This window comes from Marmota flaviventris, chromosome 17 (assembly GCF_047511675.1).
Source record: "Marmota flaviventris isolate mMarFla1 chromosome 17, mMarFla1.hap1, whole genome shotgun sequence".
Lineage (NCBI taxonomy): Eukaryota > Metazoa > Chordata > Mammalia > Rodentia > Sciuridae > Marmota > Marmota flaviventris.
In genome coordinates this window covers 26,004,995-26,149,173 of record NC_092514.1, presented here as the reverse complement: position 1 = coordinate 26,149,173, position 144,179 = coordinate 26,004,995, and the positions used below count along the sequence as shown (strand labels likewise).

The 144,179-nt window shown below is 39.9% G+C and overlaps 1 protein-coding gene across 1 annotated transcript; it reads right to left on the bottom strand.

The window, feature by feature from the left end:
* Positions 1 to 24,472: 24,472 nt before the first annotated feature.
* Positions 24,473 to 125,305, bottom strand: LOC114080927 (leucine-rich repeats and immunoglobulin-like domains protein 1). The gene is given in 18 exon segments (XM_071603824.1): positions 24,473 to 32,179; positions 40,030 to 40,202; positions 54,614 to 55,033; positions 55,689 to 55,809; positions 55,812 to 55,978; positions 57,424 to 57,744; positions 65,926 to 66,089; positions 69,110 to 69,156; positions 69,158 to 69,182; positions 69,903 to 70,137; positions 72,170 to 72,318; positions 73,522 to 73,665; positions 74,888 to 75,031; positions 77,665 to 77,802; positions 89,609 to 89,683; positions 97,034 to 97,105; positions 120,704 to 120,878; positions 124,825 to 125,305. Coding segments are annotated over 17 exon segments (2,751 nt in total). The 5' UTR covers positions 125,117 to 125,305; the 3' UTR covers positions 24,473 to 32,179; positions 40,030 to 40,140.
* Between the last annotated feature and the right edge of the window lie 18,874 nt (positions 125,306 to 144,179).

The window sequence follows — 144,179 nt, the reverse complement described above, 5'->3', positions numbered from 1 at the left end:
AACCCAGGGGCACTAAATATGGGCCACATCCACAGTCCTTTTTAGTTTTTGAGACAAGGTCTTGCCAAGTTGCTTAGGACTTTTCTAAGTTGCTGAGGCTGACTTTAAACTCAGGATCCTCCTGCCTCAATCTCTGGAGCTGCTGGAATTACAGGTGTGTGCCACCAGTAAGAATACTGTGCTGTGTTCTTAAGGTAAGCATATGCTTTGTCCTTCATTATCTTACATTGTAAATAACTGAAGATTGATACTAGAAGATACTACAAATAGAGAAGTAAACAAAATATGGTGAGAATTATGCTATTTTTAAAATGTATAACTCTTAAATAATATATATTTTTACATACTTTTTACACACATAATTACCAGTGCAATTGATCGAAATTTGATTAGAAATGCAGCCATCTGAAATTCAAACTTACTAGTGACATTCAAGTATGTATGATACGCTAGTGGCAAAATAATTGGGAAAACAAGGCAAAACTGTTAACTACTTAAATTCTTCTTCAAACTGCAGGTCAGTATTGGAGTATATGTGTGTGTGTATGTATATACTTATCATATTTTATCTATAATAAACCACAGATATCTTTCACTAAATATTTTGCTTTAACTGTTTCGTTTTTTTCCTCCTGGACCTAAGTTACCCACAAACATATTAACAAAGTCTCTTAAGAAACTTGCCACCCTTATGGAAAACCGAGTTCATTCTAGATGCATTAGGGAAATCATATTAATGGTACCCTCCTGATGTAAAAGAATCATTCATCCTGACAAAGGTAATACCTTTGTAGTAATTTAGGGTAAATCTCAACCACCAATTTCCTACTGAAATTATGTCCAATGATACACCCATTTAAGTAGGAAATCTGCAATAAAGTCATGTTACTTTACTTGTAGCCTCATTAGGCACCAAAAAAAAAAAAAAAAAAAAAACTGGAAAGTCTAAGGTATATCTTGACATTGTAAATATTACTTAACCCTATTCACAAAACTTCAAATGCTTTGTTTCTTGTGTCCTGAATATATATTCACAATTTATTAAGTCTCAAATAAAATTTGAATTTAGCACCAACATGTCTTGGAAAATGAGTGTGACCCTTCCTTCTTTCATTTTTTTTTCTTCTTTTCTCCCTTTTAAAAGTTATTTAAAAACTGGTTATAAATGAAATGCCCCTTGTGACTATAGTGGAAAATAAAGTGGAAAAAACATGTAAGAATACAGAAGAGGATAAAAACCTTACAATGATAGCCTCATGAGAGAACCACTGTTCACATTTCAGCATATTTTCTTCAATATTTATATGCTAAACATTTTCTTTAAACTTTGCAAAAAGCAAAAAGTAGAAACAGTGTTTTTAAATGATACTTTTCACATAAAAGAATATTGTATATCACATTTAATTTATAATCCAGCTTTCCACTTTAATAGCATACATCATTTTTTTCTTCCTTTGTGGGGTTTACTTACATGGTACACATACTCATTCTTTTCTTTTTGAAAACGAGATTTAGTTTTTTGCAGTTGCAAATCAAAAGCACTAGCACCTTTGTGCTTAAAATCTGTTAAGCCACTAGGGGGTGCTAGTGCTTTTGAATAAAGTACTTAAAAATGTTTAAAATAATATACTGATTTAAACACAATTTTAATACTGTATTACATATTTTTCTATCCCTCTTCATAATAAAAATATATTTAAATCACTTAAATTTTTTTAAAATAGGTTTTTAGATTTGCATATGTATAAATCTGTTGGGGTTTTGATAAAAAGCAAATTATGGTTTTAAAAGTTTAGGTGGAACTTGAGATTCTGTATGTCTCATAAACACCCCAAATTTACCAATGTGAAGCTCCAAGCAGCACACTCTGAATACTAATATATTAAAATTTATTTAAATTTGTGTATAAATTATTTTAAAACATTTACAAATATTCCATATAACTAATGGTATAGTTACATTTTAAAAAGACAAATGTTCTAATAATTAACAGATTCATGTGTATTTTAATATACTATTTTGTATTAATAAGTTCAAAAAAAATTCCCCAGTTGTATTCCTCTTTGATGCCTTTTCAATTTACAAATATGAAAACATAAAGCTATTTTATATACAATATGCCTTTAAATGTTTATCACCTAGTAGATTTTCATGGAAATATTTTCCTGAGTCAAAATTCAATCTGAAGAATGAATTTCAACTGTATTGTTTTTATCTGCACCAAATGTCAAAGGGACAATGCATTTAGCATAAATTTTAGGCACACAATAAAAACTATATAACTTCTAGAAATTATTATATTATTCATAAAATGCAGTATTTAAATGCAGCCTCCAACTATTATAGACTTAGTAATGATTTTTTAGGCAACAATACTGAAAGAATTATGGCTAAGAAAGAGTAACTAAAAATCGGTGCCTCTTTCTGCTAAGGGAACACTCTACCTATTACCTGTGACATTAAATAGCCAAAGATGCTTGGTTTGAGTAAACTCCTATCCCTAAGTTTGTATCATAGTTAGAAGAAATGAGGGAGTTCATAACCCACTTGAATCAAATGTATGGAAGATGATATGTCATGAGCTTTGTAATGTTTTGAACAACCAATAAAAAAAAAGAAGAAATGAAATCACTTGAATGTTAGATGGATGCATTTTACTACTTAAATTGTATTATTTTCACAGATTATATAAAGATTTAAATGCTAAGGAAAAGGTTATTATTTATTTTTTATTTTTCAAACTATGCTGTATTTGTGCATTATAGTTAGACATACTAGAATTCATTGTCACATATTTGTAAATGCACACAATTTAACAATAAAATTTGGTCAATTTTGTTCTCTAGTAACTCTCTTTTTCCTCTTCTTTATCCTCCCCCTATTTTTAAATATTTCCTTTTAATTATAATCTTATTTTAATAATCATTATTTCTAGGAAAGCAAATAGAAAAGAGAATGAGATTAAAAAGAACATTTAATTGGTGGTAAGTAACAGTATATTACTCACTTATTTCTATCTTGGAAAAGAAATAAAAACAAGATTATTACACAGGTGCTAAGAAACATGGGGAATAATAATCATTTTTAATGTACAAATGACACAATTTTATTTATAAAATGGAAAAGAAAGGAAAACCCTACTAGAATTATGTTAGTCCACCATACAAAAAGCCAAGCATGTATTATCATCTGAGTTGTTCAAATTAGAAAAATCAAAGTATAAGGACATTAATAATGTACCTTATCACTAGGAGCAAATGATACAATTTGACTAAGACCCAGCAAAAACAATAAGCTCCTCAAGTAAAGGAACTACAGCCCTTTAATGCATGCATTAAAAGCACACAGCATGAGGAAGAATCATCACATTGCCTCTGTTCTCTTTACCCAGGAGTCCCTTAAAAGAACCCCCCAACACTGGTTGGGTCAGAGCCTCCAGTAAGGGATGGACATTTCAGCCTTTAGAAAGATTGGGAATGAGTCATCACTGTTATGCATCTAGAATGTATTTGTCTATACTGACAAAATATCTTTTTGTTTTCTACTTCAATCATTTGTAAGATGAAAAACTAACACCCATCTCTAATGATAATTTCAAACTCTTGTCCCATATACCACAGCGCAGTCTGTAACACATATGGGACTGAAAACATGAGTAGGCCAGGCATGGAGCACACGTACTTTGGGAGGTGACAGTATGAAAGATGAGAAAACTACTCTGTTTAAAGTGCCAAAAGTAGCAATATAAACTAAATAGTAACAACCTGACAAAAAGAGTGATTAGGAAGTAGCTGCTATAAATTACTTTTAGCTTTAGATATTTATTTTACACTGATTTAGTTATATAACCATTTTATTGGCATTTAAATGTATTTTGCCAAGAATATGAGTGCATACTGTCTAAATGCAAGACACATTTATAAGTAAAAAATTATAAACTTATGACACTCTTGTGCCTCTCTCCTACTGATGTTTTCAACTTTTAATCGTTTGTATTTCTTTCTTTGCAGACACAGGATAATTAATATAGAAATGTCATTTTGAGTTTAGATTTTACATACATTTATTATTTCACTTAAAATAGTTTCCAGTTGTAGTTAATATTGATTTGAATTTCTATATATACGAAAGTAAGAAATTTACTTGCACCCTTTATTTCTTCTTCTTCTTCTTTTTAAATATTTCATCGAGGAATCCCTAGCAATCACAGAAAAATCTTCCAGTGTGAACTAATTTGGACTATTTTACTACTCTGAAGAAATTACTACTCCTGTTAGATTTTTTTACAAGTAAAACTGTAGAATATGGAGCTGGGGGCATAGCTCTGTGGTTAAATGCTTGCCTAGCATGCATGAAACTATGGGTATGATCATCAGAACTGCAAAAGAGACAGAGGAAGAAAGGAAGGAAGAAAAGAAGGGAGGGAGGGAAGAAACACACACACACACACACACACATACACACACACATCTTGCAAATAAGACCTTCCAGCAGGTAGAATGGTAGCCTCTTGTGCATGTGTTTTGAATTTATATAAAATGGAAGATAAATGCACACACTAAGTTATTATTATATGTAAGACAAAAACAGAAACTAGTGTTCTATGAGTCTTATTTCTTCTGTGGGTAGTATATTACCTAACTAATTCTAAATCATCTCTGTGTTAGATTTCCATTGCTGTGAGAAATATCTGAGAGAAATCCACTTTAAAGGAGGAAAGGTCTATTTTGGCTCAGAGTTTCAGAGGTTTTGGTTTATGGTAAGCTGGCTTTATTGCATTGTGGATGGTGGCAAAGCAGAAAATCATGGAGGGAACTGTGTGGTAAACCAAAGCTGCTTATCCCATGACAGCTAGGAAAAACAAGGAGAGGAGGGGGAGCCAAAGACTTGACTTCCTTCCATCAGGCCCCACCTCCTAAAAGTTCCACCACCTCCCAGTAGCCCCATTGGTGGGGTAGGGGGGTGCCAAGCCTTGAATACATGGACTTTTGGGAGAAAATGAATTTCTAAATTATAACAATCTATAAGAAGTATCATTTACTCTACAATCCAAAAATTTTTACACTGTAAAATACAACCAAAATTACCTTTGGTATATTCCATTTTTAAATAGGGAAATATTCTGATTTTAAAACACTGAACAAGGTTATCTTAATTTTGTGAGCTAAAAGAAATAGTGTAGGATGAATGATATATCAAGTAGGTGAATACTTTCTGAATTTCTGATTGAAAAACAATAATTAGAAAATATCACATAATCAGGGGCAGATAATAGCTAAAGATTTTCAGTTGTTTATCATAACACTACCTTTTTACTATTTTTCTCAGTATCTTGGATGAAGACATACATCTTCTTAAATATTTATCGAAATGTGGAACTAACAGGTAATATTATTGGAAAGTTGAATCAAAATTTTAAAAAATTTGATAGATTTAGGTTGACAATTCATAAACTACATTAGGCAGAACATTACTTTATTGAATACTATTAGTATTATCTGAAAGATAAATCTGAGAAATATTAGGTGAGTAAAGCTTAATTTGATTTATTTTTTATCTTTTTTTCTTTTTTATTTATTTTTATTTTTTTTAGTCTGAAGAACCTCTCAGAACTTTTGAGTATCTGATGTTTATCAAAATATGCAAGATAATAATACAGTATAAATATTTTAGGAAATTTATCTGACCAAAGATTTTTTTTTAAGGAACATTACATAGGATGATTCTATGAGATGAATTTTGCATGGTTTAGTTCAAAATTCAAATAGCCAAATCATCAAACTGAAATTTAATGAGTATCAACAAAAAAAAAAACTACATATTTAGATCATATTTAAAAATATTAAACAAATGAGCAAATGATGAGGTCATCTGCCATAGTGATTCTATATGAACCAAGAATGTTTCTAATTTGAACAAAGAAACAGTCAAATGCATGGATGGGGGTGTGGCTCAGTGGTAGAGCACTTGCCTACCATGTGCAAAGCTCTGGGTTCAATTCTGTGCACTGCAATAACAAACAAACAAATAAACAACAAACAAAAACATACACACCCACACAATTGCAGTACTAATGTAATAATAAGCAATATAGGAGATGAGTTCATTGTATTAACATCATTGTAGTCTATGTGGAAGCATAACCTGGGACATTTCACAAATAGGATTATGCAATTGTACAACACTTAATCCTAAGTGTCCCAAAGAAAGGCACCTATCCTTCACATTTTGTCCTGGATATCACTTTAACTAGAACAGACCTATATCAGTCCATTTGTGCTGTCAAACAACTACAAAATCTCATTTGCATATGACAATAAATATTTCTATCTCATGTATCTGCAGGTCATTTGGGAACCTCTACTGATCCCAGTCAAGGTGGAAATCTGGCTCTGGGCTGTGGACTGGATCTGGGTTGCCTCCATGTATCTCTCATTCCTCCTTGGACCAGCCAGTGTGCATTCTGCTTATGAACATAACAAAAATATAAGAGGGGAGTGGAAACATGGTAGCTTTGTCCTAGTCTCAAAAGCAGCATCCCATCATTTCTATCTCATTAACTAAATCAAGTGGTAAGTAACAGCCTAAATTCATGTGAGAAATATACCCTGCATTTGTAGGAGGAACTGAAAAACTGTACCGCTAAGACTATGGATATACAGGGGAGAAAGAACTGAAACCAACACTCTTTTTTTCCAGTGCTAGGGATTGAACCCATGTGTTTAACTAGAGACATTTAACTGGAGTAGATCATAGAGAGAGGCTTGGGAGAGAGAAAGTCCTAAAGACCAGGGCATTATAGAGCAGTTGTTGAAAATCAAAGTGTTTAGCAGAAGGAAAAAAGACTTGGGGGAGCCCAAACTGTAATCAAGTCCTTAAAAGGCTTATCTGGGGTTGCCCCAGGAGACAGAAAAATTCCAGCACTAAATGGAAAACTGGCCATGTGTTATCATTATCCATGTAGTTTGAAAACATAAAATCTGTTAGATTCAAAAGCAATGATCATCACAGTGCAATCCTGCTAAGCTTAGCACTTTTAGAAAACAGGCTGCAGGCATAAAACCCAGCATATTGTTTATGGTACACTAAAGTGCGGTGATCAATTCTGGGCAAATAGGAGTAAAATACTTTTAAGAGTATACCTAAGTGTACTAAGTGTAGCTTTCAGCAGTACAATATTTCTCTGAATTGATAAGAAAAAACAGTACTAGATGAAGTGATCAAAATGTAGATTAATGAAATGGAAATTTTTTTCTGGATCATCCATGTTGGTATTGCATATTTATTTCTGGTAACTACATTACAGATTATTTTAAAAGATCCATTCTTTTTTGCCTCTAGAAACAGCTCCAAAAATCCAGTCATCTTTATGTGTTTATGGGGTGAAATGTCACATGAGTTGTGTAATATGCATAGCTAGCATATACTTATAATGATATTTTCAAATAGCAAACATTAGAGTGACAAATGATCTCATTTGGGAAGATGAGTTATATTGAAAAGCATTAACAATCTGTTTGAAGTAATATATATAATGTTACATCTATCTTTATTGTCAGTATTCAAAAGTCCACACATTTGCTTTTATAGCAGATAGGGGCCTAGTCAATGTATTTATATACTGAAATCTATGTGAGCAATTTAAGTGAACACCTAGTATCCTTGGCATTAAACGATTAGAAAAGCTAGTTAGCAATTTCTATATGCTTCTTCCTACTGCTATGTAAATGCTATTTATTTATCAACATGATATGTAAACTTGCACATAGAAAGCATTTTTCTTTATCTCTTTTCTATACATAAGTATAGATACATACTAAGCTCACCCACCAACAACATAATAAAAACATTAGGTTTAAGAACAACTCATGAAGGGTGTTACACACCTTGGGTACTCAATACTGATTTTTAGATGAAGGGACTGAAAGCTTCTGGGCACCCCATCCTTTCCATCTACAATGCTTTAACTAAATCAACTAGGAAAACACAGGCTAAACTCATGGGAGCAGTGTATGTACGCTGCATTTGTAAGAACTGTACAATTACAAAGCTGTACTCTACAGCTGTCTTCATCTTCGGGGCAAGAAGACTAAAACAGAATCTTGCTTGACTACAATGGTCCCGAGAGTAATTTCTTTCTGGGAATTAATGCACGAATGAAGCAGGAATTTTTTTGAGTCTCATTATACTTGCAGGAGATATGCCAACAAGAGAGTATGGCTTTGGACTAAGTAACCTGGTCTAGTCAACAGCTCAGGGACCCCTCCACACATAGGACTGGAGACATGCTGGCACATCTTTCATGAGATGGACGAAGTTGACTGATATGTGTTCTCAATGCTACACTCCCAGGAGTAGACAAGCCCTTTTCTGTAGGTTAGTGCCTGTGAACAGTTACAGCTTCTTTCATCAGCCTTCATGAGCAACCAGACAGTCACAAAAGTGTGCCTTGCCTTCTTTTTTAGTAGAAGGAAGTCCTTTTACCCCAGGCTTCTGTGCCAGATTCTTGGCATGGAATATCTCATTCAATACTTTTTACCATTTGTGGAAGTATTATATGACAATTTACAATTTAGTGAGATTCTAAGAGTTAAATTGGTACTTCTCAAACCTTAATGTGCCCACATATGACAAAGAGATTTTACTAAAATGTAGACTTTGACTCACGGGCTCTGGGGTTGGGACTGAGATCTACTTTGCTTGCCAGATCCCAGATGATGCCTACACGGATGGTTCAGGAACAACCTTTGTATAGCAAGAGGCTAATTGCTTATTTCATGGGGTTTATACCTAGCAGGGGAAATTTTGGAAATAATTTGTTGGTTTGGAAATATGTGCCAAGTTTTATTTCATGCTGTGTAAAAGTTAGGGGAGAGAACTGCAGCTGGTGTTGGATGCAACACAAATGCTCACAATGAGTTTGGTTTGCATTATTTTATTAGCATGAAGATTGCTCTCCTAACCACAGGAGAGCAATAGACTATGTTGCTGAATACCCATAATCACTGTGTGGCTTCATCTAGCTGGTGCATGATACTCCTATTATTGTTCCCATGCTTGAGTGTATTTAGACTCATGAAGACATGGTTAGGAAGGATGTGTTTGCTGGAAAGCTTCCTATGGATGAGAAGTAGGCAATAAATGCAAAAAAGAAATGTGTAAGGAAACTAAGGCAAACTATGAAGATCCTTCCAAAAGTTTCCATATCTAGATTCAGTTTCAGAACTATATCTGCTGGCCCTACCTAGTGACTCTGTGTTCAAGTAATGTACATGTTTTGTTTTCTTGTGATGGTTCTCATACTTTGAAGGCAGAATCTTATCTTCAATATAAAGAAATACAAGCTTCCAGACAATCATTTTGAGGATATTAGGAAATATGAGAGAATTAACAATGAGAAGAGACAGCCTGAGGAAGACAAACAAGAGAGTCTGTGAGGAATCTGATGTGGGGCAATCTCATTGATGATCACCACTCTTTTTTTCTTGAAGTTCCTTCAATTATTCAGATGGGTAAGTGAGGAGGGAATGTGGGTGCTCTTTGGAGTTTCTTAAATACTGAAGTCAGCAGTATTTGTCCTCCAGCTATTTCAGTAGTAAGTAAGTATGAAGTAAGGTAGCATGATTAAATTTGAATGACACTGATTGACATTGTCTCTGAATTCCTTGCCAGGTGATCCTGTAATTCAGCTACAGAATTTGTGGTACTCTGTCAATATAGCTGTGTGGAAACTTCCCCTGAATTTTTCTCCTACATAGCTCAGGGTTATGAATGGCTTCAAGTGAGCTCTGCAGAGGAAATGAAGAGGAAGCCATGGTCAGCTAGCGAGAACAGGAAGCTTGCCTGTCCCAGGCCTGAAGCCTCTCTAGCACCTGCCAGATATCTGTATTATGTGACTCAGGCATAGGGCAGGGGCTGGATTTTGGAAGTCCCCTGCTTCACTAAAGGTGGAGAGACCTAGAGGTGGGTTTCCAGTACCTTTTCTTGTGTTCTGGTTTGTCTTTGCTTTCTCCTCCTTCTTGCCTGTTTCCTCCTTCAATTCATGATTGGCAGACTTCAATCCAACACTGAAGTAAAAGCCTCACACAGACTATTTAGCCAACTCCCATATGAGTGTGCTCAAATTCTATAAATAATCACTTATTCTCTATCATTCTTAGTATTTTTGTTTCTGAAGGAAAACTCTTCAGTGATGCAGGATTAATTCCAAATTTTCTGTTCTTTCTAAGGACAAATATATGAAGAGCACATGTCTTGGCATAGAAAACTATACCTTATCTCTAAGAACCAAAAAACCACATAGTTATTCATTTGAAAAGGTAAATGGGTGAAGGGAAGAGAAAGCAGACTACCTACAACAGGACTTGACAAAGGAAAGTCTACAAGTCTGACCCACTGTCTTTTAAATAAAGTTTAATTGGGACACAGCCATGCCCTTTGTTCACCTATTTTCTATGACTCATTTCATGCTCTAATGGCAGAGTTGTATAGTGCAAGAGAAACTGGATAACCCGCAAAGTGTAAAATATATTATCTGGCTCTTTACAGAGAGATTTTTTTTTCCTATTCCTATTATAGATCTTATAGAGAGAATTTTCTACAAGGTTTTATATTAAAATATTATTAGTTTCTATTTTAAGAAGTCTTATATTTTTAGAATTTCTCATGAAAAGTGTTTCAATAAAATGTTATTAAACATTTTAAGCCTTTATGAAATCTACTGATCTAGTTATGATGTAAGTTACCATATATTAATCATCTACTTTGTGCTAAACATGGTAAAATATAAATAAATTATTTAAACTGCTCTATACTATAATACATTTTATAGATTAATAATCAAACACTTAAAAATCTATTAAACTTCCTAGTATAACACAAATAAAGTGACAGAACCAATCTCAAAATTCAAACTCTATTCTAAACTTTAACCTGATAGTCATCCCTATCAATACTTCCCTAATAACTAAAGTTCACCAGGCTAATATTTCACACAAAAAAAGAAATAATTAGTATTTGATATAATGATATGCCCCAATTAAAAACATATTTTTTCATAGATATGAAATTACAAATTTCTTTGAAATGTTTTTACAGAGAAAATAAAAATATAATCAACAGCCAGCTTTTGCAAAATGCAAGTTTAATAACAGCATCTTGAGTAAGACTCTTATTTAGCTGACTTCAAACTTTCCTGTTCCTGTATAATTTGAACAAGCTATAATTCTTTCAAGCTATTCAGACTTGTTACATGATTATCCATTTTAGATACATTTGACATATCATTTTTTAAAAAATTCTTGTAGCTATATGGCTATAATTTTTTTTCAATCTCATAACAATCCCTTTAAATCCATTTTCAAACATTCTACTTAAAGGTACAATAAAAGAGTCAATCTGAATCTATGCTGCCAGATGACATAATAGCTTAAGCAATGATATGATGAATTTTGTACAATCCATCTCTGCCCTTCCCCAAGGTTAGAAAACGCTCAGTGTTGTGATGCGAAAGACTGACCTGTTCTGCTGTAATCATTATTTGAGTTTATAAAATTTACTCTGTAAAATAAAATGTATTTCTCTTTTGTCCTTTAAATGCTCCCCCCTCCTCCTTTCCTCATCTCTTCCCTCAACCCTCTTTCCCCCCCTTTCTTCTTTACCTTGGAAACAGAATTGAAAAAGCCATACTCTGCAAGGCATGTTGAGAAGTTAATTGTGGAATAAGGACACTGATTCATTTTGGCTTTACCCTGTCCTCCAACCACTGGGAAAGCAGCTTTATCTTTGAGGACATTAATTTATTTCCTCAAATGGACTGAGAATTAAGTTAATGAAGTTGAATTCGACCCTGAAAACACCGTGACTACAGTGCTGGAGATAACCCAGAAGGTCAGAAGCAATAGGCCAACACAGATTGGCAAGGCAAGAACAAAGTCCACAGGGGTTAGATGTAAGGCAGAGAAAAAGATAACTGAAAACTCAAATGCAAAAATTTAAGGTCAAGAAATGAAGGGAAAACTCACGATACTTGTTTCTACCTGCTCCCCTGGGTGGACATAGAAGAAAGAAGGCATTAAAGATGTTTTTATAGGAGAGTTGTGGTGACTGTTGTGGTGACTGTGCCAGGTGTCCTACCCTTCACCCAAACAAAGGGTATGACAGAATCGAGTCAGCTTCCTCCCCAAGAGTGGGCAGAGAGAGCACACTCATCTGTTCCTTCACACATTAGTTCAACGTAACTATCCAATTTCAGTCTGAATCTCTCTCTTTATCCCTCCAATAATTATGCAATAATTATGCCCACAACAACCTAACTCTATGGATTCCATTAAATGCAAACATATGACTTATATTTTATAACTTGCATGGAATTTATTTCCACTGATAAACATGTCTTCTTCTGCTTCTCCTTCCCCTCACTTTGGTCCTCTTTCATCTTATGTCTTTGTTCCGATGGCAACAGACCATAGGGCAGCAGGAGAGGCCAAGGAATCAGGCTTCAGGAAGAAGGGCTGGTGAGGTAGATGGAAGCTGCTGCCACCCTGCACCTATGCCCTGCTTTAATAGGAATCTTCCTAATCCAGGGTGGAACTCCTAGTGTCACAGGCACACAAGGACCAGGTCAGAGAAATCTGTTGAAGCAGGATGCACTATCCAACTCTTCATTTATAAATCACATTATGTGTGTCACATAGAAATACTTGCCAATGAAGAGACCATGTGTACAAAATGACCTCCACTTGAAAATTCTCACAGACTTACTCTCCCATTTCTTTTACTAAGTATGTCAGATTTGCTGGGAACAGATGGGGGAAAAATGCAAATTGAAAATCTTAACAAATACAAAGGATACTGGGAAGTGGACTTAGAGGAAGTGGACTGACAAAACTGACAAGTCCCTGCTTGGTCATGGAGAAATGAGGATCAGGTTAAAACACCTGGAAACAAAATAACAAATAGGACTGATGAGATTAAATGGGCTTTAGATGAATATGTGAATTTCAAGGAATTCAGAGAGAACCTTAGAAAAATGATCAAAGCCCTCCAATAATTATTCAAAACCAACTATTTCTATGAAAGTACTGAAAATTACATGAGGGATGAAGGCTGTGGCCTTACATTCTCCTGCAGTGATGATGCCCTAGAAGGCAACACAACTCATTCTTTAGTCTAATAATGTGCAATCTCTTTATTCTAAGAATGCATACATAGTGGAACAGCAACCTAAATTTTATAAGTAAAATGCAAATATAATTTTTAAACTAGTTGTTAAAATTTTTCGGAAAAATTCTAGCCAAACCTTTCTCCATTATTATCTACGCAATTATGCAACTCTTTTAAAATCAGTTCCTTTCAAATGCTCTTTCCCTGATACCAACTTTTCTCAGACATTAAGATCTTCCTCTTCTAGGAAAGAATCTCAGGGATCCCTGGGCCCATTTCCTCAAGTTAGAGAGAAGATAACCAGAGCTCATAGGATAAGATCACTTGCCTGAAGTCAAGGGAATAGAAATCAAGGTCAGAGCTGTCCATCAACCTACTGGCCCCTCTGCATACTGCTGCCCCAAATTCTAATCTAGACAAATTTCCACATTTGGAACTAATATTAAAAAACATGAACCACAAGGTTGTTACTTTGCAAACATGTCACACTTTCTAGAGTGAATCCCAAATCAGTAGTTTCTATAGTGTCTTTGGGAACAGTTTCTAATCACAAGTATATCTTTCCAAAGTTAGATTTTTTTTAAAAAAGGTAACCAAATTGTCATTTTTAAATAAGTCCATGTTTCAATGATCAACTACACTTTATTTCATTCTGTTCTTTCAATATAATAGTCACTGTTTTTGAGAGAGAGAAAAAAAATATTGCCAACAAATGCCATTTTGCAAAGTTTACAAAAACTCAGTTTGGCTCATTTGTAAAGAGAAAAAAGCTTCAGAAAAATAAAAACATGGAGTTGGGGATGTGGCTCAGTGGTACAGTGCTTGCTTAGCATATATAAGGTCCTGGGTTCAAACCCCAGTACTGAGAAAAAAAGGTACATGTCATTTTTATTATACTAACAAGATGCTACCTTACTAAGGAAATATTGAATTATTGACAGCAAAATAATGTAGTTAAGGATATGCAGATTGTGTAGAAAAGTAAGCATTTTTAATTTTGAAATTTAAATAAAACACTGATATTTCTTTTTCAGCTATTCTTTTGTCTTATCTAGTTAATATTAAATATTATATAAAAGAACCTAGCAGATGTATGGAGGGAAATTATGTTCAGTGATTCCCCTTTCCTCTACTTGTTTGATTTAGTTTCAGTGTTGATGGCTCATTCCTCTGTTTGCTCTATAAATTGTCACAGATTTCTGTTTTATCACTCATTAGTAATATAATTACTCAATTACTTGTCCATTTCTGCACTAACGTGAGAAAGTTTTAAGGATGGGAAATTTGTCTTATTTAAGTAGCAGAGACACAGAATATTATCACATCAGGGGCACACTAAGTGTTGATGGAGTTGTCCTTCATTTTGTTTTCTTCTTCATTTTTAATTTATCTCTATCAAGCAGATAATCCCAAAATTGAAACACAACCCCTCCAAATTTCCTAGTTGGCTTTCATTTGAGTTTTCCTCCATTTGGGATCTGTGGGTTACCCCATTTGAGGAAAAATAAAACACTTAGTAAAACCCTTTAAAAGTTGTGGTTTTATTTTAAATTTTCACAGGTTTTCATTAAGGTCACTGATTATTTCTCATTATGGTTCCAAAGAATAGAGGTTTTCTTTAATGCTTTTACTTTCCTAACTCCATCTCCTTTCTAGAACTAGATATAGAGATATAGCAGCCATTAACTCTAAAAGGATAGCCTTTCAAAATATAGGGAGCTATGACACCAGGATTTACTTCATAGATCTTTGCATACTTCCTTACTTTGAATGTGAAAATAAAATCTTAGTTTCTCACTTCATAAGCATTTTCCTGGCTATCTGGCCAGGTTTAGATGACTTCTCTAAAATCTTGCTAATTAATGAAAGCATCACAGATGAAGCTGTTAAGAAGTAGTAGAAGGATAATTGTGTTAGAATGGGTAAGGATCCACATAGACTGAGATAATTCACATAGTATGTAGGATAATGGACATCTAAAAAACGGTTTTATACATCTTTGAAAAGTATTAATTTGCTAATACAGTCATCTGGAACCAAAATGGATTGTACCATTCAATAAATGCATCTTTTAAAAAATTACAGTGCTAAACCACAAAATATAGCTTTGGATACAAATCTAGCAAGGATAAGCTATGAATGAGAAATACTAATCTTTCAGTAAACATTCATGTTTCATAATTTTGACAGGTAGTAGGCATGCCAACATGTTTAAAATGCCATGCTAAGTCACTGAGTATGAAAGAAGCAAATCTAGCCCAAGAGGTGGCACTCCCCTGTAATCCCGGTGCCTCCAGAGGGCTGAGTCAAGAGGAGGGCGAGTTCAAAGCCAGCCTCAGCAACAGTGAGGTGCTAATCAACTCAGTGAGACCCTATCTCTAAATAAAACAGAAAATAGGGCTGGGAATGTGGCTCAGTGGTTGAGTGCTCCTGAGTTCAATCCCTAGTACAAAAACAAACAAACAAACAAACAAACAAAAACCCAGCAAAGTCTAAGTTTAACACTCCAGGAGATCCTGATCTGTTGAGAGACAAATGAACAAATAGGTGGCATGACACAGTTATGCATTCTGTGTTTTCATCCCAGATGCTTTCCCTTTCTCCTGCTTTCACCTCCACAAAACAAAGCTATTAAAAAAAAAAAAAAGCACACTAATGCTGTATTTTTTTCAGTGTTCCCTCTTACCCCACCAGGGTTCCCAATAAATATGTTTGCTGGTATTATAAACACTTTCCTTCCAACTTCCAAATAATCAGAGTTCAGAAGTTGACAAAACGTGCCTAGCACAGGCTCCATCTTAGAGTAAAATGGCCAACATGATTTAATGAATGCTGAATAAAAAAAAATCTCTTTATTACCTTAAAAAGAATAGCTGAAACAGGATAAAAAGTCACAATAAAGAATGGTGCCCAAGTGTCAGGTTCAAAATGGTATCATGCTCTCACCCTACCAAGTAGTTAAATGAAGGTAAATCTGTTGGGACTATTTTAGCTTCTGGTTTCATAGCACACTAGAAAACAGAAGAAGAGCCCAACATGCTAGTGGACGCCTGTAAGACCAGCAGCTTGGGAGCTTGAGGCAGGAGGATTCAGAGTCAAAGCCAGCCACAACAAAAGCAAGGCTCTAATAATACAAGGGGGACAAACGAATGTCAGTAAAGGGGGCAGAGAGAAGAGGGGAGGGGAGGGGGGATAGTAGAGGATAGGAAAGACAGCAGAATACAACAGACACTAGTATGGCAATATGTAAATCAATGGATGTGTAACTGATGTGATTCTGCAATCTGTATATGGGGTAAAAATGGGAGCTCATAACCCACTTGAATCAAATTGTGAAATATGATATATCAAGAACTATGTAATGTTTTGAACAGCCAACAATAAAAAATTAAAAAAAAAAAAAAAAAAAAAAAAGCAAGGCTCTAAGCAACTCAGTGACACCCTGTCTCTAAATAAAATACAAAATAGGGCTGGGGATGTGGGTCAGTGGTCAAGTGCCCCTGAGTTCAATCCCTGGCCTGAGTTCAATCCCCGATACCCACTCCACCACCACCAAAGAAAAGAAAACAGTAAAAGACAGTGGAAGGAAAATACTTGAGTTAACAGCTCAGAATATGGAACTATAAAATTTAAAGCTAATTTGGGGGGTACAAAAATGAATGCCAAAAAAAAAAAAGGTCAGAAGCAAAGATTCCTGTTTATTTCCCCTATTGCATATGTGTGAAATATTTCATGTGTGTGTGTGTTTCCCTATCTTTAGGGAATAATACATTCCAATAGGGTATCCAGACTGCCATAGGGCAATGTCTCTCATGCAAAAAAAAAAAAAAAAAAAAAAATCAATAACAATAAAAATAATCATGTGACCTCTTGGTTATACTTGCCATAATTCCCTACAGACTGCTGAGGAAAATTCAAACTATTTAATGAGAAAGGCAAAAGGCAAAGCTCTTGATTATTATCTGACTCAGCCAATTTGTCAGGCTTCACCACTTTCAGTGTTCTGCCTCCTGCCTAGTAAACCGCCTGCTATGAATGCTTCCATGATCTCCATTGTCCTCCACTACAGTAAAAATTTTCTCTGAGAACCTACCGATGTCAAGAAAAGCTGTTTGATCACAAGCTCCAGTACTTCTATTCACACCAGGCCCTCCTCCATTCATGCCAAGTCCATCCAGAAGTTCTCAGGCTTCACACTCTTGCCACATCTTCACGTCTCATTCTTTATGTTTTAAATGTATACCTAACCCACTCCTTTCTGAAATCTTTGAAGTTCATGGCCATGTACTTAATCTCATACCTAAATCATGTTCATGTTTTGTTTTTTTAATTTTGAAGTTGAGATGTTTACAGACACTTACGAACAAAACAATTTTTTTGTAAATCAATTTTCTGCATTGACATTCCTCAAGTTATTCTTATGACAACCAATGAGAGATAATTATTTGCCATATGAATAATGTGCCATTTCTCAAGATCCCACTAGTACCCTTTCATTCTTAACTTAAAGCTCTCCAAGCAGTTTTAATTTGCAAAACTAATTTTCCGGTCTTCTTTAATCATCCCACTCCAACTCAGACTTATCCATATGACTTGTAATTTACAGGATATGTCCCAAAACACCTTAAAACTGCCTTAATGTGAAATTATTTCTCTTTGCAAGAAAATAAAGATTAATTTTTCCTGTATTCCTTTTCTGTGTTGGTGACACTAACTTTCACCCAGCTAGACACATGGAAATCATTTTAGTTTCTTCCATCTCCCTCACCTTGGTGGCTACCTTCCCTCTGGATTTCTGTACTCTGCTGCTTCTAGTCTCCAAATGGAAAGATGACCCCCTTTAGCCATTTCCACTACAAGAAGTTATAATAACTCTTCAAACATGCAAATCTGCTTTTGTCCTCTTTTATATTAGTATTCACTCTCAGATGCCTTTCCCCACTCACTTTTACAAAAAAAACTTTCTTTATCCTTCCAAATGGCTAACCTGTCACTTCTGTGATGGCTCCCTTGATTCTCCCAGGCACAAACTTAATCATGTTTATAGCCCAAGGGTTTGTTTCTATTTATTTTGGTGGTTGTTTTTCTCTATGATTATATTTTAGTAGTATTTCATTTATATATTATTTATTTTATTCATATTTTATTTTTTATATATATACATGAGTATGTGGGTATATGTTTCAGTGGAACCTCACTTTGCTCTGTATTTTCAGTACATAGCACAAAACCTGGCATAAACAATGACCTTGATAAAATAGACCCTTAAAACACACCTAACACCATTATCCAATTGCAATAAAAAACATTTTTATCTGTAAATTTTTAAAATTTTTTTTCTAAAAGACCCAATTTTTTTTCCTGTGCTCATGATGTTCTTCATTCCTTATCCCCTTCTATCTCCATTTCCATCTTTATCTCTTTTATCCCTCCTTTACAACCCATCTAACAATTATGATTTTTTGTTTGTTTGTTTTGGTACCAGGGATTGAACCCAGGAGCACTTAACCACTAAACCACATCCCCAGCCCTTTTTTATACTTTATTTTGAGACAAGTCTTTCTAATTTGCTTAGGGTTATGCTAAGTTGCTGAGTTTGGCTTTGAACTCATGGTCCTCTAGCCACAGCCTCTGGAGCCACTGGGATAACAGGCATATGCCATGGCGCCCAGCTGGAACATTTTTTAGTTAAGTAAATTCTCCACATTGGTCCACTCTATTGTGAAAAATATAGGGACTGATTGTTTAGAGATTTTCTTTTCTTGTCTATCTTTTTTTGTACCAGGAATTGAACTCAGGGGCACTTGACCACTTAACCACATCCCTAGCCCTATTTTGAACTTTATTTAGAGACAGGGTCTCACTGAGTTGTAGGCAACTTGCTCAAGGTTCCTAAGGCTGTCATTGAACTTGTGATCCTCCTGCCTCAGGAGTGAGTTGCTGGGATTATAGTCGTGCACCACCATGCTCTGCTAGCGATTTTCTTTTCTGTTTGGTGGAAACAGTTTATTGCAAAATAGATACACTTTAACATTTTAAAAATTAATGTGACATATTTGCTTTCTAATTTTTTTAAAGAAAATTCTTTGATTTTATTTCAAGGTTAGTTATCAAAGTTAGATCAAAAGACCCAAATAAAGTGAAGAATAATCTAACTTCACTCTCAAATCAGTGTGCATACAAACTGCGGAATAAAGGACAACTTAGTTTTGTGTTGACACAGAATAAAAATGTGCAGGTTCATTGTATAATTTTCATCTCTTCTCCTGTAACTTTTATCTCTAAAAAGTTCATAACTCACAGAGAAGGACAAATAGATAAGAGTCAGAGTCATAAAGAAAGCAACTACAGATCCAGAGGATTTGTAGCATCTGTTCATATTTTAAGTAGGAAATTTCCACTTTTTCTTTCTCCTATTATAAGGGCATTTTATTCAAATGGCCAAAATTCAAAGCTGAGAATATTCTAAAATATTTAATTACCAACTCACATCTGTTCATAATTGTTTGCTTCTTATCCCTGTCTGCCAACAGCCATCCCTACTCATTATTGTGATGTTTATGCTCTGGGCACCTGGTCAGGACAGGTTCCATCTCTCCTATGCCTTAGAACAAAACAGCAAATCAGAAAATACTTGTTATTATGGACTGCATATTAAGTAGAAAGCAAAATGAAAGTAGCCTCTCAACTATTCTTTAGGAAGTCTATATATTCCCTATTGGTATACAAAGTCATACTTTGGAGTCCCAGGATTGTTTGATGGCACTCCATTTGTAAGGAAAGCAAGAGCACATTCTGGTAGCCTCTGTGCAAAGTGTTTGTTTGTTTGTTTGTTTTCTACTTACCTGTGGGATCTGGGTGGGAACACAGCAAGTAAATACCAATACAATGTAATAACAATTTGTCTTGACGAGTCGATTACCTCCTGAGAAGGCAGTCTCATTATTGGTCTAAAAAATAGTAATTTGAATCTGGTTCTTTATGAAGCAATCTGAAAGTACTTTATTTTAAAGTTAGAAACATTTTGGTTAAGCTTTTCGGAATCAAGCTCAGAATCAGTTTTCCAAAGGATCAGATAATTAGGCAATATAATGTATAAGAAAATGATTCCCCCACAGAAAAGGTTAATGGATTCTTCATTGTAAAATTATGTGCCTAGAACTCTACCAACTGAGCTATATCCTCCCCAGCCCTAGGTGTAGTTTGCTAAGCCTGGCATTTTTGAAACTTCCTATATTACAGGTTATGTTGCTCACCAAATTTAGACCAGAAACAAAAGAGGATAATATCTCTTAAAATATGTTTTTCTCTTATGGTTTATCCCTTCTTTCTGGAATTCTGAAAAAATATTTTATATTGTTTCACTGGCCATTGAAGTTCTTCTCATTTTGTTTTCCTTTTTCTTTTTATCTTGGGCTCTTCCATTTAGCTGTATTGTTTACTTATCTTCAATTTTCTTGATCCTTCCTTTTATATTATATTTTATATTATTCAATGTTACTATTGATATTTAAACCCTCAAGTATTGTACTTTACAGTTCTAGATATCCCTTTGGTCCATTTTCTAGTTTTATTTTCTCTGCTAAGATTTCCCATCTGTTTACCGTTATGAATGCACAAAATATGGATAATATTTTCCTCTAAATGCACAAAATATGGATAATATTTTCCTCTAAATGCATAAATATGTATAAAATTTTCTTTAAAAAATCTTTTGTTATCCAAATTTCACACCTCCCGAGAGAGAGAGAGAGAGAGAGAGAGAGAGAGAGAGAGAGAGATTTTCTTACTGGTGCTGGGGATCGAACCCAGGGCTCACATATCTCTATATTAAAGTCTGTCTTTATTGGTAGTTCTTTCTGTTTGATTTTGGGTCACACTATCCTTCTTTTCCTAACTAGTAATTCTGTATTATATGATAAGCATTGTGGCTGCATCTTCGTATGAAGGCTTGTCTTCTCTAAGGGTTGCTGAGTTTTGTTCTGTCAGGAATTAAATTAATGGCAGATCTACTTCATTAGGTATTAGGTATAATTTATCATTAGGTATAATTTCTGTACTATTTAACTGGCTCTATTTAAATTTTTATCTCACTCTTAGGAATAGCCATCAATATTTGGCTTTTCCTAGGTCTCCTCTGAATGCCCAAGGAATTCCTGGAGATTTATTCATTCTCTCAGGAGTGGAATTCAGAGGAGTCCTAACTTAGTCTGTCCTCAGTTTCTCTATTCACTTACCAAAAACATAACATCCTCCCTTAAAGTTTACAAAAACTGCTGCAAAAGCAGACCAGTTTTCAGCCAAAGGTCCAAGGGGAACATTCCTATGAGGTCTGTCAACAGCATCTTCTCAGCCTTCTTCTCCTGGCACTGTTCCACAAATCCCAGCCCCTTCAGAGGCCTCAGACTGTGGGCCCATGCCCTCAGCTCTGTGAGAGCCCCACTCTTCCCCAGCACTGCACTTCCACCTCCATACAAGCTGGCTCTGGATGTGATGTCACGAAGAAAGTGAGGGTGAAATGAAGGGCTCAGATCACTCATATCCTTCCTCTGGAGGATGAAGCCTTCTGCTGAGTCTTTCATCAAGTGCCTGAAAAGTTGATTTCATATGTTTTGTCTAATTTCAAAATTGTTTAATGGAAAGGGACCAGTCGGCCATTCTGATGACTAGGTGCAGATGTTAACTTCTAAAAGTTTATCATGAGTTTGTTTATCATAAAAACTTTGCTTATCATATATGTGTATTTAATGTGCACTGTTGCATAGTTAGTATTTAATTGTTCAGGTTTAGTTAACTGATTCTTTAATAACAACTATGTAACATGGGTAAATTTTGTTCCTCAAGGAACTTTTTTCCTTGTCTGTGGCATAAAGATAAAAAGATTGCCTGCTCGATGGCATTTTTGTGATTGCTAAGTAGGGTACAGAAAGCACCTAGTATAGTGAATAGTGTATTAGAAATATTAATGTTATTTTATATTCATACTATATTAAAAATCTAAAAACATCAATAAAACATGAAGAATAATTATTACATGGTAATATTTATTTGTTCATTTTTGACCTCTGTATTTTCATGCTCTTTAACATGAATACCTATCTTTTAATAACCACAACTAAATATTATTTTAAAGGAAATTTGGCTACAGAAATTTTGATATTAAAAAGGCCTTCAAATTAGCTTATAATGACTTACTTATGCCAACAGTTTGGCAAGAAAGCATAAGTTCTTTGTTCAAATTTCTAAAAGTTTTTGCTTGTCAAGAAGGAAATAAACAATGAAATCAGCCAAGTGTAGCATGATGTTTGCCTGTAGGTGGCTGAGGTGAGATGATTGCTTGAGGCTAGAAATTTGAGATGAACCTGGGCAATGTAGACACATACAGCTTCAAAATAAAGAGAGAGAGAGAAAGCAAACAATGAAACCAACCTGATCACATAAGCATCTGAACACTGGAATGCAAAGGGTACTAAGAATGTTAAGATATTAATGCTATTAAAAGATTAATGTTAGGCACATATAACATTTCTTGTTTTGTTTTGTTTCCTTCATTTTTTATACTGAGATATTACAAATCCCTGGTTACTAGAGCAAGCAATAATGTATGTTAGGAAGTCAATAAAAAATTCATAAATGTATACATTATAATGGCATTATTCTTTATGGTAAGCAAGAGTGTTTTAAGAAAGACAGCATTTCTAAAGAAACAATCATATTTGCTTCTTGACTGAAAAAGGAATAGTTCCATTAGCAAATAATCTAAACTTCATTGGAAAAGGAAATTGCTTTTGGGATTTTGATTTTATTTTCTCTCTCTCTTTTTTAATGTATGATCTTAGGATTTTCTTTCTCTCAGTTAAAAATTTTTATGTGGAGAATAACACCTCCCACATTCTCAATTTTCCTTATCAAAACTGAGTTGCTTAGAGCTTATTTGGTCCTTTTGTATTAGGCAAACAGAGATATGTTTCCTATCTTAAATTAATTTCTATAAAATATGTCCTCAACTCAGCCACCAAAATACTAACAATGCTATTAAAGAAAGTTTCAGATCATAAATGTCAAAAGTCCATAAAGAGAAGTTAAGAACATCAGATTGAACTATCTATGGTTTATTTTACCTAATCTTCACAAAACTCACTAAGTATTTTTATTACTCCCATTTTTCTGATGTCTGATATCTGCAGGAAGAAAGTTACTATCCTCAAGTCATAGATTAGAATCACTGATGAAATATGAAACAAGGGTTATGTATCTACAAATAAAGCTCATGCTGTTATCAATTTTAACATTCTGCTATTTAGTGTTTCTACAAAATTAATTTTGTAAGATAATTAATATTAATTTTGTTTTACTGTATTAATATTACTCTACATTAAAGTTTTAAAACACACAGTCCTTTCTAAATGTCAGTAATTAAAAAGTAAACTTGACAGAACTTATGAGAAGAAAAACTGTTAAACCAGTAAACTCCTAGAAATTCCTGAAAAGATGAATTTTAAAGAAATTTTATGTTATATTTCCATAAGTTTTCATTCTAATACAACCAAGCTCATCCTATATTAACACAGGAGTTAAATTCTCTTTTGTCCCAACCAAACCAAAAAACTGAAAAACACATTAAAATTGTGAGAATTAATTTATCTCCACTAGAACATTGTAATCTCTTTCCTTTTGTACTCCTTAGTATTCTTCTATTTAAAAGACTTAGAGTGATAAAAAAAAAAAAACATACATTCACTATTGCTAAGTATATTTCTCTCTGAAATAATAGAATATAAGACATTTGAAAACAAAACCATATTTTCACTCCAAAAGAAATTCACACATAGGACCAGTTTAGACATTTGGAATTTAAAAAATGTGTTAATAAAATATATATTAAAAGATTTGAATTAGTTTTATCAAAAAAGATACTGTTTCTCAGATGATGAAAATAACTGGCAAGTTTTGTGGCCACTCTTTTGTGAATGCATATTCAAGTATTCAACTTCGATAATTTTAACATTTCCATTCAGAGATGATGAGAAAGTTGTCAATGATATTGTCATATATAAAAATCTAAACAAATGCCTATAATTTATACAATCACTTTAAACAATTAAGTAAGATCCATATAATATCTTTAATAACTATTGAATTTGATGTTAATTTGCAAATAATTGCTGAATTAATTACACTTCCTTTGCACATTTTCAACCAAGAAAAAATATAATAAAATTAAGACTTTGCACCATTTCAAATGTCTCTTACATTAAAATTCAGATTTGTCTAAATTATATGAAAAACATTAACGTAGCTAAACAAATAATCTTGAAATACAACATCACCTTTTTATTAAATATGTATAAAGGGCAAGTTTATTTCAAAAGAAACAAAACCCTAACAATATTTAACACTGGTTTTTAATTTGGTTGAGATTTGCTTATACAATGTATTAATGTAGAACCATCATAATTGTGCTACTTCAAATATGTACTTATGTATCAATATAATTGGAAAGCGAATATCAATATAATATTATAATATCAATATAATTTATCAATATAATTGGAAAGCATATATCAATATATTATAATACCAATATAATTTTAAAGCTTAAATATTTTCAACACATTTATGACTTTATTTACACAGAAGCATATAAACATAGAGTACAAATTTCTAGTTTTTTTGTATCTCCTCCTCTTATTCCTTCCCCAACTTCTACTTTTTTCATATCGACACATGGATAGGCACAAAACATTTTTATTTTCTCCTAGAAATTATACATTTATAAGCAAGAAAATTAAAGACAGGAGAGTAATTTGCTCCACACCAAAACCAAATCACATAAATGTCTACCTTTGTTTAAATATCCATGTTAAAAAATGAGATGGAGTACTTTGTACTGACTTATTACATATTTTGGCAGGCAAATACATTTATAGCTTCACCTGCTTTCTCTCCAACTCTTTTACTATATCCTAAGAAACATAAATTTTTACTCTCAGTAGGCAATTGCACAAAGTTAAAGGAACTCTTTTGTTCTTCTGTTTGTATCTACCTGAAATGTAGGTGGGTTAGGGAATATCAATTTATTTGAAAGAAAGCATTTTTTTGCATAAAATCTAGCATCATTTTTTCAATATTCCTGTTAGCCATGACAAAAAGAAAAAAAGTAATAGCACTTTCAGGGACTATTCAACCTCCAAAATTAATAACATTTCAGGGAATGTTATCAGTATAACATTTTTCTTTTGGAGTATGAGAGTCATAAGTTGTTACTAGTGTACTAAAAGTAATTACTTGTAGCTCAGATGTTAAAACTAGCAGAGAAAGGATGAAGGCTGGACTTGGGTCTTAGAATTTTAGCCCAGTGCTTTGACCACAGGCCACAAAGACCACATCACACAGTGGCCCCCCAGCTTTGCCAAAATACTCAGTGAAAAGTAGCATAAACATGTAAAGCATATTATCATTGCTATGAGTCAATATGTAACTTATTCAAAATGATAAATATATATATTAAAATAAGAAACTCTACTAACTACAAATATATTACAAACAGCTATCTCACAAATAAAGAAATTTTCACCTGGTATACAGTTGAGATGAAGGGACATTGGCAAGATTTTGTTTATGGGTTTAGGTTTTATTTGTAAATTATTGATTTAATTATGAACATTAATCTACTTTTACCATTGGAAAACAAACTTACAGGGAAAAAAAACCCAACATTTCTTATTAAACTCCATAAAAGTAAATCATTTAATACGATGAGCTATTATATTTATTTAAAGGGCAATCTCTACCTCCAAACCTTGGTTATATTTGCAAATGTTCTGATCCTCTGTTGACAAGAAACAGAATTAAAGAATGAATAGGATGGAAAATGAAAACAATGCCAAGCAGAAGTCCATCTAAAAGGCTATGAGGAGGGCGGCTGAGTCACATGTAAGAAAAGCACAGTAAACATGGTAAGGTTTTAATATGATAAAATCGAATAAGAAAGAAAAAATTTTCTCAGGTTTATGCTAGAATCATTTATAACTTTTATAACTCCTCTACTATAAGCAAATGATCTTGTAAAAATATATCAGCAAGAGGGATAAAAAGGTGATGTAAACTACGTTAGTGAAAGTTTGAGAGCAAAACTTCATTGTTTCCAGAACAGCTTTGGAAGAGCTTAGTTAACTCAGAAACCTCTATTTCATGATCTTTTGTTAAAAAAAAAAAAAAAAAAATAGACTTTCTAATATCCTCCTCACTTCCAGTACATTATATGTAACAAAAATTTTCACTGAATATAAATACTAGGTTAGGGTTCCTGAATGCTCTACAGATCCCCTGCAATGGAATCTACAGAAAGGGAGGAGGACATTCCTGTAGAAAAAAAATGTAGATTGATGGGCTGTATCCAAATCTAATGAATCAAAAAAATGGGGGCAGGGACCACTGGACAATGTACTTAAATGAACCCCCCAGATGATTTGGAAGGAAAACAAATCTTAAAAATCACCTTCCTGGAGTCAAAACTTCCATGTCTGTTCAAATTTGGACTCTCATAAACATAATGATCGTTATTCTGGAGGTGAGAGTTACACATTTAAGAAATTAATAAGTCTGTGAATGGATGAATGAGTGAGTGAGTGAGTGAATGAACAGAACAATTAAGAGCTGTCAGAAAACTACAACTTATTTGGGTCTCAATGGGAAAAACATTCCCACTCTTCACCCTCTTCTCAAACCCCAAAGAGGTCATGGTTATTAGAAAACATAAGATGCAGTATTACCAGTATTATATGTTAGTATGAACTAGTGCAATTTACTGAGCAGGTGCATTATACTTGCTGAATGAATGTGTTTGAATGGATTTTCTCAAATGTCATCATTGGATTATGGCAACGCAAGCACAGGGCCATGTTCAGCTCCTCAAAGGCCACACTTCAAGCTGCACTCACTTGGCATTTGTGCAGGCAGAGATGGCACCAAAAACAGCTGAAGTTAGGATTCAGAAACATAAGTGAAAACTCTGTAGTGAGGAACATTTCACAGGACTGTTACTGTAAAACACAGGCTTACCAGGATAAAACACTATTTAGCATGTGAAAGATATTTTCATACATCTTCATAAAGTCCTATTTTTTTCAACTATGCAGATTGATTTAGTGAAAAGTAAAAAAAAATACATGTGTAGATTTTCAATAATCTGGTTAACTGTGGTCATCAACAGTCACAATAATTACTGGAATTTTTTAGAATATCATATATTTCAAGATGAGACCTAGTCAGATTGAGGGAATTGGGAAGTTATTTTATCAGTATCTGAGATTTAGAGCACTAACTTCAGGTTCTTAAAAATTTGTTATATCTTAAAACAACAAATGTTGGGGTATGTTATTCTCCACTATGTACTAATTCTATATTAAATCATTTTTGTATTCTATTGAATAACTTTACATATAGTATTTTAAGCAATCTTATGGACAATATTGAAGCATACACAGATTTAATTTTTCAAAATCTTCAGACTTTTGTCAAGAATTTTTAATCCTCATTGTAAAGTGACAACTTTTTTGTCATCCTGAGAGTTCTATTCATCAATACTCAAAAGAAAAAAAAAATTGACAAAAGAGCATTTGTATGGTACTCTGTATTTCAGAGTGTTCTATATACCTTAAATTATAGACAGACACATAGATAGATACGTAGATAGATAGATAGATAGATAGATAGATAGATACATACATACATACATACATAGATAGATACATACATACATACAAACATACATACATACATACATACATAGATAATTTTTCAGAAAACATTTAGGGTCCCCTTCCTTTTTGTATTTTGACATCATTGAGAAAAAGCATTCATTTTTCACTAGGTGAAACGTGTGTTCTTAATTTGCAAGGATGGGGAGCTTTTTGTTTTAAGGGGTCTTTGATTTAAAAAAACAACAGTGAATATTCTTTTTCTAGAAGGTTGATCAGGATGTAAAACAATTTGCCAAAAGAATGCCTTAAGGTAATGAGTCCCTCTAACAAATTTAGTTTTTATTTTACAAAATTTGGCATGATATTGAGGTTACAGAAATTCAATGACGACATTCAGCAAAATAATCAGTATAATTATAAACTGTTCATGATTACTCATTTTAAAACAAGTGATATCTGTTTGTAATAACTTTATTTGGGTTGGCAATATAATTTTAGTTTTATATAATTATGAGCTAAGGATGGAAAGCATAAAGCATGACCAATGTTTTTATTTTTAAGCATCTCTGGAATGTGACTTTTAGATATATGCCTCAGCACCAATTATAAGAAAGCCTAAAAATTTTTACAAGTAAAATTTCATACTAAAATCTGTAGAAAGCTAGTTATATCTGTCAAATATAATTCTGAGGATTTAAAAAATGAATAAAAATCAGAATAAATCACATGGAAAAAATCAAACACATAATAGCTATTTGAGTTTCAACTAGAATAAGATGATAAATTCATGCAATGTAATAAAAATGGGCTCATATTTACAAACTGAAAAATCTTTTAAACTAATGAAGCCCCTCAAAATTTTCTTTAAGAAGAATGGAATAAATATAATTTTTATAAATTACTTTTTTTTTTCTATCATGACACCTTTTCACCATATTTTCAAAAAAACTGATTTCAATACATCTTTTTTAAACAATTGGTACCAGGCATTGAACCCAGAGGCACTTAACCACTGAGCCACATCCCTAGCCCTTTCTATTTTTTTTATGTTTTGAGATAAGGTCTCACTAAGTTGCTTAGGGTCTTTCTAAGTTGCTGAGGATGTCTTTGAACTTGTGATTGTCCTACCTCAGCCTCCTGAATCACTGGAATTATGGGCATGCACCACCATGCCTGTCTAGATTTTAATAATTTTTAAGAAAAATTCTTAGTAAAATATTTTACTCATTGTGGCCATTAATTGCCAACATAAATATTTAAGAATGTTTTGCATTTGTGGTTGAGAACTACATAGTTTGAGGTTACATGTCAGATATATTCAATGTCTCATAATTACAGAATCAATTTCCAAGGTGTTTAAAACTGTTGTGTATTAAAATTCTACAAGTTTGGCTATTTTATTACCTGATAGGTAGCATTAATATTATATTAACCTACTTTTGTACTATGCATTTATAGACAGTATTTAAAACAATCTTACAGAGAACACTTATTCTATTTTAAAACTTATAGATGCCATATATAATATTTTCATATACCTAAAACAGTTAAAAAAGAAATCCACATATATACAATTAAACAACTAAGTAATTAACTATTAATCAATAATATATTAATAATGCTAGATATTTTCATGGCTGAAACAAGAATCACCAGTTTTACTAATATCTACTAGTACAAGTAAAAAATGTTTCCCTTTATATCAAACTATTTTATTGAGGAATAATCATTGTTTATATTAATATTAGGTAATAATTATACCTTTGACTTATGCATTACCTCATAAGGTTTACAGAGTGCTTCCCATGCATGATAAATAAAATTTTAGCCAGTTATATCCTGATATACATAACAAGTTAAACCCTTAAAAACACATAAGTTTTAGCATACTCATTCTACAACATATCATAGATTCAAAAAGATATTTGAAATACCAAATGTCTCTCTTGCATCTTACAATAGTCCTATGTCCTAAAATTTGATATCACCTAAATTTTCAAGAACTTAACATTTGTATTTTGCATGTTACTCTACAAACAGTTTCAAAACTAAGAAAATGTACATGGTACTATTTGTAGAATAGTCCAGTGGACTTAGACAATTCCATGTTATCACAGGGAAACTTTATAACTTAGAAACCAACATTATTCTTCCACCACTAACCTCTGCTGAGATGTGTGGGATTACAAAGAGAAAGTCCAAACTTAAATATTAAACTTGCTCAGTACACAGACTAAAATGTCTAAATGAAAAAAAAAAAAGAATTAACAAAGGACAATTATGAATTGCTTATCATTACATATTCTCCAAAACCCAATCCTCTAGTTGGAAAACAAGAAATGTCATAACAGAGCAGCTGAGATGTAGGGGATACCAGCACTGAGAAGAAACCTGTGTCTCATTCAAGAATCCCTTGTTCTCATCCCCCCTCACTGTTACTGACCAAAACAGAGGACCTGTCACAAAAGAGCCCATATCTCTGTGAACAAACCTACAAGAGCAATGACAACACGACACCCAATAATCTTATTCCTACTTGTCCTTCAGGACTAACCAGGGGCATCAGCATGTCTAAGACACATTCTCTGATCACTGTCCCTCACTTCTGGATTAAATATCACCTTTATATGCAAGTGGGTGCTTAGCCTAATTATTGCAGGTAGAAAACACCACTAGAGTGATGTATTTACATTTTTATTTTGAGTGCTTTGAGTGCAAAGTTCCTGCAAACAGACAATTATTGTTTTATTTTTATATCCCCGGGACCAAGCCCAGCCTAGCACATAAGTGCTCAGTAAATGTTTATTGAATGTTGAATGGAAGTTGAATGCAGATACTGTGACTACATCTGGCACATCTACCACACTAATGATTTATAGGTGAGGAGAAAGACTTAATTGCTTTAAAAATGCAAAAGAAAAAGAAAGATTATTAATTGCATGTAGTAAAAATGCCACTATACAGTCTCCCTAATGGTGGAACTAATGCAGTTATTATACCAGGAACCATTTTGAACCTGCCATTATTGACTATGTAACACCTCTGAAGTCTAAATATGGAGACATGCATCATTTATTAAAATGAAACTACTTTACTACCATTGACACTTTAAATTAAGAAATGTGATTTAGAAAAAACTATCTTTAGAACATTTCTTTTTCCCCCTGGGACTCCATATTTTATATGTAAAACTTATGTGAAGCTTTCAAAGTATTACCTTATTTTTCTCTTTCCAGTTAAATATAGTAGTATCTTGTCACAAAAAATTCAGAAATTGTTTTAAATATTTATATGGACAAACTGATATCACTGAATTAAAAACACATTGTGTTACAGATGGCTAACTCTCTAAAATAAAATTTCATTTTCTTCTTTTGAAAAAATGATTTTCTAAAGTGAGGCTCAATTTAAAAACTACCTATATGTTGGGGAGTTGGGGGTGTATTTCAGTGGTACAGCATTTGCCTAGCATGCACAAGGCCCTGGGTTCAATCCCTTGTGCCACAATAAATGAATAAATAAGAGAAATTTATACAGGAGCAAAACATACATATGCTTCACTAAGACATATAAAAAGATATTCTATATATACAAGATTAATAGTTTTCATGAAAGTAATGACCCTGAAGAGACTTTAAAAACTCTGCAAATGTTCCTGTCATTTATGGAACACATAAAACACTAATTTACTAACTGCCTGTTTCAACTTTATTCTATTTTTTTCTAAAGCATCCTTAAAATAACAGAGGGACATTTTGAGATGAGGACTAAAATGTGTACTTTGGATATATATTAAGGATAATAGGTGTGATCAAGGGAATTATAATCAGAGAATAAAGCAGACAGACTTGAATTTTTATCACAGTTGCACACACAATAAAGCTTGATTAAGTATCAGAAGGCAAAGTGCTGCATATACAAAGCACAAAATACAGTCTAATAAATATTTCACATGCTTAGCTGATTTCAATTTGGTTCTTACATTTAACTTCATGAAAGTCTAATCTAATGAATATGTTTAAATGTTCTCTTTTTCCTATGACAAATTATTCAAAACTTTGTTAAAAACCTCTTAACCACTGCATACTTTACAATACAAGAGGAAAAAAAAGAAAGAGATAAATTATTAATTTTTAAAGTTACCCAGCAACTCCATTGCATCATCTTCCTTGTCAATGACTTCTTCTGTTACAGATGGGGTAGGGCTGTGGATGGACTCAAAGGAATCCTGAGAAAGCATGGCTTCCAGAAGTTTCTTATGCTGCTGTTGCTGCTGTTTTAATCCTTTAGTCTTGGGCTCCATCTTCAAGCTGAAGAAATATTTACCATTTATTAGTTGAGGTGAGTAAAGAGAATTTACAAGTTTTTTCATTCATGTAGTAGTCTGTTATGCAAATTGATGGAGAGATCAACTAATATTTTCCCCAAGGATAACAGAGTCATAGAATCTCTCTGAGACAACCTGTGGTAATTCACTAACAAATTCCCAAGTGAGTGTGGGAAACCTGAAAACTCCAACACTCACTTAAAAGAGGTGGCCCTATGTTCTGCACCTACCAACTGTTGTCATGTGAGAATTAATCAATTTTCTGATATTTTTAAAGAAATAGAAAGTCCAGGTAATTATTTGCTGGTTTATAAAACACATGATTGTCAAGCAAAATATAAACCATTGGATAAGTATTTTAACCTGCTACACTAAGATTCAAAAATTAAAAATAACTGCTTTAATTTATTTTGAGTGTGTGTATACAGTTGTCCCAGCACCATTTATTTGAAAACACTACCCTCTCCTCCAATCATCTTGCAATAATTAGAGTGCTTTCAAGTCCACCTCTTTGCATAATTTCCTAGTTGACTGTTCTTTCTATTAATATATACAGGTGTGTCCTCAAAGTCAGGAGACTGCTGTGTAAGTATCAACATTTACCACTTTGAGTGAAGTGTGGACACCTTACTTCTGCTTCAATTCCTTTACCTTTCTTACTTTTAAATACTATTATTTTGAGTGTCCCATAGCATTGTAATTTTTGTTTCAAAAACTACTATATAAAATCCCTTGTATATACTCATATTTCTCCTATTTATTCTTCCTTCCCGATGTTACAAGATTCTCTTGTTCATCATTTCCTGTTTGAAAAACTTCCTTCCTTCCCTCATGTCCTGAGCTTTCTTTCTCCACCACCCACTTCCACCTTGATGTTCTACTTTACCTAGGGCCAAGAACTTTGGAGTCAGCTAACAATGGACTGAACCTCTGAAACCATGAGACACAATAGGTTTTTCCTCCTCTATGTTGTTCTTGTCATGTCTTTTGGTCATAGTGATGCAAAATCTCTTTAACATTTGTTGTACTTGGAATCAATCTCAGGACCTCATGAATGCTATGTAAGTGCACTACCAATGAGTTGTAACTCTGATTTCTTAACTAAAGTAGACACCACTTTAACCAATCAATCAAACTGAGTGTCACCAATTATGGAGCAAGGTGACATTATATACCTCCTGATATGATACCATGAGGAAATACATAATAACACTATAGAATTTATTCCAAAAATGTTTAATCAAGAAATAATTTGAGAAATACAGATATGGGAATATTTTTCAAAATAACTAACATGTAGGTAGTCTTCAAAATCTCAATGTCACGAAGGAAAACAATGCCAGAAGACTGTTCTAGATTTCAGAAGACTAAAGAGACCTGACAATTAAATTCTACACACAATGTTTATTGGACACTAGCTAAAAAGTAATAAATAAATATACAAACAAAAGCTCATAAAAGATCTTATTGGGAAAATTTGAAAATGATATAAAATTATTATTAATACAAAAAACTTTATGGCATCATTGTTAAATGTTTTGATATAATCATTATATTATAGCTATACAAGAATATATCCTCATTCTTAGGAAATGCATTCCAAAGACTTAGGGAATTGATAAGTGATAATATCTACAACTTGTTTTTAAATGGCTCAGCAATCAAAGATTGCAAAATGCTAATGAATATGAGTGGAATGTATGTGAATATTAATAATGACTACTCTTAAATTTTCTATGGTTAGAAATTTTTCAATGTAAAAAATTGAGGAGAAAAACATATGAAAGCACACACATGAATATTTGTTTCATATCTGTCTTCTATTCCAATTAGGTTCCCCAACAAATAAAGGATTATTGCTGAGATATAAAAATGTACCCCTTTTAAAATAATTTTTAAAATATCTTAATTACTACCCATGTAACTTTAAATAATTTAAAAAAATTAGTTTTACTCAATAGTAGTATGGTTAAAACATAATTGTACATTTGTCAATTGATGGAAGAAGTTTCTTTAGTCCCAATTTATTGTCATGGCATTGGTATCTGCATCATTTCTGTATGTCTTTTAACTGAGAAGTAATGTAATGATTTGAAAGTGTACAATGACCAGTTTTATTCACTGAGAAGTAATACAAAAAAATCACACAATTTTAGTTTTGATTTCACAGTTAATAGATCTAACATGCAAATTGTAATTTACATCTGAAATTATTTTAAGTCAAATTATTTTAAAATAACAGTATTCGTGGGTTACTGTGGCCCCATTAGCTTTGGATTAGGACAATGGATATACATATTATTTTGAACCAAATCTATTTTCAACATGAATAACATTGGGCAAGTTATTTACCCTTTCTTTTCTTTATCTGTAATGTAGATTATATTATTGCCTATTATATAGACAATTTGACAATTTAAAAGGGCTAATATTTGTAGCACTATGGAAAGTAGCCAGATTAATGTACCTGCTGAATAGAGCAACTGAAGTTCTCATTTATGATTTTGCATTTTATACTGTAAATTTAAATGACAACAAAATATTTTATTGAATAATATCATATGCTTAACAAAATTACTTTGTTTTTATACAAAAACACAATTATAGTTCTATAGATATTTTCCCCTTTAGGAATAAATAATAATTCTCCAAGTATTACTGTTTGAAGCAGATGTTTTATGAAGATTCTGACAAGTTTATTTATTATTATCTACCTAAATTATATACAATAACTAGAAATTACATGTTTCATGCAAAATTAAGATATATAATATCTTAAAGATGTTATTTGATATAAATAAACATAAAACCAATGTTTATTTTCATTCCCATAAAATAACATTGTATTGTAAACTCATATATGATCAAAACATGCCTAGTTACAAATAAATTTATCTTCCTGAATGCAATCTTAGATTTCTACTCCAGGTCCATAACTGTTTTTCTAGATTCCTTGGGGCTTGATGTGCTCTTCTGCATAAACTGTATATTATGTAACACCTCCAAGGAGGGTCTGAGGCTTGATTTTGCTATCAATTACAGCAGTTTTCTATGTCGTTATATTATCAGCATCACCACTGAGTAGGTTAAATAAAGAATCTACAGTATTCAGATCTGGTTTTGCTGTCATGAGTTACAAAAACCATTTCAGTTTTCTGAGCAGCTTGAATTTCATAATTACAGATAAGGACTGTGAGGAACACATCCGAACACAAAATTGATAGGTTCCCAAATGCTCCTGTTAGGTGGGGGCTGAGCCTTGATGAGCCTTGATGAGCCTTGATGCTGGAATTTCAGAAGGCAGAAGTTAAGTCATTGGAATGACAATGGGAGACATTAAAAGCCTTCTGGTTGACATTGATAAAGGTGGTTTCAACAGGTGGTGGAAATAAAATTCTACTGGGAAAAGATTCCAAGTGGAGGGGGACAGTGAACACAAACTAATGGCAGTGAGGAGTCTGGCTGTAAGAACAATGAAAAACAGAGCATTGACAGCTGGGGCCAGGGAGGAGGCTTCCTTTTGTAGAGAGGCATCCCTTCAGAGTTTTATGCTGATGAGAATGATCTAGCAGAGAGAATAGAGGCTGACACAGGGAATAAGCAGCTTGCACAGTGGCTGAGACTGAGCATCTAGAACCAAGTGAGGGGCTTGCTTTGGGTGGGAGTGTGGGCTGCACCCACTTGGGCACAGGTGAGCCAAGCCCACCAGTGGTGCTGGGAGGGTGTTTGTGGAGGAAGTGTCTCTGAACCTATTTCCTCCATGAAACAGGAAGCAGCAGCATCAGTAGAGAAGAAGATGAGGAGAAGAGTTGGGGATTTGAGGAGAGAAATGAAGACGTGAAATCATTCCTGAGGAAAGTGGATATGTGGATTGTTCAGCCACTGGCAGCAACTTCACCAGGCAGCTCCAGCGTCCACCTGCACTTGGGAGGTCATGAGTTCAGTGACGCCAGCCAGTGGAGCCACAGGTTCTCCAGCCTTTGCTAGTTTCACCACAGAATGAAGAATTGGATTGTTAAAAGGAAACTAAGACAAAGGAAAAGAGGGATGAGCGAGTTGAAGGTATCTTCAAGAGACTGACTACAATAGTGGGCCATGGACAAAAGCTGAATAAAGAGAAAAACAAGGAACAATGTGGTGGGTCAGGAGCAATGGAAATTTAACACAATCAAAAATTATCAGGATTGAAACTTGGCACACCCAAAAATTGGGTGACAGAAGGAATGACCAAGGACAAAGGCCGACAGAGGGTGAGATACCTAAAATTGACATTAGCAATGGAAGATAATGATAATGAGAGGGTCCAGGATATGATAGAGGGAATGAGTGGGTCAGACAAGGTGGAATTCAAAACCAATAATGAAGAGCAGGTGAAGGAAAGGAGGGGTCAGATTTGGGGAAGAATCACTGATGTTTATATTGATTTCACCAGGAAGGTAAGGATTTAGGGAAAGTGCCTAAGTGGGAAAGGGGAATGACCAGGGGATGGTCAAGCATGGGTTCAAGAATATGTGGATGATGATCAGGCTGAAAACATGGGATTCTGGAAGCCACGATTCTAGGGAGAATTTTTTTTTTGGGGGGGAGGTGCAGCAGGTAAAGTGATAGAGCAAAATCTGTAAGCAGCAGAAAAGCAAAGACTGATCCTGCCTCTTCTCCGGCCCCACAGGCTGAGGATCAAAGAAGCAAAAATAGCATCATTATGAGAAAATAGCCTCAAAATAAAAACCTTCTTCTCAGCAAAAGAAACAGTCAACGAGGTGAAGAGAGATTCTACATTTTTGGAGCAAATTTTTGCCACATGCAAGTCTGATAGAGCACTAATCTCCAGGATTAAAACTCAAAAAAGCAAACAACCTAATCAATAAATGGGCTAAAGAGCTGAACAGGCACTTCTCAGAAGATGATGCATAATCGATCAATAAATATATAAAAAAGTTCAACATCTCTAGCAACTAGAGAAATGCAAATCAAAACTACTCTAAGATTCCATCCTGCGCCAGTCAGAATGGCAGTTATCAAGAATACAAACAACAGTGTTGGTGAGGATGTGGAGGAAAAGACACACTCATACATTGCCGGTGGGACTGCACATTGGTGCAACCAAACTGGAAAGCAGTTTGGAGATTCCTTAGAAAACTTGGAATGGAACCACCATTTCACCCAGGTATCCCACTCCTTGGTTTATACCCAAAGGACTTACAAACACCATACTATGGTAACGTGGCCACATTAATGTTTACAGCAGCTAAATTCACAGTAGCTGAAGTATGGAACTAACCTAGATGCCCTTCAATAGATGAATGGATAAAGAAACTTTGGTATATATAATGGAATATTACTCAGCATTAAAAAATAAAATTATGGCATTTGCAGGTAAATGGATGGAGCTGGAGAATATCATGGTAAGCAAAGTAAGCCAATCCCAAAAAACCAAAGGCTGAATGTTCTCTCTGATAAGTGAATGCTGATGCATAATGGGGGGAGAGCATGGGAAAAATGGAGAAACTTTGGGCAAAGGGGAAGGCGGGTTAGGGTGGGGGTATGGGGGAAGGAAAGATGGTGGAATGAGATGGACATCACGACCCTAAGTGCATGTATGACTGAATATAAGGTGCAATGCTATATTGTGTACAATCAGAGAAATGAAAAGTTGTGATGCAATTATATACAATGAATCAAAATGTGTTCTGCTATCATATATACCTAATTAAGATTTAATTAAGTAATTAATAATTAGAGAGAAAATGAACACAATGTTTTGGGCAGCCAGAATGCAGAGAGCAGTGTTGAGTGAAATAAAAGGAAGAGAGGACTGGGATCTTTCTAAGAGCATCTAAGCGTTCTCCGAGCCTTCATCTGGCCCTCCCTTTTCCAGGTCTCAATCCTGGAACTCTTGTGCAGAGAGAGGCTGTAAATTATTTAAGGGCACAGAATTTGGAGCAAGAGATTCTGGTAACCAACCTTGGAACAGAGAAACAAACACTCTGGGACTTGGTTTCCTCATTGCTGCAATAGGGATAATAATAATGCTTTCATAAAGATAAAACGAATCTTAGATTTCATCTCATTCCAGTCAGAATGGCAGCTATTATGAAGACAAACAACAATAAGTGTTGGTGAGGATGAGGGAAAAATGATACACTCATACACTGCTGGTGGGACTGCAAACTGGTGCAGCCAATACGGAAAGTAGTATGGAGATTTCTTGGAAAATTGGGAATGGAACCACAATTTGACCCAGCTATCCCTCTCCTCAGTCTATTCCCAAAGGACTTAAAAACAGCATACTAAAGTTAGCCAATCCCAAGAAACCAAATGTTGAATGTTTTCTCTGATATAAGTAGGCTAATCATAGTGGGATAGGGAGAGGAAGCATGGGAGGAATAGACGAATTCTAGATAGGGCAGAGGGGTGGGAGGGGAAGGGAGGCAGTAGGAGGTTAGAAACAATGATGGAATGTGATGGATGTTATTATGCAAAGTACATGTATGAAGACACCAATTGCTGTGAATACGCTTTGTATACAATCAGAGAAATGAAAACTGTGCTCTATATGTGTAATAAGAATTGTAATGCATTCCGCTGTCTTATATAAATTAAAAATTAATTATAAAAAAAGATAAAGTGAATCAAAATAGAACACACAGAGCAGTCTCTAAGTGGTAATTTAATAGATCATGTGTTCAAAGAATACCAGGTGGCATCCTGAAGATTTGCATGGCTTCTCTTGGGTCATAATGTCCAACATAACAAGAAAGGGAACATTTTGGGAGACCTTATGAAAAAAAGCAGAAGTCAATATTTCCGTTTGGTGTTATATATTCAAAGAATCATTTTGCTTTGGTTTAGAAGGGTAACTTCTAAACTGGAGGTAAATGGAAACATAAAAGTTTAAATTTAGTGGACAACCTCCCCTACCTCAGCCCCCATGGGCCTATCTGTCCTGATGAAACCCCTCCCAGCCCCCCAACCATCCCACCTCCTGTCCCCAGTCTCCCCCCATATCCCCAACCTTGCTCCACTCTGCTTTACACTCTGTCCCTGAGTACAGATTGGTAAAATTCATTTGATCTGGCCCAGTGTCTCTGTGTGGTAGAAAACTGGATGATGTCTCTCGAGAACTAGATCCTGAGCTTGTAGGGTGCACCTTCATGGCATTTTAGAAAGAATCTATCTCTTTTCTTAACTCCAATTAGAAATTAAGTGGCTCCCTTCATATTAAAGCCCAGGCAGTTGAAGAGATCATAAAGTTTCATGCTTAGCTGTTGTACTTAGGTTTTTATGAAGAAAAGCTTAAAAAAAGCTAAATATTATGTTTTATAATCAATTTAGTGAATGTTCACATATTAAATGCTTATTATGTGCCTAGCAGTGTGGGAGTTGAATTGCAGAAATAAGACTCTTCTTTTTCTTTTCCTTCCTTTCTTTCCCTCTTTCTTTTTCATTTCCTGAATGTTAAAGAAGCAAGTATTTTGAATACAGTATTTTCTTTTCTTTCACATTACTCTTGCCCGGTATCACATTAACCAATTAGATGTGAAGAAAAACACCCAAACCAAGAGCAAGCCTAATGACACTCTAAGTTGACATGTAAAACTATGTATTTATTATGTGTGATGTGATGTTTTGAAGTACACACACACACACACACACACACACACACATTGTGGGAAAGTTAAATCTAGCTAAATGTTTTATCCCACACAAAGCTTACCAGTTTTTCTATATAAAATTACTATGAGGTATCCCATCAAAATCCTGCACTTGGGTTTATTTTCCATTCATCTTTTAGTGACCAGTCATAGAATCCTGGAAGGCATCTCTGTTTACCTTCCTGCAGGGCTAGAGCCACTGTCTTCACTTTCCCATTGGTCATTTTTACTTCTTGGAACTGGGGGCTACAGCATTTCAGCAGCTAGTGGATCAGCATCGTTTTCTTCTCTACCAATCCATTCTCCAATCACTCAGGGCCTCAGAAGAGAAGAATCGAATGCCACTGTTTCCTGAAGAGAAGAAAAGAAGGTGCTGCTTTTGATGGCTTTTTCTTGTTCACGGACAACAGGAAAATAACCCTGTCTAGAGGGCTGGCTGCTCACGCAAGCCAAAATGTTCTTTTCTTTCTTCTGAATTGACATAAAACTTCAGTTCTTCTCATCTCTACTCAACTTCTTGTTCTGTGTGGTTTATGCTGATTCCTGAGGATCACTGTGATACAGGATTTAGTAATAAAATCTTGGATTTGGATTTGGAAGACTACAGACGAGGAGTAGGACTAGCATTCCTGGTGAAAGGAGGAGGGTGCTTTAGGGCCCAGAAATTGAGAGCATGGTATCACTCCTGGGAAATGGTACATAATTTCTCTGGAAGAAATTGGGTTGGGGTCAACAGACAAAGTCAAGAGGCAATAGGGCCAGATGGGCACATCATCTCCAATTGTGGAGCATCCTGGACTTTTAAAGATCCAGTGGAGGCTTGAAGCAGGGCAATGTCAGGGAGAGGTATGTCATACTAATTCAAAAAATGTTAATCTCTTTTCATAGATTTAAAATGAGGTAACTCATTCAATTGAATGACTTGAACATGGTTCAGCTATAAAAATTGTATTGCATGAAGATACTGAATACATGTAATTGCTAGGGATATTTAAGTGAAAAAATGACAAGTTATAAAGAAACACATATACATTGATCTAATTTTTGTTTAGAATTCATATGGATTGACATCCATCATTCATTCATTTTCTAATGTCCATTGATTCTTAGTATGTGCAAAAAACTGCTCTTTACTAGGCAAAACATTGAGTAAAACCAAAGTTGTATAAAGGTTTTATTTGAAGGGAAGAATTGATGGTGATCTTAAACTTTTGATTTGGTATTTCCATGTCTTTTCAACATTTTATGATAAATATAATCTGGTGACTTTGAAAATATTTTGATCTAAGAAACACATGCTTTGTTTAAATTATGTCTACTGATAAGTTTTAGTATTAGAAGAATCTTGAACAATTTTGAAAATTTAGATCTTGTGTTACGAGTCTTTACAATTCACAAATATATAAATCCAATACATGATACAACAAAAAATAATAATATCATATATGTAAAACAATGTATAGATAACATATAATTTCAAAAGCAGCATATAAAGAATGATGTAGATAATATTTGATAAGAATTTCTCAAATATAATTTCAAAAGCAGCATATAAAGAATGATGTAGATAATATTTGATAAGAATTTCTCCAAGTGAGAATAAGTAATAAAAGGTAATTGGATACCTAAATATTGTTTCAGCCTATAAAACATAGTAGATGTACTTTATTAAGAGTGTGTAACTTAACAAGTAATTTTAACTCTCTCTGCACTTATGTTCCCTGAGTTAGAAAAACAAAGAACTCCAATAGATTTCAGCTGTGAAATCATGCAATTAAATTAATGTTTTGAAATAACTGGAAAGTCATATTTATCCGCCAAAATTGAATGTCATTTGAAGTAAAGGAATTAAAATTGAGTATACTGGTAAAAGTTAAGCCTGCATTTGCTTTTCAAAGCAGACAAGGGAAAATACATGTTTCAGAACTTAAAAAAAATGAATGTATTTACAGAGGCAGAATCTAGTTTGGGCAATTTGAAATGTAATTCTCTGTATTTTATTTTATCCAACTATAAAATGTTGGTAATGGGAATTATTAAATCTACTATAGCAAATTAATTCATAAGTAAGGGTGGAATCATAAAATTCTGTGTATATGCTAAATATAATTATTTATGGACATGAACTCTATTCAAACCATTTCTATGCATGTATCTGGAAGAGCAGAATTGCTGCATGGGTTGAGTTGGGTAAGAAGAGATGTTTGGTAATCAGTATGGGCAGAGGATCAGAACAGGAAATTGATGGTGTGGTTTAGCGACCTACAAAGTTTTATTTTATAGGTGATGTATCAAAAAGATGAGATAATGAATTCAATGTTATTCATTTTATTTACATAATGGGGAAGGATTTGGTTTGAAGATTTGTCCTGCTATTGGCTCATAGTAGCCTAAGGACTCGTACAAAGAACATAACAGTCAGAACAACAGAATTAATAAACTTAGGATCCATAAAACAAAGAAAAAAGAAGGAAGAAAGAAAGAGGATTTAAAGTTGGGTATGATCAAAAATTTGTGAACTGCAGAGAATCAGAAATAACTCTGCAGTTGCTTGCTGGGAAATTAAATAAAATTATAGACTCCACTGCTGGTGGAAAGTAGAGTGGAGAGAGAAGGATAAATGGTTTGGTATCCAGGATATTTAACTCCTCTGGCAACAGAAATTTAATGAGAAATAGCTGAAAAGCAAGGCAATAAAAAGTCACAGAATCTTGGAGTGAATTTTTAGCTGGTAGTTAAGTGAGATATGGTGTTTTTAAATAAAAGACTAAATTAATGCCTTTGGCTTTGCAATATCGTGGTTGGTGAAAGCTGTGAAATGGTAAGGAAATTATCATGGGAGGCTTTTTTATTTTTTGTACCAGGGATTGAACCCAGAAGTAATTAACCACTGAACCACATCCCCATCCCCCTTATCTTTTTTTTTCTAACTTTGATACAGAGTCTCACTAAGTTGTTTAGGGCCTTGTAAAGTTGCTCAGGCTGGCCTTGCACTTGTGATCCTCCTGCCTTAGCCTCCCAAAATTCTGGGATTGCAGGTGTGCACCACTGCACCCAGCAAGTGGCTGCATTTTGATTCTGACAATTTTCACCAAAAATATAGGTGCAGAAACAGAACATTCAATATAGAAATATAAAGGAAGAAGGAATTCAGGAGAACCTCTGAAATAGCCTGGCCCACACTTCCCAAAATAAACAAGAGGAAGCATCCCTGCTATAAACAATGGAGCCGAATCTGAAGGTTTCTCCACTCTGCTCTGAAGCATCTGAAGGTAAAATTAAACCATGCCTAGTTCTGCTATGGCCAACATTTTTCAAATAATTCAGAAGGTCTTATGTAAAATAGTGTTCAGAAAGCATTTTAAATGAAGGGACCTGGGCTTTGTCATGCTAGAAACTAACGTCTCTTGAAAGCACAGTTCATCCCAGACCACCCTTGGGAAGGAATAAGGGAGACAAACAGACTGTTGTTCAAGTCATAGCTTTAGGCTGCTCCAGCTAAGTTCCATTAGAGAAGAATTCAGTCTCTTCTCTGAGACAGGTGGCTGTTTGCTCAGGACCATGAGGAATCATAGTTCAATACAAAGTGATTTCTACTAAGAAGTCTTTATTTGGGCATTTCTTTTGGTCTCGTTTTTCCATTCAGCCAGGAAACAAAATATTCTACAGTTCAAAAAGTCAAATAAAGCTAGGAAGAATCGGGTGATGCCTTTTGTGAATGGATGAATTTGTAATGTGGCCTCTTAGGAACCCTGTGGTTATACTTCCTCACAGCGGAGATCTAAAAGGCCCAAATCTCACTTTCCAATTAGTTTCAGAGGTCTGGCAGTATTGTTTTGAGAAACAGAAAATAATGTCTTGTCCATTCCGAAATGAATAGAATAAAAATGAAGCTCACTCATGGTTTAGTGCCCAGGACATTTACAACAACACAATGCATACACAACCTTCAAGGCACCATCTATCAATGACATGGCCATCCAACAGAAGAGCCAAAACAATTGCAGGGAGCTACCTGAGATCTCCTGCCATGATCCCAGTGCTGGGGGACAGCCAGCTCCTTAAATTATCCACCCCCCCCCCCCAAGTAACCTGGAATTTAAATTTCACTTCACTAGGAAACAGGAAATGTTTTTAATTGATTTAAATGAGCATTCCAAGTCCCAAACCAAATGATGTTTGGTAAATTTTTGTAGATAAGGGCAACATTGTCCTGTCTGAGTGTAGGACAAGAATATATACATGAGGAAGAATTGGGAATGGAGGTGATGGGGCAGAAAACTCTTTGGGATTTTAAATGGGAACAAAAGTCTCAAAAAATGATAATGGTGGGCTGGGGATGTGGCTCAAGCAGTAGCGCGCTCGCCTGGCATGCGTGCGGCCCGGGTTCAATCCTCAGCACCACATACAAAGATGCTGTGTCTTCCGAAAAGTAAAAAAATAAATATAAAAAATTCTCTCTCTCTCTCTCTCTCTAAAAAATATGGTAATGGAAGTGAGTCTATGCTTTAGAAAGTCATGGAGAGTGATAGGGTAGGGGGAAGGCAGCAATGGTGAGAAAAAGGAATTAAGATCCATTTGCTCACATCAGAAATCAGCAAAGGTGTGATGTGTTAAGTTTGAACAGCTACTGCTGAGATCAATGAGAAACTGCACAGCTCTGAAGACCAGAACCTGTATACCAGAGTCAGGTATCAAGAATGTTGGACAATCTGAAGGGAAAGCTGGGTCTTGTCTCCAGGCATTCCAATAGAAGTCACAAAGAATCACAAACCAAATACATAGCAGCAGAGGAAAGAAGAAACACCTTATACATACTTGGCTGAGCTAATAATGCACATTTTGTTGATTATTATTCTCTGTAAATCTCTACATATTTAGTGTTTGATTGATGCTTGTGCATGAGGCGTACTCACCTCCTGGTGAGTTCAATATCATTAAATTGACTTTGGGCCCCAGGTAGGAAATTCAGCAGTTAGGTTAAAAAGTGTTCGACATATATTTCATAATTATTGAATGTGTCTTTAAGAATTACCAAATAGTTAATTAACTAATCAGAAATCGCTTATTTCTAACAAGCTGCTAATTTATTCCAATTCTTCTTCCAAGATCAATTTATTTTTCCATTTCTATACTTATTTATTCAATTTATTCAAGTCAGGCTTTCACTGCTTCTCTCTTGAATATTGCCTTTAACTGTACAAAGTTGCCCTGAAGTTGAGCCTATGCCTTATTGCCAGATAAAGAGTCCTGAAATTTTCATCTTATTTCTCCTGCTCAAACACTCTTTTCTGTGTGCACTCCAGTTTTAACAGAATAATACCCAAATTTTTTGGTGTCTAATTTTTAAAATAGGCCAACATATCATGCAAACATACCATGCAATACAGTAAGAGTCTACATTAAAGGAAAATGAAAAGCCAAGGTGCCTTCCACTCTGCTTGTAGCACATGAACTTGCTGGATTCAAATGAACTTTGCTCATTATCACATTCCTGGTGCTCAGTAGCTAATCCTTTCTAGACTTTATATCTCCTTTAGCTTATATCCCACCCTTTGGGTTTGGTTGCAGATTCTGCTTTTTTCAATTTGGCCCTTAATATTCCCTAGTGGAACTCCACAAAGATTAATATGGGACTGTAGGAAAATTTTGTACGAGCCAGCAATGGTGTTCTTCCTTTACAACTTCTACAGTTCCTTCCTTCCTTCTTCTCCCCCTCCTCCTCCTCCTCCTCCTCCTCCTCCTTCAAGTTTTTTAGTTGTAGTAGGACACATTACCTTTATTTTATTTATTTATTTTATGTTGTGCTGAGGATCAAACCCAGGGCCTTAATCATGCTAGGTGAGCGCTCTACCCCTGAGCCACAATCCCAGCCCTCTACAATTTTCTTTTGATATCTTAAACCCAGATGGTTGAAGGAAGCCTCTATTAGGCTTCCTTCTATTTGCAAATTGTGTAGACTTGTCTCGCTCATGTCCTGTGTGGGCGAGAGGGTGGGTACCCCTAGTAGTGATGTGCTGGCTGTGAAATAAGATATGAAACTAATATATCAAGAAATTAAAGAAAAACAGACAAGAATATATTTAAAGTAGGGGCATGGCCAGTTGAGCCTACTAGAGGGGTCTAGCTTCTAACAAAGAAGAAGCCTGTGCCTGCTTTATTTATAGTGGTACAGATCAAAGGGGATCAGTATGTATAAGGTTTCCATGTGGGAGGAGTCTTTTCTTGGTGCTTGCTTCTCAGGGTGGCAGGGATGCCACAATAAACAGGTTATTTGGCCTTTGGCAGGCGACGCCCATCTCCAGGAGGCTCTTTGATCCTAAGGCTGTGAGTTAGGACAGCATGATCCAGGCATTCTTATGGTGGGGGTGGGGGTGGGGGTATTCCACCCAGGAGTTCCTGAAAGAGTGTCCTCTCTGCCTTAATGATTAGAACAAATATATATTTATATATAATTATATATTATATATATGGCCTCCAACAGACTTGGTCAAAGATGATTCTTTATCTAAATACTCTGAGTCTAGGAAATTTAGAATGTTACAATATTTGTGTTATGAGTTGGAATTTTTAAGGGAGTCATTTGACTGATTAGAAACCATTTGGAAATAAATTCAGTACTAACACATAGCTACTGTAAATGAAGTGAAATCCACAATTATAAATATATAATAAAATACATACCTTCATTAATGTGATTAGGCATGTGCTGTTTAACAACTGAGATATGTTCTGAGAAATAGAAGTATATCCCCAAATGGGAAAATATAACGAACTTGGAAGTGTACAGTTCATTTCACTTTCCTTTTGCGTAAAGTATTAGTTGAAAAATACTGGTACCTGAATAGAGCATCAAGTTACATAACTAATTTGGGAGCAAAATCTGCCATTGAGAAACAAAATTATGAGCTTATCTCACATCATTAAAAGCCAAGAGAAAATCACTCCATACAAAGAAAAGCTGACCTATGTTCCCAGCCTGTTAGTATATTATTAATGTCATGATGCCATTGTCCTCTGGAAGATAACATTTGGTTGCTGTTTGCATTGTTATTACTGAGTCTTTATACAGCACATTCATCTTTTAATGGGTTTAAAAGGTCACTTGTGATCTAAGCATTTTGCAAGTTACCCTTCTTTTCTTTTCTTGAACATGGTGATGGTGTTTGTTTGGTTTGTTGTACTCTGAAAGATTCCATGCTCTGAAAGATACTCTGGACACTGAGGATATATCCAGGATACCTGTCTTTAGGGCCTGCCACTGTACCCGTGGGAAACATTTAAGATGCATGTGTCCTCATCTGGTTAGAACAAGGCTCCCATCCTCAGCATTCATCATCAGTCTCTGCAGATTTTTGTCCAAAGCACATAGGTGAAAGAGGTAAATTGTGTCTGCTTCAAACTTCTCTCTCTAGGGAGAGAATAAACTTGTTCTTCTTCAGTATGTAAAATAGATTGTCTCTAAAATTCATACACTGTTTTGCAATTATATTTTAAGGACTTGCACCTAAATGACTTAGATTGTCAATGTGTTCATAGCCACAATTATATTGATCTGTGCCACTCTTTGACATGCTGCCTCAATTTTTTCTGGTCATGCAGTTCAAGGGAGCTAGATTTTGAAAAATTTCATAAATTCTTGCCAAAAGTGATAGGGATCTGATTTCAGTATTGTGGCTTCTCATGGTTATATAGAATTTGAGTTGTCTGTGTACAGGACAAACTGCAAGACAATTTATCTTTTCTTTCTACATTCTTCCAACTCTCCATTTACCACTTCTGGTCAATTTAGAATTCACCTCAGATCCATGCTAAGAATGGGATCAACCCTGAATCCAACACAACTAAACCCATGGCTATCACTTGGATAAATGTCCACCAAAATCCTATGTCTTAAAGAATTGGTTATTAGCCTTTAGTGTTTCAGGGAGATGGTGGACCCTTTAGGAGGTGGGGCCTATTGGAGGGAAGTTAGGTCATTGGAGCAATGCCCTTGGAGGGGATATTGAGATCCCAGACCTTTCTTGTCTCTCTTGGTTCTCTGGCAAACGTGCAGGAGTGCTGCATATTCCCACCATGATGGACTGCCTCACCTCAGGCCCAAAGGCCATGGGGCCATGCAACCATCTGAAACTGTGAACCAAATGAACCTTTCCTTATTAATGAATATTATCTCAGTTCTTTGGTCAAAGCTTTGGAAAGCTGACTAACACCTATTAATGTCAACTGATCCAGTTAATGACCAAGATGATTCCACCTGGCAGTCCCTATATAAGATGGCACTCCTTTGTGTGCAAATCTGTTTGTATGAAAACAGAAGAACTCTAAATGTGTCACCATGACTCTTACCTGGCTATGCCTACTTCCCTCCTAAGAGGCCTCATATTTTAAGGCAGAAAGTCAGCCACAGGGCAGAGATTATTGTCTGGCTTATAGAGCTGAGTACTCCTGTCTGCATCAATAGGGAAACATTTTAACATTCAAGCTCTAGAAAGAGTTTGAAAATCAACTACCATCAAGACCTTTATCCCTGGCTTTCATCACCTTTTTCATTAGCCTGAGCCTGTGCAGTTCCTTTTCCATTTCTATTATTCTCAAACAAGGCCTTGGGTTTCCAAATCTTTGTTCTTTTGAGCCCCTAGCTATTTCTTCCCATTTTATTCCACCGAACTCCACCTCATACTCAATCTGTCCACCCCAGGCTCACAAGTCCTTGCCTGAAGTATGGCCACCTCTTTTTGATGAAGCCAGAGCTGCATCCTGTCTGCATTCCATCACTTCTAAGCAATTCCTTGTTCCTCCTTCTATAGGGGATTGTAGGCCGATTATTAAGTCAGATTCTTGCATATACCCTGTTACTGAGATTTACTTCCCATTTGATCCCCAACTGGGGTAATTTTCAGATTTTTGAAAATATTCACACATGACTTAAAGCTTTGACAGCACCACTAAACCTCACCATCTTCCACCCATGTCAAGATACAATCAACATCATAGCCTCACAGTTACTTGCTTTTCTCCATTTCTTTCATCCATCTACTCCCATGGCCACACCCTAAAACTTGCCATCCGCAAAACTATCCCTTTTCTGATGCTTTATATTTCAGTACCTCATTCCTTACCCACTTTCTTTGGTGATGTTTGTCACTCATTCTCTTCTCTTCAGTTTTTGGGCATCTCCCTTTTTGCACACTCTATCAGCAATTCTCTGACCTTTCATCTTTTTTCTATTGAGCCTAGACCTCTTCATCAATTCTACTTTTCCTGTAAATCCATTAGGCTTATCTCATTATATATTTCATTATATACTCCAGTTGGCAAATCTTACTAAAGAAACCCACAACTTAAAATATATAGCATCCTTCCTCTGGACTCTCATCAGATACTGAACATATAATTGGATGCTATTTTACCATCCAAGTGACATATATTATGTTAAAAACTGAACTTTATCAAAATTTGGTTAAGCTTGAGTGAAGAATTTGTTGTTGACTTTCACAAATTGCTGTTTGTAAGATGTTTAAAATCATTATTTTTTTGCATTTAAAAATGAAGAAATGTCATGCTATATTTAGCATGGTATCTTCTAGACCAGGAATGGAAAATATACTTCTTTTTCATGCCAATTTCAATTGCTTAGAGTACCAGTAACTCATTTGTATTGACTACTGAACACATAGTGCATAATTTGGTTAACAGGATTTGGACATTAGAGGATTAGAGAAGGCAGACAGTTTTCCAAGCAGTGCTTAGCTGATGTGTATTCAACCATCAGGTTTCAGCTTAAACAGAATTTCCTCAAAGACAATTTATCTTGAAACTTGATCTAGATTTTACCATGTGGTCCTTATCATAGCTCTTAACTAATATCCCTGCCCTAATAGACTAACAGGTTCTGTAAGAGAACTTTCCTATCATGCTTACCATGGTATCCTATGCTTAAGTGTCTAGCAAATGCTTAATAAATATTTGCTGAATAAGCTGCATGGTTCTAACCTGCAAACCTGCTTTGCACATATTTTTTCTAGCCAAAAGAGGCCATTTGTTGTCTCCCTAAGGACACCATATATCCCAACTTTCATTCCTGCCATACGCTCAACACTTATAAATGAATCTTTATTAAAGACACTTCAATGCCTTTTGTTAGACACTTCAATATTTTACATGTTTTCAATGTACATTGTACCAAAATTTCTATAAATAAATAACTTTGTACATAAAAGTAATACTTCCTCTTTCACATTGCCTCTCAGAAGCAGAAAATTCACATATTTTGTGGAAGTAACATTTATCAGTTAACAGTTGAGGACAAAACAATAGTTAACAACAGAATTATACAATTTTGACAATATTATTTTCCTATCATGTTGCTGTTTCCTTGGAGGGGGGTCGGTAATAGTTCTGGTGCCTTAGTGCATGGCGGGAATTTAGAGACAAACAATGGTGCAGCTATGTTCATCAAAAAAACTCTTCTCAAGTTCAAGAGTCTAATAGACCACCATACAATAATCATGGGAGACTTCAACACACCTCTCTCACCACTGGACAGATCTTCCAAACAAAAGTTGAATAAGGAAACTATAGAACTCAATAACACAATTAATAACCTAAACTTAATTGACATATATAGAATATACCACCCAACATCAAGCAGTTACACTTTTTTCTCAGCAGCACATGGATCCTTCTCAAAAATAGATCATATATTATGTCACAGGGCAACTCTTAGACAATATAAAGGAGTAGAGATAATACCATGCATCTTATCTGATCATAATGGAATGAAACTGAAAATCAACGATAAAAGAAGGAAGGAAAAATCATGCATCACTTGGAGAATGAAAAATAGGTTACTGAATAATCAATGGGTTATAGAAGACATCAAGGAGGAAATTAAAAAATTCTTAGAGATAAATGAAAACACAGACACAACATATCGGAATCTATGGGACACATTGAAAGCAGTTCTAAGAGGAAAATTCATTGCTTGGAGTTCATTCCTTAAAAAAAGAAAAAAAAACAACAAATAAATGATCTCATACTTCATCTCAAAATCATAGAAAAAGAAGAGCAAAACAACAGCAAAAGAAGTAGAAGGCAAGAAATAATTAAAATCAGAGCTGAAATTAATGAAATCGAAACAAAAGAAACAATTGAAAAAAATTGACAAAACTAAAAGTTGGTTCTTTGAAAAAATAAATAAAATCAACAGACCCTTAGCCATGCTAACGAAGAGGAGAGAGAACTCAAATTACTAACATACGGGATGAAAAAAGCAATATCACAACAGACACTTCAGAAATACAGAACATAATCAGAAATTATTTTGAATCCTTATACTCCAATAAAATAGAAGATAGTGAAGGCATCGATAAATTTCTTAAGTCATATGATCTGCCCAGATTGAGTCAGGAGGATATAGACAACCTAAACAGACCAATATCAATTGAGGAAATAGAAGAAACCATCAAAAAACTAACAATTAAGAAAAGCCCAGGACCGTATGGGTATACAGCAGAGTTTTACAAAACCTTTAAAGAGGAACTAATACCAATACTTTTCAAGCTATTTCAGGAAATAGAAAAAGAGGAAGAACTTCCAAATTCATTCTATGAGGCCAATATCACCCTGATTCCTAAACCAGACAAACACACTTCAAATAAAGAAAACTACAGACCAATATCTCTAATGAACCTAGATGCAAAAATCCTCAATAAAATTCTGGCGAATCGGATACAAAAACGTATCAAAAAATTTGTGCACCATGATCAAGTAGGATTCATCCCTGGGATGCAAGGCTGGTTCAATATACGGAAATCAATAAATATTATTCACCACATCAATAGACTTAAAAATAAGAACCATATGATCATCTCGATAGATGTGGAAAAAGCATTCGACAAAGTACAGCATCCCTTTATGTTCAAAACTCTAGAAAACTAGGGATAACAGGAACATACCTCAATATTGTAAAAGCAATCTATGCTAAGCCTCAGGCTAGCATCATTCTGAATGGAGAAAAATTGAAGGCATTCCCTCTAAAATCTGGAACAAGACAGGGATGCCCTCTCTCACCACTTCTGTTCAACATAGTTCTCGAAACACTGGCCAGAGCAATTAGACAGACGAAAGAAATTAAAGGCATAAAAATAGGAAAAGAAGAACTTAAATTATCACTATTTGCAGATAACATGATTCTATACCTAGCAGACCCAAAAGGGTCTACAAAGAAACTATTAGAGCTAATAAATGAATTCAGCAAAGTGGCAGGATATAAAATCAACACGCATAAATCAAAGGCATTCCTGTATATCAGTGACAAATCCTCTGAAATGGAAATGAGGACAACCACTCCATTCACAATATCCTCAAAAAAAAAAAATATATATATATATATACTTGGGAATCAACCTAACAAAAGAGGTGAAAGACTTATACAATGAAAACTACAGAACCCTGAAGAGAGAAACAGAAGAAGATCTTAGAAGATGGAAAAATATACCCTGTTCATGGATAGGCAGAACTAACATCATCAAAATGGTGATATTACCAAAAGTTCTCTATAGGTTTAATGCAATGCCAATCAAAATCCCAACGGCATTTCTTGTAGAAATAGAGAAAGCAATCATGAAATTCATATGGAAAAATAAAAGACCCAGAATAGCAAAAACAATGCTAAGCAGGAAGTGTGAATCAGGCGGTATAGCGATACCAGACTTCAAACTATACTACAGAGCAATATTAACAAAAAAAGCATGGTACTGGTACCAAAACAGGTGGGTAGACCAATGGTACAGAAGAGAGGACACAGAAACCAATCCACAAAACTACAACTATCTTATATTTGATAAAGGGGCTAAAAGCATGCAATGGAGGAAGGATAACATCTTCAACAAATGGTGCCGGGAAAACTGGAAATCCATATGCAACAAAATGAAACTGAATCCCTTTCTCTCGCCATGCACAAAAGTTAACTCAAAATGGATCAAGGAGCTTGATATCAAATCAGAGACACAGCATCTGATAGAAGAAAAAGTTGGCTACAATCTACATACTGTAGGGTCGGGCTCCAAATTCCTTAATAGGACACCCATAGCACAAGAGTTAATAACTAGAATCAACAAATGGGACTTACTCAAACTAAAAAGTTTTTTCTCAGCAAAAGAAACAATAAGAGAGGTAAATAGGGAGCCTACACCCTGGGAACAAATCTTTACTCCTCACACTTCAGATAGAGCCCTAATATCCAGAGTATACAAAGAACTCAAAAAATTAGACAATAAGATAACAAATAACCCAATCAACAAATGGGCCAAGGAGCTGAACAGACACTTCTCAGAGGAGGACATACAATCAATCAACAAGTACATGAAAAAATGCTCACCATCTCTACATCTCTAGCAGTCAGAGAAATGCAAATCAAAACCACCCTAAAATACCATCTCACTCCAGTAAGATTGGCAGCCATTATGAAGTCAAACAACAACAAATGCTGGCGAGGATGTGGGGAAAAGGGTACACTTGTACAATGCTGGTGGGACTGCAAATTGGTGCGGCCAATTTGGAAAGCAGTATGGAGATTTCTTGGAAAGCTGGGAATGGAACCACCATTTGACCCAGCTATTCCCCTTCTCGGTCTATTCCCTAAAGACCTAAAAAGAGCATGCTACAGGGACACTGCTACATCAATGTGCATAGCAGCACAATTCACAATAGCAAGACTGTGGAACCAACCTAGATGCCCTTCAATAGACAAACGGATAAAAAAAAATGTGGCATTTATACACAATGGAGTATTACTCTGCATTAAAAAATGTCAAAATCATAGAATTTGCAGGGAAATGGATGGCATTAGAGCAGATTATGCTAAGTGAAGCTAGCCAATCCCTAAAAAACAAATGCCAAATGTCTTCTTTGATATAAGGAGAGTAACTAAGAACAGAGTAGGGATGAAGAGCATGAGAAGAAGATTAACATTAAACAGGGATGAGAGGTGGGAGGGAAAGGGAGAGAGAAGGGAAATTGCATGGAAATGGAAGGAGACCCTCAGGGTTATACAAAATTACATACAAGAGGAAGTGAGGGGAAAGGGAAAAATAATACAAGGGGGAGAAATGAATGACAGTAGAGGGGGTAGAGAGAGAAGAGGGGAGGGGAGGGAAGGGGAGGGGGGATAGTAGAGGATAGGAAAGGCAGCAGAATACAACAGACACTAGTATGGCAATATGTAAATCAATGGATGTGTAACTGATGTGATTCTGCAATCTGTACACGGGGTAAAAATGGGAGTTCATAACCCACTTGAATCAAAGTGTGAAATATCAAGAACTATGTAATGTTTTGAACAACTAACAATAAAAAAAGGCATTTGAGACCACAAAAGACGGGGAAGAGTGACAGGAAGTGAGACAGAACTAACAAAATCACAGCACTGTGACATTTCAGGGACAATCGACCTCCGCTTAAGAGGAGGACATCAGCAGGAAGTTCTTTTTTTTTTTAGTTGTCAATAGACCTTTAGTTTATCTATTTATATGCTGTGCTGAGGATGGACCCCAGTGCCTCACTCATGCTAGGCAAATGCGCTACTACTGAGCCCCAGGCTCTGCCCTGAGTATGAACCCAGTGTCCTCAGGACCAAGGCTTCAGTTCTCCAGAACCACATTCCCAGAGGTCCTGGAGTTCCCAGAGCATGAGAACTCTTGACAAAGAGTGTGGACCTGGCTTCTCCTGCCTTGGAAATGAACGGCCACCGTGCCCACCTGTGTTGGTGACGCTGTACTCCTTGCTCTTCTTTCTGGTTTGGTAGATGATGCACAGCCACACCAGCGACTTCAGAACGATGCTGCACACCACGGCGATGGTGAAGATGCCCATGGTGGTCCCGTCCTTCCTGCAGCCAGGTGTGGGCAAGATGCTCAGCTGGCTGTGAGCGTGCTCCCTGTCCAGCGTGTTGGACATCTCGCAGGTGTACTGGCCCGCGTCCTCCACCACCACGTTCTGGACCACCAGCAGCTGGTTGCCAGGGGTGAAGTGGTGCCTATAGGTGAGGCTCAGGGGGCGGTTCCCCTTGAGCCAGGTGATGTGGGGGGAGGGGCTGCTGGTCGCTTTGCACTGGAGGGCCACCGTCTCCCCCACAGACACCACGAGGTCTTCCAAGGGTAACACCAAGGACGGGGTCTCTGCAAGAGATCAAGAGACGGCACGCTCACTCTGGGGCCTCAGTGCTGTGGGTCTGCTTGGTTCTCTAAACATGGCACAATCCCACCTGAGGGCTTCTGTCAGAGTGGCAAGCTTTTCAGAAGATGGCTGATCTCTGGTAATAAAAGTTCCTGTTCCCAAACTGTCCTGTGTCCTTGTTCTTGACTAAGACCACACCCCTCCTGCATGCTCTTTGGTCACCAGTTGCTCAAGGCTCTGGCACTGCACTGGCCTTTAGTCTTTTTAAAGATATAGGAGTCAGGGTGGTGGGGCATGCCTGTAATCCCAGCAGCTCAGGAGGCTGGGGCAGGAGGATTGCAAGTTCAAAACCAGCCTCAGCAATTTAGCAAGGCCCTAAGCAACTCAGCGAGACCCTGTCTCTAAATACAAAATAGGGCTGGGGATGGGGCTCAGTGGTTGAGTGCCCCTGGGTTCAATCCCCAGGACCCAAAACAATTTTTTTTAAAAAAAGAGGAAAAAATCCTAAAAGCAGCCCCAAATTTCAAACAGTAGCAACACCTTCCCGTAACCCCCAGGGTCCACAGAGCAACTCCGCAGGCCTTCCCCTCAGTATCATTTCAGACCCCTACACATGAATGCACACACACACCCCCCAGAGTACACCAAGGGTCGAACCTAAGACATTCAGGGTGGCATTCGCTGACACAGAGCCTGCCGAGTTCTGGGCGGTGCAACTGTAAATGCCCATGTCATCTATTTTCGCATTAGTGATGAAAAACATGTCATCGTCATCTGGCCTGGCATGACATGCATGCAGTGCTCCCGAGCCGCAGGGAAGTATGTGCCTCCGTCCTTCTGCCAGGCAATCCGGGGGTTGGGGTGGCCGGTGGCCGCACACTCAAGGGGAGCCATGGTGCCTGTCCTGATGGTGATGTCTCTTGGCATTTTGGTAAATGATGGCAGCACTGGAAAACACACACAAAGGGGGAGGTCAGGGGACAGCTGGCTGCAAATGCAGAGAACACCTCTGGGGCAGAGACCCCCCAGTGTGCGAGGGCCACAGCTCCATACCTCCACGCCTTGTGCCACCACCAGCCCAGGACTGCTGCAGCCACCTCAATCAGGAGCAGTAAGCTTCCCAGAGAAAGTGCCAGCCTCTCCCCACCACGGCCTGGCACTTCCTCTACCTGTCCACTCCAGCTGGGGATGAAGTCTCAGGCTATGGCTGACATTCTGCCTACTGCACCTCATAGGTAATGGGTCACAAAGGTGGGACCCTGGGAGTCGGGGCCTGAGGCTCGCCTGCCTTCACAAGGCACCAGAACAGAGCCTGGGAAGCAGAAATACCTGCTCACCAAGCTGCAATCACAGAGGGAAGGTCCATGCCCCCCCCAGGGCAGCCTGAGGGCCACGCTGCTGAGCACACATAGGCAGAAGCACTGGGCTCACTGGCTCAGGCTCAGCAAGCAGTGGGACGCCAGAGTCAGTGTCCAGCTGCACAGCAGGCATCACCATGCTTCCTGTCCAAGCTGCTCTGGTCAGCCAGGCACCATGGCACTCGCCTGTTATCCCAATGGCTCAGGAGCCTGAGGCAGGAGGATCGTGTTCAAAGCCAGCCTCAGCAACTTAGCGAGGCCCTAAGCAACTCAGTGAGACTGTCTCTAAATAAAATATAGGAAAGGGCTGGGATGTGGGTAAGCACCCCGGGACCTCATTTACCTGGTGTAAATAACAAATGCCCTGGCAGAGAGTCACTTAGTTGCCTGAGTCTTGAGGTGGCAGTGAGGCCTCTTAGAATACGCCAAGACAACCTGAGTGTGGTCAAGTTTGTTCTGTGGTCTGCGGAGGTGACTGAGTGCAGCCCGCCGGCACTTCTGATGACATGCGAGCCAACTCTGTCACTGGCACTTTAATGATCAGAAAAATCTCCCTGGGTTCTCAGGGTGCGGGGAGGTGCCCACTCACACTCCTCCTGTCCCCCTCCAAAAATAGCAGCCCTTAAGAGAGCAGCTCTGACAAGCTGGTTTCTGAGTACAGGACCTCGTCTCACCCTCCCCCACATCTGCCCTGCTCTCTGCTGTCTTGAGAGGTGGGGACCTGCCCCTGCCCAGGCTGGCCTGTGCTTCCACAGCTGTGCCACCCACTCAAGGGCACAGCTTCCCCAGGGTCTGGGATGTGGGACCTAGAAACTGGACTGCGTAGCTCCAGAGAAGTTGAAGGCTCAGCTTTGCCGCTCACCCCGCTTCCCAACAGTCACCCAAAGCCCAGGGAGAGGGTGTTTTAACCTGCAGAACCTGCCTTGGGCAAGCCCAGGGGACAGTGTGGTCTGATCGCAGGTCTGCCTCTGTCCTCTCCGAGGTGGGCAGCCATCGGGGTGGGGTGCCTGGGAGAGACCAACAGGGGCACCTACCATTCACCATGAGCTGGGCCTTGTTAGAGTAGGTGGAGCCAAAATGGTTGGTGATGACACACTGGTAGCGGCCCTCATGGCCAAAGGTGACCCTGTGGAGGTGCAGGATGGTGGTATACTCCATTACTTCCCCGTCCTGCTTGCGCACTTGGGAGAAGTTCTCCATGTTGGCGTTGGCCAGAACCTCATTGTCCTTCTTCCAGACAAAAGTCATGGGGGAGCTGCTGCTGCTGGCTGCTGAGCACGTGAACCGGACGTCCTTGCCCACCACGGCTGTTGTTGTCTCCGGCTGGGTGATGATCTGTGGCTTTGGGAAGCCATCTGGGGAGAGAAGGGCCACTGTGAGGAGACAGGGACCAGCTGCTGTCACACTCGCACAAAACCAGGCCAGGGACACCAGGCCCCACCCAGGTGAGGCCGTGAGCACAACCCTGGACTAGAAATGGGCCACCAGCGCTCGGTCACCCAGCCCTCCGGAAGCTTCCTGGAGACCCACACCCATTGCACCTGTTGACACAGCCACACAAGAGGTGCCACTTGTCATGGCCACACGAAGGACTCTGGCACAGTGGCTTCCAGAATGTTGGGACTCCCAGAAATCTGAACTCCCTTAAAATGATGAAAGTACTGCAAAAATGGTCAAAATCAATGGTTTCGATTTCTGGAAAATGAAACACAATGATCCACAGGGTGGGGACTCAAGAAAATGGAGGCCTCTTAGAAAGAGATAGGAGCTCTCTGGTGTTGTGAGTTACCCAAGTCCCACCTGCCTCCATTCCACTCTGTGACAGCCTTGAGACTCAGAAGCTAGCAACCATTGAGGGGGCAGGCGGAGCTCCCCCCAAAACCCCATCAAAGCAGTGTCACTGTGTGACCTGTCAGGCCAAGACCTGGAAATCCCCACTCATGAAGAAGGCTCACCACAGGAAGCCCTGTCCCCAGGCATCTGATGAAAATAGTGGCCACTATGTAACCATGCCACTGTTCAAGGTGACTGTGCCTGTCGGTGTGAACAGGACAGTGGTCAAGAAACTGAAGGAAAGTCAGGCAGAGGAGATGCCAGCAGCAGGCCCTGTGAGGTCCACCAGAGTCCTGGGAATCAGGAAGGGCACACCCACGTGTAGGGTGGACACACACCCTGGAAAGACCTTGGGGGAGCCCTCGTTTCTTGCCTGGGCTGAGATGGCAGACACGCACAAGAAGGAAGTGAGAGCACATGCCAGCACATACATACACGGCCTCGGTGAAGGACACAGGATTTGCTGATGGGGGTGACTTAAGGACTTCTGTGTCCAACTATTGGCTACACACTAGCAAGCCAAGCAGGAACTCAAGGGGTTGTACAGAGCAGGCTCCACAACACTCATCTAGGAGAGGCCCTAAAGGAACGGTGACGGGTCAGCAAGCCCTGGAGGAGGACAGGAAGATCTGACTCTGGACTTGCCATGTCATTTTACTTTTTTGGTACTGGGGATGGAACCCACAGTCACTTGACCACGGAGCCCCATCCCCAGCCCTATTTTGTAACTTATTTAGAGACAAGGTGTCACTGAGTTGCTGAGGACCTCCGCTAAGTTGCTGAGGCTGGCTTTGAACTCGAGATCCTCCTGCATCGGCCTCCTGAGCAGCTAGGATGGAGCCTGTGCTACCACACCCAGCATATTATTTTATCTTAAATGTCCAATTTTCAACAACCAATTGTGAAACAGGAAAAAAAAAAATCAATACAAACTGTTCCTGAGGAAATTGAGATCTTGGACTTATTAAACAACATCAGCTATTATAAAAATACTTGAAAAACTAAAATTTTGTCTAAGAGAATTAAAGCATGAGAACACTTTCTTACCCAAGAGAAATGATTAATGAACAGAAACTATGAAAATGAACCACATACAAACCATGGCATTTACAAGTATAGTAACTGAAATTAAAAAGTATAGTAACTGAAATTATACCCTAGGGCGGATATAGCTCCATTGGAAGAGTGCTTGCCTTGCATGCACAAGGCCCTGGGTTCAATCCCCAGAAACAAACCAAAACAAAACAAAATCCACCCTAGGGCTAGGGCTGTAGCTCCCTGATAGAGCACTTGCCTAGGATGGGTGAGGCCCTGGATTCAAATCCAGGACTACATAAAAAAAAAAAAAAAAAAAAAAACCTAAGTAAAATAAACGTATTGTGTCCATCTACAACTAAAAATATTAAAAAAAAATTCCACCCTAGAGGGCTCAGTAGCAGAACTGAGCTTGCAGATGAGTCAGTGAACTTGAGACAGGTCAACAGAGATATCTAGTCTGAGAATCAAAGAGAATGAAGAAAATACACAGAAATTCAGAGATCTGTGCAAGAGCATCCAGCATGACAACACACAGATCATGCAAGTCCAAACACAGGACACAAGGAGGAGGGAGAGTATGTTTGAAGCCCTGATGCATCCAAACTTATAAATGGGATGGAAAACATGCACCCACATATCTGAAAAATTTAATTAACTCTAAGGAAAATTCATTCAAAAGGCCTAGGTTCATCATAGTCAAGTGTCAAATGCCAAAGACAAAGCATCTTCAAAACAGCACAAGAAAAACAACTTATCACGTACAGGGGATGCTCAAAAAATATTTGTAGCTGATTTCTTATTCAAAACCAGGAAGGTCAAGAGGGAGAAATACTCAAAGTATTTAAAAAGTCTGGAAATCTCAGGTACAGCAAAATTATCTTTCAAAAATAAAGATGAAATTAAAACATTCCCAGATTTTAAAAAAAATATCCAAACTGAGAGAATTTACTGCTACCAGACACGTTCTACAGGAAATATTTGTGGTGGTTTAAAGCCAGCCTCAGCAATGGCAAGGCACTAAGCAAGTGGTGCACCGCTGTAATCCCAGCGGCTCAGGAGGCTGAGGCAGGAGGATCATTAGTTCAAAGCCAGCCTCAGCAAAAGTGAAGCCCTAAGCAACTCAGTGAGACCCTGTCTCTAAATAAAATACAAATTAAGGCTGGGGATGTGGCTCAGTGGTTAAGTGCCCCTGAGTTCAATCCCTAGTAAACCCCCCCCCAGCAAAACAAAACACTAAATGAATTAAATACTCTGATCAAAAGGCAAGGAGAACCATAATGGATAAAAAAACAATGACCCAGTATACACTACCTACAAGAGGCAGTTTAGATCCCAAGACAATTAAACAATCACCAAATATGAGACAAAATATTTTATCATGCAAATGGGTCAATCCATCAGGAAGACATAAAAATTATAAATATATGCACCTAACAGAGCTTTACAAAATGTAGAGCACAACCTGTCAGAACTGAAGAGAAGGACAGACAATGTAACAATAATACTCTTATTTCCAATGAAAAGCTAGGCAGAAAAACTAGGCAGATGGACAAGGAGAAAGAAGACTTGAACAACAGTATAAACCAACTAGTTCTAATATACACCCATGGAACTCTCCACCGAACCACATCAGAATATTCTTTTAAAATGTACACAGAACAATCTCTAAGATAAGTCAATATTTTAGGTCAAAACATAGGTCCAATAAGTTTAAAAAGATGGAAATCACACAAAGTATCTTTTTTGATGACAATGGAATGACTTTTAAATCCACAGTGAAGAGAGTATTTGGAAAGCAATTTGTGGAAATTAAGCAGTGCACTTCCGCATAGCAGAGAAGAAGTCACAGGGACGCTGAAAGATGCTCTGAGTTGAATGAAAACGATGTGTTTAGTTTTCAAGTCTCGGAAGCTACGCCTAAAATGGTGCTCGTGGACTTATTGTTGGAAATGCCTGTATTAAAGAACTTTAGGACTAATAATCCAGTTTTTTAACCCAGAAAAAGAAGAATAAACTACACCCACCACAAGCAGGAAAAAGAAATTAATCATGATTTGAACAGAAATGAAAGAACGGGGACAGGAAAATGAGAAAATCACTGCAAAGCAAAAATTGGTTATTTGAAAATATCAACAAAATTGAAAAAACCTTTAGCTCAACTAGTAGGCAGGAAGGAAAAACAGAAGGTACAAAAAAAGGGCACCCCACTACTGACCTTCTTCCAGCCAAACGAAAACAGGGAACATTCTAACAACTGTACCCAGCTAACCAGACCACCTGGCTGAAATGACAATCTCCTAAAACTGACTCAAGAAGAAACAAATTCTGGCTCAACACTAAGGAGACACTTTAGAATTTAAGAATTTTTAAATGTAGAATTAAAAAATTCCTATAAAGAAAAGCTCAGACTCAAGTGAATTCTACCAAACATTTAGAGAGAGAACCAATCCAAAACTTCCAAAGCATTTTTTCCCTCTTTCTTTTTTTGTACAAGTAGATGTAAAGAGAATATCTTCCAACTAATTTTATACAACTATTACTCTTAACAACAAACACCTAAGAAAAACATCACACACACACACCAACAACAACCTAGAGAACAATGACTTTTATAAGTATATATGCAAAAACTTCAGCAAAAATCCCAGCAAACTGAAATGTACAGCACCTAAAAAGAATCACATACTATAATCAAGTTAGGCTGATCCCAGGAAAGCAAGGTTTACCATTCAAAAATCAATGTACTAGACCATTATCAATAAAATAAAACAATCATCTCAGAAACACACACACATAGAATATACACAAGACAGAATCCAATAGCTTTTCATAATAAAAAATATTCAAAAAATTAGGGATAAGAAAGGAACTTATTCAACCTCATAAAGGTCATCTTTGAAAAATCCACAGTTAATATCACAATTAGCTGGGCTCAGTGGTGTGCACCTGTAATCCCAGCAGCTTGGGAGGCTGAGGCAGGATTAAAGCCAGCCTCAGCAATGGCAAGGCACTAAGCAAGTCAGTGAGACCCTGTCTCTAAATAAAATACAAAATAGGGCTGGGGATGTGGCTCAGTGGTTAAGCACCCCTGGGTTCAATCCCTGGTACCTGCCCCCCAAAAAAATTATTGTAAATGGAATTCTTTTCTTGTTTGTTTGTTTAGTGCCTCGCAATAGCTGAGGGTGGCTTTGAACTCACAATCCTCCTGACTAAGCCTCCCAAGCTGCTGGAATTATAGGCATGCACCACTGCACCTGGCCCTAAAACTATTTCTAAAAAAAATTTTGCACAACTGTCTAGAAACTGAAAGACCACCACCACAATTCACAGACTAGGAAATGGTATTTACAAATCATAGACCCGATGAGGTCTAATATTCTGAATATTCTAATATTCAGAATTGACAACTCATAACAAATATAGAATTCTGAATGTGCTAATATTCAGAATTGATAACTCATAACAAAATAGAGAAATGAATAAATGACTTGAGTAGCTATTTTTCCAAAGAAGCTATGCACGATCCAATAAGCATCTAGAAAATTGTTCAACATCATGAGTCATTTTGGAAATGTTAAGACTACCATGAGATTCTACTTTGTTCCCACTAGCAAAATCTAAAATAAAAAAGATAGCAAGTGTCCGTGAGCATGAGGAGAAACCAGAATCCCATACATTGCCAGCAGGTGTGTAAAATCCTGAAGCCACTTTGAAAAAACAGTTTGACAGTTCTTCGGTCACACCTAGAGCTACCACAGGACCCAAAGATTCCATTCCCAGGTGCAATCCCAAGAGAATTCACATAACTAGTGCATGAATGTTCACACCAACATTAATCATAAAATCCCCAATGTAAGCACCATCAAATATCGGCCATCTGATGCATGGATGAAACAAAACGTATATCCATACAGCAGGATGTCACTCAGTCACAGAAAAGGAACTGATGCTTTAAAACTATGCTCAGGGGCTGGGGCTAGGGCTGGGGCTCAGGGTAGAGCACTCACCTAGCACGTGTGAGGCGCTGGGTTTGATCCTCAGCACCACATTAAAAATAAACAAATAAAATAAAGGTGTTGTGCCCAATTATACCTGAAAAAATATTAAAAATAAAACAAAACTATGCTCAGGGGAGGGGGCAGCTCAGGCCCCAGATCCAATCCCCCCACTGGGGGAGAAGACCCGGCAAAGTGAGAAAAGGAGAGTTCCTTAGGCCACACGCCGTCCACTGGCACTCATGTTAACTGTCCAGAGCAAGCAAGTCACACACACCCGTGGACTAGTGACCGCCATGGATGGGGGCCAGGAGAAGAGGGAATGCCTGCTAAGGCGTGGGGTTGTGGTTTCTTTCAGAAGTGATAAAAATGTTATAAATCAGCGATGACACAAATTTTGAAGACTCTAAATCCAAAGTTCACGTTTTAAAGAGACACATTTTTATGACATGTAAAAATTATATTTATAATACACCTAACACATACACACACACACAGCTTTACTGAGCAATAATTCACATACACTTCAGCTCGCCCATTTCAAGCTCACAACTGAATGGCCTGTGGTGCATTCATGCGTAGGTGTCGTCATGACCACAGTCAATTTTAAGATATCTTTGTCACCTCATGGAGAAGCACTTTGTAGCTACTCACCTTCTCCCTCCATCTCTCCCCAGGCTGGAGCACCTCCTAGGGCACTTCCTACTACAGATCTCCCTGTCCTGGGACTTCCCTGTGACTGGGTCATAGAATCTGCGTTCCTTTGTCACTGACCACTTTCCCTTAGCTTATCATTTTCAAAGTTCATCCAGGCTGTGGGAGGGACAGGACAGGTGGCATTTTATGGCCTGATAATCCTCCAATGTCTAGCTATGCCACCTTCCTCTAGTCATTCATCAACTGGTGGGCACTTGGGTGCACATTTTTCAGCTATTATAAATAACGCTGCTGTGAACACACATGTGGAGAGGTTTCCGTGAGATGTGCATTTGTGTCAGGAGAGGAACTGATCGTAACTGTTTAAATGAGGAACTTCTAAGGCTGCCTTCCAAAGGAACTGCCCATCTTGTACTGTCCCCCAGCAGTGGGGGGACGAGGGGGTTTCAGGTGTGTCCCCTCATTTGCCAGCACTGGCTCCTACCTGGCTCTACCTGCCATCTTAGAGGGTGTGAGCTGGTCGTGCTTTCATTTTTTTTTTTTTTTTTAAAGGCATGGGAGAGCGCACAGAGCTGGAACTTTGATCTCCTGCCAAGTGTTTTCGTGATTCCCATTAACACCAGATGGTTGGGGTTTTGATGGAGCGGGTGGGGGGAAGCCTGAACTGAATCAAGGGGGTGGGCCTGAGAGAGGTGAAATCAACAACCACTCTAATCCAGAGTCTGCCAGTGCCTGAGGTTAGAGGGTGCCGCAGAAGTCATCCCTGGAAGTCCTCCCTGGATGGTCCAAGGGAAAGGCTGCCTTGTGGCAGGAGCGGGAGGAAGTGGCAGACAGCCTCGCTCCAGGGAGCTGTGGAAAGAGATTAATGGTCCAGGGCTGCCTGAGCAATGGGCAAGGAACCACGGACCGCACAGCCATTCCGTGCCTAGGGAGCCGGAACTGGGCACAGCCTGGGACCCCACCGCAGAAGACCCCTAAGAAGGACCAGCAGAGTCTGGAGGTCTGGTATCGTGTTCTCCATACTTACTTCTCCCTGGTCTGAACCAGGCAGGAGGGTGGCCAGCAGGCCACACTAAGCAGGGGTTTGTCCCAGGGGGGTGAAGTGTGAACGCGTGGACAGAGGACATTCCTCTTTCACTCCCAGCAGGGAAATGGCTACTGTCAGAGCCAAAAGTATGTCACAGATGTGGATTAGCAGAACCCCTGTACTGCTAGGTGGGCTTCCGGTTAGGACTGTCCCAGCCAGGATCTGGCAGCAGGAGAGATGTGCAACTGCCCAGCAGGGCCTGATGGGTGTGTTATTCTGTCCTCTCTCCTGCTCCAAGCAAACGCCAGGAACAACTCAAAATCCATCTCAATCTTTGCCTCTGTGTTCGTGGCCGAGAGGCTGTGTCATTCCTGTCTCGGCTAGCCTGTGTGTGTGTGTGTGTGTGTGTGTGTGTGTGTGTGTTTGCAGCTGTTCAGCATTTTCTGTACTCTCTGCAACCAAACTTGGATCCTGAGCACTCCTAGTAAAAAAAAAAAAAAAAAAGATGACATTCTAACAACCAGTAGGAAGGAGGCATCTCTAGCTACCCCTGCAGATTTCAGGAGTTTGGAGAAACCGCCAGAGTGCAGATGAACCTTGAGGGACTGTTTTTACTAGAGCGAATGTTCTCCCCAAACCCATCCTTCCTGCAGTGAAACATCATATGGTGCATCAATTCCCAGCAACACCAGGGCACCAGATCTCTCCTGAAACACTGGAAACATCTTCCTGTGACTGATTATTCTGAGTGTCACCGAGCCCCTGCACGCTGCCCTCTGATTAAACACACATACTACAAGCGTCACAGGATGTACCTCATGGTAAATGCCATGTGTGGTTTCAGCGGGAAGTAAACTGCATCCAGGGGCCGATCTGCAGCCGTGGGCAGGGGTTTCCTGGGATCACAGCAATGACTCCCACAAGCAGGAGGCCCACCTGGCCTCTTTGCCCTTCATGGAAAAAAAAAATCTCCAACGAGGTCTTACCACACACAAATCTCTCTGGTGGTACTGAGAAAATGCTCTGGCCCTTCAGTGACTCTGGTTGGGCACAAGTGGCTGTTACAAAGGCCTGCAGTGTTGTGCTTTCAAGCCATGGAGGCAGCCACTTGAGCTGGCAGTCACACAGGAAGCTGTCACTGCTGATGTGGCTGAAAGAAAGAAAAAGACACTGAGCTGGGACTGAGTCGGAACAGTGCAGCTTTAACAGCTGAGGACATTCATCGCCACCCACAGAGCTGACTGGAAGATGCCTTCCCCACAGTTTGTTCCTCTCTGTTGGAGGAACAGCACCTAGAAGCTACCTGGAGATTCGCACCAAATGCAGCTTCTGATGGAGTCTGTCAGGGTGGAGCCCAACTCTGCCCTCCTACCGAGCTCCAGAGGGGAGCTGAGACCCCTGGTCCAGAGGCTGCACTTGGCCCTTGTTCTCAGACTCTGCTTCTGTTACCTTGGGGACACCTTCTCACCTTTTCCTGACCTTGGATACACCTTACAGTGGCAAGAGCACTTTCCTGATAAATTCCAAACACAGTCCCCAGCCCTGGGACTTTGATCTCAACTCTGCAACAAGTTCTAATATGTCTTCTTTTTTCTTTTATGGCTGCTACTTTTTGACTGGCCAAGCTGGGTTCAAGGATTGAACCCAGAGGCACTTAACCACCAAGCACATCCCCAGCCCTTTTTATTTTTTTATTTAAAGACAGGGTCTCGCTGAGTTGCTCAGGGCCTCGCTAAGTTGCTGAGGCTGGCTTTGAACTCGTGATCCTCCTGCCTCAGCCTCCTGAGCTGCTGGGATTGCAGGCGAGCACCACAATACTTGGCAAAGCTGCATGTTTTCTTACTTCTGAATGTCAGCCTCCCAGCCACACGTCCCACCTGCCTGCCCCTCTCTCTACAGGAGCATCGCTCAGGAGGTCGGGAGAATGCAGTCCTGCTCCCTAAATAGTGCTCATTAGTTAACTGACCCTGCCCAGGGAGCAGGAGAACGTTCAACTTGGGTTTTGTGAGCCTCCAACCAAAACAGAGAATATTTTCTTTTTCATTTCTCAGCAACTGAGGATAAACTTTTCAAACAGAAATCAGAATGGCCATCGGAGTGGACATTCCTTCCTGAGGAGTCACACACCAAGATAAGTCACCTGGAGAGTCTAGCTGCCCTGGTCCTTGGAGAGCCCAGGCTTGAGCTGAAGAGCAGTGGCCAACCTATGAGAAGGGCAGACACAAAGACACGTGGCTTCCCTGTCATGTCCCTGACACTCAGTGACAGAAAGGGGCACAGTAAGCCTAGGAAATCCACACACGTGGTTCTGGCCATTAGGCCAGACTGTTTTTCCAGCTGCTGCATCCCTCAGACCAACAAAGCAACCATGGGGACCGGCTTTCTGTTCTCTTTCACTCTGAATGTGGTTTTATTTGTTTGTTAGTTTGTTACTGGGGATTGAACTCAGGGACTCTCGACCACTGAGCAACATCCCCAAGCCCTAGTTTGTATTTTATTTAGAGACAGGGTCTCACTGAGTTGCTTAGGGCCTCACTAAGTTGATGAGGCTGGCTTTGAACTCACAATCCTCCTGTCTCAGCCCCCAAGGACTTCCAATGAGCAAAGAAAGTGTCAAACTAGCAATCAGCAAGGAAGAGTGAACAACCCGTTTCCTCATCATTCCCAGAGGTAAGGTCAGAAGGTACTTCTCTGAAAACTGAAATGATTTATCTTAAAGCCATTATAATAGGGAGGCCAGGCCCAGGGCAGACCATAGAGTAGGCCTGAGGCTTTGGATTGTATTTATCAGGCAGCTGACTTTCTGCGTCCTGCTAAGGAGTAACTCTAGGGGTGGGAGGGCAGCCGATGAACAGAAATGGCCCACCTCACTCCTGTGCAGGGAGGAGAGTATCCCAGGCACAGCTCCTGTGACTGCCTCACTGCACCAGGACCTCACCTTCCTGGTGAAGAGCAAGCAGGAACTCCCACTATCAGAATCTCCTCAGGCTCAACCTCCAGGGGCACTCCTGCAGTTCCCAAAGGCACTGCGTTGGAAAGCCTGCAGGCAGAGCCTGGGCCAGGGCCCAGGACAGCCTGGTCACACCACCCCATAAGTTAGAGACAAAGGCCAGGCTGACTAGAAAGAGGGGACTGTGAGCTGCCCAGCCTCCGCTGACTCCTGCCCGTCTTCAGCACTCGGGCAAAGCTCAGCCTCCGCAGCTGCCAACAGACACGCCCCACCCTCCTGCTCCCTTTTCCAGCCACCCCAATACTTCGCTGGCTAAGAGTGTGCATTTTCATGACTCCAACTCGAAGTGTGTTTCTAATTATCCCTTGTGGAAATTTACCCAGAGGGCCACAAAGTGCACAGCACAACCTGCCTTGTGCCATTGGGAAGAAAACATGGGAATTAACCCTCTGGGCCCTCCAGAGGACTGGGCCCAGGCCAGCCCCAGCTGGGTCCATGCAGCGACTGATGGGAACCCAGGTGGGGACCAAGGCTCAGTGCCAGAGCCAGACAGTGTGGGTTTGTTTTTTTTTTTCTTTGTGAGGTGGGGGTGGGGATGGGTTGCCCAAGCTTCTAAAGGGTTCAGTTCTTCTCCACTAGTCAACAGTCTCCGAAGAACCTAAAAGAAGAATCTTTCTCCTTTCTCCCTTCTTTCTCCCCAGATACCCTTTTCCCATTTAATCAGATCTTTTGGACTCCTGACTCATTTGGAAGTTTCATGGAGAGAAAAGTTGTTACGAACTGCACAGATCATGCTCATCCCAGGAGATCTGGATTTTTTTTTCTGGTACTGGGGATTAAACTCAGGGGTGCTTAACCACTGAGCCTCATCCCTAGCCCTTTTTATTTTTTATTTAGAGACAGGATCTCGCTGAGTTGCTTATGGCCTCACTAAGTTGCTGAGGCTGGCTTTGAACTCGTGATCCTCCTGCCTCAGCCTCCTGAGGATTTTTTATAACCAACATAATCCTCCCGCCTCAACCTCCTGAGTTGCTGGGATGATAGGCATGCACCACCAAGCCAGCTTCCCCATAGTATTTTTTTTTAAAACAGTTTAACTTGCATCTACCCATAAACGATCATAGCTATTAAAAATGTGAGCATAAAGCAATTACAAGGGTTTGTTACTCTGGAAGTTCTTCCTCATATTCACAAGGGCCCCAGGAAGCCTCAGTACTTACAGTTCCTTAAGATTCCTCATCGTGATAAAGGTGTCCAGCTGCACAGACCCTGATGGCATTCTCTCCCAGGTCCCTGAAACACAACACAAGGACTTGTGCCAAGAAACCCCAGGTGCCCTTCCAGCCAGCCCTGTGTCTGAGCCAGGAGACTCAGGTTTTCCGTGACAGCCTTGGTTTCAGGTGAACCAGAGGTGATAACTCCACAGGAGGTGGCTCTCACATGTGTTGACACAGCATGTGCGGTGACACGGGGACCCAACCTGTCTGAGGGGCAGCGCAGAGGCAGGTGCAGGCCTGCTCAGCAAGTCAACTGCCACAGGCTCTCCCAGCAGAACCGGGGTTGAACTTGGTGCAAAGAGGAAACAGACTCAAGCCCACCCACTCGAGGGAGCTACCCCAGAAGGATGTGAAGGTCTCAGGGCTGGCTGGTCCCCTTACTCCCAGGGCCAGCCAGAGAAGCTCCCAGTGGGGTGGGGTATGTGTCACTCTGCTGGCTGGCCTAGTGGGGGTGGCGAGGAGACCAGGGCCCAGGGAGGAGCGGGGGCAGCAGCGACACAGGGCAGCGGAGGAAGGTATTGTCCGCACACCAGCTGCATTCATGGGGATCACACCAACTGGCCATGTGTTCTGTGATTGCCCTGGCACAGGCAAGATAAGGGCCAGCATTGAAGCAGCTGCCGCTTCTAAACAGCCTGTTTCTCAGTTTACAAAGATGCCATTCAATCCTAGCTGACTTTGCCATGGCCGCCCTTGGCAGGCCTGGGGGTCAGGCAAGGTCTGACAAGATACGCACAGGTGCTCCAGGCCTTCCAGCCCCGAGAACGCTCTCTTAGCCACGGACTTGATCTTGTTCCCAAACAGAGTCCTACAGATTCCAAACATCCAGAAAGAGACAGGGTGGGGGAAAAGGGGGGAGAAAGAATGCACAGTCAGCCTGTCTAGTGAGAGGCAGGGGAAGCTGACCTGCACTGAGATCCCAGGGCGGACACACACAGTACTGCCCCTTCTGAGAGGAAACACTTTTCCCTCTATTAGAATTCAGAAGCAACTACAGGCTGAAGGTGCATGCACTCTACGGCCTACAAAGGCCCCCTGCAGACTCCATCTCACTGTGGTCAGATCAGCGATCATTAAGAATACAACTAACAATAAGTGTTGGTGAGGATGTGGGGAAAAGGCACACTCATGCATTCCTGGTGGGACTGCAAATTGGTGCAACCACTCTGGAAAGCAGTCTGGAGATTCCTCAGAAAACTTGGAATGGAACCATCATTTGATCCAGGTATCCCACTCCTTGGTCTATATCCAAAGGACTTAAAATCAGCATACTACAGTGACACGGTCACATCAATGTTTACAGCAGCCCCATTCACAATAGCTAAGCTATGGAACCAACCTAAGTGTCCTTCAACAGATGAATGGATAAAGAAAATACAGTGTAAATACACAATGGGATATTACTCAGCCTTAAAGAATGAAATTATGGCATTTGCAGGTAAAAAGATGGAACCAGAGACTAGTGTGTTAAATGAAATGAGTTCATCCCAAAAAACAAAGGTCAAATATTCACTCTGATTTGTGAATGCTAGCCCAAAACAAGGGTGGTTGGGGGAATAATAGAAATCCATTGCATTAGAAAAAGGGAAATGAGGGGAAGGGAGAGCATGGGAATGGGAAAGACAGTGGAATGAATGGGACAGAACTTTCCTGTGTTCATATATGAACACATGACCAGGGAAACTCCACATCATGTCCAACCACAAGAATGGGAAGTTAGACTCCATGATGATCTGACATATGTATGATATGTCAAAGTACACTCTACTGTCCTACATAACTAATACGAACAAATAAAATCCACTGGACACACACTTGTCCCACCTGGCCCTCTGTCTCCAAGGGCCCCTGAAGGGGGTTGGGGGTGAGGCAGGCAATAGCATCACAAGAGACAGGCTGGGTAGTCTCTCAGTGAGGAAAAACAGAGAAGGTAATGAAAACACATGTGGGTGTGTGGTAGCCACTTGGGGTTCACGATACTGTTTTGTCTTGTCTGCTGTCATGGTGTGCTAAGGTTTGTGCATTAGACGGGAAAGAGAAAAGCGGATCTTGGTGCACAGCTCTAGGTTGACCACTGTGCTTGGTGTTGAGTGACCACTTAAGGAGGGAACCATGCTCCTTGGATCCCCCTCTGCTTGGTTTTCTCCCAGTGTCACTAGGAGCTCTGTGGCATGGCTGTGCTGGAAGATGTGGCCACCACACTGCATTGCCCCATCTGGATGGGCTGGCCCCAGTCTGCGGGGCTCCCCTGGGCAGTGTGGAGCATGCCAGCACAGAGGAGCCATGCGGAGTCCCTGCGAGGTGGCCTGGGCCTGCCTTTGGAGAGCTTGAGAGGCTGGTCTTGCTGGATCTGCCTCTGAATGGGGAGGTGAGCTACTCCTGAGATCCTTCCTAGCTCACCACTGGCCAGGCCTAAATGAAAGTATTTTCCCACAAAGAGCAGCAGAGCCCTCTGTGACCACCGGGTGGACGTTGCCCTTCCTTGTTCCAGGTTTTGAGCTCAGATAGTCCCTCAAGCCCAGCCATTGATAGTTCTTCAATCTGGCTCTTCCTGGTGCTGCTGGAGCGTTCCTTTCCCCTAGGTGACCTGTCTCTAAATAAAATACAAAATAGGGCTGGGGACATGGCTCAGTGGTCAAGTGCCCCTGAGTTCCATCACTGGTACACAAAGAAAAAAAAAAATGATTGCAGGGACAGTGTGGCAGTGGCTGGGGATACTCACTTCAACAGCAGGACCCAGTGTCCTGACAGGCACAATGTGCAGCTTCTGCTTGGTGACACCACACTTTAGGGTTGTCATTCCCTCAGGCACCATCCCAGGGGAACAAGACATTCAACATCAGCTATGCACACATAACACATCAGCTTGGGGTCCAATTCCCACCCAAAGCCATTGGGAGTGGAGTTCAGAGAACTCCCAGAGAGGCCTTCGGGGGGCCAGCTCTGCCCTCTTCTGCTCTCCTGCCCAGGACCCCGTCGCTCGGTCACCCCCACAGTGAATACCGTACAAGATGCGCAGGTTCTTGAGTCCCTTGAAGGCGCCTTCAGCGATGTGGCTGATGGAGTTGTGGCTGAGGTGCAGGATGCTCAAACTGCCCAGCTTGGCCAGGCTCTTCTCATCCAGCCCCGTGAGGTTGTTGAAGGACAGGATCCTGGGGAGGTGGAGGGGCTGAGGTCATTATCAGGCCTCATGGAGTTGCTTACAACAGCCCGTGGGATCTCCGTGGGCAGGAAGTATCTCACAGTGGACGTGCAGCTAGGTCATCCACCTGGTCTAACAACGGGAATGGCCATGCAGGTCCTGGTGTGGTTAAACTGTGGGGATGGCACAAGGTCACACAATACAAAACCTCCCTGCTGGTGTCCAGGCTGGTCCTGATTCAGACCTTTCTTGGCAGAGGCCCGACACCCTGGATAGGTCCCTTGTGGATCAGATGCTGCCACTCCACGCACTGGACAGCAGAGGGCGCCATGCATCCCTGCCTGGGACAACCACTGCAGGGCCTCAACCTCAGGCTGGAGGCTCTGGCCTGAGTGTGACCTACCCTCCCTGTGAGCAGGACAGGACACGCCCCAAATCATCCATTTAGCTTGCATGTGAGACTCCAAACCTCCTCCCAGACACCCTTGCATTTCTGACACAACCCTGGCGCTGGTCACTTGGCATATGGGTCACCTCTGGTTGAAAAATGGGAAGTTTGGGCTGGGTCAGGAAGAAGAAAAATAGTATCAATGAAGATTAATGGGTTTTTAAGGGGGGCAGCAGGCAGCCTTCTTTCCCTGCTGGAGAAATAAGTCATGGTGTCTGTCAGTCACAGGACCTGGCAGGAGACCAAAATTATATCCTCACCTGCAATTAAGGAATTTGGCTTAGGGGAGGGGCAGGAAAGCAACCCCCAGCCTGGCTCTGAGGTGACCTGAGAACACGGCAAGCTTCTAGAACTGGTCAAGGCACGCATCAGTGACCCCCGGCCCCTCTAAAGGGCACAGCAGACAGCGGTCCACAGCCAGAAAGGGGAGCAGGGCTGTCATCGAGGCAGCTCAGGAGGCTGAGGCAGGAGGATAATGAGTTCAAAGCCAGCCTCAGCAAAAGTGATGCGCTCAGCTACTCAGTGAGACCCTGTCTCTAAATAAAATACAAAATAGGGCTGGGGATGGGGATCAGGGGTCAAGTACAATCCCTGGTACCAAAAGAGAAAAACAAAAAAGAAAGAAAAAGGAAAGGTGGCCTGCTCTCCACCTAGTGCTCAGCTGAATGGACACACACAGGCTGCCCCACTCCCCACAGAGGCAGGGTGCAGAGGCCACGGCCTCACCCTTGGGCTGGAGCCCTGCCAGGGCCCGCCCACACTTACAGCACATGCATATTGGACAAGCCCCAGAAAGCACCATCAGTCAGCTTGCTGATGTTGTTTCTCTGGAGCTTCAGCACCTCCAAGCTGTCCAGGCCCTGGAACGTGAGGCCCTGGATCAACTGAATCTGATTCCGATCGAGGTCCCTGAAGAGAAGAAGCCCACAGGCTCAGAGCCTCCCTGTGCACATTCCATACACACACACACACACACACACACACACACACACCATGTCGAGTTTCCCAGCCAGTGAGCCAGCGGGTATCAAATGCAAGAACATTTGCAGTCAGGGCATCTGTCGGGATCTCCATGTATGGGGCAGAATGAGCAAGAGCAGTGGGGGACACCCCATGAAGCACACACATTCATCTGCTGGCTCTAGTACTAGAGAGCCTTGGGGGACCGAAAGGACTCTGGGTGGCCTGGAGGGGCAGGGAAGGACACACGGAGCTAATGGGAAAGCCCTGGTTTCCCCGAAGTATTTCTGCAGCATCTCGTGACCCAACCTCCTCAGCATCATGGAGACCTTCTCCGCAGACAGCCCAGGATCCACACCCTGCTGAGCCTCAACAACTGTTCTCATCAATTTAAACCAAATTTCCACTACTGGCTTGTTTTCCTGATATTTACTCTTCCAATAATAAAAAGAAGCCGAAAATCAATCAATCAATCAATCAAGAGCCAGGCGTGGTGGCACAGGGCTATAATCCCAGTGGCGTGGGAGGATTGTGAGTTCAGAGCCAGCCTCAGCAACTCAGAGAGGCCCTAAGCAACTCAATGAGACTCTGTCTCTAAATAAAATACAAAATATGGCTGGGGAGGTGGCTCAGTGGTCGAGTGCCCCTGAGTTCAATCCCAAAAAAAGCAAGAGACAATCATAAATCAACCACCTTGTAAGATTTAGGAGATAAAGATTGCCATCTCCTGCTTACCGCCTCTAGCCATGCTAACTTCCTGCTAAATTCAAGAAATGTCAAGGATACCATCAAGCCTGAGGTACATATTTTACGGGTACCTTTAAAAACAACACTAAAATCTCTGAGATAAATAAACAGAATGCATGCAGCCTAAGCACTAGCCACGTTAGCTAACCAGCAGGATTCCTCATGTCATCAAGGAGGACACCAGCACGGACCCATACTCAGTGGATCTCATCCCTGCAAGATGAGGTGGGCCACCGGCACCAGACCCAGCTCCAATCTGCTTTTACTAGGTGTTGCCATAGGGGCATTAATTACGGTTCATGCAGAACTTTACTTGGGGCGGGTGAGGGAGTAGGTGTTGCATTTGGTACTAGGTCCTTGGGGAAGTTTGGCCCCCATAAAATTGGGCTATAACCTTAATTAAAGTGCTGGTTTCTGTACTCACAGTTGTGTCAGCCTGGGTAACTTGAATGCTTTTATAGGAAGCTGGGTGATCCTGTTTTTGCTCAGGTGAAGAAAAAGCAGTGAGCGTGACAGGCCATCAAATGCTCCCAACTCCAGGGTGCCAATGTGATTGCTGGCCAGGTTGCTGGAATGAGTCAGGAGAGAAAACGTCACAGCCATAGGAGGCCTTCCTCGTTCTGTTACAGACACCAGACCTAGCAGGATCCGAGCTGGGAAAACATGCTAAGACACACCCAGAAGGACAGGTTTCCTGAGGAGACATCTGTCATCACGAGGCTTCAGAGCCTGCCCTGCCACTGCAGGTGGCAAGACTGTCCAAGGTCAACCTCCACTCAGCCCAGAGCACACAGCACCTGTGGCTAGTGGGCCCAAGAAGGCAGGAATGACCATCAGACACCTCCACCCCCAGCCCTGCTGCAAACCTGCCAACCTCGGGCCACACCTGGCCTGCCACCCTAGGCCAACCGAGAAAAGCCCTACACAAAGCACAAAGTCAGCTCAGAGGCCAGGTCAGATTCCATTCCACGATTTGGGGAATCTGTCTTTAATCCTGAAGTAGGTCTCATTTTTGGACTTACATAATAAGTGTGTACAAGCCAATTCCTTAAAATGATTTTAAATACCTGAAAGAAACCCTCTAGTTAAAGAGACCTAAGCCAAGTTCTTTAAAAAGCAAGCCATACCACGCCTGTAATAACAGTAGCACGGGAGGCTGAGGCAGGAGGAACAAGAGTTCAAAGCCAGCCTCAGCAAAAGCGAGGTCCTAAGCAACTCAGTGAGACCCTGTCTCTAAATAAAATACAAAATAGGGCTGGGGATGGGGCTCAGTGGTTAAGCGCCCCTGGTTCAATCCCTGGTACCCCTGCCCCTGCCAAAAAAAGACAAGCAATACTTTTTCAGGGCCATCTCCTTTGACCATACCGAGCAGATGGACTGCAGTGTACAACACAGATATGTGTGTCACAGTGTGCAAAGCATAGCAAGCAGTGGAAAAGAAAAGGGAAAAAATAAAGGGTATAAAATAAATCAGTATTCCTATGAGAAGTTACCCCTCAACACCCTTCTTACTGCTTTTCCTAGACAAAATTTTGGTTTTTTTTTTTTTTTTTTTTGAACAAAACAAAACAAACAAACAAAAAAAAAAAACAGCACCTAAGTGAAAAGGAGAAAGCCCAGGGATTCTTCTACCCTGGGGGGAAGGAACAAGGCTCCTCTGGATTCTTTACCAGGCAGAGCCCCCAGCACAGGGCACATGAGGATTCTCTAAAAATGGGGCTGGACTGTTTGTTCTTGACATTCCAGATTAGAGAACAGCCTCTGGGATGAAGATAGAGCAGCCACAAGCTGCCAAAAGAGAAAATCCCTCCTGCTTTCTTGCAGGGACAGAAGGTCAGTGCAATTCCATTTAGCGGTGGTGATTTCTTGGTTCTGAGCAAGGGAGTGTCGGGCAGCAGCTGGACACCTCGGGACAGGCTCCACTTGAGGCTTAACAAAGGCCAAGGCCTCCTGTTCCCAATTTCAGCACCTTGATGCAGCCTGAGAATGACTTGGAAAATCTAGGGGCCAAGGTTCATCTTCCCTGAAGAGATGGGTCATGACTACCTCTAAACAGGACTCACAAATGAGCTCCAAAATGACTCCAAAACAGTGATGACAAAGGGAATGGAAACTCACTCAGATTTGGAAATGTCTCTTCAGATTCTTCCCCAGAGCAACACTTTCCTACCCACAGGCCGTGGGTGCTGCAGGTTTTATCATTTTTACTCCTGTCTACCATCCACACCGCAGGTAAGATGGGGCTCGAACACAGGTAAGAGACACATCAGCACAGTCCTGAGAACACACAGAACCAGGAGCCGCCTTCCCAGACAGATCCCGTGAGCTGTCTGATCACTGTGCGACGCTAGGAAGAAAGAGCCTGGAGAGTCTGCAAAGCACACTCTCTGCAGTGTGGGCCTCTAAGCTCCCCTGAGCCTTCTCTCCAAGCTCTGATGGGAAGCAGCCCAGTAAATGGGAGTAAAAGCAGGCTTTGTGGTCAGGGCAGACCTCAGAGTCTTGAACTCTTCTGTCTGAGGGGTGAGCTTCCTGGACAGGCGAGTCCACCTCTCCCTGCCCAAGGTGTCCACCTTGGGTGTAACACAGACGAATACTACGGGACTGGAAAGGTTCCATCAGTGGGCATCAGAGGCCAATCCCTCCTGCCTTGCACCAACCCCAGGGCTGAAAAATTGTTATGGTTTGGATGTGAGGTATCCCCCAAAAACTCACCTGTGAGATGGTGCAAGAAGGTCCAGGAGAAATGACTGGGTTGTGAGAGCCTTAACCCAACCAGTGAATGAATTCCTGATGGGATTAACTGGGTGGTGGCTGGAGGCTGGTGGGTGTGGCTGGAGGAGGGGGCATGGAGGCATGGCTTTGGGGTCTCTATTTGTCTCTGGAGAGTGGAGTCTCTCTCTGCTTCCTGATCACCATGTGAGCTGCTTCCCTCCACCACATTCTTTCTCCATGATGTCCTGCCTCCCCTCGAGCCCTGAGGAATGGAGCCTGCTATCTATGGATGGAGACGTCTGAAACTGTCAGCCCCCAAATAAACTTTTCCTCCTCTACAATTTTCTGGTTGGGTTTTTTTAGTCACACAGTAGTGAAAAAGCTGACCAAAGCAGAAGTGAAATATGCAGACTGTGTACAGACCTGGGCAACGGAGGCCTCCAGCTGACCTAGAAGCAGAGGGACAGCCCCAGCCACAGAAGTACTTACAGCTCTCTTATGTACAGTCCAGGGAGAAAGCAGCCGCTCCGGATTTCCGTGATATTATTCGAACTCAGATCCAACACTTCCAAGGAAAGGTAGGCCTTCAGCTGGCTCCCGTTCACGCTGCGGATCCTGTTGTGTTGCCTGAAACACACAAGTGGAGGTGACTTGGGCATTTCTTTTTGCAGAGTAACTACAAGAGCCAGGCATAGTGGTGGACGCCTGTAATCCCAGTGGCTCAGGAGGCTGAGGCAAGAGGACCTTGAGTGCAAAGCCAGCCTCAGCAACTTATTGAGGCCCTAAACAACTCAGTGAGACCCTGTGTCTAAATCAAATATAAAAAAGTATAAGAATTCTCTTTCCTATTTTACTAGTTGTTTGCTCTTTCATAACATGACCCTCTAGTGACACTCAAAATGAGTTTTCCTGTTGTTCTTCCCATCCATGATTAGCTGCTGGCTTCAGAGAGTATGCTGGATTTTCTCATATGGGACAAGCTGTTTGCAAAAGTATGGGGCAAGAACACAGGGGTGATCTCTAAGTACACAATCATGGCATGACCTGCATCTACCTATATACTCACCATAAAGGATGTACCAGTGCAATTGGGCAGCTCCAAACCAATAACCTTCTGCAATCTTCAGGACCCAGTCCACTGCCATGAGATAAAAGGCTTGTAGGCATGAGCCCAGGTTTAGTCATATGGCTGTGTGCAGTATTGGGGATTAAACCCAGGGCCTCATGGATGCTAGGAAAGTGCTCCACCACTGAGCCACATCCTCAGCCCTCTCTGGGTCAGTTTAATCCAACTTCACAAATCACTACGCACTTTCACAAATCACTACTGACACCTCCCATGTGCCAGGCATGGAGACATACAGGAGATTAAACACACACACAACACACACACACACACACACACACACACAGATAAAATCATGGTAATCCTCATACTTTGCTGGTGGGACTGCATTTGACCCAGTTACCCCACTCCTCAGCATAATACCCAAAGGACTTAAAATCAGCATACTACAAAGACACAGTCACATCTATGTTTATAGCAGCTCAATTCACAAAAGCCCAGCTATGGAACCAACCTAGATTCCCTTCAAGAGACGAATGGATAAAGATAATGTGTTATATATACACAATGGAATATTACTCAGCCTTAAAGAAGAATGGAATGATGGCATTTGCTAGTAAATGGGGGGAAATGGAGACTATCATCCTAAGTGAATGAAACACACCAATTCCAAAAAAAAACAAACAAAGGCTGAATGTTCTTTCTGATATGCAGGTGCTAATTCAAAATGGCAGGTGAGTAGGGAAGAATAGAGGTACTTTCGATTAGGCAGAGGGGAGCAAAGGGAAGGGAGGGTGTTTTGGGGGTAGGAAGGATAGAACAAGAATGGGACATTATTACCCTGTGTGCTACATAATTACATGACTGGTGTGATTCCACATCATGTACAACCAGAAGAAGTTATACTACATTTATGTTGGATGTTTCAAAATGCATTGTACTGTCATGGATAACTAATTAGAACAAATTTTAAAAAATAAAATAAAATCCTGGCACTCTGCAAAGGGAGAGAGGAGCTCACTGCTGGGTCTCACTGGAATCAAATCCCCTGCAGCTCTCAGTTTTCTCATCTAAATGATGCAGCCGAAACCTGTCATTTCTGGAATATGGGCAACCCAACTTAAAACCATGCTAAAGGGATAGCAGACATTAAGGAAAGTGCTCTGAGGGTGTCCTGCCCACATAGGAAGGCATTGTCCACTATGACTTATTTTCATCTTTAACCCTCGAGGCCTCTGACAAACCCCAAATCTAACCAAGGGACCAGCAGTCATTAATCAGGACAAAGGTAACTAATGCTAAGCGGGACAGGGCCATGGGCCTGCTGTGAACATGGCACTGCCTCGCAGATTCAAACTGGGACAGGAGATGCATGAGAATCTGCTTGGTTGCCAGGCGCAGTGCTGCCTGTCATCCCAGTGGCTCTGAAGGCAGGAGGATCGCAGGGTCAAAGCCAGCCTCAGCAACTTAGTGAGGCCCTGAGCAACTCAGTGAGACTCTGTCTCTAAATAAAATACAACACAGGGCTGGGGATGGGGCTCAGTGGTCGAGTGCCCCTGAGTTCAATCTCTGCTACCCACCCTCCTCTCCCCACCTTAAAAAAGAATCTTCAGGGTAGCAATGCTGTCCTGAGGGTTCTAGGCACACACTTCTGCCAGGTTGAGAAAAGAGGGGCAGCTGTCCAGCCGATCGGAGCCAGGAAGCCAGCCGTTGCTTACCAAGTGGCATCTCCTTTAAACCAACCCTTGAACATTGGTTCCAACAAGGCAGGAACGAGGACCTCTTTCCCAGAAGTTTGGGGGCCTCCCTCGGCTCCTTTTGTTGTTGGTGGTGTTGTTTTTTCTTTTCACAAGTCTCCCAGGCCCTAAATTCAAAACTAGATTTACAAGGGCCCAACTCTGCTGACAGGGGGAGCCTCCTTCTAATGAAAGGACCCTTCCCTCCACCTCCCCTCCTCACCACCCCCTCACCAAGCTACTTCCTTTGAGATCTGTATTCAGTTCTTTATTAAACATAGTCTCTTATAGTTTTCAGACTCCCAAAGCAAAAGAACAGAAAACCTTTATTATGCAAAATATGGGAAGAAAAAAGATCAAGACATAAAGGAGAAAGTGCTATGACTCATCTGGGAACTCTGGATACCATGCCAGGGAGCCAGGAAACAGGGGGTCTGGAAACCAAAGGGACATCCTGGGGCCCAAAGCTGGACAAAGGGGTCGGTCCACTGGGGGGAGCCCTGAGGACAGCTGACCCTTCTCTCTGCTCCCCCACACCCCCTCCTCTGTCTTACTTGGTCTTTGTCTTGGGCCTCTTCCTTCTTTCTTGTCAGTCTGTCTCTTCACATTCCCCCCCCCCAACCCTGACCCCCCCCCCCCAAAAAAAAAGGACACTGTGAGAAAGACAAGTCTCTGGTACCCTGGCAAAAGTTCCCAACTGAGCAGAAGAGGCAGCCATGGAGATTGGACCATGGTGGCCTGGGAGAAGTTGCCAGGGCTAGTGCCTGAGCCAGGACACTGGGGCTGAGAGGCCAGGAGCTTGGCACAGGGGACAGAGCTGGCAGGGCCACCCCAGGGAACGGCTCCCCTGGGCCAGGCTAAGGAGCTGGGAATCTGGCTCCCCACAGGACAGGTGGGAGGGGTGGCAATTCAGAGGCAGGCACAAGAGAATGGTAAAGGGGAGGTCCCTCCCTCCCAGGAGCCGGAGATGACATCATCAAATGGTAAGGGGGACCCTGGGCAGGCTACAGGCCGTACCTTCCATCCCCACCCACTGGCAGCCGCAGAGGTCAGTTCAGGGGTCGCATGGACATTTGTAAATCAGGTACCTGGCAAAGGGCTACTACCCGGAATATAGTCAGCACTACCCCCCCCCCCCCACATTCCCACAGCTTCCACATCTGCACGTTCCACTAACTGTAGTAGAAAATGCAAAAGAAACTGTCTGGAGTGAACATGTACAGATGTTTTCCCTGTGCCTGTCTCTAAATGGCACGGTATAGTTATCTACACAGCATTGATTTACACTGCATGAGATAATGTAAAAATTTGGAGATGATTTAAAGCATTGATTATATGACACTATTGCATTACTTTGTACAAGGGACTTGAGGCTCCATGGATTGGTATTTTTTGGGGGGGTGGGGACTTGCATGACTGTATATATAGAATCCCTAGAACTGACAGCAACAGAGAACAAATGTCCTAATGAAAACATGGGCAAAGGGGACCTGGGGCTGGGGCTCAGTGGTACAGCTCTTGCCTAGTATGTGTGAGGCACTGGGTTCGATCCTCAGCACCATATAAAAATAAATAAATTTTTAAAAATCGGCAAAGGACTTTATAGACATTTCTCCAAAGAGAACCAAGTAGCCAACAAACCCATGCAACCATGTTTGAAGTCAGCCTTCACAAGTGAAATGCAAAACAAAACCCTGATTAAATATCTGCTCACACCCATCAGTGTGGCCTCTATCAAATTAAAAAAGAAAAAAAAAAAGTTAAGCAGGGGTGAGGATTTGGAGCAGTCAAAACTTTGTGGCAATGTGAAATGATGGAAAGCTGAAGAAAATGGTTTTCTGACTCCTCAAAACATTAAACACAAAGCCAGGAGTGGTGGCACATGACTGTCATCCCACTGGGATGACAGGCATGCACCACCATCCTTGGTGCTTTTCTTATTTTTTGAGACAGGGTTTCACTAAGTTGCTGAGGCTGGCCTCAAACTTGTGATCCTGGGCTGGGGATATAGCTCAGAGCTTGCCTGGCATGCACAAGCCCTGGTCCAATCCCAGCACACCACATACACACAACTTGGGATCCTCCTTCCTCAGCCTTCCAAGAGGCTGGGGGGAGGGTTATAGGTGTGCACCACTCCACCTGGCTCATTTCCATATTTCCTAACACATTTGGTTATTGATTAGTCTTCTTTTAGTCTAGCTGGTGGATGGTCCAGCAGGCAATTCCTCCACCAGAAGGAGCATGGTTCTTTATCGTGAGGAAAAAAACATACCCACCTCAACTGTGGCCATAGGTTCTACACTGAATACAGACACAGAGCTCCACCATTTGAGAGTACCACTCATTTTTTTAAGACAACTATTATTTCACACTTCCAGGGATAAATAGCACACTCAAGAGATGATTTTTCACATGAATCTTCATGATGTCTGAAAAGGTTGGGCCTTCTGCTACATATTAGGAAGTTTTAACGGCAGGGGAGTGAAGAGAAAGGAAAAAGGCCTCATTTATTCTCACTCCTTAGGCAAGAATAAATGCTCCAGCCCCCATGCAGGCAGGCACACGTGTGAACGTGTAGTCAGTTTGAGGAATGCTAGCAACTATTTATTACTCAGTATGATTTCACCTGTGCCTCAAGACTAATTACTGGCAGTCCCAGCTCAGGTCCCGAGGCCAAGACTAATTTTCCAAAATTAAAGTCTAGGTCTCTTTCCCCCCTTGCTTGCAGGATGAGCCCTTAGGGGGACTTTAATTATTCACCCAGCCCTAGGGGATGGAGGCTCCTGTGGCTGCCTCCCCTCCAAGACCTGCTCTTTAATTACACTTTAATGTGAATTCATCTCTGCACTAAGGAGACTGTAAAGAAGATTGATCTCATATCTCTCTCTCTCTCTCTCTCTCTCTTTTTCTAGAGGGTTTGCTAGAGAGTTAGGTATTCCCATTGATTTTATGTCACTAGCAGATCCAGCCAGGAAGAGGGCTCAGGCGGTTGCTGCCAGTGATCTCTCCAGCTCCTCACTTGCCTCAATATGAGAGAGGTCACCCACAGGACACCAGGTTGCTTTCCTCCCAGGCTGTGTTCTCTGGGACTTACAATTTACTAGGATGTTAAATATCGCATCCCTTTTATTTAATCAGTTTTTCTTCGGCTAAGAGGTCACAGCAAATTAGAGGACTTAGAACCATCTCAGGTATTTTTATTTAATTTATTCATACTCTAAGTCTTCCAGGTACATTTGTTAACGGGAGAGAAAAAATTTTCCTCAAAAGCAAATGACAGCCATGCATAGTGGCCCATGCGTGTAATTGCAGCGGCTGGGGAGGCTGAGGCAGGAGGATGGCAAGTTCAAAGACAGCCTTAGCAACTTAGTGAGACCCCAACAACTCAGCAAGAAATATTTAGAAATAAATTATTTTTTTTATAAAAAAGGCTGGGATGTGGCTCAGTCATTAAATACACCTGGGTTCAATCACTGGTACAAAACAACAACAAAAAAAAGCAAATGACATTTTCAGATATGTGGACACCAGAGGCTGAAAGGAAGGGAATACAGGAAGTGAATGCTGATGGGTGGAGGGTGTGAAGGGGGTCTCTTTTTGTGGTGGTAAAAATGTTTTAGCATTAGATACTGGTTATGGTTGGACACCACTGAGAAGGTACTAAAAGCTGAACTGTATATACCTCAAAATATTTAAAATGTTGAGTTCATTAATTTCATCTCAATCAAAAAAATCCAAAGAGCCCAAGTGCAGTGGTGCACGCCTGTCATCCCAGGCTGAGGCAGAAGGATCATGAGTTCAAAGCCAGCCTCAGCAACTTAAATGAGACCCCCTGTCTCTAAATAAAATATAAAAAAAGGGCTGGAGATGTGGCTCAGTGGTTAAGGGCCCCTGGGTTCAATCCGCAGTAACTGCCCCACCCCAAAAATTTTTTTCAAGATTAGAAATATTTCAGTGTGTTTAAACACACACACACACACACACACACACACACACACACACACACCCCTAAGGAATTTTGACAGCAATTTCACAAAGACACAAGTAACTGTGTCAACCTGGTTTTTGTTTTTATCTCCCACCTGGTGGACACAGGTCAGGGAGAGCAAAGGAGGTGGCAGGGTGAAGAGGCAAGTTCTGACAGGTACCACCACCACCTGGAGAGGAAGCCGGGCAGACACAGCCAGGGCGGCCTCTGCATGGGGTTCAGAGTGAAAATCAGTTTTCAGTCTGCTTTCCTCCCAGGAATGAAAACCAATCAGTCCTCCACACCACAACCAACCTCCTCCATGGCGTAAGTGCAGAACTGCCGCAGGAAAAGCAGAAATGTTCCTTTAGCAGAAATGTTGCTTATGCCTCAGACAAAATTACTGTTGCCGTGGGAACTGTAACTGGAGTTTCCTGGACTTCTAATTAAAAAAAAAAAAAAAAAAATCTCTAATGTGAAATTCGACTGGCAGACTCTGCTCCCATTTAACAAAAGGCTGTTTCTTTTTCTGAGAACTATTTTTATGAATTAGCGCCCTCGCTCCAACCCAATCCTATTAAAAGCTTTCCTGGAGTTTTATGCTTTCTGATATTAAGGACAAATGGCTCTGGTATTATCCTCAGGACAAGATGCAAATAAATCTGCTCTCTGACAAATACTTTAATTGAGTTAGATCCCTTTAATCAGAAAGTATTAACCAATTGAAATTGTGCTGTAGGACCCAAGTTCCCAAAACTCTAGAACTCTCTCTCTCTCTCTCTCAAAGCCCTGATATTAAAGTCAGGCACAAAACAAAACCTCTTCCCAGGAGACCCTTCCAAGGGTGACACTCAGCAAAGAAGGGAACTGGAGTCTGAGAACTCAGGGCACGCCTGTGTGACAGAGAAGAAGAACTCAGCTCCAGAGGCCAAGTCTAGGATGACAGGTGTCTGAGCTGAAAACCACAAATCTGCTATTTCTGCTGAAAGACACAAAGTACAAAGAGCAGCTACTGGACAGACGGACCAACCATGTCTTCAGTGACGTTGCCCCTGCCCTCTACTTCTGGGTCACCCAAGAAATCGATGCCTGATTCATCAAAAAAGAAAAAAAGGAACTTGTCCCAGGTCACACCTGCACCAGAGGCAGAGAAGGATACACACCAGATCTCCACTTTTCCTTTCTGCATTAGTCTATAAACTAGTCGCAACAAAATTGTCTCCTCGAACTCACATGGCCTCACAGTAATCATATTTTGCTTACTTTTCTGATCCCCCACCTGCTCAAAAAAGGGAAATAAACCACTGAACAGTGTGGCAAATGCCTATAATTCCAGCAGCTCAGGAGGCTGAGGCAGGAGGATCATGAGTTCAAAGCCAGCCTCGGCAACTTAGCGAGGCTTTAAACAACTCAGGGAGACCCTGTATCTAAATAAAATACAAAATAGGGCTGGGGATGTGGCTCAGTGGTGAGCTCTCCTGGGTTCCATCCCTGGTACCAAAAGTGGGGGCAGGATAAAATACTGAGGGACTAAGGACTCTCAGATGTCAGAGTACAGCTCAGTGGTACGGCACTTGCCTAATATGTGAAAGGCCCTGCGTCCCATCCCCACTGCCATAAGCAAGCAAAAATGAAGTTTGTAACTATTAGCACATTTTCAGACAATGTGTCAGTGCTTCCACGTCACCTTGGAACAGCCTCTGGGACACAACTTCACGGGGCACAGGAGACACCTAATAATTACTCACAGAACACGGGACACATTTTAATTCTAAATTTCTGCAAGGCAACAGTACCTATCAGAAACACATGTTCTTCTAAGCTGATCAATGGGCACCACCTTCATGGATGGAGATGCTAAAAGCCTTGTTGGGTCAGAATGGGAAAAATGTCCTTTGGCTACAAAGTGACCCTCATCCACTCTCTGCTCATCCTCTGTTGTTCTCTCCTCCATCCTTCATGTAGACCACAAAGGAAACCCAGAAATGCATGCAGGGTGACCGCAAAATCATCTAGACTCCTGTTCCCCAGAGGTCACGCTGCTAACCTAACTGTCTGCAGACACTCAGTCCAGGCATCCAGTCTGAAAACCTCCGAGAAAATGAAAATAAAGACCCTTTCATTTCTGTTGTCTCAGAGAAATCACTGCCCAAGTCAGATGGAGACTAACTTCAGGCCAGAGAGGTTGCCAATGCTAACCTGCATTTTCCAAAACTGAATCGGAGTGAGAAGGGAGTCAGTCTCTCTCTCTCTCTCTCCTATACATATTTCAACACAGTCTAATGGAATAGCAGGAACAAGGCCAGACAGCCCCACTGCTACTGGCACCGGGGCCAGGGAACAGAAATTTATTTTTAGTCAGCAGAGCAAGGAGTGATTCAAGTGCCACAGGCCCGGGGTGCAAGCTGGGGGCCTTCCTGCCTCTGGCATGGGATACCTCACAGTCACCTACCATGCTCCTTGCTCCAAGGGCAGGGGGTGGACAAAGAAGCCTTGGAAGGACACACTTGTCCCATCTCAATTCTACCTCTCCATTTTGCAACTTAGTATACATTTGGGGAGTCGCACCTTCTTCTCTAGCAACTCCAAGATATGCTCTGCTATCCTGGCTCCCTCACCGAACAAGAAAAGGAGGAATGAGTGGCCAAATGGCCTGGGAGCTTGTTAAAAATGTGGTTTTGGGGGATGTGGCCCTGCATTTCTTCGTTTGGGGTGGTGTTGGGGGTGGGGTGTGCCAGGGATTGAACCCAGGGACACTTGACCACTGAGCCCCATCCCCAGCCCTATTTTGTGTTTTATTTAGAGACAGGGTCTCTCTGAGTTGCTTAGTGCCTTGATTTGCTGAGGATGGCTTTGAACTCACCATCCTCCTGTTGCAGCCTCCCGAGCCTCTGGGATGACAGGCAGGCAACACCGCACCCGCCTGGCTGTGGCCCTGCATTTCTAATGGGCCTGATGTGGATATGATACTGCTGGTGCACAACTTGGGCTCTCAGGATTCATGAGCATCTCCATGCACTTGGCTTGAGGAACACTCTGGGGGTTTCCATATCCCCAGCTCACCTCTCCAAAAGCTGACTCATTTAATGTAGCCCACGATTAGGCACCTTGCAGGTGCTGCGCACAGAACAAGTGGGCACAAAAAAGAAAGTGAACCCTCTGCTCATACTTCAAGGGCCATGGTTTTCCTGCTTTCAATATTCATTCCTTCACAGGGAACAAAGACCGTCCTACAATGCCTGTGGGCCTACAGTGAGGTCTCATCAAGACCCAAGGAGTTATGTGAGAACCAGCCACCATTAAGAGCCACCAAGTATCACATATTTGCTAAGTGACCCTCATGACAGCAAGTGCTTCATGTATGTTCTGCTTCCTTCTAGGCCTGGCCCTGTCCACTTGTAATCCCAGTGACTCGGGAGGCTGATGCAAGAGGATAGCAAGTTTAAGACGAGCCTGGGCAACTTAGTGAGGCCCTAAGCAACTTAGCTAGGCCATGTCTCAAAATATAAAAGAGTCTGGGGATGTGGCTCAGTGGTAGGGTGCCCTGGTTCAATCCCTAGTATCCCTCCCCTCCAAAAAAAATGTCAGAATCACATTTTACTTTTATGAGATTCAGAGATGACGTTAACTGTCCAGGATAGGGTGAGCCACCACCCAGCCCCTCCCCAGGCTTTCCTGAAGAACCCTCAGCAGCCTGGAAAAAGGTTCAGCTCCAGAGAATGTTTCAAAAGGCTGCTCCCTGAACACAGGGCCCGCAGCCAGCCAAAATCCAAGATTGACACGCTAACCCGAGATCTTTTTAATAGTGCCTTCCTGCCGTATCCCCCTGCTCAGCCTGCTGAGTTCCAGGGTTCCAGAGAAAAGGACGCACACAGGTGAGCAAACGAATTGTAAAACTAGCAAAATCAAGATAAAGTAAAAATGTGCAGGGCTGCAGTGTGGACAGGAAATTCAGTAGGAAGGGGGTACTCTGCTCGGGAAGCTGCCCAAAAAATCTGGTGGAGCGCATGGCTGGACTCCCACCTGGGAAGACCTGTCAGGCTGCAGGAGCAGGGCCAAGCCAGGTGCCTCAGCCCCAGCAAAGGCAAAAGGCTCAAATGATCACACCCCGGGGCTTCCTCACTGCATTTTTTGGTTAAAACCATTTATGTCCTTTTTGGTTTCCTCTGTAAGAACACCCAGATTTCACTTCAGTCTATCATTGACCATTACAATGAATTCCTCTTTTTTCTGCTGATTTCTGAGGCCAGGAGGCACTTCATTATTTTATTTTTTTTTTATTTTTTTATTTTTTTATTTTTTTTTATTGGTTGTTCAAAACATTATAAAGCTCTTGACATATCATATTTCATACATTAGATTCAAGTTGGTTATGAACTCCCAATTTTACCCCAAATACAGATTGCAGAATCACATCGGTTACACATCCACATTTTTACATAATGCCCTATTAGTAACTGTTGTATTCTGCTACCTTTCCTATCCTCTACCATCCCCCCTCCCTCCCTTCCCATCTTCTCTCTCTACCCCATCCACTGTAATTCATATCTCTCCTAAATCCCAACGGCATTTCTTGTAGAAATGGATAAAGCAATCATGAAATTCATATGGAAAAATAAAAGACCCAGAATAGCAAAAGCAATTCTAAGCAGGAAGTGCGAATCAGGCGGTATAGCGATACCAGACTTAAAACTATATTACAGAGCAATAGTAACAAAAACAGCATGGTACTGGTACCAAAACAGGAGGGTGGACCAATGGTACAGAATAGAGGACACAGAGACTAAATCCACAAAGCTACAACTATCTTATATTTGATAAAGGAGCTAAAAGCATGCAATGGAGGGAGGATAGCATCTTCAACAAATGGTGCTGGGAAAACTGGAAATCCATATGCAACAAAATGAAACTGAATCCCCTCCTCTCGCCATGCACAAAAGTTAACTCAAAGTGGATCAAGGAGCTAGATATCAAATCAGAGACTCTGCGTCTGATAGAAGAAAAAGTTGGCTCCGATCTACATATTGTAGGGTCGGGCTCCAAATTCCTTAATAGGACACCCATAGCACAAAAGTTGATAACAAAAATCAACAAATGGGACTTACTTAAACTGAAAAGTTTTCTCTCAGCAAGAGAAACAATAAAAGAGGTAAATAGGGAGCCCACTTCATTATTTTATATATATATATATATTTATTTATTTTATTTTAGAGCCCTAAAAGTAAACTGAGTCTCAGTTCCAAATTCACTGGCACAGAGCTGAGCCTGCTATCTTATAATTCACACAGCTTCCTTTAATTCCAGTTTATTCACCTGAGCTGCAACTTCATGGGTCAGAGAGCAAGTAGAAAAGTCCTAGCGTCCCCCAAATGGGAGACAAGTCAAGGGCTGGAGAGTGGCTCAATGGTAGGGCACATGCTTAGCTAGCATGTGTGAAGCCTGAGGTTCCATCCCCAGCACTGCTGGAAATAAATGGGTGTGGGGGGCAAAACCTCCAGCTTTTGATTCTGCAAAACCCCAGAACAGCAAACAAGGCATTTTCTGTGATGAAGGTCATTCTCCACCAGTGAGCAAGCATGCCACCACAAGTTCTCCTGCCACCAGTGTCAGCAAGCCAAAACCACGGACCCACCATGGCCCAGAGCCCCAGATGGCACTACTCACAGAAAGAGAGACACCACGTGTGGAGAGGCAGCACCCAGGGATGGTATGGCTGTCAACTCATTATTATGGAGGTACCTGCAACAAAAGCAAGAGGGAATGGATCACATGGAGCACTTAAGTTAAGCATTTAGAAACACAAACATACAAGGCCAATCAAAACCACCATGAGCCAGGCGCGGTGGCACAGACCTGTCATCCCAGCAGCTTCGGAGGCTGAGGCAGGAGGATCGTGAGTTCAAAGCCAGCCTCAGCAACTTAGTGAGGCCCTAAGCAACTTAGTGAGACCCTGGCTCTAAATAAAATATAAAAAGGCCTGGGGATGTGGCTCAGTGGTTAAGCACCCTGGGTTCAATCCAGCTACCAAAAAATAGATAGATAGATGATAGATAGATAAATAGAAACCCCCTGCTGCATTCACCACAGGAGGTGTGAAATAAAAGAATCCACAAGTGAGTTTTTAAAGAGAAAGAAGTTCTACGAAGTCACAAAGCCTAACTATTCCTCACACCCCTAGTAAGAAATTAACACTAGCATCAAGTTCAGAAAAGAAATCAAGACTAACAGACATCGAGTAATGAGAATAGGCCCAGATACTGGTTCAGGTCAAGTGTGGCCCCAAGTCCATCCTGGTTGGCTCAATCAATCAGGAAGGGATCTGGAGAGGAAAGACTGTCCCCTCCTGGTTGCTCAGTGCTCTGCCTGAACCACAGGGTAACATGCAGGAACAGAAAGCTGGAGCCCAGTGGCTCACTCCTGTGGGGTTCTGAGATGCTAGTCACATATGGGACCGATTATTTCAATGTCTTCACTATGAAATAACAAAGGGGCTGGACTCAGAGATGCTCATCCATTTGAGGTTCCAGCTTCCCTGGACTCTAATGGAGTCTCTGGATGGTCTTCCAGGAAAACAAACATATACACATGCTTTCTGCACACAGACATTGTGAAAACCCTCTGCAGACAGGATGTGCTCTCCAAGTTCCCTTCCTGTTGGAAGGTCCTAAAATCTCTCTTTCCACCATTGATATCTCTTAATGGAAGGGAAAGCCCATGGACACAGCTTGCCTGGTCTGCCCCCAGAGGCTGTACAATCTGGCCTCCTTACATGGACATGTATTTCCAAATCTGGGAAGAGAATCCAAAAATCAGACTTGCAATGTGAGCCCAAGAAACCTCAGGAAAGCCAAAGCAGTGTCCAGGCATTCTGCTGGGTGACGGGCTTGAAAGAAATTGTACTTGAGATGCAAAGTCAAGGGAATAAAACTGGATTATCTTGCTCTCGATTTTTTAAGGGAGGTACATCTTACACACAGGGCACTCTCTGAAGACAGGCCACTGGCATGACAGCTGTATTCATACAAGTAGAGAACCCACATTTGCCTGAACAGAATCATCTGGTTGTCTGCCATCTTTTACAGAAATGAATAGGAGAAGTGAAAAAAAAAAGAAAAGAAAGAAAGAAAGGCCTTGAATTATCCCATTTGCTTTCTTCGGTGCCAAAGCCAGTTAGGGATGAGGCTTGACAATTACTGGGCCGTAGGACACAGAAATGCCTGTTTAAATAGCTTCATGACTGAAGCATCTGGCAGAGAGAAAGCAGATCCATATCATGTGGCAAATCCTTGTTTGTGTGTTGAAATAGGCAATTAATTATTTTAACAGTCTGTTATCTGACGGTCCCCTGAATCAGATGGTTTCTGCTTCTACCTTTTATCTCTCCCAACCCTGCTTCGAGATCCATTTCCCATCACGGTACTGAAAATTCTCCATCAGTCTTAATCATGACCAGGAAAATTTCACAGTATCTATGAGCACACATATCACGAGAGGACACCCTCCGTTTTCACCAGAGCAAGAAAAGCTCAGCTCAGGCGCCTGCTACCACCAAGGTATCTCCTAGAGATTGACTCTAAAACAGAAGATGAGGTAATAAGAAGAGTAGCAGGTAACTTAACCAAAGGCTTACTATCTACCAGATGAAGCTCTAAGAGGTTTTCAGCCTATGGACTCATCTTTTGGACCGTAGAAGTGGGTCCCAGGAATGTTTCCATTGAAATAAGAGGTGTTAAGTAATTGGACCAACATCACTAGCAGAAAATAGCAGTGGCCCAGGAAATCTGGCCCCAAAGTTATCATTATCCCCTCAGGGGCACTCGACCACTGAGACTCATCCCCAGCTCCTTTTTTTGTATTTTATTTAGAGACAGGGTCTCACTGAGTTGCTTAGGGCCTTGGTAAATTGCTGAGGCTGGCTTTGAACTTGCGATCCTCCTGCCTCAGCCTCCTGAGCTGCTGGGATGACAGACATGCATCACCACACCCAGCTTGTTTCTTTACGATTGTAGTGAAACCCCTGTATGTATTATGTAAAGTAATCATCACAACAACTTTGAGTTAGTTTCCAGTTATTACTGCTGTTTCCTATATGACACTCATTTCCCAAGTCAGTTTAAGTAACCGGCCAGGGGGACATGGCCAAGAGATGAACAGTGGCCTCAAATCAGAGAAGAGCAATGAGCAAACAAGCCAACAAGCATGAGGCTGGCCAGAAAGCTCCTAATCTCTTAGGTAACATTGAAGTTGTTTTTCTGCCTTGATTTGAATTGGAACCTAAAACTGAGTATGTAAAAACTCTGGCTAATGAGCCTCCAGCCCCCAAACGAAGCTGATCTCCATCAAAGGCCCTAAAACTCTTGCTGAGATATCTGGCTTCTATAAAACTTTTTCTGATGATTCAGGACCAAGAAGTGCCTCAAATGCTTCGGACTATGAATCACGGCCCAACCCAGGAGCTGGAAGGAGGTGTAAGTTAGGTCACTGGGGGCTGCGAGGGTTGCCTGACCCCAGAGCAGAACCCGGACAAGACCTGACCCACTCAATCCTTAAGGTCAGCGGGGACTTGTGGGTCCCTGAATTTTCTCCCCAAACTTACACTTACTTAGCTCGGTTCAAGGGAAAAGTTACATTTAAATGTTACAAAGGACATTTCACAGTACATCATCATCATTTATTATCTTAATGAAGTTTGGCCTTTTAACCAACAATATAAAACCCACCCAAGGAGTATTATGGGGTTATAGCATCTTTTTTTCCTTGCCAGACTTATTGATTGAATAGCTGATAGAGGCACACAGTAAAGATTTCAAACCATTTCAAAAAAGAATACACGGAGTATACAGTGAAAAAAAAGTTCCTGTATCCTTCAGTCTCCTGGCCTGCCTCCAAGGGGAACCTCCTGCTGCAGGCTATGAGATGTGCATGTGTTTTTATTTTACACAAACTTGTGTCTTGTGGGCTATTCTGTACTGCTCTTTTCCCCTCAGTAATATATCTTGAGGAGGTCTTCACAAGTCTTTCAGCCAGCTGCAGAGTAGTCCTCTGCTGGTATGAGTGGTTTTAAAAAAAAAAAAAAATGGACCCTTTTCTTTACTGATTTATTTCGCCAATTTGTTCTTGGTAGGCAGAATGGTTGTTCCAATTGCTCCCAACTAGACACAGATCCAACTACTAACAAATCGAGTCAGAAGGAGGGCTGGAACTTTGGTTTCCCTTCTTTTTTTCCCCTTACTTATTAATCTACTTATTTATTTATCGTACTAGGGGTTGAACCCAGGGCTTCATGCATGCTAGGCAAGTGCTCTACCACTGAGCCACATCCCCTGGTTCTTCTGTTTTTAATGTATTTTGAGACAGGGTTTTCCTAAATTGCCTAGGATGGCCTTGAACTTGCCATCCTCCTGCCTGAGCCTCTGGGGCAGTTGGGATTACAGGTATGCATCACCACATCAGCTTGGTTTTGTTTCTTAAGAGGGAGAAAGCCATCAGAAGCACACAGGAACATGATTTCAAGAGACTTAATAACTGAGGTTATGCTTTATCTACTGGAGAATAATGCATACTAAATAATGGCTTTAGCAAGACTTCATGATACATAATTTCTAAAATTATTTTTGTATAATGACAAAGAATATATAGCTCTCCCTTGGTATCTGTGGGGTTAACTGTAGGAACCCCCCCTCCACCAAAATATGCCCAAGACCTTTACAGAAAACTGTAGCAGTAGTTGTATAAATCCTATGCATCTCCTCATATAAACTTTAAATCACTTCTAGGTTACTCTGAATGTTATCTAATGTTGCATAAAGGCTATGGAAATAGTTGTTACATTGTATTTTTAGGGAATAACGACAAGGAGAAAAAAAAGTTTGTATATGTAAATTTTTCTCCAATATTTTCAATCAGAAATTGGTTGAATCCATGGCCATTAAACCCATGGACATGGGGAGGACTGGCTGTGGTCACTTTAACAAGTGCATACAATAATCAGGGTGAACACGGACCCAGTGCCAGGAATCTGTTGCAAACCTGAATGGCAAGCCAACCCTTTCAGGAAAATAGGAATGATCATCTCACCCCAAAAGAAGAAACTGAGACAGAGTGGCAGAAAAGGAATTTTTTCAAAGAGATTACACAGCTTGCATTTTTTGTTTGTTTGTTTTAGTTTGGTTTGGGGGTTTTCTTTCTCTTTTCTTTCTAGTACTAGGGATTGAACCTAGGGGCACTGAACCACTGAGCCACATCCCCAATCCTTTTTCTATTTTATTTAGAGACAGGGTTTTGCTGAGTTGCTTAGGGTCTTGCTAAGTTGCTGAGGCTGGCTTTGAACTTCCAATCCTCCTGCCTCAGCCTCTGGAGCTGCTGGGATGACAGGCATAAGCCACTGAGCCAAGCCAGCTTATGTTTTAAAATCGGATCTCATCGTTCTCAAAACTTGCAGTACCTTTGTTTCCCTTTTCAACCAATGAAAATAATACAAGTGCCAAGCTTATAGGGTCTGGGCAGGTTATAGCTGAAATAATGAAACATAAAGGTTTAGGATACAGATATGTGGGAAATAACTAGCAGGTGGTAGTGATTCACAGCCAAAAATAGTGCCTCAGAGCAACCCCTACCTCACCTGTGCCCAACATACAACCATCATGCACTCTCCTCATGCATGTGCATGAACGTGGGGAGGCAGCGGGCAGCAGCCTTAGATGCTGGCAGCACAGCGAGCCATAAATACCCAATAGCAGACACAGGCTAGGCTTCCTCACCCCTCAGAACATTTTAGGTCAGTGGCTCTGGTGAGCACATAGGGGTATCCACAGCAAGGAATCTCAGCCAGGCAGCAGTATCGTGAGCTGAGCACCATTATCACAGAGGACTGTATAAACAGCCTTCCTATTATAGAAGAGCCTCGGTGTCCAGCACCCTCCTGGGTGGAGGCCCTCCTGGTGGGCCCTCAGGGCTGTGGGAAGTGCAGACCATGTGGCTTGGAAGCAGCTGTCTAAGTGCCCCCATGTCCTCCAAGTGCCTCCAAATGGCTGGCTTTCTCCCTCTAACCAACCCACAGTATTATGTGGTTCGAGGGCCTCCAAAAATAAACCACTGCTAAGCCACCCCCGGCTCCTTTGCTAGCCCTGGCTCTGACACTCCTCGGGGTTTGGGAGAACTGGCTGCCCCCTGGGAAACACTCAGGCCCAGCTAATTCTGATGCAATTGGGTATCAACTGCGATTCTTGAGGTTTTTTTTGTCTTTTCTTCCACATCCTTTCCCATCTCCCCACCACTCACCCCTGACACCTCTTATAATCTCCAGGAGTATCAGAATTCCTGCAGGAAAAGCCCCACAGGCTTTCAGTGAGGAGTTCTGCTGCTCTGGGTACCATGTCTGGAGAGTCCAGGGAGTGGCACCAGGGAGAGAAGGAAGTCACAGTAGGTAAAAGGTTCAACCTGTCAGTCTCCAAAAATGTGTTTCTAAACTAGCACTCAGCCAGGGCTGCCCAGTTTCAAAAGTAGCAAAAGAGAAATGATACTCAGTGAGCCTTTGCCATAGCCAGGGCCAAACCATCATCTTCAGTTAATAACTACAATGATACTGATCGTGTGTCACTATGTCGATGGCACAGAGGAGGCAAAGGAAACACTGAGGAGCTGTCACTTGTCCAGGGACACAGACTCAAAACGAGAACCCCAAGGGGCAGAACCAGAACTCAAATGTCAAAATCCAGTTCTGCTTGCCACTAAAACGAGTGTTTCCACCCCCACTTCACCCTACTGTGTCTGTAATAGATGACCTTGGTTTTACAAGGCCCACTCAGGAAGGCAGTGCTGGGGGTGGGGGGATTCCACTCTTAAAACAAGGAAACTAGAGGTTGGTGGTCAAGAGAGCAAAACCCAATGGAAGTCGAAAGCCTGTGTGAGCAAGGAACAAGAACTAGGGAGCTAGCAAAACCAATGCTGAGAGCACCGTCTGAAGCATCCACAAAGAATGTGTTAAAATAATGTCTCTTTTTTTTAAAATGTAAAAATGATGGTGGGATGGGGAGGCTGAGGAAGGAGGACCACAAGTTTAAAGCCAGCCTCAGCAACTGAGAGAAGCCCTAAGCAACTCAGTGAGACCCTGTCTCTAAATAAACTATAAAAGAGAGCTGGGGATGGGGCTCAGGGGTTAAGCTCCCCAGGGTTCATTCCTAGTAAGGAGGAAAAAAAAGAATGCAAAGTAAATTCCATTATGAACAAAATATCAAAAAAGTTTAAATCCAGACAGTGTCAGCAACGGTGCTATGTCAAGCCATGCTGGAGTCTTGGGCAACAGGAAAATGATCAGTAGTACTGATTCTGCCTCAGTTCAAATTTTTTATATTTTGCCCCTCGTAGATATTTTAGAGAGGGGGGGATTAATTTTGATTTTTTTTAAGCATTGCATCAAAATAGCCATTACCTCGATTGCTGAGTTTGGGGTGCCCTCAAAATTTCTATGCCGGAGTCAAGTGCCCCACCTTCCTCTCCTGAGCCCCTTCCCCATTTTCATGTCTTATTCAGGCACCCAGGACAGTGCCTGGCATAGAAAAGGTGCTCAAAGAAGTGTTAAGTGGAAGCCCAGATGATGTCAGAGGAAATGCCCCAATTTTAATTTTTGTTCAACTCTAAAAAGAAACCACAGCCAGGCTTTGGGGCCATTATTAGGTACATAAGAGTTACTTGAACTCAAGCACTTGTAGTACCATGACAGTCAACCTGAAAAGTGAGATGACTACCGAGTGACAAATGGGAAGGTAGGATATACAGCATGGATACAATGGGAAAAGGGGTAAATCATGAACCATGCAGAGGAGCACAAGATTTCATCACACTACTCATAATAATAATTCACGTCAATTTAGAACTTATGAATTGTTTATTTCTGAAATTTTCCATTTGATATTTTCAGACTGTGGTTGACCACAGACAACTGTACTGTCTGTCATTTGTCAGTAAAGGCATAATGATGCAAATACCCCTTCACACGAGAGAGTAAGGAATGCTGCAAAATGAAAGGATTTTCTCCAAGATCTCTCCACCCCTCTACCAACCATACAGAGATTTAGGGAAAGCACTCACATTTCCTGTAGATTTGGCAAGTCCTCAAAGCCAGCAGGGTCAATCTCAGAGAGTTTGTTGTAACTCAGGTTTCTGGTAAAGGAAAGGAAAAAAATAATCTATACTTGGCAATGTGCACCGAATTGACAAATTTTATCCTTTCCCACTTAATCCCTTCCCCCAAAAAATCCAAGCCCTCTTCCTCCTAATTCCCATTGTCTCATGCATTATTTTAAGTAACATTTTTGCTACTGAAATTTACAAATATACCTCTCCTGCCCACTTGCATCCATAAACAAGGCACTGAAAGGCAAGCAATGAATATGCCAACCACCTGAGGCAATGGATTCACGCAATATCATTTTATCACCTAACAACCTGTAAAGAATTCCTAAAGTGAGCCAGACCCCTATTCACATTAAGGTGTCCTGGTCCAAATACTCTGCACCAAATACTTTGCAAAGTCCAGGGCTATTCTTTTATACATACATGGAGTCTAACTTCCCATTCTTGTGGTTGGACATGATGTGGAGTTTCCCTGGTCGTGTGTTCATATATGAACATAGGAAAGTTCTGTCCCATTCATTCCACTGTCTTTCCTATTCCCATCCTCCTCCCTTCCCTTCATTCCCCTTTGTCTCATCCAATGAACTTCTATTCTCCCCCCAACCCTTATTATGAGTTAGCATCTGCATTTCAGAGAGAACATTTGGCCTTTGGATTTTGGGGATTTGCTTATTTCACTTAGCATGGTAGTCTCCAGCTCCAACCATTTACTGGCATATCAAGGCTATTCTTAATGACATTTTTTATTAATGTTTGACTAATGCATCAACATCAAACAGCAGTAAAGAAATGAAGAAAAGGTGGTTCAAGCCTTTTATTGTCTAAGCCAGTGGTTCTCAATCAGGAATGATTTTACGCTGAACCCCCCACACCCCCCATGGGGAGACAGCTGGCAATGTCTAGAGACATAAAGACAGAGGCGAATGGGTGGTTCTGGTGTCTGGTGGGTAAGGGCCAAGGCTGCTATTCAACATTCTACTGTGCACAGGCACTGTCCCACAACAGAAATATCCAGCCCTACGTGTCAATACTATCCTGAGACTGAGAAACCCTGGTCTAAACAAGAATTCAGGACTCAAAATTGCTCAAACGCAATTTGAGTGGTTGTTACAAAAAGAAACTACAAGATTCAGAATTACAAGGCTCTTTATGAGCACAGTATCCCCATGCCACGATCATCACACAGAAGAAGGGAACCAGGTGTTAAGACATTCACACTGGTATGAACCCTAGGCAGGGAAAGCTGGCAGAGCAGCCTTCTCAGGTAATACCAGCTGTCTCACTAGCTCAGAATCACACCTTTCTTTCCATTCATCCCCAGCTGTACCCTCCAACACCAAGAAGGGTGAGCTTCTCTGATCACAGCCTCAACCTAGACCAGCTTCATCTTTTGGGGACAGAAACCATGAGATGTGATCTCCAAATCAGCCCCAGCTTCTCACTCCATACTCCTGCTGCAAAAGTTAAGTCCACCCAGCCCGAGCAGGCCAAAGTGGTTGACGTTTCTCATTTCAGCTATTCATTCCACTGACATTCCTGACAATGAGCAGCCCCAGTTATCAGGAGTTTAAAGTCTGCCTCTGAAAATGTCACCTAAGTGGCAGCTATCTTTTAAGGTTACTCCAGAGACATTTCAATCAATACTAACCTAGAACTGAGAGCCATTTCCCTATAACATGGAAGACATTCATCTAAATAAAAGCCAAGCTGCACTGGAAACTAATGGTACCTCTGTGTTTGTGTCACAGCCTGAATTAAAGGCCATATGTCCAGAAATTAAGAGGCCGTAAAGACTGAAGGTGGTAACTTTTAAAAAATATTTTTAGTTGTAGATGGACATAAAAATAAATAAATAAGCAAACGTGTTATGTGGTGCTGAGGACTGAATGCTGAGTCTCACACTTGTTAGGCAAGCACTCTGCTGCTGCGCTACAGCCCCAGCCCAGGTGATAACTTTTAAAGCCAGATACTGAAGTCAAGTGCGGGCTTGCTTGTACTCGGGGGTATTTATCAATGGGTAAATAGAAACCAACAGGCTAGAACTGAGAAAGAAAACCCACAAAGGGAGAATTTCTCATGTCAGAAAAAGGACTGAGATTTTCTTCTACTCTGAGTGGATTATCATGGCAGGTGAAGGGGATGGTGGCTACCATTTCTACAGGTAAAGATACGGCAAGCTTCAAGCTATAATTCATGTCATCACAGGCAACTTGAGAGATGACCTGGAGGAGACATGAGAGAAGGGCTCTCAGAAACCATGGAAGCAAGAGATGCAAAGAGCGGATACTTCATGCAGCTGGCAAAATGACCAGGACACCAGCACACTTAACAGTTGACATTTGCTCTCCATTTCAGAAAAAAGAGCCAGCATAGGTAAATCTTCTTCATTTTCCAGAAAGGCTCAAAATATGAATTCTTACGGGAAATCCTTTGTTTTTGGCGGGGGGGGGGGGGGGGGACTGAACCCAGGGGTGCTTACCCACTGAGCCCCATCCCCATCCTCCTGCCTAAGCTGCTGAGATTAGAGGTGTGTGCCATGGTGCCCAGTTTAGTCTAGAATTTTTTTTTAAATTTCCCATTCTCATAAAACCTTACGGCATGGGTCTAGGGAAGGTCGTGTTGGTAATTTCATTGGAACTTAGTGTGTACTGTGTGTAATTCCTCAGAAGGTAAAAACAGCAGAAACAGTCTCACAAGCTTAAAGGATTAAACAACTAATAGGTTATATGGTCTTCCTCACTCACACCCCTTGAAATCTTGAAGGGGCCAGTCGCTCTTCCCCAGTTCTTTAAAAGCAGGTGCCTTCTGCAGTGAACAGGGCAGGTTCTGAGGTGGAGGAAGAGATTGGCGACTGGAGCCTGTGATGCCCCAGAAAGCATGTTTCCCAGGCCATCTCTGGGTGCCCACTGGTGCTCAGGAGTTGGGTCACTGGGTTGTCTAGTCCACGTTTTCCAGCTGTGGTGTTCAGCTGAGCAAACATCTGGAGGCTTCAACTATGCAAAAGAAGATGACGTTCAGGAGTCCACCCAGGATTGAGAAATGGGCATAGGCTAGCTGGGAAACGAGACTGAAGAGGAATACCTGGTTCTAGACTGGAAACCAGTCCTTCCACGGGGAGCTAGCATCTCATTCTTGTCCAAGATGGGACCAAGCATTTTGCTACAGAGGCAGTAGTCCATGGGCAGCACGGGTTTGTTGGGACCAAGTGGGCTTGTTTTCCCTGCCACCGGTTACTCAAAAATCAACGGAACTTCTCGTCTCTCCACTTCCAAGAAGTCAATGAATTATTGTTCGGCAGCTCTGAAGAGCGTTTGCCAAGTTTATAATATGTGGTTCAGGCCGTAATCCAGGAAGGTGCTGGTCAGATTAGGTAAATACCTATTAAGCCTATAAGATTACGCTCAGGGCAGTTCCGAGTGGGAGCATCTTGCAAGAGACTTAAGCCTTCCCAAGGCCCTTTCCCCTGTCAGGATGGTCTTTTGTGTGCTTTAAAGGGCTTGCATCAGTATACACCCCACCCCACCATATTTCATCACCCTTTTCGACAAATATCTTGAGTTATGAGGAAATGAATATTTATCATTATAATCATTGTTTTTAGCAGCGATGCAGATTGAACCTAGGGCCTTCTGCATGCCAGGCAAGTGCTCTCCTACTCAGCTACACCCCAGGCCAGGCCCCTCCTTTCTCCTCCTCCTCCCTCCTCTTCTTCCTCTAACCCTCCCATTCATCATCTCTCTCTGTGCTGCTGGGGAGTGGAACCCAGGGCTTCACGCATGCCAGGCAAGCACTCTACCACTGAACTACACCCTCCTACCCTTGAGATTTATTTTTAAAGTTCAAGTTTCTCCTGTAGGTGCTGTTTTACTTGAAACATTTATTGGTTATCCCCAGGTTTAGAAATACTGCTTGATTATGATTTAGATCCAGCTCAGTTGGATGGATGGTGATGATAGACAGCCCCGTCTGCATCATGGCATGAGGTCACACACAGCTCCTGAAACCTTGACATATGGCTAGTGAGGACTGGAATTATAGCTCAGTGGCAGAGCACTTGCCTGGAATGTGTGAGGCCGTGAATTCGATCCTAAGCACTATATATAAATAAGAAAATTGAATAAAAGATCCATTGGCAACTGAAAAAAAAAAAGGAATTCATACATATTTGTTACCAGGGATTGAATCCAGGGTGCTTAACCATGGAGCCGCATCCCCAGCCCTATTTTGTATTTTATTTAGAGACAGGGTCTCACTGAGTGGCTTAGGGCCTCCCTAAGTTGCTGAAGCTGGCTTTGAACTTTCAATCCTCCTGCCTCAGCCTCCCGAGTTGCTGGGATTACAGGCCTGCACCACCATGCCTGGCTTTGAATTCATAATTTTGTGTACTCTTACGTAGTTTAACTATACATGGCCACGTGGCTAGTCGGCTAGGTTTAGAGAGAGATGGGATTTCTCAGCTATAGAAAGACTTCAGCTCTTGACATTCCGTGGCTCTGCGGGGTCTTTCCAGGAAGCCTGCTTTTTGAGCACCCTCTTGTCCTACCCTGTTACACAGTTTGCCTTTTCTGATATGCCTGGGTAAAACCTGAGCTGTTCTCTGCTGAGGTGCCTCTTGTGTGTTCTGCAAATGGTGGGCCGCACGGTCCTCTTTGAGCAGATTAGCTGAAAGAATATCTACGGCTAGGCTTGGGCTCCATTGTTCCAAGATCTCTGTGCCCTTTGTGCAAAGAACAGGGAAAATTTGTGTTATGACAATGGCTGACAAAATGTTTAACAAAAGCTGCAATTGGCAGGAACTAAATACCCCCCCCCCCCCCAGGTTTCTTTCCCCTCCAGCTCTGGGCTCCTTACTGAAAGGTACAGGCATGCCTTGGATGGCATCTGTCCTGCAGACAGATGAATTGTTTTGACAGGAGAATCTAAAACCTTCAACTGAAGACCCATTCAGATGTCAGGCCTGGGAAGGGGCAACCATGTTCCTAGAAATAAGTGAGATGCTTTATATGTGTGTCATGTCAGCTGCCACCTGGAAACAGAGCCCCAGCTGAGGTTTCCACTGGTTAGCTCACTGATTATTCCTGGGGCCTGAGATGAGAACTCACACCCTTTGTGCAGAGCATCTTTCCTTAATTGATGAGAAATGAGTTGACAGTAAGCATATTGATCAAAGAATTAAAAAACAATAAAAGAAAAAAATCGTATTTAAAAACCTCTTTAACATTTTTTTAAGAAAACACACCAGTGTTCATAACAGTGTTATTCACAGTAGCAACCCAAATCTATGGATGACTATATACACAACATGTGGGACATCCATACAAAGGAAGACTATTGAGCCTTAAAAAGAAACTCTACATGTGTGACAGCATGGGTGGATTTTTTTTTTTTTTTTTTTGGTACTGGTGATTGAACCCAGGGGCACTTAACCATGGAGCCACATCCCCAGCCCTGTTTACATTTTCTTTTGGGACAAGGTCAAGCTAAGTTCTTAGGGTGGCTTTGAACTCATGACCCTCCTGCCTCAGCCTCTGGAGCTGCTGGGATGACAGGTGTGTACCACTATCCAGGCATGGCTAGACCTCGAAGGCACTGATTTTAGCAAAATCAGCCAGGCACAGGAGGAAAGGTACCATCTGGTTGCAATTCGAACAAGGAACCTGGAGTGGCTGGCTTCCAAGGGTGGTGGACACATGGGGCAGAGTCCCTGTTTAATGGTGCGGAATTTCTGCTGGTGATGTTGAGAAGGTCCTTGAACTGGGTGGTGGTGATGGTTGCCTGACGTGTGAACGTAGGCATGCGCACAGCCCACTGAGAAATGGCTAAAATAGGAAGTCAACTTTATGTTGTACATATCTTCCCACAATTAAAAAAATCACATGGGGAGTTTTTCTCCCTGCACTGGGCCAATGAAACAGTGCCTGTGAGGATTGTATGTTTGTAGAAGGGAGAACACAGTCAATTATTTTCCCCGTTGCCTGATGGAGCATTTGAGGCTCAGCTGCTTGTTCTGGGTTTAGAGACCTCTTACTTCTCGAACTTGAATGCTAGGGCAGCTCCATCCCAAGGCAGTGGCTGTTCAGGAGACACGAGCTTCCGCCCTGGGTTTTCTCTATGTTGCCCACAAGCGTCCAACAGGAGACTCTCCAGGCAGCCCTGACACTTGTTCATATGTGCCTTTTCCAGTTCATTGAAACACAAAAAAATTCCCTGCTTCTGGGTTGACCCAGCGGGAGCTCATGTTTCCACGTACACAGTCTTCCTCTCTGGGGCTCTGTCCTGGAATCTCACTGTCAATCCTGATGCTGCTTGGCCTCTGGATAACCATGTTTAGGGAGGACTCTCTTCTCAGGTAGCCTGGTCCAGGAAACAGAATGTTGACAGCACTTCTGGACTTTAGGGAGATGATTTTGGCTCTTTAAAGGGAAATCAGAGGGTGGTGGGGCTGTGGATGGTTTTATTCTAGGTAGCTGAAGGATGTAGGTAGACACTTGCTAGGGAGGAAAGAGGGAAGTGACTTCAAAGCAGAACCATCAGGAGATGGTGTAAGACCCCGTGAGTCCCAGCTGTACTCCTGGCCACATAGGGAGCCAGAAACAAGCCCGTCACTCAGAACTACTTCCTCAAGAGCCAGTGGCCCAGATCAGGTCAAAAACTGGCAGTCTTCTGGCCAGATGTGGCTGGCAGACAGGTTTTGCTGGGCCTATCCTGGATTACTTTTTGTGTCCCCCCTCCCCCAAGTAATTAAAAGATTCTACTGGGCATGGTGGCACTTGGCTATGATCCCAGGGGCTCAGGAGGCTGAGGCAGGAGGATGTGAGTTCAAAGCCAGCCTCAGCAACTTAGTGAGGCTCTCAGCAACTCAGTGAGACCCTGTCTCTAAATAAACTATAAAAAGGGAGGGGGATATGGCTCAGTGGCTAATCACTCCTGGGTTCAATCCCTGGGGTCCAAAATATATTAATGATAATAATAAAATAAAAAATCCTAGATTACTAGATGTTCTTTTTTTTTCTATAGTGATGCTTTCCTGCCTTTAATGAAAACCACAACCAAACAGCCTGAGAATACACATTAAAGGATTATTATAGAATGATAAAACTGCACCTTAAACTTGATCTTCTCCTAGCATCCTCACCCCAGGATTCCTGCTCAGGAGAAGATGCTGTACTTGTTGCCACTCTATTAAGTAAGCCAAGCAGTGTATGTTCCCTGCCCTGGGGTAAGGAGACAGATGACATCCCGTGTAATATCAAGCAAAAGAATGAGTTCAGTCAGGTGTGGTGGTGTATGCCTGTCATTCCAGGAGCTCAGGAGGCTGAGGCAGGAGGATCGCAAGTTCAAGCCAGTCTCAGCTACTTAGCAAGGCCCTACATAACTTAGTGAGACCCTGTCTATAAATAAAAAATAAAAAAAAAAAAGGGAGTCTGGGGGCTGGGGATGTGGCTCAGTGTTTAAGCGTCCCTGGGTTCAATCCCTGGTACCAAAAAAGAAAAGTGATTTGAATCTCAACACCATTCATACAGCTCATTTTGTGAGCTTTGGGTCAATTACATTTCAGAGAGTTCAGTAGAGAGTCATGATTATTTCAATTTGTGAAAACATGACACAGACCATTCTCTGCGGGAATGAGGGAGGTGACTCAGGAGGAGATAACACATATCAGCCATATAAGGATTCAAAGCCACTGCCTATTTTCACTCCTTAAAATCTCCTAAGCAAATCAGTGTGGGCCTCTGAAGTATAACACCTTAGACGTTAACTGCCTGTGTAACTCTGTGAGGTCCGAGGCTTCTCCACCCTAAGTTCATATCTCTCTCCCTGTCCTGTCGGACAGACACGTATCTTCTTCCTCTGGTATCCAATAAAAGCCAGACTGGACAGATATTTGAGCATGCACTTACCATGTATACTTACACTGTCAAAAATTCTGATATAAATTAAGGTAAGATCAAGTCCCTGACCTGAAGGACCTCATAACCTATGGGTCAGGTAAAGACTGCTAACCAAATAACCGTAGTCAAAGGCCCTCGGGTGGCAAGCATAGGGTAAAATGAAAATAGGTAGCTCTTAGGCCAAAATCAGGATGCAGGGAAATTGGTTTCTGATTGAACACGAGTTGGAAACACCTGAAGTTTCCCCAAATAAATCAATAAATATTTCAGTTTCTTTTAAAAACCACAGCTAGGACAGCATTGCTGATACCGACAATGGGCTCCGTATGCTTGGCAAGCAGCCCATGTGCCAAGACCTCACCACTCCTTACTGCCTCTCAGCCAGGCCCTCTGGGATCACTGGCAGTTAGTTATCCAAGTGGCTGTTTGAATTTGTCATCCGTGGTGTGGATAACACTGAGTCCAGGTGGTGACATCCAAAGCAGGGAAGAGCAGTTGTGATGAGAAAGGCTTATCAGAAAAAAAATGCAAGACCTCTCTAGGCTGACCCTGAAAGAAAGGAAAAACAGCACTGTTCTCTCCAGAAGAGAGCGGGGAAGGGTAAAGCAAGGCACGGAGCCTAGGAAGTAAAACTAACAAATAAAACGGCAAAGAAACCAGGACCCCCTAGAGAGGGAAGAGCAAGACACACCACCAGCGTTAGAGCCAAGAGAGAAGAGGAGCTCATGCCCCCAGACCCTCAGCCCAAGCGGCAGGTGATCCAAGGGTGCTATGAACCCCCACCAATCCCAGGGCCAAGTCCCTCATTAGTGTTCATCTATAGGGCCATTAAAGTTGACTTCCATAGCAACAGAGTATCTCCTTGTACATCTACCTAAAACCTCCAAACTAAATAATCAAGAGGCCCAGACCATTTTTCTTCCCATCACCAAAGGCAGTGGATCATACCTTAAAACAGGAGCGTCTAGGATCTGGTTTTCCTACCAAAATTGTAGTCTGGTCCATGAAGCCATTAAGTGTATCATGGATTCTGTTATTTAGGAGGGCTTGGTGGAGGCTGGTCCTGGGGGCATGCGGGGGAGCCTACAAATCTCCCTAACTGTCACTCATTTACATGGTCCGTGCATCATCGGCCCCTAAAAATTAATTAATTTAATTAAGAAGAGGCACCCTGGCACACTGGCCCTGCAGCTGGTGAATACTAAACAAGCAAACGGCCTTTGGGCAGGGAAGAGCTAGCTACCTGCCATGACCTGACCCTCCCAGGGCCTGACCCTCCCAGGGAACGTCCCTGGGATCATCAGCAGTAAAGATGCACATAAAGCTGCCATTTGGGTTTGCCATTATAGAGAGGTTCAGTAGAAACGGCAAAGGAGAGCAGAGGGCCAGAAGTGAGTCCTGATGCTCAGGACTGCCTCCCTGTTCTACAGGCTCCATAAAGGAATCCCAAAGCTACCCTTTCAGAGTCTTTAAGCTCTACAGGACTTTGCAAATCTACCACTCACACCACAGTTTCCCCATCCTGGACCTTGTCCAGCAGAACTTAGGATGGCCATGCCTCCCTGTCCCCAAGGAGGCCATGCAGGCCCGAGAGGCGGCACCCATGGCACCAGAGGGGAGCCATTCTGATCCCGGGAGCACAAGGTGCTCAGCTCTGGCTCAGAAGCTGGAGGTCCTCCCAGCTGAGGGATGGAGGAGTCTCCTAAATGAAAACCATGCTCAGGAGGCAGGCAGTGGAGACTTTTGCCTCTGAAGTAGTGAAAACAACTCAAAGTGGACAGGAAGCGAGAGATAGATAAGGCTGAGGAAAAAGATGCTTCGCTCAAGTAGATAAATTTGGAATCTGAGGTTCTCCAAGTGCTTCTGCTTACAGATTATGGTTCTTCTTTCTTAACACCTCCACCTGTACCCTCTGCCCCTATAAATGTGCACTTTCAGGAGTCCACCTACCTTCACAACCACCAGAGTAAGATTTGGTCTATCTGTTAAAGACACGTTGCAGCTTTAAAATTAATTCATTTGGGGTGCATCCAGAAAGGATGCAGACCAATTATCCAGAATACAAGCAACAATAATTGTTGGCAAGGATGTGGGAGAAAAGGTACATTGCTGGTGAGACTGCAAACTGGTGCAAGCATTATGGAAATCAGTATGAAGATTCCTCAGAAAACTTGGAATAAAACCACCTTTTGACCCAGTTATCCCACTCCTTCGTTTATACCCAAAGGACTTTAAATCAGCATACTTCAGTGACACGGCCACATCAATGCTTATAGCAGCTCAATTCACAACAGGTGAGCTATGGAATCAACCTAAGTACACTTCAAAAGATGAATGGATAAAGAAAATGTGGTACATATAAACAATGGAATATTACTCAGCCTTAAAGAAAAATGAGATTATGGCATTTGCAGGTAAATGGATGGAACTGGAGACTCTCATGGTAAGTGAAAGAAGCCAATCCCCCCAAAAAACAAAGGTCAAATGTTTTCTCTGGTATATGGATGCTAATTCACAATGAAGGGATTAGGGCTAAGAAAGAACAGAGGTACTCTGGATTAGGCAGAGGGGAGTGAAGAGAAGGGATGGGATAAGGAGGTGAGAAGGGCAGTGGAATGAATCAGACATTATTACCCTATGTGCATATATGATTAACAATCAGTGTGATTCTACATCATGTACAACCAGAAGAATGAGAAGTTATACTCCATTTATGTAGGATGTGTCAAAATGCATTCTACTGTCATGTATAGCTAATTAGGGCAAAAAAATGCAAACCAGTAACCTTTGGGAAGACTTCCTGGTACCATGCTTCAGAACTGCATACATTCTGACACAATCACCCCCTAGGAGATCCTGTGATTGAGTTCCTTCTCCACCACTAGCACAAGTCTGTTTGTAACACTCAGGATTTCCCACACTCTGGGCCCACACCTGGGGCACAGGGAGGAAAATAACTATTTTAACATAGCCTCATAAAAGTACTCCTGGCCACAGGAACAAGATGGCAAATGCCAAGCCTGTCTTTCTGGCAGAAGGTATACCCCAGGATTTCCCTGAGATAAAAGGATAAGAAAATCCGATGCCACTAACTGGACTCTTCAGGAATTGAACCCCTAACCATGTAATACTCCTCCTCTGGGTGCCAAAGACGGAGATAAAAAGGTCCAAACAAATTTTAAAAAAAACCACTCTCTCCCTCTGAATCCTTAAAAGTCACTGTCACCCAGGAGTTTCCAGGAATCAGGAAACAGTCAAGGCATTTTGTGCCTTTTTCACTTAACCTCCATTCTGACAAATTCACCAACATAATCCAATCAGAGGAAATATCAGTGTAAAACCCTCCTATTACAGAAATGTGTGCCAAAAGATTAAAAAAAAATAAAACTTGGTGGTGACTCAATTCTGGACACACCAGTGATCAGAAGCTTTTGTTCTTGTTAGTAAAGTAAGTAGTTAGGTGGGGATTCTAGCCAGATCTACTTCTGGATTACAAAGGGACCAATGTATCATAAGTGGCCTGTCTCCCTCCCTCAAGCAGACAAAGAAGGAAATGAAAGTGGATTGTCTTAAGCAAATACATTTGTACAAACAACAGCTTACCTTAATGTTACTGGACTCTCCTTCCTCCCCCACCTCTATACCAAATTACAAAAAAAATTAAAGGACAAAAGAGTGAAGCCATTCATAAGGAATCCCCTGGAGAAGAAAGCCCACAGGCCCACAGGTGGCCCCATCACTTCCATTACTTGCCCAGGTCCTTTATCTTTAAATGGAAATCACCCCCACAACATCTCCGTGACCTCTCTTCATGCCTGTGTGAAGCCTGAGCATCTAGAATCTATAAAGCAAATATAAAACTCACGCTGTCCTGCCCTGGATGAAGCGCAAGGTTCCTTCAAACATTTTCTAAGCTTAACCTGTCTCCCTTTTCTGGACTCTCCCACAACCAAAAAATGAAGGCCACTCAAATCCAGAGATTCAAGTGACCTTCAGCAACTCAGTGAGACTTTGTCTCTAAATAAAACATAAAATAGGGCTGGGGATATGGCTCAGGGGTTGAGTGCCCCTGGGTTCAATCCCTGGTACCCCCCCACCAAAAAAAAGTGGATCTTAGCAGTAAATTCTACTGCCTAAACTGTATCTCAGCCAATAATTAATACTGTACCTACAATAATTAATACTGTACCAATAATTAATACTGAAAGCTCTCAACCAACCAAATGAGAAAACAGAATCTACCCACAACATTTCAAGAGCTGCACGAGTATCTCTGGCTAAGTATTTTAAAGAAGATGAAGGGCTGGGAATATGGCTCAGTTGGTAGAGTGCTTGCCTCACATTCACAAAGCCCTGGATTCAATCCTCAGAACCAAAAAAATAAAAAAAAAAAAAAAGAAGATGCAGAGGTCTGCAAGGTCAGCTGCCCAGTGAGTCACAGACTTTAGTGGCTGGGTTATCAAAGTGGGATCTCATGCTGCCCATTTTTCCGTGGGGCTTTTTAAGGTTTATATGTGCTATGAAATGCTCAGCTGGAGCCAAAAGGCAAAAGTGTTTCTTTCTATAACACTATGACATAACCAAACACTCTCAACTTGAAAAACGATTTTCCCCACCACGGTGGGGCAGTGGGAAGACCTCAACTGCTGGGTGTTGAAATGCTAAGAAGATATGAAATCGGGTTTGACAACAAGGCATTTCAGCAGGCACTATTTTACAGACTGGTTTCTGATTAAAATATGAACTTCAGCACACCTGTCATCCCAGCAGCTCAGGAGGCTGAGGCAGGAGGATCATGAGTTCAAAGCCACCCTCATCAACTTAGCGAGGCTGTAAGCAACTCACTGAGACCCTGTCTCTAAATAAAATACAAAAAAAATGGCTGGGGATGGGGCTCAGTGGTTGAGTGCCCCGGGTTCAATACCTGGCCCCGAAAAGAAACTTCACATGCCATGAAATGACAGGGATAAAGCATCAGATATTCTGTGCGACCTCCATCCTTAAATACAGTCAAGCTTTATGTCAATTGGAAACCTGGCTGTGGTTTTCTTTGGAGTTCTGTTTGTTTTGACTCATTCATTCACCAAGGCCTCTAAAAAGATGCCTCACCTCTTCCATATGTTCTGTATCTACACTCAACAACATTCGTGTGCAGTTCCAGGTCATTTACTCCCAAGGCATTTGTCTTAAGAGTGGATCCTGTCAGGTGGGCATGGTGGCGCACACATGTCATCCCAGCCACTCGGGAGGCTGAGGCAGGAGGATCACAAGTTCAAAGCCAGCCTCAGCAACTGTGAGATGCTAAGCAACTCAGTGAGACCCTGGCTCTAAATAAAATATAAAATGGGGTCGGGGATGGGGCTCAGTGGTCAAGTACCCCTGAGTTCAACCTGGTACCAAAAAAAGTGGATCTTAGCAGTAAATTCTACTTCCTAAACTGTACCTCAGCCAATAATTATTACTGTACCTACTGAATGTGAGTCCTATTTTTTTTTTAACAAACCACCTTACCAAAAGACAGTCCCACTTACAGAAACGTAAAAAACACACCCTTACCCTGTGGATCTGTAGATACTCTATCCTCACTGTGCTGACTCAGTTCACAGGGCTTCTTCACGTCTGAGCAGGAAATCAAACCCCATGGTTCACACCAAGCCCAGACATCCATTGCAGCAGCTGCCCTGAGAACACTGGGAAGTCTCTGCTCACAGCTTTCTATTCAATGAACACAGTCTCCAGTTCTAGCCATCACCTTTGCAAGAAGACAAAATTAAGTCTGAGTTTGTCAAAGCCCCTGCTCATCTTGTCCTGTATCAAGGAACTCTTACACAACTTTGCTCCCACAAGAACAACAGCCTTGGGGTAAGTACCGATTGCTGCTGCATACTTCACAGGAGCAAATCCAGCACCCTCTTCCATTGTAGGCTGGTTCTGTTCCATGCCCCCAAAATATAGGAGATGAAAGCATGGTTCAGGATGCAGGCCCAGTTGGCTCAGAAGGGCATCCAGATATCAGATTCGACCCTTATTTCAGCCAAGTCTCCAGGACTGGCCTCCCACTCTGAAGTCCCCCCCCCCCCCCCACTCAGAGCTCCCACCCCAGATCAGTCTGTGTGGTCACACAAGCATGACTTGGCAAAACTGTGCTGGAAACATTTACTTGCAACAAACACAACTGGGATCAATAAGCCAAAGCAAGTTTAGATATGGTTAGGCTAAAGCTTGCACAAGCCCAAGATGAAAACCACCCACTCTCAAATCCCAAGTGGCAGCACAGAGCGCACCTGCACTGACTTGTCAGGGTGGTTTATAAGGTCACGAGCACCTGAGAAAAGAGCTTTTCTTCCTAGGGGCAGGAGACAAATGGTAGGCCTGTCCCACCATTGGTGTCAATATTTATCTACGGCCTGGGTATTCACGGCCATATAAAACCAGGCACCCTTTACAATCCACTCATTCACATCATTTGCCACTACAAAGCCCCCAAACAGAGATTTATTTACAGCTTGAGTTTCCTCTCTGCCACTGCTGTAGAGGCTGGCTGGTTGGCTGCAGGGCCCGTGGTCTATGTTGGCTGTAATCCTGGCAGTTTGAGAATAATGCTCTCCAAGTATTGCAGAACAGCCAATATCAAGTGGCACTGCACCTGAGGACAATCAAGAGGCAGGGAAAGGAGACGAGGCACCTGCTCTCTCCCTTCCCAGGTCAGGCATGGCTCATGCACTGGAAATGAGCAAGGCTTAGACCCCGCAGGAAAGAAACTGAACCCAGGCATTTCTGAGTGTCACTTCCTCACCCAGCAGGCAACTCCAGCCAGCATGGAAGAAGCTATAAAGAAGCCTTCTTTATGCTCAGCTCCAACCTTCCTCAACATCTTCCTCCTTCCCCCCTTCCCCTTTAGCCTCCCATTTTCTGCCCCCCGCCACACACACCACCACTAGTACCACTCCCAGTAAAGGTGAGTCGCAATTCGTCTTTCCAGGTAAATGTCAGATGAAATCATTAGCCCATTAATCTCAACTGTTAACTCAATTCACAATAGCTAAACTATAGAACCAACCTAGGTGCCCTTCAACAGATAAATGGATAAAGAAAATGTGGTACATATACACAGTGGAATATTACTCAGCCATAAAGAAAAACAAAATTAGGGAATCTGTCGGTAAATCTGTCGGTAAAGTTCCAAATGGATGGAACTGGAGACTATGATGCTAAGTGAAATAAGCCAATCCTCCAAAAATCAAAGGCTGAATGTCCTCTCTGATAGGTGGATGCTGACTCACAATAAGGGGGGCAGGTAAAGAAGAATAGAAGTACTTTGGATGAGACAAAGGAGAATAAAGGGAAGGGAGAGGGATGGGAACAGGAAAGACAGTGGAATGAATGGGACAGAACTTCCCTGTGTTCCTATGTGAACACACGACCAGGGAAACTCCACATCATGTCCAACCACAAGAATGGGAAGTTAGACTCCATGTATGTATGATGTCAAAATGCACTCTACTGTCATGTATCATAACTAATAAGCACAAATTAAATATATATCAACTGTATGAGGCTCTGGGGACTCTGGAAATATCTGTGCATAGTGGAAACCAGGTTCACAGATGGATTTTTCCCAAGTCTCTCCCCAGGACTCAAAGTCTTCAACGGGGTGCTAAGCTGGAGCTCTGTCAATGAGCTTTCCTGGCTTCCACCAAGGGGACACCCTTCTGTGTAAATCAAAGCCATAGTGGATGGCTCTCTGTGTAGTGACAAATTAAAGAAGGACCTGCAAGCCCAGGGCAAGTGACAGGACAGATTTCTCAGGCTAGCTCTCACCGACTTGCTACACTACTCTTCTGATGACACAACCTTCCCCAGCAGACGGGCAGCCCTCCCATGTCCCTGTCCAGGACTCTGGGCACTGGTAAGGAACTTATACCTTCACCTTTATACCTCCCAACAGGCTGCAAAACACTTCCACTGCCTTCTAAGCAAAATGTGACTACGAGTGATGAGCTGACATGATGCCTGTGTGCCCATGTGCCCGTGTGGTCTGCCAGTGGCCAGCCTCCTGCCTCTGCTGAGAGCAGGCCCACAGCCGAAAAAGGTAGCAGCCGAGGGTCTAGTCAGCTTTCATTTCTTTCCTTATATAAAGACTATATATAACATTTAAACAGCCAGTATTTCCTCATGTACACTCCTGTTAATAATTCACAAACCCACCGACTTTCACCAAGGATCAGAAATTTTAAAGGTGGTTTGTGCAAACACTCCTTTTCTTGCTCTCACTGAACAACTGGTTCATTTAACCGATGGCTTCTGTGGCCATTAGGAGCAGGCAGCACTGCAAGCATATGAAGCCAGGCACACCACAAGCCCAGTCTCTTGGCCTCTGGGTTACACAGTCCAGGTATAAACACTGCTACTAAAACCATGGAAATCTTAAGTATCATTCCCTATGAATCTGCTCCTCCCAACTGCTGGGTCCTCAGGCAAGTGACTTAATTTCTGATACCAGTCTTCTTATCCAAAAATAATGAAGAAATTCAGTAAAAGTTCTACATAGTACAAACGCTGATACAATTTTTAAAATGTTGAAGTGCAGGAATAGAAAAGACAGTACAATTAATAAAGAAATTATATACCAGACTTGAACAAAATAATTACTATAATCCTGTGATAAGACACCATAACTATGGCAGCCAAAAAAAAAAAAAAAAAAGCAAGATCTTAAACCACACTTTCGAAACATACATGAAAGCAATCATTGTCTGTGTCGTAAGAATATTATTAAATTCTCATTCTCTAAATATTTGTATGAGCTACAAGGTTACTCTGTGAAGTAAAATATTCAAATAAGTAGTACACAACATTAAAAATCCATCCTATTGAAAAGTAAATTATAGACGTGCCAGTCAAAAATGAGTGTCTAAAACTTCCAGCATAAAAATGGAAGGAGCTATTATGTACAAAAAAGCCCTCTGAAAAAATGACATTCATGCTTTATAATTTGGCCTTGACTTCCCTAGCTCTTCTGAAGGCTTACCAATTGGGCAGGGGCGGGGGGTGGGAATCAGTAATTTGGGTATCTTCTAAAGCAAAATTATCTAAAGAACATGAATTTGGATTTTTACTCATGAAAGCAGAATAAGGGCAGCACAGGGTGGTGTGTAAAGGAATCAAACATTCGAAATGGAAACTAATTCTTTTGGTATTCATTTGGGAAGAATTGAGAAAAGTGGGGAAGATAGAATAAAATTATTTGACCACTTTTTCTCCTATTACCCAAGAATAGAGGACACGCACATGGCAGCCAATTACCTGATGCTACTGGGTGACCCTTCACTTTTCAGATATGGTTGGAAAGTAGGATCCCATCCCTGGAGTATTGAGAGTCATGATTGGATTTTTTCCCTATAGCTGGTAAGACATATTGGAAAAAAGAATGGATTAGGTCTGTATACTTTGTGCAAAGTCTGACCACATTTAACATTTAATTTCTAACTAATCAACTTTTCCAGGGAAGAGTAATTTTACAAGTTTCCATGGATTGCAGCTCTTTCTGTAGCTATCACCAACAGCATTAATTTTGCCCTCATTTATTACCCTATTGTTTCTGACACTAACTGTAAGCTGGTCCATTAAATATTATCACCTAAAAAATTAAAATCAACAATTCTCTGAAATGTCTTTATATTTTTCATTTAATGAATATAATGTTTCCACCCTGTTCTACACCAAAATTACAGTCATAGAAACAAAGTTTATAAAAATATCTTCAAAAAGCTGAAATAAAATTATAGTCCATTTCAATAAGAAAAAAAAAAGATCCAACTGTAAATGTAACTCAAAGTCTACCTTTTATGTTAAGTGAGGAGTCTGTATTTCATGAACTGCAAAATTCCATAGTCCAAACTTCTTAAAAAGGTGAAAAAAGTGCTTGTTTAGAACTAAAAATATTAATTGTATGGATAATAAATGAATGAACAATAAACATTCCCTGGCTCCTACAATGTTAAATGACATTGAGAATAAAACTGTCATGTGACAAACTTGTTCTTTTCCTTTTAAGTCCACATGCTTTTCATCGTCACCTTCCCAACCAGAGCCATCTTTCAATCTCCCTCATATCTTCCTTAATCACTGCAGTGCAAATCATCTCCCCTTCCACTCGATCCTATGGCTCTCTTCCATCCTTCTGACATTCTGCATTAACTCTGATGTTACTTTTCTCTCAGCCTAATTATGTAGGCTCACCCTCCAGCTACATTCTCTTTTAATTTACATTTGTCTTTATCCAGTACAGTAGTCAGGAGAACTCACTTATTAAAATCTACTGGGGAATGGAGGAATCTAAAATATAGAATGTTTTTGTATAGTAATAATCCCATATGTATATATACACAGGACATATATGGACACTACAGTGAATAAAACAGTATGTATTTGAGACTTAAAGACATCATCCATGCTTCCCATAAACTCTTTAGAAAGTGTTGTACAGTGAAAAACAAAATTTTATTTTGTAAAAAACATGAATATTGAAGAGCACAAAGTATTAATAAAAAATAATCTCAAGTATATATGCAATTCCCTAAATATCAGGCATTTTGAGAAGAATATTAATAAGTACCATCACATTCTAGGATAGAATGTAAATTCCTAATTTATCTACAGTCATAAAAAGCTTAAATTTAAAGAGGCCTACATTCCTACATTCCCTATGAATCTGCTCCTCCCAACTGCAGAGGAGTTTTTGTAAGTTTTGTTTTAGGACAAAACTTACAAAAAAGATATCTGTCCTTGAAAACAACACATTCAATTAATGTTAGGTGCAGAGCAAAGTATAATACAATTTCACAGCACTGGGAGATCAAGTAGATACGAAATATTTCAATAAAACTTCTAACCACGTAAGGTGACCAAAGACATTTCCTAATATCCATTATCAGGATGTTTTAGAATGTGTGTCTATGCTGCAGCATCAGCAAGAGAATATATTACATAAATAATATATTATCTAAATATATAAAGTGTACTTTTTTGATATAACACAAGTAATCTGTAAATTACGAAAATAAAATTTCTCACAAATTGCTTATCAGGATTAAATTTTTTCTTCACTATGCTACATTATATGCATAAATATACATCATCATCATTATTATCCTTTTTTTTAAACTCCCATAAGCACTGGGTCATAATTTTAAAATATTAGGTACAGGCTTTCCGGTTTTCAGAAAAGAAAACCATAGACATGATTTATAAAATTCATTTCTGGTTAAGACTTCAGAAAAACACAAACCCAACTCCTTTTATGATTCAAAATTTTCAGTTACATTTGATATATTCGAATAAAGAGTTCAGGGCATAAACTGCTGAGAAAAACTTTAAAAAGGACCTAATTTTCTAATTCATCAAACATCAATAAATACTATGTAGTTTAATATAAGTCCAAAGCTATAGTATGTGCTGCCTTACAGTTACACTGTAAGTTATATATAAACCTCGGTATTAAAGAAAAGTTTATGTTTAAAAGAATAGTTCCACTTCGTTAAATTTAAGACCACATTACGTAATTGAAGAAAGCCAATTAAGACTCCATTTTCAAGGTCTTTGTGGCTCCCAGCCCCCATTCCCCTCACCACTTCCTCACACTGTTTTTTCTTTTTAATTGGGTTACAATCAGATCTTCTTGAGAAGACAAGATTTAGTTATAAGCCAATACGGGGTGAGGAATTATATTTTGTAGGGTTTAATCTTAAAAGAACAATCTTTTTTTTTTTTTTAATATTTTATTTTTTAGTTTTCCGCGGACACAACATCTTTGTTTGTATGTGGTGCTGAGGATCGAACCCTGGCTGCACGCATGCCAGGCGAGCGCGCTACTGCTTGAGCCACATCCCCAGCCCAAGAACAATCTTAATGTTACTTCACTGTAACTCCTATGCATCTATAACTAAAGATCTGCACAGTTAGTACAGAATAAGTACCTCTTATCTGAAAAGACTGGTACCAGAAACATTTCAGATTTTTCTTTTCAGATTTTGGAATATTTGCATATACATAATAAGATATCTTGGGGATGGAAACTAAGCCCAAAGATTAAACCCATTAGTTTCATACATCCCTTATACATGTAGCTTAAAGATAATTTTCTACAATATTTTCAATAATTTTGTATGTGAACCAAAGTTTCATGATGTAGAATTTTGACATTCAAAGTCTCATTATGGTGGTGTGTCTCGTTGACATTCAAAAAGTCTCAGACTGACTATCTATCTATACTTTCAGATTAAGGATAATTAATTCTAAGTGCAATCAGATTGCTAGACTCTAACTTTCTAAGAATGAAAAAGCTTTAAAGAGACAGACCCTGAAAGGCAATTCCTGCTGGATGAGCAGACTAAACAAAGGTAAAAATGAGGCTCAGCATCTCTAAATAACTACAGAAAAACGCCTAGAATGCTTCAGAAAGACATGGCATGAAACAGTTAAATTGGGCATGTCAAAGTTCTAAAGATCCCTGAAGGTCTAACATAAACTCTAAAATTGCTATTAACTATTTGGAGCATTTTAATTTGTATGTACCTTTTTGCAAAAGCAACACGGCTAGGAGAGTTCATTAATTTTCTTCAGAATTTCATAAAGTTATTAGATTAATAAGACTGTACAGAGCAAGCAGCTCCCAAAAGCCAAGTGCTACATCAAGAGTTCCGAACACAACAGCACACACTACACTAGGTAGAGCTAGTTGTAGCAAAAGAGGGGGCTGTCATTTTTCTATAAGAACAAATCTAAGTTGGACTGTGGATGTGGCTCAAGCAGTAGCGCACTCACCTGGCATGCGAGGGGCGCTGGGTTTGATCCTCAGCACCACATAAAATAAAATAAAGACGTTGTGTCCACCGAAAACTGAAAAATAAATATTAAAAAATTCTCTCTAAAAAAAAAAAAAAAAAGAACAAATCTAAGTATAGGACTGTACCAAAGCAGGCAAAGAAATATGAAACTAATCAGTTCATGGAAAAGTTGAAAGTAAAATATGCCTTATTTAGAACCAGGGACAATGAAATCCAGAAAGCTAATATTAAAAAAAGTCAACCTACAGGTAAATGGAGGAAGCTAGTCAATAAAAAAAGAATGACACCGAACAAGAATGTTCAAGAGGCACTTAAAAGAAACAGTGTGGCCAGCACTAATAGCTGCCTTAGTTCTCAGGGCTTTCTCACTCAAGCAAGTTTGCTATAAATCTTTCTGTTCTCTTGAAGTAATTTGAGTCTCTTCCTCACAAATATAAACACTTCTAAGTATTCCCTCTATAGAGTATAACTAATATGCTGACTACCCAGCTTCCCCTAAAATGGATATAAGCCTTCCTTTTCCTGCGAGAAAGAAACCATTCCATATGGTTTATATGGGGCTGGTAACACGCACCCCCATCCTCCTCAAAATACACACATTCACACTCCCTTCCTGTCAACTGGCTCTTAGACATTCCCACCCTCTCTCACTAGCCCATGAGTTCTTTTAATCTTCTACTCTCCTACACAGGCTCTCACACTCTCTCCTACACACTAACCTACACAGATTTATGCCCAAGCAATCCAAATACTCATTCCACTGGCCTCAATGCTTTGTTCAAGGCTGTGTACCAGGTCCCCAGGAAGCTAGAAAAAGTCCTCCCCATGACTTGCCCATACTAACATTACTGGCCAAACTGCCAGCCCTACAGAGCAACACAAAAAGAGGTAGAGTCCTAAAGACCCCGAGAACTTGTAGGCATACATACCACTCTTGGTATTCAGGACCAAATCCTTTTCCCTTGAACTTCGGAGCTGAAATCCTGAAGGAGTCCTGATACATCCTTTCAGGACTCTAAGTCAGAGATTTATAGCGTCCCCAGGAACTCATCAAACCTCTACTTGTTTCTACCAGCAGAATGGTAAAAGGACTAAAAACTTTGTAGTAAGTGTCCTTCCCAATCACTTTTTGTAAACATAAAGTGAACAGCTAATTAAGAATTCAACATTAAAAACTGAAATTGTTTCTTCCATCCTACTCAAAGATTCCCTGAGTAGCACAAAAAGGAACAGACCCGTTCACTGTTCCAAGTTTTAAAATCTAACAATACATTTTCCTAGTAAAGACGGAATTTTCTGATGAGGTGAACACATATACACAAAATTCAATAGCACTCTGGCAATTAAATTTGTCTGTGTCAGAACCCATTAGATATTACAAAAGTAGAAATTGAACTAGTCTTATTTATAGCCTCTGGCATATGGCAGGTGTGCTACAATTTCTTAAACGAATGAATAAATGTACTATGCCTATTCAGACACTTATTCTATAATCATTGCTACTTTTCACTTAGATACCATTATCTGTAAAGCACTCTACTGGGCACAGAGAAAATGCAAAGATCAGATAGGAACTCAGTTCTCAAAGAACATCCAAGCATTTTTGTGGCCAAAGACCCTTTATGAATTTTGGTGAAAATATGGGCACTCTATTCAGCAAAATACCTAAGCAGATACGATAAGATTCTGCATAAATTTCTAGGGATTCCCACAGTAAGAATTCCAGACCTAGTAAGATAAATAACACAATGATATAAATGCATTCATAAAACACTGTGGTTTTTTATTTGTTGGTTTTTATACACTAAGAAGAAACTTCTGAAAGATGAAACAATACTTTCAGAAATTAATTATATAAATTGGGAGCCTTTGTATAAGAAATATTAACATGCTGTGTAGCATGAAAATATAAACAACTATATACAAATGCAAAGGTTTTCTTTCAACACATAAAGCATAAATGAGATTAGAAACTTTTTATTATGAGAAAAAAATAACAAATATTGGCAGAATCCAGTCATGAGAAAGACACTGACTGCCCTTAGGTTTTACAGTTTTTGAAGTCTAACATTTAACTATCTTTATTGATTTAAGTGTTACATAATAATTAGGACTAGTGATCATTAAACTTTTAAATAGCATCAATAATAACTAAAATATATGGATGAATGGAGAAAGAACATACAGCAATGTAATCTACATTTTGAAATTCTGAGATGAAATTTCCTCTTGGGTTACAGGTTTCAATCAGATGACTAGCATACTCCTCAGCTTAAGAGGACATAATCTCACAAGACTAACTTTGCCACCCAAATTTATCAAGCACCAAAATATACCATTCTACAATAAACAAGTTTTCTCCAACTATAATTTTAGAAAAACTTTACAATTTCAAGTGAATAGAGATCCTAAAAAGCTTAAGCTATTGAATTTTGCTTACTACCTCTCTAAAAACAACCAATTAAAAAGAAGTCAATTACTATTAAGAAAAATTTTCAGACTTGTGGACAAAACACAAAGCAAACCTATAAACCTGCATCAGTAATATCTTTTTTTTCCTTTTTCTTAAGTGCTTTTCCAGTGAGTTATACTCTCACACAGAAATATTTTCCAAAGCAAGTGAAAAAAACAGAAAGCACCAGAATGAAGTTGATGTCCCAACAAGATCAATGGACAGATGCCAAAGTTAGAAGCAACCTCAGAAATTACCCAAACCATTCCTCTCTTTTATGTATGAAAGTCAAAGCACAGCAAAAGCATGCTCAATAAATTAAGAACAGATTCCAAATTTATGGAACAGACACAGGCCAAACATAACCAATATAAGTACCACAATAATGTATTTTAAAACATGAAAATTAAATTTAACAAATCTAAGTACTTACATTAAGAAGTAATTCATCTTTTGTTTTAAGAGGAAAATTCTTATTTTCTTTCTCAACTTGTAAATCATCATCTCCATCTGACAACACTGGAGGAAGTGATATATGAGAGGAAGAGGAAGATGAGGAAGAAGACGATGAGGAAGAAGAGGAGCTTGAACTATCTGAATCTGTTTCACTGTTGGAGGAAAAAAGTTGAAAACTTGGTCAGTATTATTATAATGCTATTAAAATAAGATCATTCATCTACTTTACCCTGCTTACTACTCCAAGTCTAATTCAAAAGCTAGCATTTCAAAGCTTATTATAATATTGAGAAAGTAGTCTTTATTCTACCAATAACATTTTCAAAATCTCTGCTATAATCCAGACCCTTACTGCCATAGTTTCACATGTTACATGTCTAAGTATAGTTAAGTAAGTGACAATCTCTGCCTAAAGGATGCTCTAGGCAGGGCACCTTTTTTGGTCACCAATGAAAGAGTTTCTTCTGCCTTTAGACTACTGGGGAACCTTGTCTTCTCTAGTAGCTGAACAGCCTCTCCCCACAATAATCACCCCTTCATCCCACTGCTGTTATTTTCAGAATTTTATGATCCTCCATCCTAATCAGTTCATGCTCTTGCTTTTAAAGAATTGTTCAAGTACACATTAGATAAGAGGGAATTATTAATTTTATATAAACAGTATTTATGTATTAGTATTTTATTACAGTATTGTGTTTGAGAATGTTTCCCTTCAAGAACATATGCTGAAATATTTAAAATCTCATGATGTCTAATAACTTTAAAATGGTTCAGCAACATATTAAACAGTTAAAAAATGTTAAATCAAGGTGATGGCTATACTGGTTTGTACTAGTGTGTGTGTGTGTTTGTGTATACACGCATGCACACATGTGCGTATTGGGGATTAAACCCATGGGCACTGAATTGCATCCCCATCCCTTATTTTGAGACAGGGTGTTAAGTGGCCCATACTGGCCTTGAACTTGTGATCAGGACTCCTATCTCAGTCTTCCAAGTAGCTGGGATTATAAGCATGCATCATTGTGCCCAGCTTCTTCCACTTTTCACTAGAAAATATTCAATCATATAGAAAAGTTTTAAAAGTTTTTCTATAAATTTATACTACATCCAAGATAAAAATCAATGACATTCTTCACAGGACAGTCCTAAAATTCATTTGGAAGAATAAAAGACAGAGAATAGCCAAAATCAATTCTAAGCCAAAAAAGCAATACTAGAGACATCATAATACCTGACTTCAAATTACACTGCAGAGCTATGGTAACATATGCATGATACTGGCATAAAAAGACACATAGACCAATGGTACAGAATAGAAGACACACAGACCATTGGTAAAGAATAAAAGACACAGAAACAAACCCACATATCTATAGCCCAAAACATACACTGGGAGAAAAGATAGTCTTTTTTCCAAATGATGCAGGGAAAACTGATTATCCGTATGTTTAAAAAAAGAGAGAGAGAGAAAAAAGAAACTATATCCTTATCTCTCACCCTGCACAAAAATCAACTCAAAATGGATCAGACCTAGGAATTAGACCAGAAACTAAGCAACTATTTTCTCAATAGGACCCCTAAAGCTCAGGAAATAATTCCAAGGATTAATAAGTGGATGGCATCAAATTTAAAAGCTTCTGCACACCAAGGGACACAATTAGGAATATGATGAGAGAACCTACAGAATTGGAGAAAATCTTTGTACTCTTCTGACAGAGGATTAATATCTAGAATACATAAAAGAGCTCAAAAAACTTCACACCAAAAAAGCAAATAACCCAATTAATAAATGACAGACTCAAATTAAAAACAGTTCTCAAAAGAAATACAAATGGCCAACAAATACATAAAAAACGTTCAACATTGTTAGTCATTAGGGAAATGCAAATCAAAATGAGATTTTATGTTATGCTAGTCAGAATGACAGTCACCAAGTACACAAATAATAAATGCTGGAGAAGATGTGGAGAAAAAAGGAACACTTTCACACTGTTGGTGTGATACTGTAAAATAGTACAAACATCAGTATGGAGGTTCCTCAAAAGACTAGGCATGGAACCACCATATGACCCAGTTGTAACATTTCTCATTATTTATCCTTAAGAATTAAAGTCATCATACTAGCATGATACATGCATACCCATGTTTATAGCAGCATAATTTACAACAACCAATCTATGGAACCAGCCTAGGTGTCCATCAACGATGAATAGATAAATAAAATGTTGTATATATACACAATGGAGTTTTATTCAGCCATAATGAAAAATGAAATTATGTCACTTACAGGAAAATGGACAGAACTAAAGACCATTATGATAAGTGAAATAAATCAAAACTCAGAAGGTTGTTTTCTCTCATATGTGGAAGCTAGAGAGGAAAAAAAGGGGGGAGGGCTCTCATGAAAAGGAAAGGGAAATCAGTAGAGGAAAGGGACCAAGAGGTGGGAGATGGGGTGGGATGGGCAAAGTGCTTGGGAGTGATATTGGACAAATTATAGTGTATTATGTGCATGTACAAATATAAAAAACAAATTCTATCAGTATGTACAACTATAACGTGCCAAAAAAATGTAGGAAAAAAAAGTTTTCCTGTAAATTTATACTGTATCCAATATGAAAGTCATGCTCCTTAGCATGAGATCTTAAGAGTGTTAGCAATCAGGTTCCTGGTAAACTCCACAATCCCATCTCCCACCACTTCTCACATGGATCCCATATCTAGCATACAAACTCATAAAACTTTCCATAGCCCCTAACATTTTCACAACACACCACTGCTTGCGCTATTTTCCTTGCCTGCAATGCCCTCAACCCAGAAAAATTCTCTTTATAGTTTCAACTCAAATATTATCTCCTATGAAACCACCCCCCACTCACCAAATTTACTTCTTTCCCTAATTCCCACAGCAATTCTCAAATTGCTACTATACTCTATTAGTACTCTAACATAATTCTTTGAAAACCATGCTGGGTTACCAAAAACCTGAAACCAAATACCACATATATGTATCAAAACGTTGTCTAACTACTAGTACAGGGCAATGGTTGTACCACTTTTCATTTTTTCAAATATTTGGTACCCCCTTCCATCATCCGCATATGGTCAGTACTGTCCCAACATTGTTCGGTTTATTGGAATGACATACCCCAATGCCTGCCTTCAAAACTTGTCCCCAGACCATCTAGCACTTACTTCACTTTCCTAGTGACATGGACTCTGAAATCCCATAAGATGATTATAATCTGAGAACTGCCAAAATATCCTGCCTTGTTTATAAATGGCTTACTTGCCCCTCTCCTCTATACATTCCTTCTTGCTGTATTTAAATTCTTCATCCTTCTCCATACCCTCTACTCTTAGTTGATATTTCCCTGAAAACTCCTTTTCTCCTCACTGTGTATCCTCAGTACCTGCTCCCACCCCCAATTATTCAAATATTTGTAGGTAATGTTCAATGAGGTTTTATTACAAGCCATATACTGGAGCCTTCTCTCACAAGACACAAGGAGGGGTTGTTTTATAAAACGTATTTAGAGCATAAAAAACTAAATAACTGTTTAGCTAATTTCATGAACTTGTACTCCCTACAAGGATTCTAAAATTAACATGATTTTCAAGAACTTCAGAACACACAAAATAATGCTTATGATCCTTATTTCATCTGATTAAAAAAAAAAAAAAAAAACCCAGGACTACACTCTAGACTTAACACACACACAAATAATAACAACAACAACAACAAACAACAACAACAAAACAACTGTAACTCAGATCTGACCCAAAAAGTTACAGCCACAAGAGTATATGCCAAACTGAATAGTTAAAAGAAAAAAAAAAAAAACAGACTTCGAATTGAAAATTACACTCCCCATACATAAAACCACTTTGGCTATCAAATTTAGAAAAGTAGCGTGCAAGGCAAGAGCTAAGCAAAGGGCAGTGCAAACTCGAGGTCAACACGTGCGCCCCGAGTACCAGCTACCTCACCGCCCTCTAAGCCCACCCCGGCACCTTCTGGGCTCATAGGTGCAGCTCCCAGCGCGGGTCACATAAGCTCCATCCCCGCAGCTCCGGGGCTCCTAGGCACTCCACCTGTCAGAGTCCGAGTCTGAGTCCGAGTCCCAGGTCTCCGAGGAGTGCGGGGTCTGCGCCAGCCGGGTGGCGGCCGGGCCGGTGATGCAGGCCCCGCAGCGCGGCAGTTCTGGCGCAGGCTGGGGCGCAGGGCTCCCGCCCGCCTCGGCGCTCGGGGAAGGCGGTGGTGGTTGCTCCCCTGCAGGCTGAGCCTCCACGGCCTGCTCACCGTCTGGGCAACCCTCTTCCGACTGCAGCGGCGGCTGCGACCCCGGCGCGGGAACTGAGTCCGGAGACTACACCTCTGCACCATGGTCAACCCCAGAGCCAGGGCCACCGAATTTCAGGGTTTCCAGCTGAGCGGCGGCAGCCTCCACTACCTCCATCGCGCCGCGCCAGACACCGAGACCGCCTCACGTTCCGGACCTGCAGACAATCTCTCTTCTCCCGCCAAAGAAAGTAAACCTCCCTCAGCAAGGGAGACAACCGTGCCAAATGCAAAGGTCCCGCGTTCCACCGGTGCCTGAAGACACGCCCCCGGCGTTATTCAGCGACACTTCCGGGAGAGCGTGTGACGTAACGTGACGCGACGGCGCGACGCCGTTCACTGGAGGCGGGCCTACCTGGGCCCTTGGGAAGTAGGCCACAGTCCTTGGAGCGCCGATTTGAAGCCTGATTAGGGAACAGAAGAGGTGCCCAAGGAGTGCTAGGTTCTGTACAGCAGAATCTTAAGCCAGTTGTTTTTGTATTTGTCCCCTCCACTCCCACCCCAACTCCGGGAACTAGGCATTGAACCCAGGCACACTAAGCCACATCCTCAGCCTTTTTTGAGATGGGATTTCAACAAATTTTTAGGGCCTCGCTAAATTGCTGAGGCTGGCCTCAAACTTTGGACCCTCCTGCCTCAGCATCCCCAGTCGCTTTGATTACAGGTGGTTGTCATCATGTCCGATTTAAACCAGGACATCTTGAAAAGACCTTTCTGGTAATTTAATTGAAGTTAGATTGGTGGACCTACAGATAGAAAGCACATTTATCAAACATCTCAAAAAAAAAAAAAAAAAAAAGCTGGGCGCAGTGATGCATGCTTGTAATGGCAGGGACTGAGGCCAGAGGATCACAATTTCAAATTCAGCCTCAGCAATTTAGCAAGACCCTGTCTCAAAAAAAAAAAAAAAGGACTGGGGATGTGGATTAGCGTTGAAGTGTCCCTGGATTTAACTCCCAGTGCTGGAAACAAACAAAACACCAAACCTACAATTATTCCGTTTCTCTTTTCCCCAAAGTACTCCCAAAATAGCAGTAACAGCGAGATTTTGCTGCTTGTTGATGTTATGTGGATGTCCTTATTGTAGTTGACTCTGCTTCTCAGAAAGGATGGGATGACACCAACCTGGGAAACCTTTTGGTTCCTGCGTTTCCTGAGAAACCTTTAGTTTGGATTGTAAAGAGGGTAAGATAAAGTTCTTATCACAGAGGAAGATAGGCTTCTCTGTTTTCCTATTAGATCTTCATTGTGATGTATCAATTACTCGAGTAATAATCATTAGTACAATTTGCTAAGCATGCATATATTATCAAGGACTGGGCTAAAGATTTTATAAATTATTCATTGAGAATTTATTATAGACCATCCATAGTAGTAGAACCTTCACACAAATTTAAGGCAAATATAATCAATTACTCTTCAGTATCCAAGGGGAATTGGTCCCCAGGGCCCTGCAAATATCAAATTTTAAGGATTTTGATGTAATAGTTAAAATGATGTAATAATTTATAATCTATACACATCTTCCTGTCTGTATACTTTAAATATCTTTAGGATTATTTAGATATTTACAATATCAAAAACAGTATAAACAGTATGTAAATTATTATAGTATGTTTTAGGAAATGACAAGAAAACATTCAGTGTTGACAAAATTTTAAGAACTATTTTCAAACATTTGTTGGTTGAATTTATGGATGTGGAACCTACTGATAGGGTCAACCGAAGAAGGCAGATAACCATAATTTTAAGGAATTTACAATCTAGTAGAAGTAAAAAAAAGGTAAATGTACAGGAGATAACTAGAAAGAAATTTAATAGAAGATGCAAGTGTTGCAGCAAAGGGAACTTAGGTAGGGCTGGTGAGCTGTATCATGGAAATCCTCCCAAGTGAAACAGGAATTTAAATTTGAAATAGTACGTAGTATTGTAGTGATGTAGTAGAGCTCAGAGTTTCCAGACAAATATAACTTCAAATATCACTTTTACCATTGTGTTCAACTTTCAGTTTTACTATTGTTGTGTTGGTGTAACTCACCTTGAGTGGTAAGTTATATACCTAAACATCAATTTCCTTATCTGTAAAATGGAAAAGAAAAATACTATCTCATTTAGTTCTTGGCATATTAAATAAGTTTGTATTGAGGAGAATGGCATGTTGTGTATATTTAGTGTGAAAAATTGAGCAATGCATACATAAACCTATGAATCAAATAACACATCATTGACAATGACAAAATGTCTGATTCATTTTTCCAGGAATTAATTGATAGAAGTCTGAATCAAGGGATGAGCCCATGAAATAGAGGAAAGGTAATTCTAAATATCTGGACTGAATCAACACACTCTAAAATTCCTGACCAATGGAACTAGAAAGTTGATATTACCAATAAAAATGAAGTAGTTGGAAAGAGATAATAAGCACATGAATTTGAGTGAAAACTGGTCAGTCATTTGTGCCATTGGACATTGAAGAACAGATTGGAATTCAATAGAAGGGTTAAGACCAGAAACAAATTCAAGAATAATTCAATCACTATGAACTGTGAATACAGGCAGGTAAATAAATCATAGTCCTTGCCCTTAAGAAACTAAGCTAGTTTCTTAGTTTTATAAAAAACAAGTTGGAAAACAAGTAATATGTACTATATTAGAGGCATATAGAGGAATGTACATATGGGAAAAATAAAAAAGAAGGTACTGGGAAAGCTAGGGAAGGTATCGAATATTACTAGAGATATGTCATGACTGTAAGATTAATGACAGTCATAAAGCCACTTAAGCATCTAACAGGCCCATAGTACACATCACACAGCAGTATGATTACAAACTGGCCCCAGGAACTTCCAGGAGACAAAGGCACCCCCATACAGATGAAACTTCCATGAACCTTAAGAAAAAGTTTATCCTTAAGCGAATAGCTTAAACTCCCTTTATGAAAGAAATACCTTGTAACTGATATTTTCCAAAATACAGGAATAAGAGGAGAAAAGGAGCACCAAAACCTGAGAGTGGTCATGGTGAAGGACATATGTAAGTTGGTCATCTGCCACCCTTATTGTTATCTGGCCCATGCCACTGGTCTGCTCCCGCTTTCCACCTTGGAAGACCATAATAACCTGTTTGAGAATCACAGCCACTAAGACTCAACTTTCACTAAAATGGAACCAAAGGGAAGAAGGGGCCACTGGGAAAGTAAACCAGGATCACCCTGTCCTCTACCCCGTGCCTCTGCAACAGAAGGCTTTACAATGAATGTGATATTTGTGCTGGGACTTTAAAGAGAACCATTAATTTGTTCATCAGAGAAAGTAGGAAAACTCCATACAGGAAACTAAATAGGATCATTTAATTTCTTGCTTCAAACCCTGAATATTTGATAACACTTGAAATAAAATCCAGACTCCCAGCTTTGATTTTCAAAACTCTATCTGAGGTGGAGGCTACTTCCGCTTCTATATTTTACCATCTCGCCCTCCTTTATTGCCACAAATTTACTGGTCTTGATCACCCTTCATCTCACCAAGTTTATTCTTTGCATGTGGCATTTTCACTTAGTTTTTCCTATCCCCATAATACCGTGGCTTATTTACTCTTATCTCAATTTTATTTTATCTCAACTCAAATATAACACTCTAAAGAGTTGGAGTTTTCCAGAATATCCAATCTAAGAGTCCTTCAATACCAGTCACCCTCTAAATTATTGCTCATTGTTTCCTTTAAATAGTACTTATCTTCAAGTTGTTGTATTTGTTTACATCTTCCTTGTCTCTGTTTTCCCATAAATTAAAGTCTCATGAACCCAGGAATTTTGTCTAAATTCACAGCTATTTCTTCAACTCTAGAATCATAGTAAATCCTATAAAGGTTTCTGAATAGAAGAATGAAAGAAAGAAAACAAATAATAGAGCTTTATGGGACAATTGCAGTAAGGAAGATGCTTCACATATAAAGGTACAGAGAATATTAAGTTTATCTGTTCAATTTAAATTAATATGATTATATAAGGAATGCTACAGTTGCAGATAAAAATTTTTGTTTATGAAATGGGGATGGTCTCTGAGTTGCAGAATAAGAATAACTGTACCTATGCCTAGCTTCAAAATAGGTCACTCTTTCACAATGGGTATTTTTTCTAAGTGCCTGAATGTTCCAAAATGTCCTGAATTTACCTCCAGCACTTCAGAGCCTGCCTGTCTACTGCATTATTTCTAACAGCTGCTAAACTTAGCCTGAAGTCTTTAGCCTAAGGCTAAATCTAACAAAACTCATTGAAAGACTGAGGAGCTTACAGGATCACTAAAATTAAAAGAGAATTTACAGTGAATTAAATTTTGAGTTAAAGGCCAGTCACATTTCAAAGTGAACATGTAAAATAGTCTTTAAAGTTCAAAAATAAAGTTCATGAGAGCATACATTTGAGTTTACCAATCTCTATGTATTCTAAATATTGAAAAATTTTATGAAAAAAGACCCAATAACTTCTTAAAGCCATTTTTTTCACTGTTTTGGAGTGCTTTCGCTACTTAGAAATGCTGTGGCAGATAAGCAGCTTTGAATCATATGGAAATATGATGCAGAATCTTAGGCCTTATACACTAGACCTTTGACATCAGAAACTGCATTTTAATGAGACTTCCCATATGATGTGCATGCATGCTAAAGTTTAAGAAACTCAGTGGCTGTGTCAGGGAGAGAACATCCCTAGACTAGCATACTGCTTGAAAATAAAAGGAAGTGAACCCTTTTGTAAAAGAGTAGTTAAAGTGCTGAGCCACTGAAACTAAGATGAAGAGACTGAATGTCTGTCTATTGATACCCGTAACTTGGATGCCCTATGAGTGAGATACATAAATACATAAATAGCATTTGTGTGTGTGTGTGTGTGTGTGTGTGTGCGCGCGCGCGCGCGTGTGGTGCGTGCATCAGGTACAGTTTTTCTAAGCACTTTGTAAATTTAAAACTTCTTTCCACAAAACTTTAAAGTAGACATAATTATTATCCCCATTTTCCAGTTCAGGAAGTTGAGGCTCAAAGAGGTCAGTTTTGCATTGGTGTGACCAAAAGACCTGACAGGAACAACTTAGAGGAGTAAACATTTATTTTGGCTCATGGTTTAAGAGGTTCAGCCCATGGTTGGCCGAACCTAGAGCTCTCTGGGCCCAAGGTGAGGCAGATCATCATGGTAGAAGGTCATGGTAGAGGAAAGCAGCTCAGGACATGGCAACTAGGGATCAGAGAGAGAGAGAGAGCGCGTGCACGTGCTCCATTCACAAAGACAAACTATAAATTCCATAGACATATCCCCTAGTGACCTACTTCCTCTAGCTACAACTTACCTAACTACCCACAGTTACCACACAGTTAATCCACTGATTATGTTACAGCTGTCATAATTATTTCACCTGTAAGCATTCCTGCATTGTCTTACACATGAGCTTTTGGAGGACATCTCATCTAAACCAAAACAGAGATTGAATGAATTTTCCAAGGTTATACAGCTGGTAAATATTTTTTATGTTCCTCCAGAGGAATCATGAAGATTCTAGCTGATACAGTGACTAGGAAGGCAAGACTGTCTAATTATAAATGTCCATTTTGCTACAGATTTAAAGCCAGACTCTCTAATCATTTTTATCAGTAATTAAGATAATTTTTTCCCATCCAACTATATCTTGAGTCATATTTCCAGACTGCTCTGTACTCAGGAGGAGAATAAATGAATGTTATTTATTGGCTAACCAAAAGTCCATCATTTAAGACCAGGGACTAGAAAAAGCAAAATATATAGAAAATAAGTTTTCAGTAGTAAATATAATATTCCACCTCTTCAAAAACAAATAACCCACATAATGTAACATTCTCCAAATGATAATTTCCAAATTAGTGTTGTCCAGTTGAAAATATGCAATCATGGGAATGCTATATATATTCATCGCCCAGTGTAGTGTTCACTAGCCATATTAACTATTAAGATCTTGAAATATGACTAAAGCAATTGAGAAACTAAATTCTACTTATATTTAATGTTAATTACTTTAAATGTTAGTGTTTCTACAGATGAGGTCTGAAGATTCTAACTAATAAGGGACCAAACAGTCAAATACATCTAGACCCAATAGACTATTCTGTTGCAGCAGCTACCATATTGGACTGTTCCATTTGAAACCTTTAACATCCTTTGCAAAAACTGTCAAATGTTTCTGTTAAGGTCAGCACCCTTCAGAGTTTGCTGTGGATAGTCCTGTGGTCTACAGTTATTATGTTTTTCATCCCTGTGTGATCATGGCTAGCACTGATTTTCAAATGTGTCCCATGTTGGATACTAAACTTTGAGGTCAGAATGTTTTGGGCTTTATGTCCCATGGAAGCTAGTCAATTTTCAAAATGGCTCATGCATTGGAACCAAATGTCCAAGTTGCCAATTTGTCATTTTGATTTTAACTCTAATTTTATTTGGTTAGTTTTCATTTTATTTTCACAAAAGCCATAGAATATGTTTCACTTGTCCTACCCCCCTCACCAAAAAAAGATCACCAAAATAAGAGGGATCAAGTTTTCACAAATAAAGAGTGCTCCCATTGGACAGATTTAATGGAATAGTGGAAGACAAAAGCTGTTTTTCAATTACATGGCACGAGTCCATATTCAAAGTGCCAATTACACAGTTATAGCCTCCAGACATCCCTGACCATCTGCCCATTAAAACCTCGAATAGGTCCCACAGCAGCATACCCTTATAGCAAAGCCAAGAACCCACAAAACTTTTCTGAGAAGCATGCTTCTCAGAGCAGAAGATGATTCAAACAAAGGCACAAATTAGTGCAAAGTGACCCCCAACAGTGATGGAGTGTTAACGATCTCATCACTTTCTTGCTTAAAACCTTCTGTTTTGTATATTGATCTTATTTTTCTCACCTTATACTTTGCATTATGGTTTGGATATTAGGTTCATCCTGAAAAGCACAAAACCAGAATGTTCAGAGGTAGGTAAAATGATTAGATCTTGAGAGCTGTAATCCAATCAGAAAATTAATTCATTTGCTAGATTAATAATTTTGTGGTGTGTGGTGCTAGGGATTGAACCCAGGGCCTTGAGCATGCAAATCAAATTCAATGCCTTTAGCAGCACACCAAGGACTTACTCCTCTCCCCAGTCACACACCAGACCAATCACATCAATGGCTACTATGGAGGGATCAAGTAATTGAGGGGAGAGTGACTGTGCCTTGCATGTCAGTAAATAGAGGAAGAGATCTGGTTGAAAGGACTCTCAGAGACATGCTGAACTGCTACACCCAAATCATACTCTGTAGTCTTCTTTGTTTCTTCTAGCAACCTCTTATAATTTTTTTCCAATTATATCTCCTCAGATTTTGCATTCATGTGCATATATCTTTTAACCCTTTTGTTACTTGTCCTTATTAAATATTGTCTTTTTACTCAACCTGCACATCTCAGAACTATCTTGGCTAATACTGCTTCAGAATTTCTTCTTAATCTTAGGCATCCTCTAACCCACCAGCGCATCACTGTGAGCAGGGCTGCCACCCACTTGGCTCACCCATGCTGAACTGAGACAGGAATAGCAGGCACAAAGGCATAAGAGAAGACGACATTAAGACACTGAGGTTTTTAATTGGAACTGCTTTAACAGAGGGTGGATTCAAAGGTAATGTATTCAACACATTTTTTACTCTTGATTTTTGTTTATTTTCAATCCTGTCTGAAGCCAGGGTTAATGTTCCCCTTTTTCTAAATTGTAGTTTACAGGCCAATTTTGGTATTTCTATTTGCTGTCTATAATTCAATCTTGGGGACACTAAAATTGATTTTGCTTTTCCAAGAAAAAATATTTTCTTTTGAATGAAGCAATATCAAAGTTAAACAGAGGTCAATCAATCATTGAATAGTTTCATGAAATACCCAATTAGAATGTAGCAGCTGTCAACCCTTCCAATTTGGGAAAGAAACTGTAAAACAGATGTTTGTGCTTTGTTTGCTGGATGAGAGAAAATTATTTTCATCCTGCTTTGTTGAGATTTCCTGATGATTGAGGGAAAGTTCTTATAGGAAATATTTTATTTTTCCTCTATATTCTAAATTCAAATATGTCAAGGTCACTGAATTAAGGATGATGGCAATCAGCGGATTATTTACTGTATGCATCATTGGAAAGGTAATACTTGAATGATAGAGTAAGGAAGTGGTACTTTGGCCTAATTGGCTCTGCAGTCTATTTGTCAAGGAAAGTCTGGTGCTCTGATAAAATTAGACAAGAGCATTTCGCATTTTTCAGGGATCATGTGATTAACTCCTTCGTACTTCCCAGTCATGCCTGAATATGAGAGTAGTTTATCCATTTTTCACTGTTCATCAGGGTGTGCCAATTTAAAGAATGGTTGCTCCTTTGGTTGTTTACTGCAGGCAACATAATTCAACAATGTAGCCAGATTCTTTTAAACTCACAACAAGGTGAGCACTAGAATATTTCTCAACAGAAGCTGAAAGAATATTGACAAGAACTTGATATTGCATTGCATGGTGAATTAATAACTTCTAGAGTAGTGATCTCCAGTTTTGTTTTGTTTTTGAATGTGTGGACCTCATCAGAAAATGATTTGCAAGCATGTACCCCCAAAACATGCAGATTCAGTTACGTGTTAGTTATATTGCATTAAAATTATATTAAGTGAATTAAAATTCACACAAAAGTGAAAATGAGAACACGATAAATTTCTTTTTTAATTCTTTTTCATTTTGTAAGATAATGATAAATTTTAAGTGAAACTTTAGGTGAAATAAAACATACTATTAATATAGTACAAATTTTAAAACAATGCAAAAATTTTAATTAGTGGTAAAAAACAATTTTGCTTCTTCTGAACACATTAAGGGTATTTTCGTTTTTGAAAATATTTAGTCAATTTGATAAGCACTTTACAAATACAGTTCAAAGAAACTATTTTCATAGCAATATGAGAATTTCTAAGTACTTGTAACTGCAATAAAAAAATTGATCGCTAATAAACTCTGTTCTGAAATCTAATGCAGAGTTACATGTCACAATTTCTTTAGACAAAAATTTTCTAAGTTTTTTTCTTTGTACTGGGGATTGAACCCGGGGCACTTAATCACTGAGCCACATCCCAAGTCCAGATAGATAGATAGATAGATAGATAGATAGATAGATATTGATTGATATTTATATATATGTATATATATTGGGATGTGTGTGTGTGTATGTGTGTGTGGGGGGGAGGGGTGTCTGGCTAAGTTGCTTAGGGTCTCACTAAATTGCTAAAGCTGACTTTGAACTCAAGATCTTCCAGCCTCAGTCTGCTGAAATCTCTGGGATTACATGAGTAACACCTGGCTTGTTTTCTAATTTTTAAATTGATAAATAAATGTTGTATATATTTATCATGTACACATCATGTTTTGATATGTATACATTGTGAAATAGCTAAATGAGATAGTTAACATAAAATATCTCTCTGCTTACTAATTTAATGAGAGCAGTGCTATTGAATGTGCTTTATTTCTTTGAATACTGTGTCAACACTGTGATACAGTAAACTAAAGATGAGACTAATACCCTATTATTAATGTTTTTACCTGTTGTGATGTGAAAAATTTTAATAGAAAAATAGAGCAAGTACTAGAATAAGACCCTCTGTACTCTTCATGAACAAGCTGAAGTGAAATGCCTTTTCCCTGGTAGTATAATTCTTTCCTAAGTTATTTCCTCTGTAAAATGGGTCTTCATTATAGAGAGGGCTCTGGGCATTTTTCACAATTATTGGTCTACCTCTCCCTCTGCCAAAGTCACAAAAGGATCTCTCCCAACTCTTCATTCTGAGAACCAGTTTTGGAAGAAAAATCTCAGGCATTATCTCTTCAAGTGTTGATTCTGTTCCATGGCTTCTCTCTTCTCTTTCTAGGACTCCAATTACACATATAATAGATATATTTTGCTATGTCATATATTTCTTACTTTCATTCATATATTTTCTATCTTTTTTGTCTCTCATACTTCAATCTGGACATTTTTATTTGGATCTGTATTTCAACTCACTTATTCTCTTTTCAGTTTTGCTCAACCTGTTGTTAAGCCTATTCATTGAGTTCTTTAACTTGGCCACTATATTTTTCAGCGCAAAATTTCCTTTTGGTTCTTTGTAATTTACGTTTCTCTGCCAAGACGGCTATACTGTCCTTTAACATCATGAACATATTAATCATAGTTATTTACAAATTCATGTCTAATCATTACATTACTGGATCTCCTCCCTCAATTTTTGATTAATTATTGTCTTCTAAAATGCCTGATGATTTTTCATTTAATGTTAGAAACTATATATGGGGATTATAGATATTTTGAATCTCAAGATTATGTTATTTTCCCATAGAGAGATTTTACTGTTGCTTCTTTAAGAAGTACTGTTGCTAGGAATCCCAAATCATTTCCATCCTATCTGCAACTGACCTGATTCTAATTTGCATCTTATTTCTGATTTACTCCTAATTCTTAGTTTGGGACCCTTCAGGTTCCTAGCAGTGTTTACTCCAGTTTTCTGTCCCTGGAACTTTGTATGTGCCTAAAGTTATACAGCCTCAGTAGTCACTTTGGAATTCGCAGATCCTGGGTTCACCCCTCAAAACTTCCATTATCTCTGGAATCTTGGTCTTAACAAATCTGCCATTTGGCAGCTTTCTTGCAGCTTCAAATAGATCTTATTTTATTTTTGTCCAGAACTTCTAGTTCTAAGTTAGGATTGGAATTACTGAAAATACTATTTTTTTTTCTTTTCCAATAGGACCACAAGGAGTTATAACATTTGTTAGTTTCTGTATCTTAGTAATCAGAAATTTTGGTGCCATAGCAATTAAAGTATCAATAAACTATGACCCAGCAATGGAATACTTGCCCTTTGCACCTTCCCCCATAACACTGGGGATCTAAATCACTTAGTTTTTTATGATATAGTCTTTAAATTTTTACCAGAAGTCAGTGTCATATGCATGAAATTTCTTTTTGTAATTTTCCTTGCAAACACCAGTTCTGGCTAAGGCAACAGAATTTTATGGCATCTAACAACTGCAAAGTAGCCTGTGAAGTTAAATATAGCTGCCTGTGGTTAAGCAAGCTCTATAGGTGATAGTTTCTTCTTTAAAGCTCTAGAGCTAGTTTGTTTAATTTCATGATTCCACAAACTCTAGTAATAACTCTAATGATTTTTACATATTTGGAGGTCATCTTGGTGGAAAACTAGTGAACTTTCCAAAATTGCATTAAATAGATTCCAAACTCCTAAGGAAGATGTCTCCTCACCTTAAGTAATGCCTTTTATGCTTCCTGGCCCATGTAAATGCTCAGTAAGTATTTGACATATGCATGAGTGAGTGGATACATGCAAACAAAATGTATTCTCCAGATTTTCAATGTTCTTCTGATAATATTAAACCTCAAACTGAGTACAATATTAACATCTGTATTCTTACCAATATCAAGTGGAGAAAGGGAATCATCTCGGAAATTTTGAGACAATTTTAATTGGAGGAAAAAAAAATAAAAGGAACAGAATGCAAATAACATAGTAGCTCAAGTTAAAAGTCAGACTTGATTGATTTTGGTTCTGGAAATTATTTGCCTTCAGGGTTTAAAATAATTTCTGAAGGTTTATATATCTGAAATCTATTACAAATTAAGCTGTAATATTCTCATCATAACTTATTTTTCTCTAGAAAAATATATTGCATTCTCTGACATTATTACCCTATATACACATATGAGTACATGACCAGCATGACTCTACATCATGTACAAATGCAAGAATGAGAAATTACACTCCATATATATATATGTATGATGTGTCAAAGTGCACTCTACTGTCAAGTATAACTAAAAAGAATAAATTTTAAAAGTGCAAAAAAGTTGCTAAAATGAATTTTGCCTTTTAAAAATAAACCAAAATGTTCCAAAATCTAAAAATTTTTGAGTGTCAACATGATGCTACAAGTAAAAACTTTCATACCTGACTTCATGTGACAGGTAGTGGTTAAAATGATTGCATAAAATTGTTTTTAGAAACATAAATAAATTTCATGTTTAGACTTGGAAAAAATGAAAAAGATATTGCACTTGTTATCTTTCTATAGTATTATCAAAAATGCAAAGATATACTAAAATTAGATTAAATTGGGAAAAATAGAAATTTGAGGAGCATTTAATGATTTCCAACCATATCTTTCTTCAATATGCTAAAGCTATTCTATGTCAATATTTTACTTATTACATTCTATCTACTCCTTGAAACTTTTTTTTAAATTGGTGAAAATAATTTATGAGAGAGAATGTGTATGTTTGATAGGAGATATTTAGAGTACTCATTATTTCTATTTCTTTAAACTTAAATACATTTATATTATAGCAACTTTTTTCTTTTTAAAAAATTCTATCTGATAGCAATACTTTGAACTGCTAAATTAGACTAACTTTATAATGTTTCCCAAACTGGCCTCAAACTTGTCATCTTTCTTCTCAGGCTCCCAAGTAGGTATGCATCACCATACCCTGCTAATAATCAGTTTTAAGAGACCTTTGGATATGGTTTGTAACTGTTTAAACAATAAAATACCTTCACAATTTCAAGTTGTATTTATAAGTTTAATGTCTTGATTTCCTTCTGAGGTACTGCAGTTTTCTTCAAATAGATCCTGTTTGATTACTTACATAACTCTTATAAATTTAATAATTTAATTCCTAAGAATGATGAGCCTTAAGTTCTCTGAGATGTCCTAACACAATACACAAATTAATAAAATTTCATCTTAAAAATTATCAGTCTAAATTATCCAGTTTTATATATTGAACTTAAATAATTAGACTTTCATTTTAATAAACCAAATTCTTGTTAAATTACTAAACTGTAAGATTTTGGTGTACACTTTCCTTCTGAACCCAAAAGTATTAATTCTAATATGCTGCTTCTCTTTCTTATATCTTTAAATTCTTAATCCATCTTATTCCTGTGATTAAAGGATGCATCTTACCTATGAGAAAATAAGATCTAACTCAGTTCACACCTTCTCTCCCTCCTTTGTTCATTCAGCCAGCAGATATTTCCTGCCTATCTACTAAGTGTCAAACACTTGTCTGGGCACTGTTTTTGTATGATGAGCAAAGTAGGGTAAAATGTCTGCTCTCATGGGTCTTAAGAGAGAGGGCAAATAATAAACAAGATAAATAAGTACAGTTTATAGTATGCTAAAAGGTCATGGAAAAAGCTAAGCCTGCAAAGTGGCTTGACACAATTTTAAATATGATCTCCAGAGATCTGAGAACTGAGGTTACTTCCTCAGTTGCAATTTTGAGTAGAGCAGGAGATACCAATCTGCAGATATTCAGAAATTTTGGTTTCACCATCTGTCATCTGAGCCTCTCTGAGGTCATGGACTACAAAATTCGTATAGAGATTGGTTTCACAACTTACCTTACCTGATTTTTCTTTCACTTGCAAGCAGATCACTTCTGAGAATTTTACATATTTTTAGTTTTTAAGATGTGTAAATTATCCCTTCTAGGTGCTAAAAAGTCCTGGGATTGAGCTTATCTACCTTAAGAAACGTATAATTTTCTTTTTGAATGCACAAAATATAGGTATTCTTTGAGATTGTAGTGAGGGATATTTTTCCTGAGAAAATCTATTTATTGCATTTAAAAATGATACTTGGAATATATTTAAAATGCTAATATTTTCTCAAAATAATTATATTAGATTCACATAAACAAAAGATTTTCCTAATTCTTATCTAAAAATTACATTAACAGATTTTTAAGTTTCATCTGGCCAATTACATTGAAATAAGCAATATCTGCTACTACCAATGGAGTTTGATATGAGTAAATGCAAAAATTTTCCCTGCATAAATTCAACAGAAAGTAAATTGCCAATATTTCTAGGTGCATTTTTGACCATTAACTTGCTGTGTGACTTTACAAACATACTTTACAAAAAGAAAATTTATAAACACACTTGGTTAAAATTTGCTGATTACATTTTAGAAAGACATGATACAGAAACTAACAAAAATCTATAGTGCACATTAAATTACACTGCTGTGTGCAGACAAGTGATGTTATTAACAAATTTAAGCTTATTCGATTTAATGTTTGAATGGAGAAATACAGTTGTTTGACAGACAGAATATTAACTCTAAAGTAGAATATTCCTGGCACTCCTACTCCAAGACCAAAATTACATCAAGTAGCCAGAAGGAGGAAGTTGCTGGATCTGGAAAAGCTTTCCCTTCAGGACTGGAGGAAGGAAAAGCCATCTGTGTTTTGTGAGCAGTTGGAATGAGGAGGTGACAGGGCCTTCAAGGGGGAGATGACAGGGCCTGCAGAGGGAGTAGCTACATGGCACACCCAAAAGGTTTGATTTAAGATTCTTAGGATTCCAGCTGAGTAGAGATCCACATATCCCAGTATGACGAGGAATCAGCAGAGCTTCTTGTCAGGGATCCTTTCTCATATAAAAAGTTCAATTACTAGGTCCAAAACCAATTAAATGGCAAGGAGTTCTTGCATGCCAACTTAAGTTTAGGTTTTAAGATCAGATCACTTATTATTTTCACTCTAAACAACTTTGATACTGGGTGGTTTTATCAAAATAAAAAAATTAACAAATTCTTTTACAATTCTTAGGGATTTGTTGATGGGCATCTTTTTTTTCCCCCCACTGATTCTCTATTGTCAAAGTACTCTTAATTTCCCATTATATCCTAAACTGTCTACGACTCCAGTGACAGTTAAGGAGAAAAGAAATGACTGGGGATAAAAAACAGAAATAAGACAGAAGAGTAGCAAGTTACAAATAAAATAAATTAACAGTGTGAGCTGGGACCATGTAGTCACTCATGCACAGAGTGTGAAAGGGAGACAAAAAATTTTTTTAAAAGATGAATAATAGGACTACACTTGCCCTTCTTCTACCTCCAAATAAACTAAGTACATTACAATTTCCTAGAAGAAAATGTACTCAGAAATACATTTCTAGAAAAAGATGTAGCATTTGAGGGAATGTTTAGTTCTCTGAAATCATACTGTCAGAATTTGGTACTTATAAAGGATAATAATAATTTACCAGCATCTTTGTGAAATCCTAGCTTGAGGATATACTTAAGTAGACAGTTGTAAGTTTATTTTCTTTGTATTACTGGATCATGAAGACACTCCTGGTCACAAATATAATCAGCTTCCATGTCATATACTTATTTAATCAGCATATTGTTCTTTTTTCCTTATTTTTAGTTCTAATTATCACAAATCTGTGCTTTGCATGTGTTCTTTTTAGAACTAAAAGCTGCTCTAACCTCATTAATAGCTTAGATTAGATGCTAGCAAAAAAGAAAAATCAGAAAGTAAAATATAAGTCAGACATTTTTTCCCAGACATGCTCAAAACAGTGGTTATCTGATGATAACTACTTCAAAATAGTTAGATTTTCCCCAGATTCAAATTATGAGAAATAATTTCAAAAAATAAAAATTTATTTGTTTCAGAAGTCTTTTATGTTTGTCACTGATTTTAGAAGTATTTGGAGAACACTAGAATTTGCAAAATCCCCCTTCCATAAAGACTTTTCATAAAACCTTAGAATACATGATCAATAGAAAATTAATGTATGAAAGGGAGGAAAATCATTACCAGGAAGGAGTTACCTTCTCCATGTCCACTTCATTCTACTTTCAATCTTCCTCATGAACTTCAGGCTCGTATTCAACCACCTACTTCACATCTCATCTTGCATGTTTAATAGGCACCTCAAATTCAATATATCCAAAAAGCAAATACCTATTCCAGAAGATAGGGGAAGGGAATGAAGTTGTAAGATCATGAGAAAATAAGAAGCATTATAAACTTACCTAAGGAATTTATAAAAGCCTCCAGAGAGTTGTGAGCAGGAGACAACATGATAAAGAGGAGGAACCCATGAAGAGGAGACAATGGAATTATTTTAATGGAGGCAGAATAGTTTAAATTAAATATGTTTGGAAGAGAAAATCAAGCACCTCTCAATGTGGATACTTAGAGTACACTAGATATTAGAGATGCAGAGATCATAAAACAGAGAATTTGCACTTTAGTGGGAGAAAAAGCAAAAACCAAATAACGATAATACCTTGTGCTGGGGTAGTGGTCATGACATATAATTGTAATTTCCTTGTTAGATTTGCCAACTGGACTGAAATTCTAAGTCAAAGACTGCCTATTTTGTATTCTATTTTGTATATCTCCAGCTTTGAATGCAGTGAATATGATTTAGTGAATATAATATATATATACAAGTGAATGAGCAAAACTGAAGGGAATCTCAAAGATGTAGATGGGTAGTATACAAACACAAAGGGAACAGATATCAGGTAAGATTTGAAGAAGTGGGAGCAAGTTTAGCATTTCAGGAAAATAGAACTGTTTACAAAATTCTGGAACACTTGGTTTGTGGTTACAGAATATAATTGAGACATAGAGAAAAGAACAAATAGAGTTCAAGAAATATGAATGCATCATGTCATGCATGCATTTGTAAGCCACTTCAAGATTTATTTCACATACATATGGTGGGGAGTCAGCAGAGGTTTCTTAGCAAAGAAATGATATGCTGAGGCAGATACATATGGCACTGATCTGGAGAATGGATTTGAGAAAGTCAACAGGCTAGTAGCAAGATGTTTTGTTGTCTCTTAATTTGGAGTTATAGAGTAGAGGCAAACTGGAACATGACATAATGACTTCTCTAATTATTCTCTCCCTTTGTTTTATACTTGAATTGGAGCCATTTGAATCCTACCTTCAGCACTGCCTTTGCCCCAGGACTTAGGAGCCAATCTGTCTATATTGAGAAGTAATTAAGAAGGGAGATCTGAGAGCCTGGAAGACAAGCAGGAATACTCTTCTTATTCTGACTTCGTGTCCTAAATTTAATAATCTGGCTGCTGCTTTGTTCTCACAATCATGCCCAAAACTCTACCTGTGTGTCCGCTGGGGTTGGGGCTATGTGTCACTTGCTAATTACCCTAATTGTATAGCTCTCACTAGTATACATAATATTTTTGAGGGAATTAGAAAAAAGTTATCCTCTCTGGGAAGAAAAGCTAGGGTTTGGAGAAGTACAGGATTGGAATTTAGCCCTTACTGACTCCCATATTGGATAACTTTGTGTTCACAACTGTATAACTGTACATATTGGTCTTGCCTGAATCCTATGTCTTATCCCTGAACCTCAACTTCATAACCCTCATATTGCTACCAGACCTCTAACACTGTTGATCACCAGCCTGGATTTCTAACCATTTCCTTCTCCTTGAAACTCAGCTGAGCTTCTCCTAGCTACAGGATAATTTAGGATCTTGGGGAGGGAAATGGTTTTAGTTGAATTTTTATTTTAAAAGAATACTCAAAATTTTTTTTCAATTAGATTTAGAAATTCTATATTAAGAATTCAAGCTACATTTCTTTTTTATAAATTCCTTACACATTATTATTAATTAATATCTGGTTTTATCATGTAGTTAAGATTCCATTTGGTAGTCTCTACTATTTGCTTTTCTTCCTTAGGAGGTATATTTAAATCATAAATCTGGCATTCATATATGTGTGGATCTCCTTCAGTAACCTTTATTCTGTTTCATTGTCTATATGTATATTGTTTCACCAATATCACATTGTATTAACTACTTAACTTTATTAAAAAATTCTTTATAATATATATGTGAGAGAGACGTGTGTATGTGTATATTATTTATACTAAGATTTTGTGGTTTTTTGCCTGAAAGTCTACTGGTTTGATTTTAATACATTCGCACAAAGCTTTTAGATAATGTTTACATGGTATATCTTTTCAATACCTCTTTTCTTAGCTTTCTTTGACATATTTTATGTGAATAACCTAGAAGCAGTATGTAGTTGACTTTGTTGTTACTGTTGTTCAATATGGTAATCTTTGCATTTTAATTGAATAAATAAGTTCAATTTTATTTAAGTTAATAACTGATTTGTGTTTCATTCTATCATCTTTCTATTTGTTGAATAGTCATCTTGTTTATTTTATATTTTATTTTCTCTCATTTAAGCTAGTGAGTTGCTCCAAATATATATGATTTCAATTATCTTAGCAGAATCCCTTCACTATAATACTACTATCCTAGGAAATGTAGAACTTTAGCAAATGTAAAAGTATACCTTGAGTGAGATAGATGTAAACTGAACAGTGAAGGGTCAGAGGAGACCACAAATTGAGAAACAATGGGTAGGCAGCTATTAAGGAGACAAGTAAATCTTAAGAAACAACATATATTAAATTCCAGTGTTGAAGGGGCTAAGCTTTTGTTTTTTGGTACCAGGGATTGAACCTCGGGACACTTAACCATTGAGCTGCATCCTCAACCCTTTTTGTATTTTCTTTTGTGACAAGGCCTTGTTAAGTTGCTGAGGGTGGGCTGGGGATGTGGCTCAAGCTGTAGTGCACTCGCCTGGCATGCGTGTGGCACTGGGTTTGATCCTCAACACCACATAAAAAAAAATAAAGGTATTGTGTCCACCTAAAAACTAAAAAATAAATATTTTTTTTAAAAAAAGTTGCTGAGGGTCTCACTAAGTTGCTGAGGCTGGCTTTGAACTTGTGATCCTCCTGCCTCAGCCTTCTGAACTGCTGCAATTTCAGGCTTGTACCACAATGTTCTGCTTGAAGGGGCTAAGTTATATCTAACAGAGTGTCTGAGAAGAAAATATTGAGCACTCTGATTAATTTTTAGGTATTTATATTAGTCCGTTTGGATGGTACATAAAACAACCCTGTAATTGCTGTGTCATGAAAATAAATATTTATTCTCATATTAAAGACTATGTGAATCAATTGATAGGCTCTTTGTCAGAGGTGGCACTAATCTATGTGTGTTCATTCTGGAGCCCCAAAAGTAAAAGAGGTCTGAATTGTCAAGAGGAATACGTAGAAATAGATAATGACATTTAATATCTGAAGTAAAATGTGCACACTATCACTTCCACCCACATTCCATTGACCAAAACAAGTGCCATGGTGAA